This window comes from Haemaphysalis longicornis, unplaced genomic scaffold (genome assembly GCF_048455015.1).
Source record: "Haemaphysalis longicornis isolate Haplotype H1 unplaced genomic scaffold, Haemaphysalis longicornis Haplotype H1 scaffold_6, whole genome shotgun sequence".
NCBI lineage: Eukaryota > Metazoa > Arthropoda > Arachnida > Ixodida > Ixodidae > Haemaphysalis > Haemaphysalis longicornis.
In genome coordinates, this window is record NW_027526407.1 from 118,727,482 (window position 1) to 118,871,660 (window position 144,179).

Consider the following 144,179-nt stretch of genomic DNA (forward strand, 5'->3'; position numbering starts at 1 on the left):
TATCAGTAATTACCATTTTGCGGGCAGACGAAGCTCGCCCAGCGGGTTATGAGGTACGTGGCTTAGGTTGTACAAGCCATATAGCATGCAGGAACTGCGGTCTGCTGGAACTGTGGCAGTTCGACGTTGTTTCTGCAGGAACGTTATTATCGTCATTGAAACAGGACAGCACCACAAACTGAAAAATTGGGTGGACAGAATTTTGGTGAAAACCTTTATTGCGCACCAGAACACATATGCAAGATTGACCCCCCGGTGTGTAAGGGACGCGGGGATTGTCATCGAACGAGGTCCTTGTAAAATATTGGTAGCTGCAAGAGTTCACCAGATTTTCAAGCCTCCGAGTAAGGCTCCAGAGCCGGCAGAGCTGGTCAGGCTCTTTTGCATAGCATAAAGAGACATGTGTATTTTTATGCCATGTTTTTATGCCGTTCACGAACGTATATTTCGACACACATGTGTCTGTCTAAAGATATTTGTGCGGAGAGAAGGGCACGATGTTCTGTAGCTCAGCACATGAAGCAGAGAAATAGTAGAAACATTGATAATAGACAGTCACATACGACTTGGCTGTATTTTTATGCCTTATACCAAACGGTGAAAAAGCATCCCTATTCTTGCTTTTTGGCGTTAAATAAGTTAACAACATATTGCTCAGCGTCTGATTTCTTCAATGGGTCAGGGTGTTGTTTGTTTTCAGCCGGTATTCGGTGCTGTGAGGAAAGAGAGACGCTTATAGTCGTAGTTAACGGTGTTTGCAGTGATTGCCAACCGATGCCACTGCTCAAGAGATGTGAGGCGCCATGGCGAAGGACAGCGAACGTGTAAGAAATCATGAGGCATCCTGAAACGAAGCTGCGACGAGAGGAGCCGTATAGACCAAGAGAGTAAGCTGCTCCGCACACACGAAGATCACCAGCTACACTCTAAACACTCAGTGAGAGCTCCAAGAAGATCCAAGCGAACGTTTGCAATGTGGATGTAGTTTACTTGACGAGGTGCAAATTCCTGTCAAAGGGCTCCTCTGGGTTTCTGGGAATGAAACTGCGAAAATATCGCAATCTAATCCTTTCACAGTCGCCGCATCCTGCGCTCATAAACTTTGTGATAGATCCGATTCATCGTATACACAAAACCAATGTTACCCACTGTGAGGTCATAGTGCTAATAAAAAATGGCATGAAGACAATTTTTTGTAACAAGAAAAGGTAGACGGGCGAAATTGAACGAGGAGTTCCTTTCAAACAACAAGCCATCGCACACAACAAATGGCCCCAATACTGGGCCACTGCTCCAGTCGTATATTTTAAACAAGCACTTTTGAGTCGCTCTGTCGTAAAGCGAGGCGCTGCAGCGAGTGCAGTAGCTAGATTAGCGTGAGAGTAGACCCCCTCCGGTTCTTTTTATGTATTCAGTGGCGACTGGGACTCCAAACAATGCGTATAACTAGACAAGGGCGTTTACAAACATCATAATCAAAATATATATTTTTGAACAAGCACACAAATGTTAGCTAACTACAAGTGAAATATAAACAAGTCGTACATAAACATACGAAATGTGGAAACAACCGAAAACACAAGGAAAAGCCCCAACCAATTGTTCAGGGCAAAGACGCGCTGTCTAGAGGCCTTCGTGGGTTCTGGGGACGATGCCAGGTGAGGCGTCGCGAAGCTATGATGTCTTTGCGCGTTTGCCGGAACGTGGACAAGGAAGAGGCATTGTGTCCTCGTTTACAATGATCTGCCCATTACCCACTCACAATAGGGCGCCCTGTGGTAGCGGGAAAGTGGCAAACGGCCACTTTTCGTCGACGATGTATCGCAGGCAGTGCATCGTCCAAGGATGGAGCACCCATGATGTCAAAGTGCCAAGAACACATCTCTCGAACTGTAGTCCCGAAAACCCGACGAGCTTCGAATTTTACAGCTCGACATTGCGCTCCTCGAACATACTCCATGCACTCCTCTCGGCGACCTCCCTCGTTCATCTTGGGCTGCCCAGTTGCTTGCCTATGGCCATGTATTATTTGTCCAGGTCACTCCCTAGTTTTTCTTGGGGTTTTTGCTTTCTCGCCGCAACCACACAAGGGCAATCTCCGCAGCCTGCATTCGCCCAACGAGCATTACGATGATTATGATGATGTCCTCAAAGATTGTGGCACTTACCTACAAGGGGGATTGGCCAGGACTAAACCAGTTTTTAAATTACGTGGGTACCTCAAAAGACTAAATTGTGTACGAAAAGAGGTCGTAAAAGGAAACTTAGTTATGAATAAAACCCGGATTACTCAATATAAGCACCCTTCAGCAATTCAAGCTACCTGAAGGTGACAAAAAAATTTGGAATGTAATTTTATAAACCTCTTTTTGCACAGCCTAAATTTGATGCGCCAATTGATAATATAAGTGTGATAAAAAAGTCAACCACAACCGCGCTATCGGGCCCTTTAAAAGCAGTTGTCTAGCGGTTGAGAAACGGCAGCTGTCGAGAGCAAATTGTTCGGTTGTTTCAGGGACCTTACGAAGATGAAAATCCTAATCTGAACAGATAGAAACAAAACCTTTGAATCCAGCAGCGCACCTCGGTGAAGGTCATCTCGGATTGCCGAGAACCACAAAAATGAACATTCCACCTGAACTTTAAATATTGATACTCTTCAAATTATACGTGAGTCTGAACGAGTAGCCTCTAAATGTGCAATATCGTCATAATGTTGAGGATGCAAAAAGAGCCAGATTAGGTTTTCCGAATTGAATTGGAGCTGTGACAGCGAGATTAGCTAAATGGTCAGCTAGCTCGTTGCCCCCGATGTCCGTATGGCAAGGGACCCAAGACACGCGTACCCCTTCACGTGTCAAGTAAAAAAAAATATTAGTGAGGGGTACAATTGAGAGTCGGAAAAGGACGGCAATGGTGAGGGCATGTTTACAACAAGCTGTGTTTGTCATCGTTGTCACACCCAGCTTTCGACATTTCCTTAGGGAAGGTGGTAAGCTGGGTTTCCCCTACGAGAAAACTGCACACGAAGGTAGACAAAACACTCATCGACCACTCCACTTCCACATCCAGTCCACAGCACTGCCATGCACGTGGAACACCATCACGAACACTCACGGAACACCACAGACAGTCGGCACCAGACGTCTTTCATAAGTACCCAAGGTGATAGTGTTCCTTATTTTTTTGTTTATTTATTTATTTATTTATTTATTTACAAGTATCCTCAGGGCCGAAGCATTATAGAGTGGAGTGGTAAGTACAAACAATAAAAAATGGTGAGCAGTAAAAAATACATGTATATTTTAAGTAGCCTATAAAACAATAACATTCAACATCTAAAAGGACTTTTACAGTGCTTATTCGAAAAATATGACATTGGTAAGCGGCAATAAAACGTTATACAAGGCTAGGAAATTCGATTTCAATGGTGATAGCAGACCGGAATTTATTATTGTTATTTATACAGCTGTGGCGGCAGGAAAGCAGTTCCAGTCACTTGAAGTCCAAGGAAGAAATGAAGCCGCAAGAAAACAAGAATGAGATGAGGGGATAGCAAGTTTGTGTGCATGGTCAAGTCGTTCAGACACTTAGGCGGGGGCATGAATGAATTCTGTTTTCAAGAGCGGATGATAGTAAATTTTGTGGAAGAGACACAGGCGATCAATGTTTCTATGGAGCGCTAAAGTTTGTAAATTAAGTGTTGATATCATAGAAGTTGTACTGGCAGCTGTAGTGTAGTTGCAAAGAATGAAACGGGTATGATAGATCTGAACTATTTCCAGTTTATGAATAAAAAACTGGGTCAGGATACTAGATTGAGGCGGCATATTCCAGGTTTAACCTTATAAGCGTTTTGCACAGAAGGTTTACGGATGATGGAACTAGAACGTATGTCTGATAAAGCCGAAGCTACTGTAAGCAATAGCGGTGATGTGATCGATGTGCATATCACACTTAAACTTTTACGTGATGTGGACTCCTAGATATTTTTAAGGGACTACTGATTTTATGGTATCTCTTTACGAATACATAGAAGTTAGCGTTGAAGGGCGAAATATTGTCATTGCCTTGCATTCAGAAATGTTGATCTACATTCGCCAGTTATCCCACCATGTAGCTATATTGTCTAGGTCTGCCTGCCATGTAGTTACATAGGGCGCCTATACAAATTTCATGAAATACGAAATAAAACACAGTTAGGAAGGTCGTTACATATATAAAAAATTATAAGGGGCCTAAAACTTAAGCCTGCGGGACTCCAGTTGTTACTATAGCAGGGCAAAAGTTTAAATTATTAGCTGTAATAAACTGGTTTCGTTTAGTAACAAAACATTCTATCCATTTGAGTAAACTAGTTTGGACGTTCAGGCTACATAGCTTTAACTTTACTATTCGGTGAGAGGTGTTGTCAAACGTATTCTTTAACTCCAAAAATCGTCAATCTACGGATGAACGCGTCAAGATATACATGAATTGTCTGGGAGAACGATAAGGGTTGCCTTATGTAGGAATGGTTTTTACGAATGCCATGTTGAGGGGGATGAATGAAAGGATTAGATTCGAGAAATCGGACAAGGAGAGAGTAAATGATGTGTTCAAAAATTTTACACAGGATGCTGGTGAGCGATATCGGGTGATACTTGCTATGTGATACAATGCTACCGGGTTTAAATACTGGAACCACCTTAACCATCTTCCACTCAAAACGCAACAATCATGATTCTAAGCATTGCTGAAAGAGCATTCAAGGAATGTCTAAAAGTATTAACACGTGCTTTTTAGAAACTTCAAATTGATTTCGTCAATGCCGGCAGAAGAATATATTTGCAAAGAATAATTATGTGCGCAATGCTAGCTCGGTCTCTCAAGAGGGGCAGCGTAGGAGAGTATTCCTAAACGGGACTGTCTGTCACTTCATAGGCATCAGTAAATTTTGAGGGAGAGAAATTGTTTATGAAATTTAAATTTAAGAGTATAGGACAATCCTCATCTAGAACCGTGTTGCCATGCCTATGTATTAGCGAGATCGCTTTACTGCCACGAGGATTTACACAATTCCAAAACTTTTTACACTTTTCTAACAACATAGGGGGCAACGTGTTCTGTAGGAAGCTTGCTTTGGCAGTCTTAACAGTAGAAATGTATGAATTAGATGGGTCATTGCACGCCAGCCATGGATCATTGGTTAGGGATTTTTTTGTGAAACGGTAAAGACGTTTTTTGCTTAGCTAACCTTTTGACTTTGTGGTTTTACAAGGAATATTTTTCTTAGGGGTATATATTTATTCGTTAGTTCGTGCACCTTTTCTTTTAAGATAACCCATCTGTCTTGAACAGAACGTGCTTCAGAGCCAGCCATAAAGATATCAAGAAATGAGAAAAGGTTGGCGTAATTGCCTCAAAGTCAGCTGCAGGGCAGCCCCAAATGAACTTCGTTATTTTGAGGGGTTTTAAGATTGGCATTAAGAGTAAAATTTAGGAAACAATGGTCACCCAGGTCAGGAATGTGTGTTATGTGGAAAGAAGGGCCTGGGGCTCTGGTTACCAATAAATCAAGAAGCATGCAAGCAGTCGCAGATGTCATGGCAGGCTCAGTGACAATTTCAGAAAAATTGAATTCCAAGCACACATGGCAATAGTGTTTTGCCTGTGAAGGACACAATCGGGGAATGGCTACATTGCTGGCGCTTGAATCTGGGGAAAATAAAAGTCTCCCAGAAGAAAATGAAGATGATGGTGCGATGTAATGGTACAAGGCCAACTCGGGCAAGGAGCACCAAAACAGTACGTATTGTGAGGGATGAAGATGTAAACTTTAAACTCACTCAAAAAGGACAAAAATAGATTCAGTAAAAGACAATGAGGATGGTTGGTGTAGAAGGCCAGGTTGTGCTATGCGTGGTATAAAATTTGGTATCAAATATTTGCTTCTGCTAAATATTTAAAAACCCACTGGACATAAAACATGTCATCGTAAGACAGGAAAAGAACTGGGTGTAACAGGATGCGTAGTCTGTATAGTTGTGGTAATTGTTCCCGTCGTGTTGTGGGAAATGTTTTCCATTGAATGAGTATGTGAACTACGGGTAGGGCCTCTCCGCGCTTGCTGCACAGAGGTCTTGAAGACCCCGTGAGCAGAAACGAGTACCTTGCATGTGTGTGCCCTATCGGTAGCCTGGAAAAGGCCACTTCTGTGCTTCTGTTGTGGGTTTCAGTGGTGTATGGTGCCACCTGTGGCTTTATTGCGTATAATTTGTTCTGTCTGTTCACGCCAGAATATTTGCAAGGTTTTTCGAAGTTGTTTTTTGTTCTGTGGCTTCATGTTGGTGGAGGGTGTGGTTGCTATGTCAACTGCTGCACGAAGTGCAGCAGCAGCCGCCATTTGATGTGCGGTCTCATTCCAGAGTGACCTGGCACCAGCACACGGTCACTGCGAGGTCTAACGCATATAAAGACATAATGGTGCTTATGAGATGATTGACAACATGATTTTATAAGTTTTTTGTGCTGACAATGTGCGCACAACACTTGTTGAATCACTATAAATTACGGACTGTGGAATTTCAATTTGGAGGACAGTTCACAACAAGAAGTATACCGTGGGACTCGGCTGTGAAGATACTAATATACACATTTATGGTTTTACTAACATTCAAGCTGGGTCCATGCGCAGCACAAAGCACAGTGGTGGCAGCTTTTGCTGCGTCAGTATTAAACTCTACAGACTTGTATTTGTTTTGAAGCGACAAGAAGTGTTGCAGAATCGCACTTATTGGCACTCGGTTTCTGTCGATATGCATAAAAGATAAGTTACATAGTATAGGACGAAGATACCTTGTGGCTATAGAATTACTAACAATCGTTTGAATGCTATCTAAAAAGGAGACAGAGTTCTGATGCTTCCTCTCTAGATCTGTATGAGAACGGAGAAGAAATAGATTGGCGCTCTAAAAGAAGCTGCGATATAGATGTATCCTAAAAGACTGAATTAAAAAGGATAGTTAGGCGTTGATGAGATTTTAAAATCATAAAAAGACCAATGTATTTTGGCTGACATTCTAGGGTCCACTTGATATATTCTACATAGAAGCTTTCAACTGGGCTAGTACGAAAAGCCCCACATGCAAGCCGGAGCTCGAGGTGCAGGACTGAGTCAAGCAATTTCAGGTTTTTTTTTTGTCACTGATTCTTAGGCAACACTGACACAGTCCAGCCGGGATATTTTCAGAGCATCATACAGACGTTACAGGAGTTGTTTATCAGCACTGTAGGATTGGTGTGACCGCACTTTAATAATGTTCATTGTTCTTAGGCATCTGTGTTTCAGGTGTTTCAACTGAGGGATAAATGTGAGTTTACTATCAAATATTAGGCCTAAAATTTCTGTTCCTCTTTATTAGGAATTGCTATACCAATATTACTAATGTCAGGGTCCGCGTGAATCCCGCGCTTCCGGGATAACACAACAGAAGTACTTTTTCCAGGGAGCAGTTTAAAACCATTTGTGTTCGCCCAGTCAACAAGTTTGTTCACCTGAAGCTGGACTTGGCCTTCACAAATGCAGAAGTTATAAAACGTAAAGGATATTGGAGCAGGAAAAGGTTGGTGGCAATGCCTTCCGGAGCGAGTTCGTCTTAACAATGAATAGTGTACAACAAAAGACACCGCCTTAAGGAACGCAATTTTCCGGCACACATACGTTGGGAAGTGGACTGCCAACCCTCACTCGTAAGGTTCCATCCGACATGCAGCTAGCGAGGGTGTTCAGCATGTTGCCTGAAACGCCAAATGACTTGAGATAACCCAAGATGCCGCACCGCCAAGCGGTGTCATAGGCCTTCACCATATCGAAGAAGGCTTTTATGCAAAACTGGTTATCGACGAAGGCATCTTTTACCTACGATTTCAATGCGACCAGTTGATCGTTGATGAATCTCCCCGCCCGTAAACCAGCCTGGCAGCTGCCGAGAAGACCATTGTACTCTAAATCTCCTATTGATCATCATCTCGAGCAGCTTACACAGGCAGCTTCTCAGGAAGATGGGAAGATAACTTGCTGGGTAGGCATGATCCTCCCCTTTTTTCATAAAAGCCACTACGATGGCCTCCTTCCAAGAACCTTGAAGGCACCTCGAAAGAAATATTTTGTTGTAGAGGAGAAGAAGGGCTTGACGTGGGTCTGCGTGTGTTGTATCATAGTGTATGCAATGTTCTCTGTGCCAGGAGCCAAGTGGTATAAGATGAGATCGACCTATTACAATCTCGCAAGGATTTCATATGACGGGATGTTTGGTGTTTTATAAAAATGTTCCTGTAGTGCAGAGAACTGGACACTTGTTTGGAGTTTTGTGCGAGTGTGTTAGCCTGGTCTTTTCCAGAGTGTTCCCTGTTGAACTAACGAAGGGCAGTCTGTTTGTCTGTTGTTTTAGTTTTCGCAAGTGTGTCCAGACTTTGTGTGTTTCTGTGTATGAATTGGTGGAAGTGAGGAAGGTGCGCCAACTCTCCCGTTTCGCCTCACGACGCACTCGCTTCCCGAAAACCTTTGCCTGTTTAAGAGCAATGAGATTATCTGACGGTGGGTACCGGTGAAAATCACGGCACGCCTTGTTCCCCTGCCTCTCGCGCCAGCCTACAGTCCTAACTAAACAACGGCCTCCTTTTGTTGCACGGGGTACTGGAGGCGTGGTGAATGAACTTTTCGGCGGCGTCGAAGATGTGCGCCGTGATGAGTAGCGCTGGTCCCTTCACGTGTAGGTGTGCTGGGGATGTGTGGTGTAGTTTAGATGTACCTGTTAATATATCTCTGTTTGCTGTTGATTCAATAAACCTGTTATCGAAAGATGGACTGCTTGAGTCTGTAGCTATATTTTTTACTGAAGTGGGGAAATGGTCAATACGCTATGGGTCGGTGCCCCCAGCCCACTGAAGATAAGAAAAAAGAACTGCGGAACCAATAGCCAAGTAAAGGTGCTTGTATGTGTCGTGTCCTATATTGTAGTACGTGGCCTTGTTTTTGTTGAAGAAGCATGCTCCGGAATATGTCAGCATATCTCGATTCGGCGACTTCGAGCATCCTTGCGGGAGGAGCGCCACAACAGAGGGTTGTGTGCATTTCGGTCGCCAGTAAGCATAAAGGTTTTGGGTAGCTGATGTACAAGATCCTCGAAATCGAAGCTCGAAAGCTTCAAATTAGGAGGGTTGTAGATAGAGCCTACTTTTATTAGCCAATTGAAGATTATGGTTCAAATGACTACAGCCTCAATGACAGCTTGTAATTGGATGGTGTGACACTGCAACGATGTCCGGGCAACGATGGCCACACCCACTGAAGATGTACAACCACCATCCCTGTCCTTCCAAAATACCATGTAGCTGTTCGAGAACTGTGTGTTTTGAGTTTAGATGTGTTTCTTGAAGACACATAACACTTAACTGATTGGAGTGCAGTGTTTCGTACACATCGTCACTGTAATTGGGAAGGGCTCTTCAGTTCCAGTGTAGTATTCTTCTCTTCCAAATTATTCAGTGTGAGAGCCAGTGCAGTGTTTATATTTATGTGCCATCTTTCGTGGCTGCGACTCTAGTCTTTTTTGGCTTGACGGGAGGCTCTGGCGTCGCAACGTGTTCCTTGAAATGTACCAAAGACCAGAACAGTCCAATGTCCATTCCGTCCACAGATGTCCGCGGAGTGCCTGAGTGGTCAGGCTCCTTGAACCGCAGGCACTTTTGGGTGCGCTTTTCCTTGCCCGCAACCGCCAAGGGTTTTAGGAACGCCTCGGATATCTCAGACGGCGCGGTGGGGGTGGAAGATGCCGCGGGTTCCTCCTTCTCTATCTCCTACGTACCCTCGCGTGTGGTTCGGGGCGGTTGAACGGACGTTGAGGATGCAGCATAACTCACACCAGACGTGGTTGTCTCTACAACCGCTGCATGCTCAGCGAGTGGTGTGGAAGCGAGATGGGCCGCAAGAGGAGGTCCAGGGGGGAGGAGGCACGGGCAAAGTCTGACTCGCAGTACTGTGTCCCCGCCGAAGCCAGACGCCGCTCCGTCCCCCTGCGAACTGTGTCGGCGTACCTTCCCAGAGTGAAATAGGCAAACCTCTTCCACGCCTCTGGGAAGGTGATGTTTTTAGTGACCTTGAGGTTGATTATTTTCTTTTCAAGTTTTAAAGTTTTCGCATATACTGTGGTAGGACGCATGTGGACCCTGACAGTTTACACAAAAAAAACTGTTCCACTTTACAATTTTCGGATGGGTGGTCATGCTGGGTCCATTTCGCGTAGCTAAGTCGGCCGCGACAGGACTTTTTGCACGCCCGAACCGCTGGCACTTGAAACAGTGCCTCGGGTTCGGGAAGTAAGGCCGGACAAGACCTCGCATGAAACTTGCATGGATGAATGGCGGGTGGCACGACCGGTCAAAGGTTAAAATCATTTGCTTTGTAGGTATTTGTTTATCATACCTTCGTATGGTTATTCGCCTGACCACTCCTTCGCCCGGGCAACGAAGGCCCCCCAGCACGTCGGCTTCAGTTTTATTCAGTAGGTCATTATCACAGATCACGCCCTGGGAGCTGTTTAGGCTTTGGTGGAGCGCGCGTCGGATGGCCACATCTGCGATGCGGGTTTGAGCAAGAGGTTTATCGGCCTGAATTTGGCTAATGACCTCGACAAGAATTTTACCAGTTCGACCTATTTTGCCCCTAGACGAGGCTCCAGCGATAACGACTGGAAAGAAAAAAACCGACTGCGAAACAGGAGGTTTTCATTGCTCAACCTATTTCATCACCATGAAGCGAGGGTAGTTGTTAGGTTTCACATGACTAAAGTAAGGAAGGGAGGGAAAGAAACTTCGGTGCGGAGAATTTTCGGGGGCCGATCACGTTCGGAGGGGGTTAGACAATACCATAAGCAATAGCATAAAAGAAGGAGATGGGGGTACTTTCTTTCCAAACTTTACCCTGATAGCTTGAAAGGTCCCGGAGCTCCCTCCCTAGTAAAGAGACCGGAAGCTTATCCACCGAAGCTTGACATGGGATCCGACGGCCCCCGTTCATGGTTTCTGTCCTTCACCTTACAACTCCTTGCCATGGTAGATTACACATTGAGTATGGGGGTTCGGGGCCCGCGGTGTCGCCAATACCGTCACCAAAGTTACTCAAGTTGCCCCGTGCGGGGTCGTAGAAGAAAAACTGTAGAAATGGGAAACCGGATGAACGCAGTATTAACTACGTCATATAGCTTGTCACTAAATGCTGCACGGGCACTGGGGCGCCTATAACATACTCAAGATATAATTTTTCTGTCGGTTTTATGAGTACCCAATTTGTATCGAGAGACGAGGAAATGTGTATCGGTGATGACGTAATGTTACTTTTTACGGCAATAAGTGTTCTCCCTCCATGCTTTTGCATGTGGTCACATCTATATATTTGGTAACAGCTAGGTCAATCCAAGATCTCGGTATCAAGAATGTTACGGCTCAGCCAGCTTTCTGTTGGAACTAAGATACCAGGATCGCATGTGTCAATGGTAGAATTGAGAGAGATAAGCTTATTTGTTATGCTATGGATGTTTGCATATGGAACAGAGAACCTTGACGAGCACGCACCAGGACGCTTCAGTGTTTTCTATGAAAATAGCCACCATGATTTTCTTGACGTATTTTGCGCTGATACGTAAGTCATAGAAAATTGAGGTTTTTCGTAGACTTTATTGATCGTGGAGTGTGCGTGTCGTAAAAAAATTGCTTTTTGTTTATATACAACTGTTTGTATTTGAGCTGGGAACCGGGAGAACCAGGCTCTGATTTAGAAAATTCTACTAGCTTTTTGCAGGCCAATCTTGTTTCAGTTGAGAAGTCTTCAGATAAGGTTATTTCTTGGCCTTTCAGTTGAGCGCCCTGTGAAAAACGTTTTTCCCTTGTCTTGTAGTGATTATTTTAACAAACACGGGACGTCATCGAGATTGAGAGTATGCGTCAAGCCAGTGCGCACGTTGAATGCTGTCCGTGTGAAAACGTTCATCTGTGCAGCTGCACAAGATTGCTACAACTTTGTTTTCGGTTTCGTCCCATTTTTCTTTACAGTTAGAGATGCGACGAAAAATCACATTATTCCTGCGGGAACTGTCTCCAAGGTAGTTTGTGGTGTAGGGCAGGGAATTATACTGTGTAGCTAGGTTTGAAATCTCAGTTCGTGTCTGATACACTTCGGTGGAAAGACTGTCAGTTTTCAGGGATTTTTTTTGAACTTTGGTTAGTCTTTCTTTTACTTATGTCGTATAACTTCCGGCTAATATTTTTCTGGCAGTCTTTTACGTGCCGAACATTTCGAGCTATATCATTATGCCTTGCGGCCTCATCAAGTAAACAAGCCTAAATGTATTTCAGCAGCCGAATGATTTCGCGAAATTCTGAGGACCTTCGGGCATTTTTCGTTACTTTAGCTGCGTTGTCGGTCGGAACTACTTCTGTTCAGATACTGCATAGGGACGTACAGTGCCGCTAGTTTTAGGATGCCCGGGATTTGACTCTACATCTCCCAGGCTAACAAAAGAAAACCAATATTGATACGCAAAATTTATAGTAAAAAAGCACTTGTGGGAACTGGAGCAACACTAGACAAACATTGTCGATCTTTTTAGCGCATAATAAATGCCTTTCACTAACCTACAAGGCGTGAAATTGCAGAACCTGGGCCATGCTCCTGTGCCCACTGAAGTGCGGCTGTCAGGTCCTAGGCTTTATACCCGGAGCTTGGGATAATGGCTGTGTCGATGAAGTAGCCGGGGTGAACTCCCAAGGGATCCACGAGGGCGTGAAGGAGACGTTGTGCGTTGGTGGCTCAGGGCCGCATGCGCCGATATCAACCAGGGACAGGGCGAAGGGGACGCTAGTTGAACAGGAAAGGACTGATTTCGCACAAAATGCAGGCTCATGAAAATAAACTGCAAGACGTGAAATTGCAGAACGTGAGCCATACTGAACACACGGTAGCTCACATGCCCAAGGGACCAACATTAGTACACCCAAGATACCAAAATTAGTAACCAAACAAACAAACGTATCGACTATATTTACACAGGCAAAGCATGAAGATTCAAAGGCCAGTAATCACCCAAAAGGCAAGTCGGCAAATATTTTGTCCTTTTCCGCCAGTGGCTGCAGTGCCACTCCCTGCATTCCTTGTAGGCACGTCTATCGGGATAGGAACTGGACTTCCCGTTTACTTTTCCAGTGATGCGAGCTGATGAAAGTGCATTGAACGTCTGACGAAACCGTGCGGGGGAGTTCACATTTCTCGGGGGGGAACTTTTATGGGAAAGGTCTGTGGGCTTTGACTTTCTACTCTTTGCTGTACTCGAAATTATGTCCTCGTTTTTGATGTACCGTGGTTTCGAACCCTTCGTCACCTGGAGGCCAACCTTGTTAGCTCACGCAGTGGCTTCTTAGTCCTCGACAATATCTTGGATGAAATCTGGAGGAGTACGTCTTTGATAGGCCCATTTATTGAATGCGAGTGACACTCTGGGGGCGGAATATCCTCCGGACACCTTTTCACGACAACATCGAGCTCTAAAGATACGCGACTAGTGAAGTGTGATGTGGCCCTTAACACTTTCCCAGAGCTTTAACTGTCTCAGTCGGAATAAAGCACCGTATAATGTTTCTAGGTTACGTCCGCTTCACCCAGTGGGTTCGAGCGGCGTGTCCCTTTAAAAGGCAGCGGAACCTTATCTGCGCTACTGATAGGTGCTGACAAGGATGAGGATTTATCGTGAATTTCTTTATCATCCTTTGACTCGAGCGCCTCTCCTCGCGTCGCCTCAAGCTCTGCGAGACCCTTCAGACAACTCCATACCACTTACTCCTAGGAGCTTCCCAAATTCTGCCAACCTGAGACTAAGCTCTACCTGCAAACTCCTTTTCTTTACTTTTCTTCTAGTTAGAGGGTCACTAATGCAACATCACGCTTTGCAGTCCTCTGCTCTCGCGCCTTAAAGAGAGCATCGTCCACCTACGCCAAGAGCTGTACATCACGCAAACCGAGAGGTGCTCCTGAGGCGATTAAATCCTGCACGTTCACTGTGCACTCACGCAAGGCACCTGACATGCCATAACCTTCCGATAATAAAACGCCTTTCTCCTGCTGTTCACGCAAATTCGTGAGGGGGGACCCGCCGCAGGTTTTTTCCAGGTATGCAGGGGCGACTCAGATGGGACTTCCCACAGTGTGAATAACTAGATAAGGGCCTACCCAAATACCATAACTAAAATATATATTCCTGAACAAACGTACACACGGTAGCCAATGACAAGTCAAAGTTAAATAACACGTACACAACCTAAAAAAACACAAAGAGAAGTTCAGGGCAATGGGTGGCTCTCTGCATGACGACGTGGTTTCAGGAGATGATGCCAGGTGAGTCATCGCGGGGCTACGATACGTCGTTGCGGGTTCCCGAACGTCGCCAACCAAGGTGCACCAACCTCCTCGCATACAACGATGGTCTGTTCGGTCCCCGCTCAAGATGGGGCCCTGAAGCAGCGGGCCGACGTCGACCGGCCACTGGCAGTGGATGAGGGGTCTCAGCCAGCCGGTTGCCCAAGACGGTGCACGCCAACGTTGCCCATCTCCACGAGTGAGAAGGCACTCCTCAGCCCTAGGCGGCCAAGGCGCTAGGTAGACCCCTCTTGAGCTCGATTCCAAAAAACCCGACGAGCTTAGAATATTCCACCAGGACGTTGCACTGCTCGAACCTGCTCCATACACTCCTCCAGCAAAAACAAGCAAAACAATTTCATCAGACGCCCAAACCAATCGGCCTTTGAAACAATGGCCACGGCGAAGTGGCTATGGCTTAGATATCCTAAATGTCACAAAAACTCCTATCCTGGACCACGGGAAATCTATCACAGTGGCCTGAAATTGCGAGAATAACATTTCTTAAGATTTTTTACCAAACCTGCTTCTTGGATCAAGTCGCGAGCAATGTAAACCCGCGGATTGCCCTCTTTAGAAATGTCATTTAAATAAATCGTAGAGATCTCCTACTTCTGGCACCATCCGTGTAGGAGTATTACAAATGTAACAGGTGCATCGCACAAAACAATTGGTGACCTGAAGGTCGAGAAGTGTGCCTTGTGTACGAACACTGTATTTTCTTTGTCGGGTGTGTGTCGGAAAGATTTGAAATATCCTGCAAAGATGTCTGTTGCATCGAACCTCGAAGTGGAACGAAAGCAGTCAATAACTACAGCAACATCCGGTATGCAATAAACGTTTTTTACGGCAATGGGGTGACGGCATTCAACGCGATGTGGCCATAGATTGCTGTATTTTTTGATGAAGATCAGAAACTGAGCCGGATAATTCCCAATTCCAGAATCGCTGCTTGCTCGGCATTTCTTCCACTTTGATCGTATGTGTTTTCCTTAAGGAAGAAAACACTCAATGTGGCTTTTGGCGCACAGGCAACGAGTTATTATCATCATCATCAGCCTACTCAAGTCAACTGCAGCATAAAGGTGTCTCTGCATGACCTTACTTCAATCGCTCCTGGCCTGCGATGCTCGAGTCCTCAGTTTGCCCTGACTTTTTCAATTTCATCAACCCATCAGGTTATGGGCCTTCGCCTTCTTCTCAGCATCGCAATGCCAATGTTTATTCTACCCTGAAGCCGAGAACACAGTACGGGCAAAAATACGCCTCTTGAGCACTCCAAGTAGACGCGTTAAGAATGTGCACTTCCTAATTTTGGCTCGATTTGTCAAGTAAAGGCGAGCTGGTAATCACCAAGTTTTTAATGGGGAAATAGCTCATTCATGTTGAAGTCGACTAATAAGTCCCGTTCACTGCCTGAACGGCTACGCTAGATATTTTGTTGAAAGTTGGGAGCCTCAATCTGTAATGAAGTTCGTGCGTATTGGATGCACTCCTCGTCCACCCATGAATCAATCTTCTGATGGCGCCGACATAAGTACGGGGCACCAAAACATTTTGCTTGACCATCTTGTTAGTAATCTGTTAGTTAAACAGCCGTGTGCATGAAAATTACGATCGTTTCAGCTTCAAACAAATATGCCATAGCCAGCAACAACGACTTCAATGACTGAGATAACGCCAATGCTAGTCTCACATGAGCATTCAACGGGCTCAGGCAGACTTCTAGCTGCGAAAGCTATTTCCCCTGTCCTGCAGTCGAGTGTAAGTACACTGCAATGCCGAGTTTTTGTGCGAGATAACATATTAGGTTGCTTAGAAGGAACAGTGAATTCTGTTCAGAACCCTCAGTCCAAAGCGTTACTGTCGCAGCAGAGACACCCACAGTGCTCCAATTTTCGCCACCAATGTTACAAAATCGAACATTTCAGCCAACACTCGGCGACAGCTTTGTTCCCATGAATAACTCTAAAGGAATACTTATATGCGATACTGCCGCTGTTGTGTGGACTAATCGAATTCAATAGAATTTATTTTGGAAGTAAAGTGCACAATACCGCCTAGGTGTCTTGGTAAAGCAATGTGAAGGATGCCTAACTTTGCCACTGGCAAAAGTTAACACTGCCAACAATGACAGCGTCTTAAGCATGCAATATATTTTAAGGTAAAAATAATACGTTATTTAAAAGGTTACACAAATTTTTACAACAGCCATCACTAAGTACAAAAATGCCGGATTACACAAGCACAATGTAAGAAGCAAAAAAGGCTGTTCATAATTTTAACGTGAAAATTTAACAATGATAACACTGATGTATTTCAAGCATGAAAGGTTTACACGAAGTCAAATCGGCATGTGAAAATGAAAAGGTGAATCTTAATTTTCTTTTAAATTAATTTAAAAACCACTGGAGTCAACAATTCCTACTATCCAACTGGGTGCGATAGTTTGTCCTGGTTCTGTTAGAAATCAGTTTCAGCAATGTTGAGTGTGGAATCGGTATAGGTAGATCTTTAGAGCAACAATGCCCGCTCGCGGGTGTATGTTAGATATGTAAACTGACGAGACTCACTTTCGGACATAATTATCCCTCAAAAATTTAATTTTAAGAGAACAAAGCGGACATCACCAGCCATGCACATAGCAATAATCGAAAGCAATCCGTCTTGGTAAGTTGAAATAAAAAATAATTCGCACATGGAAGTTTCTATTAAAACCAATGTATACTATTTCGATCCTCATTGAATGGAGCAAAAATACAGTTGGGGCTTTACAAATGCATGTAACAGAATGAGCACTTTATTTACCACTCCATTAGATTGTTTCAGCTGTATCTTTAACCAAATCCACGCGGTAATGCCCAAGAAAATTTTTGTGGAAGCAAACGTCTAATATTTGAGTATCATAAGTGCTTCGAATAATTAATTCATTCAATACAAGCACAAAATTCTGTAACGCGTACACTTTGATGTGAAAACCATTCTTTTTGTTTTCTTCGAATTACGCAGTAGTTCGTTCAGATTAAGACTGAGGGAAAGGTGTTGTAGCCAGGGGTTAGCAGTAGACACGACAGATGACAGATGGGTTAGCAACAACAAAATATTATTCCTATTGTCAGCTTTAATAAAAGTATCTTATAGTAATAAAGTTTGGGTAATATCGCGAGTGTATAAATTGTGTAAATTCTTCCCATACGGGACGCTGCGGTTAACCGAAACCGCTTTTTTCTCTCGCATTTCACTCCATGACCTGAAGCGAAAAATTTACGATCAAATTGTAGCAGCAGAAAACCTCAAGCTCAGTTCCTCTTCTTATAGGTTGTACTCACTGGCGCACACTCTTGCGTGCAAGGATGCGTGTGCGCCGACATGATTGCGTCACAGGTGGCATCAGAGATGACAGGTTTCGTCGGGCTGCACGAGATGGCAGTATTCGACCAAGTTTGCCCCCGATGGAGCACTGCACATGACAATAGTAAGAACCATTCGATGATTTAAACAGTTCCCCACCGAACACAAAGTAATACGTGGACGCCAAATTCGGTTTTCTGAAGCACATTACAATCTACATATTCGCAGACATGGTTGAAATTGTGGCACAAAAAGGCAAAACGGTCAAACTTGGGAGTCTACGCACGCGTTTAATAGTGTCGTGATGAACGCAAGTCGTGCTCGTATGGTACTGAAAGACTATCCCCCTTTTAGGGTCGGTCACCTATGCAAGTACGAAAGGAACAGTGCTTGCGACAGTTTTCGACGGCAAAGAGAGCACCGGCACGTAATATTGGGGAAATCGTTAGCATATCTGTTGACGTGACGTTCGAGTATCGGGTTGGTACAGCGCATATGACGCACGACGGTGTTTCGTTGCGCAAATTGCGGGTGCAATGCGTATTCCCACGCACCGCGGGCTTTGTCATGGCGGTTCATAGTGTTGCCAAGAGAATAAATTGCTGCTAAACGTATGAGGAAATAAAGTATACACAGTAATAGGACAGTTTAAACGTATTGGTGCGCCTAATCGAATTTAAAATTTTTATTAGTCTCAGAAAAATTTCTACAGAACAGAGTGGGCCTTTTGTGTTAGAAATGCGGCTATCACTTATGTCTCTTAGGGAGAGTTCACCCTTACGTCCTTTAGCGGGAATGGCATTGTAAATGTTCCCTTTCGAAATGTGTATAATTTTTGTAAATATATTGTTTGGTTTTTGAAAGTAACTGGGTCATGTAAAATTTAGAACTGGGTAAAAAGAAGCACTGCACTAGACCGGAGTTGACTACTGTCATCGAGGCCCCACCTATATGTGGGTTAACGACTTTTGCTATGTTACTATTATTGATGACAACAAGAGTCAACAAGGCAACTGGAATACTACTACACGTGGCGGTTTTAACATCACACGCCATGGTGAAGCATAAAAACTTCAGTAAGGGGGAACGATTCCAAAGTTATGATGTGTTCGAACTCGCCGCGTGCAATCTCTTAGCGAACGCGTGGTAGGCGACGAGATTGAGCGCAAATGAGTGGATCAGTACTACCAACGTGGTGAGCTTTGTCTTGTTTAACCTAATGGAGAAATTGTGTTTATATAAGATGGGATGGGAATTCAACAAGAATATGGCCTAGTTCGGAAATACGCGAAAGCGAACAGGTGTTCCTTTACAGGAGAATATTGCCTGGGACATTTACCACCTGCAACAGAAAGAAATGTATTTTGTGCCTAATAAGGTTTTTGTGCCTGTCCTAAGCAGCGCCAGTGTTAAAGCAACGGTATAAAACAGGTATGTCAGTCATTTTGGTAAGATGACATGTCATCACGCCGCTACAAAGGGGAACAAATAATAATTATCATCATCATCGACTTTAGCGTTATGAAAAGCACAAAAAGGTCTGTTAAAGTATTTAGGACGCGCTTGTTGTTTATACACTTAACAAATTGCAGGAACGTACAAAGTGCGTTACAAAAAATTACATTATCTTCCCGAGGGGCACCCTGAGGTGATAAGAAGTACCGCAGAGTTCCAATCAAATCCAATCCAATCCAAGCCAAGCCAAGCCAAACCAAGCCAAGCCAAGCCAAGCCAAGCCAAGCCAAGCCAAGCGGTGCCAAGCCAAGCCAATCAAATCGAATTCAATCCAATGCCCCTCGCGAGACAGTGTTCGCTATCGGAGAGGAGAGGGGGTGAGCGGCGGAGAGCGCAGCTGGTGCGGCGAGGAGAATGGTGGAGGGGTGAACGCCGACAACGCCGACAACAACGCCGGATGGATGCGGGGACAAGGCGATTGAATGAGATGCGGCGCATCTAAAATTGGGTTACTAGCTTTGGGAGTAAGACAAATTTATTTAAATGTTCTAGGGAGACCAATGTTGAGGGACAGCGATTATTCCTCTTAGGTGGTAATGGGGCCTTGTTTGGGGCTTGTTGCGAATTGCTTGCCCATCTGGAATACTCATGAGAACAAAATGACGCAGGCCTCCGGGCTGGTGTCGGTGAGAAAACTCATTCCGGTAGTTTTGTACGTTGTAAAAATAAACTGTGGAATTCGCAACATACACCACACGGCACTGCTAGAGGTGCACCGGAAGTTTCTCAGTAAAGTGCAACGTGCAATGCACTTTCTTCCTGCTTCTTAAAAGTTAAAGTACAACCGGCCTACGCATTCCTTGATGATGACGGCGAATAGGGGCGCGAGAAACCACATCCGCGCGAGCGCGGCCATCTTGTCCTACAGCGTGCTTACCTCTGCCTGAAATTTATAGCGCAGGCTACGCAACCCAGATGAGGACTCCTCACGATGGAAAGGCTCCATATGAAAAATTTCACAGATCTCCATGCGTTCATTACGAATTCGGCAGTTTGGGGCACCTGGTAAACGTGTTTGAGCTAGCGGTCGCCATGACCTTCCTGACGGAGGTGGGCAAGCGTCGTAGAAAAACCGTAAAGGGGAGGTTTGATTCAATATCGGCTCATTCTTTTTGTCCACTTAGCGGTGGAAAGCGACGATGAAGCTATCGAGGCCCAGCATCAGTTACCTCTTCGTATTGTAGAAAATGCAACCGCCGCTGTTCTGAGATTATTGTCTGATTGATAGGTTCACTCGTAATGATAGTGATTGGGCCGTCCCCGGTGGCGAAAGAAGAAGTTGCGATTTCGATCTTTATCTGAAAAGGCAGCGCAAACACGTGGCAATACAACTTTTGACTGTGCAGCGTAATATGTGGGATAGCAAGCTGGCTCTTTTTCTGGGGGACCAAGAGTGGTGGTTTCGGGGGCCAGCACTTTGTCAGTGGCAGCAAAAATGCAGACAGACTGTTATCTGCAGCGGTCGGTGATGCTGAGCATTCAGAGAGGTGTGATTGTCGGCAGCACTGTCCGATGTTTCTGGATACCATTTTATGTATCACCACAAGACAATGAAAACCTCCGGCCACAGTACAACAAAATATTTCAAGTATGGGGACACCACGCAATATTCTGCGATGTCCCCATAAATGCGTAATTACTTATTTCATTCTGAGCATTTCATAGAATAAGGCTGTTACACTTGTAAGATTGCTCCAGTAATAACAGAAGTTCGCAGGGGTCCATAGTGGCCCCAACGTCTCTGATATTCTTTATAAACATCGTAACTCATTATGCAGATATGATACTGAGACCATTTATTGACTATTTCATGTTATCACATGAAGTATTTCATCGTGATGACCAGGTGAAATTAAATTATTACAAAAGTTGTCTGCTCTGATACTGTATCAAACTTAAATCTTATTAAGCTTGAAAATGGTTAAACATTGAGAAAACGGGATGCAATAAAAACGGGATGCATAGGCGAAAACGCCTATGCAATAAAAAGAAACGGTTGTTCCGCTCCGCAAAGCTATGTAACACGATCGATCGATGGGAGGTATACCGCAAAGCGGAACTGGAATATAAGGCCGTTTGTGAAGCTAAAAACCATTATATAACTGCTACTTTACCAAACTTGTTGTCAAATGACCCCAAAAAGTTCTGGAATACTGTAAACCCGAAAAAAGACAACACAATTTCCTTGCTGAACGATGATGGCGAGCCTGTTCTGCCCGCAGAGGGTGCTTTATTGTTAAATGAAGTTTTCTCCCGTGCATTTTGCGCGCCATTGAAAATCCCTGTAGTTGGTAATGCTTTTGAGTATGGATTTCCTGTTATGTTTCCGGTGGTTATTGAGCCCTGTGGTATTATGAAGATAATCGAGTCCATCAAAATATCATCGTCCTGCGGTATTGATAATATAAATTCTAAATTTCTGCAGCAGACTAAAGTGTACTCTTCTTTCTTTCTAAGTAAGCTATTTGAACAATCTCTTCACCATGGCATCTTACCACGGCAGTGGAAAGTAGGAAAAGTAGTCCCGCAGTATAAATCTGGAAATAGGCACTCACCACAGAATTATAGACCAATTTCATTGACCTGTATACCATGTAAAATCATGGAACACGTACTGTACACTGAAATTTTCAACTTTTTGGAATCAAACGGCTTTTTTTCTTCCGCTCAACGTGGTTTCCGTCGTTCATTCTCATGTGAAACCCAGTTAATCCTTTTCACTCATTCCTTGCACGGCATACTTGATAAAGGTTCACAAGCAGATTGGATTTTTCTTGATTTCCGGAAGGCGTTTGACAAGCTTAACCACACATTACTAATAATAAAACTCCGTAGATTAAATTTAGACACCAAGATATTACCATGGCTTGAATGCTTTCTTACTAACCGTGAATAGTATGCAACTCTTGATGACCATGATCCCCCTCTAATTGAAGTGACATCTGGTGCACCGCAAGGTTCTGTATTAGGTCCATTACTCTTCCTTGTTTACCTAATGATTTACCCTGCTGTGTCTCTTCTCACATGCATTTATATGCAGACGACTGCGTCATTTATCGCGAAATCCATAATGACCATGACAAGTTGAATCTACAGCAAGATTTAGACAATATTATGTCATGGAGCGAAAATTGGAAGATGGGGCTAAATTCAGATAAATGTAAATTAATGCGCGTCTCACGTCTGAAGGAGGACCCCCCAATATATAAGCTAAACGACATTCACTTAAAAAGCGTAAAATCTTACCGTTATCTTGGCGTGCACCTAACTTCCACATTATCGTGGAAACCACATATCGAGACCATTACAAGCAGTGCGAACCGCATGCTGGGTTTCCTGCGAAGGAACTTCAGCAGAGCCACCGTTTCACAAAACTACTTTTGTACAAAACATTATATCGACCAAAACTTGAGTATGCCGCCGCCGTATGGGATCCATGTCACGCTAATCTTCATCAAACCATTGAACTTGTTCAAAACAACGCATGTCGTTTCATCCTATCAAATTATAACCGCACTGCCAGTGTCTCATCCATGAAATCTACACTGTCTTTACCTTGTCTATCGCTTCGTCGGAAAGTTTCTCGCCTTAGTCTCTTTTTCAAGATATACAATCATGCCTCACTTAAACACAATCTTATCTCGCTGCCTGCGTACCGCTCTACTCGTATAGATCACCAACATAAAGTCGCGATAACACAATGTCGCACGAATACCTACTTTTATTCATTTCTTCCAAATACGGCAAATGACTGGAATCGTCTACCTAGCGACATTGCGCAGATATCTGACTTCACTCTTTTTCGTCAGACTTTATGTGCTTTTTTCTTGGGCGACGATGCGGCATGACTAATTTTCATACTATTATGTTACGTGTGCGGATTAGCATGGCTTATGCTATCTTTTGGGTTGTTTTTGAAGTGCTGCTGCTCTGTCAATTTTTTGTATTACCAGTGCAACATGTCAGCCCACGTGTTTTTGTGTGAGTGTTTTGTTAGTGCCGCTGTTGTGTTCCTTTACATTTTCTGTTTTTTCTGCACCCCACTCCCCTCTACAATGCGTAAGCGCTTGAGGGTATGAGAAATGAATAAATAAAAAAATAAGTAAAAAATATATATATATATAAAAACAGAAAGGTTGGCAGTCAAGAAAACCTCGGAAAGCAAAGGGGAGGTTGTGGTGGGTCATAGAAAGAGATGAAGAATTTTTTGAGTCGAAACGAATGTGGTGAAAAAATGCCCGCCGGGTAGGTTCCGAACCCAACACCTCCAGAATACCGGTCTGGTGCGATAACCACTACGCTACCGGCGGGGCTGTTTCCCCAGCACTTTCTCGGGTATTTATGGTAAGGTATTTTTTGTTTCCTGCACTTGGGGGTGGTAGCCAGCGCCACTCGGACTATTCAGGGTGTAGGGGACCTTCTTTGTAACCACCGGGCCGTGACTCGAGTGTCTACGACATGTCGAGAGTGGTCGACCAGCGTTGAACCCTCTTAAGGTCCCTTTGCCACCAAGAATGCCAGAAAAGAGGCCCTCGCTAAGCATGTAGCGAATCAGCAAACGGGAAATGAGGTGCTCCGTGAAATACGACAGAAAATAGGGGTTGGCAGTCAAGAAAACTTCGGAAAGCAAAGGGGAGGTTGTGGTGGGTCATAGAAAAAGATAAAGAATTTTTTGAGTCGAAAAGAAAGTGGTGAAAAAATGGACGCCGGGTGGGATCCGAATCCACGACGTCCAGAATACCGGTCTGGTGCGATAACCACTACGCTACCGGCGGGGCTGTTTCCCCAGCACTTTCTCGAGCGGAATTTGGTCAAAGTAGTACTAGGTAGGTAGTACTAGAGGTAGTACTAGAGAACGCATTGTTCTTGCCAGTGTCACAAACGTAGACCGAGCTGTTTCATGTAATTGCTCTTCGTCAGTGCCAGTTTTATAAAAGCTCTCATTCTGACCTGGCCAGCACTATCCTCATTCTCACGATGGCTTGAGAGCTGCAGGAATTTGGGGTGTGCCACATGGTGTCTGAAAAAAGTGAAACCTCATCGATGCTCGGAGCTCCATCAGCCACGCTAACAGACGCGATGCCTGCGAGTATGGCCCCAGCCTCCCCGGCTGCGAGCTCAGAGACACGAAAAGGCTCCGTTGACGTGATCAGAGCCTCTGTTCGCAACTGAAGGGGTAATCTTCCAAGTGGAGGTGCATTGTGGAAGTAATCAAAGGTTTTAATTCCCAAAGTGAGCGTCTTGTCCTAACAAAAAATGCCCATTATCGGCAGCTTTAAACTCTATCAACTGATATTTCTCTAGCAGGCAGACAACCGTCTCGGAAGCAATACCTCATGGTGTTGGTAAAACATTTCTTCAAGACGTTCGCGCTTGAAAGCGTTTGACGCCCCCATACGAGGGCCCCTGTGGCGACTGCGGTCCTGCGTGCCCGCTCCACCAACTCTCTCGGGTCCTCAGCATCCGAACTGTACAGCGCGGCCTCCCAGTGCTCGAAAATGGGAGTGCGAATAAAGGGGGTGCTGGTGTGTTCTGAGCAGCCCAGTTGGTGTGGTACAGTGTTGCATATTCTCTGCTGTGCGGGCTTGTTGGTGGATATATTGTGGGGCGTATGATAGGCAGGAAGCTAAGGGGGGGGATGTGTTGCTCTGTAGTGGGCGCTCGGCTACAGCCTCCTTTCGGGTGAGCTTCTGGTGCGGTGCTGGGTAGGCCCATCTGACCAGGCGGTGGTGTTGCAGACGTGCACGATACATCTGTTGGAAGAAGAATAAAACTTTGTTGTTACTAGAATCCCCTAGTCCGGAGCTCCGGGATAGCCGACAGGGCCTTCTGTACGTGTTCAATGAGTGACCCTAGCACTTCTGCACTAGAGTGGGCCAGTATCCTTTCCCCTGAAGTGGGGATAAGATTGGGCATGGGGGAACGTTACGGTTCTGTGTACACATCCAGAGAGTGTGAGAGATGCTATGGTAGTCCCCGCAGTTAGGACACTTGGGTGTACCGTGTAGAAGTGCAGCTTGCTGGGCCAGTTGGTACATATCGTCAGTACGTAAACCAGCAAAAAAGGACGCAAAACACGAGGAGACACGACATACCCCAGCACTGGACTAGCAACTGAAATTTAACAGAAAAAACCAACACACTGTGAACAACCAAGTCAATGCACGCGCAATAACGTACCGATGAAACGAATGAAAATGCTATTGTTACTTAATACCTCTACTCTTGTATCAACACCACTCAAGTTTGAAGGAAGCTGATTTTTTTATTGCTGAAGGTGTTAGACGGTGCGCTAATGCAGTTGCCTTTCTGCTGTTGTCTTATGAAGAACACCTTCGTTCGATAGGTACCGGGTAATTGTTGGAATCGGTGTGTTAAATGTAGAGTAGGTAGCGCGTTTGTCTGAATTTGCCCTAGTACAGCGGATTCAAAGCGAGTGAGTGTTTTGTGGGGTGTTGGGTGCTTTTGTCTGTTTTGACGAGATGTCCGAAACAGATATTTGGTGTCAACTGGTTCTTGGACAGGCTTTTGGTCACGGAGGGACTGGTGCGGTGACCGGAGGCTGCATGCTCGGGCTGTCGCGTGTGCTCGCTTGTTTTATTCGAGCCCTGCGTGACCTAGCATCCACATCAGTATAGTAGGGTTCAGGGTATCTTTGTGCTTTTTTAGTAATCGGAGGGCGGATATTGAAATGCTACCGTTACCGCAGTTTCTGCATGCCTGTCGGCAGTCTGTAATTATGTGGAGTGGTTTAGTCGAAGCTGAAGTCGTCATCGTCAGTGCGATGGCTGTTTCATCTGCTTGAACGATGTTTTTGGTTTTTACGGTCGCAGTGGGAACGATATCGCCTGAGTCTTAGATGACGCTTACTGCTGTGGCTGTATGGGATATGTAGTGGGCCGCATCTGAGCATCGCGCATGGTAGTGGTTAGTGTACTTCTTTTCCACGAATAGTACTCGTGCTTGTCTCAACTACACGCCATGCTCAGGGTGCATGCTTCCTGGGTTCGAAGCAACCCTAATGAGGGTGCGGTTGTCCTGTGGCACAGTTTCCGGTAGAGGGTACCTGGCGTCCGCTACCTGGTAGCCTAGCTGCATCAGCACTATGCGGCCGGTGGAAGTTTGTTTGAGCAGCTCTAGTTGGATGCCAATGTGGGCATCAATGATCGGTTGTGCACTCTCAGCGATTCCAGCTTACTGGTGGCGGTGTGAGGACGAAGGCCTAGCTCTTGCTTGTACGCCTTCTGAGGTAGTATGTCAATTTGGTCCATTTCCCTTTCTTTCAGCGGCATCTAAGGCGTAGAGTACACCGCGTGGCTGTCTACCAGTGCGTGCGCCAAGTTGATGACATCATCATCATTCAAACTTTGGTTCGGGTGTGTGATCGACTCACCATACGCATGATTTGTGAGGGAGTGTGGTTGATGCGCTGGGTGGTTAGCGTTCCTCCTCCTTCTTGATGCTGTAAAGTCCCAGTATGGGGATGTTTGGGACTACAAGGATATCACTACCTTGGAGCTTTATTTGTATTGTGGTGGGTTCAAGCGGTTTGCACGTGGCTTGCGCGTCAGGGTGATGCACTCAGACTACTCCGCTGAGCATTGAAGGCTGTGCACACTGGCGTACTGTTGTACTGTGTGAGGGGCTTTTTGGAGCGCGTCCTTCATGTCACCTTTCGACCCCCAGTAGTCCTAGTCGTGATATCATCTGCATAGAGCGAATGTTTAATCCCGAAGATGGTGTTGTTCATCGTAGCTATGTTGAATATTGTTGGAGGAAGCACTCCTCCTTTTTGTGTTGCTTTTGGGGCATGGTTTGAAGGTCCGTTCGTAGTGGCCCGATGGCACAGTTGCCGTGCGATCGCTGAGTAATGCCTCGATATAATGGAACACGCGTTTTTCATAGCTAGCGTAAATTAGGTTTTCAAAGATTGCGTCATGGCTCACATTGTCGAACGCTCCTCTCAAATCAAGAGCGAGGACAGCGCTGGTGGACTGAGGATAAATGTGTGCCAAGACGTGTTCCTTTAGTTGAAGGAGGATGTCATGAGTTGAAAGGTGGGGCCGGCAGCCAATGATTGTGTGCGGAAAATTGTCGTGGGCTTTTATGTATGATTGAAGGCTGGCGAGAATCACACGCTCGTAAAGCTTTATACTACGCACGACGTTAGAGATATGGGGTGCAATGTGTCTAAATTTGTAGGTGTGCCTTGCTTCGGAATAAGCACCCTTTCAGCGCGTTTTATTCAGCTGGTATTGTGGCCCTTTCCCAGTGCTTATTAAAAGACCCCGTTAAGGCTTGGATGCTTGTGTGGTCGAGGTTCCTGAGTAACTTGTTATTGACCTTTTCTTTACCCGGAGTGGTGTTGAGGGTCAGGGCTTGAAGTGCCTGCCAGACCTCCTGTTTCGTTATTGGCTTCTTCAGCTCCGTGTTGGGATGGCTAGCGTACGAGCCCGGGGAACAGGTAGGTAAAGTTGTGCCAATGCACTGTTCTTTAGGCTGATCTAGTACCTCGTTGTCGCTGCCAGGATAAGAGTCTAGCATGTGCTGGATTGCTTTCCGACTGCGCCGCTTACTGTGTGTGGGGTCCAGTCAATGGCGAAGGAGCGTTGATCATGTTGTGCTCTCGTATCGTCGTCCTCATATTTTCCGCAAACCTATTTCTTCGTACATCATGCACCAAATAGCCAGCAATCATGTCCTGCCGGGCTTCCATGTATTTGCAATCCGAGAGCTCTCTGTAGGCTGTCGCAGAGGTGTAGGCAGCTTTGTCGCGTGCGCTCTTTGTACTCCGCTTCTTACCGATTTATCTCCCCTATTTCATAGTTTAGCTTTTTCCTATGTTTTTGGTTCTTCAATATCCTTTGGAGACCTTTGCGTGCTTCCCAGAGAGAGAGGAGGTGGCAGACCAGTGCAGGCATTTCTGTGGTGAGGGAGGTCTCTTTCTTGTACTTGTTTACATCGTGGTGCAAGTCCACAATCCATTGCTTAAGTGAGTTTATGAAGGTTGCGTCGCTTGGAACTGTGTGCTTCCGAAAGGTAGTCCAGGCAGTTATTTTCGTCGACTTGAGTGTCCGACGTAAAGGAGTGGTCAGGATAATAGTCTCTACAACATAGTGATTACTGCCGAGCGACTCTTCCAGATTTGGCCACTCTGCTTGTGGAACGTTTTTGATCAGTGTCAGGTCAAGACTTGTATCATTTGTGTGAATCTGTTCCCGATGCGAGTTGGGTAAGTTGGGTCAGTCAGGACTGCTAGCGGTGCTGCTGAATGGTAATGTGGAGCTTGTTGCCCCTAGGCGTGGCGTACTTGTAAGTTCACACCAAAAGCGCTGCGTTGAAGTATCCAACTATTTCCTGGCCGTTTCTGCTCGCCTCGCTGTCCGCTTTCATCATTAAGTATTCGAAGGTATTGCGCCGATGGTTTGGCGGGCGGTAGATATTTAACACATACACACTTCTTTCGTCCCTGGTACGAGCTACGACTTTTTTGTGTACATGCTCAATGATGCAGTGATAGTACAACTCAATGATCGTACAACTTGATGGTGTAGGACAGTGATGGTTTGTGATGTAAGGGTGCCTACCATGGGCGCAAGGTTCCCAGACAGGTGTATGACGTAGCGTGCCTGGTGTGGTGTACATTCTGCCTCCTGTAGGGCTATTATATCGAGTATTGTGGTAGGGTTGCTAATGTACTGCATGAGCACGCCTTGTTTTTTTGAGTAGCTCCGGCAGTTCCACTGCCACGCGTAAGGCATTTCATTTTCGGTTTGGGGACCTAGCCATCCTGCGTCGAAACATAGGTGGCGTGGTTTAGGGTGGATAGTGCGTATGGCTTTTCACTCTTCTCATCGTGCACTGGGTCGTAACAAGCGTCGTAACATGCATCTTCGGCATATTTTCCACCATCATGCTTAACTTAGTAAGGGTTTCCGTGATGGCAAAAATGTTCTGGTGTATGAGGGCTTGAATTTTGCGTTGTAAATTTATCTGCACGTACATATCGATGTTGGATGACGGGGTCTTCATTGGCTGCTCAGGCAGGAGCCCGCTGCGTTGTTCTTTGCCCTGGAGCGCTTTTCTCAGTTTCTGGTTTGTATTCCCCTGCTCCGCGTTTTGAGCTCGAAGTGCTCCGATCTGCACTAGTACCTGTTGGAGGAGAAGTGCGGTGTTCGGAGTACTGTGTGTAGTGTCTGAAGATAAATGGGCCTGATTTTAGGCAGTGAGAGCTAGTGATACACGCGGCGTCCAGTTCACCTTGGTAACACCTGTGCCTCCTGCCTGCGGGTAGTTGGGATTCCTGGTCCACGTTGACAGTCTGAAACTGTATCTGGACCGTTTGCCCGAGCTGGGTCTGGGGCCAAATGTGGAGGCAGACAGCCTAGTCGGGAATGCTTCCGAGAGCGCGAACGGTGCCGGGACTGGGAGCGGCGTCCTGATTTGGAGCGGGCCTTGCTGTGGATCGAGTATGACGCCTGGACCTAGAGTGAGCCCTGCTCTAGGATCGCGAATGGTGTCTGGATTTGAGTGGGCCTTGCTGTCGGATAGGGAATGACGCTATTCTGTCGGATAGGGAATAAAAACAGGCACAGGTCTTTCGCTCGTGCGAGCAATAGAAAATCAGTATATTGTAGCTAAGATTTCCCCGCAAAGAAGGTTCTCTGGAATATATTTAACACGAGTTGAAGATGTGAGAAAATCTGTTTTAGAGCTTCACTGGATGAGTATAAAAACACCCAAAGGCGTTGTACATGTATGAAATCTAGGTTGTATACTATGCTATTGTATGCAAATACATAACTTAGGTAAACAAAGACCTGGGGAGTGCAAACAACAAAATATAAGAAAAATGCGCATCTATGGGCGCGACCTTTTTCAAAGCATTGTAAAGGCACCTGCTTGTTTTTCTCGGCAAGAAAGCAAGGATTGGTGAAGAAAAGGTGAAAAGTTACCTCTAAAGGAGTATGAATACTTGTGACGCAATTGCTTTGGTGTCTATTCATGGTGCACTTATGAAACAATTCACTTTCTTAGCTGCAGCTCAATGCAAGTGGCATGTAATACTGATTTAAAACTCCTTTTTAGTCACTCCAGCGGATTTAAAAAAGCACTTGTAGGTGGTTGCGGAATAATAACAACGTTGAACTTAAAGTTTTTCGTTTATAGGAAGCGCGATTTTTAAAGCACATAGCGATCATAAAAATAACGACAAATGGCAAATCACCGGCGACGCAGAGTTTTTGTCTATACATCTAAGCTGCTAAATTTAAAAAAAATTGAGATGTAATAAGTTTACGAGCAATAATCGACAACTCAGCACTAAATATTTCCCATGCAAAAGGGTAAAAATATCCTTGCGTAAACAGACTGGCATAACTTTAAGCCAATATCCCATATTGATAGTACAATTCGTGAGTTTTCTGGAAGAACAGGGGATGTATACATAAGCAGCAACTCCCTGTTCAATATTTGAATTAATATGAATGTGAATGTTTCGTTTCAGACAACAAAAAAATTAAAGCAGAGATGTTACCGAGAAAACATCGTAATGAAAACACAACAGACATCACGGAAGCGGTTGTCTTCGGGCGATGCCGAAAAGGCAAACGAATTACCTGACAAAGCGACATACCCCGGTCGCGTATAGGCGTTTCCCAGTCAGCACAGCCAAGCGAAGCATGGCGACATTTTGGTGCTCGTTGGAAGCTATGTCCACGTGCATGTGGCCCTCAATTTAACCGCCGAGAACCGCTTGCACTAGCAGTCTAGTAGTTCTGCTCCTGCGATGCGAACATCCTAACCCGGGTTCAGATTCCGTTACCGCTTTTTTTACTTTTCATAGGTTTGTCAAACTTGAAGATGAATATTTCTATCACGCATATAATCTATTTCTGACACCTTTATGCATTATAAATAGGATTTCGGGTATTTCCGTTGCTTTTTGGTCAGTTTCAGCTTCAGCTTTGTGTACGCGGGTTTTGCCCTTTTAGGACGGTTTCGGCTATTTCTGTTCAATATTTTTATGCACCGTGGCTTTCAAGCACTGCAGGTTTATTTCGGCTGTTATTTATTTTAGTTCGGGTGGTTTTGCTTGCGTTAGGTACGTTTACGCTGTGTTATAGGCCGCATAAGCAAGCTCAGGTGTCGGCTGGCTGTACGGACTAGGAAAAGCATACACGCCCCGCGGCCCCCCTCCTGCTACCCCCAAACAAATCAGCAGCAACGTGACAAAGTACAAAATTTTCGAGCACAGAAAACATAAACGACAAAACAAACCCCATGTGGTAAAAAGTTGAGGTAGCACAAGTAACGGTATAGTTGGTGTTGCTTAAAGCCAACTGCACTAAAAATTTCCACCGCGCGAAATCACTGTTCCAGAATAATATGACTAAAAAAACCGCGATTTACGAAGTATGACGCCTAAAATGTGCGTAATTACGCCACAAGCGACCAGCAAAAATCGAAGATTTTGAAAACGAAACTGGGCAAAACGCGCCCATTACGGGCAGGCGGAAGTGACGTATAAGCCGTCGGCGCGGGCGGCCGACTGCCTGGCCTGACGGCGCGAGCTGTGCGGACCGGCCGACGCGGCCGGCTCGGCCAGCCACGAGGAGATGTGAGCGCGCGCGTGCAGGGGAGTAGGAGGCGCGCCGAAAAGCGAGCGCTTGTCTCGCAAGCACGACATTATTCCGGCGCTCCGACAGCAGCACACTGCGTAGGCATGATATCCCGACGACACTCGAAAATGAGAGAACCGTACGGTTAACGAAGCCTCTCCTGAGCCATGAAAGCCATGCGTACCGGTGCGAAATACAAGTTTCCTGGATTCTCCCGCTGCGAGGCTGGCCGATCGGCCTCGACTGCTGGCATGTCACGTCCGCTGAATGGCTGTTTGCTTGACACGCAGGCAGGTACTTTGGCGTCTGCAAGGGCGTCATTTTGAGTGCCTGAAACTGAATAACCGCACATTGCACAGAGCAACCGGTCGCGTCGCAGTAGTTCTCCGGGTACCTACTACACATTTCGAAGACATTTAGCCAGGGTGAAATTTGAGTGCAGTTGGCCTTTAAGAATTGGCATCGCAAGTATAAACAAGAGCACAACGCAGAAATACAGAGCGATATTCCGCGGTAATATTATGCTTGTCTATATCGAACTTGCGCTTATATATTACGCTTATCTCTTTCTTGGAAATGTCATGAGCAATCCCATTTTTTTACCAAATGTTCAACTAGATGCATACAGGTGCCCTAAATACGATGGTTTCGGAAACAAATCCCCCGAAATAGACTTCCTGCAATTGACATCCAAGCTAAGTTATAGTAGTATGCAATGTTGATTATTTCATATATCCTCGCTGTTGAACACGCAAGTAAAATAAATAAGCAATTTCAACTAGTCATGAGGTGTGTTTTATACCGTGCTATTAGTGCTTCCTAGCTGCACAGTTCTCACATGAACGCTCCGCTCCAACATAAACGCGTGAGCAGAGCAAATTTTAGTCTCTGTAAAAAACGACACCGTAAATGATTGGTCACGCTGCGATCGACCGTCTAATGTGCCATTCTATGATTAGTGGGCTAATAGCTACCATAGCCGCGAAAAAGGCAGAATTGCAGTCAGGCTTGCGTACGTGTGGACCTTCACAAAATACAAAGCCTATCTTCTTCCACTGTTTGCGACGCAAATCTACGCTACAGCCACTATATCTACTCTGATGAACCCTTGACCAAAAATGGGGTTCGGTCGGCACCAGAATCCCGGGACGCTCGCCACCGAGTCTGTACACAAAGCAGCCGCGGCGGCGGGTTGCTTCGAAAGCGTGTCATCCCTATGTCATGTTTGCCGCGCTTTCGAGGCGCTTTTTCAAAGAAAGTGTACGGCCGGGCTGGAGGAGCGGCGGGCGCGCACTTTCGTATAAAAGTGCGCGCCCGCCGGCTCCTCTAGCCCGGCCGTGGAAAGTGCTACGAGTTGTGCTGCGCCTCCGCCAAATTGCGCCACGGGTCCCGCGACCGAGAGAAGACACAGTGAAACATCTCCCTCGCGAGGGGCACGATAAAATGCAGAGAATTCCCGGGGGCGCACGACGTTAAGTAGTTTTCGTTACGTTAATGTTGTTGCACTTGTGGCAACTGCTGACGATAGAGCGCTCGTGAGCAGTAATTTAAATGAGTCAACGATATAAGGCGCGTTCGTAGCGTCCCATTATGTGACGGCTTTGTGGCACAGTGGGTAGAGCACCATGTACATTAGTGTTCCGCCCGCAGGGTCGAGGGATCGAAACCGGGCGCCGGATAGTATTTTTTTTAGAGTAGGGAGGGGGGCGGTGCGGACTACGGACGTCAACGCGGGTGACATCGTGAGTTACTGAAATGCTCTGCATTTAAAATATGTGTTCAAGTACTGCACCAGCAAAGCTCCTCATGCCAGCAGGAAAAAACTTGGGAACGGGTGAGTCGACAGGAGACAGAGATTGCGAGTAGCCGTTGTTCACCAGCTCACGCTAAGTCTTCCTCCCTCTACGTGATCCTCTCGCGTTGCGTTAGTCTGCTCGACATAACCTCGTTCTGCGTCGCCACTTCTTCCGGCAAATTTTCCCATGGACAAGCACATTGTCTTGAAAATTTGAGGGCTGGCTGCTGGCAAATATACAATACCTGCGAAGACTCCACGGCCCTGATTTTGCCATAGGTTCAATACCAATGTTGCCACACTCTTTATCTCGCGCAATTTTTCTCACTCTTTATCGAAGCGCAAGAAATCGAAACAAGTGCAGAAGAGTACATTACCAACATTTTTTGAAATGATAAGGGCATACGTAACGCATTATATTGTGTGCAGAGTTAGCATAATATATTTCGAACACACGGAATCAGTGAAGGCGATATTGGTGCATTAGATACACCAGTTTAGGTTTTTAAAAAATATTTCGTTTTTTTGATAACTTCGTAATATTGTGCGAGAACCTCGCAAACGATGCGGTATTGTCGTCTGATAACACAAGTTGGAAAAATGTGTTTTCTTTGTTTGTTACCCGTTTTCAAGTACATTCCTGCTGCAATAAGGTATTCTCAATTGTTCATCAGTGCTTTTATTGTAGGGCTTCTTTGCTTTGCTCTATTGTCTACACTGTTTGTCACAGAACGTTCAGAGAGATTGACAGCGAGTAGATTTAAAACATATCGAATTTAAAATAGAGTATGTCGCATTTTAGTATTTAAAATATTTTCATAACAAAAGCTTAGCCTATATTTTTCACAATAGCTCTTTTTATTTCTGGACACACTAGGTGGGAGCGACAAAACGACATTCACTTTTACGGCCTAACGTCCACAATAAAACTTGTTTCGCAGTGCTAATGTTTCCTGCAGCAACTAGAGAGTTATGTTTCTCAAAATATTATGGTCACCACAACACACTAAGTCTCAATCAGTGAAGGTGGTCAGGCGGCTTTATTACCGTGGATAACATCAAGTGCTGTAGAATACCAAACTAACCAAACGCTTCCAGACTGTATAGCGTTCAGACACGCTGCCAAGAGTGCCCTTTGTCTGAATTTATACTGGTAAAAGAGACAGTCGACGCACCGGATCCCGTTGAGGTCCTTTCTTCACAGGGGTGATTGTTGAGAGAGCGCCGCCGGTCTCTCACGCTTGCAGCTCCTGGGGATTATCTTTCTCCATTGACACGGCTTTCATGCATACCCCCGTGTGTAGATTGAAAATATTCCTATGTCCATGCTCTACTAGGCTGATGATGATACGTGGCTCACCTAAAGGCTTGATAGCTTGTAAAATAAATCCATTATTCTTGCCACAATCACCCCGGCCATAATAGGTTCGTACCCATGGCGACCGCAGAGCCCAAAATTTCATTAATCTTTTCCGGGCATTTACAGGCAAAGCAGCGAACGAATACCCCGTAAAATGTATACCCATGGTAATATTACCACAAACGTGGTGCAATAAACAGAAGAAAACAAAGTAACCTAGAAAAAAAGTCCGGCGAGGAAGAAATATTTTGGCGTGTGTTTGAGTTTTGAGAACGTTGATTCTCACGAAAAACGGTAGCACGGTTCACGGGTGTTAAGAAAGCTCCTTGGATAGTTTTACATAAATTCATGTAGTAAAGCAACACATAATAATATTTTAAACTCAGAACTATGGCTGTGCGAGAATATTACTATTATCACGTAAACGTTATTCATGGGGTTTTTAATGGTTTTTAATGGTTTAATGGGGTTTTAAAGTTTTTTGATAAGGTTTTTAACGGTGGACTCTCCGAAGTCAGCTGTCATTGAGCGAACACAAGGACATCACCCTGATTCGAAATGAAAAAAAAGTACAGCCTTGCAAACACCTCTAACTAATGTAGGAGACTGGCCCCACAAATGTACAGATGCTGGCAGGTGAATCAACGCAACTATTTTGCTTGTAGCCTTATAATAAAAAACCCAGCCATTCTCTCTATCTCAGCAAATTACCACATACCCATTCATTATTTTGGCCACAGCAAACAAGTCCAGAGCATCCGCACTGAAAATTGGCGGCTAAAAGACACGAAACCAGAGCAATATACCTGTCACATTACCCCGTAGACCCTGGCATAAGACCAACACCTCTAAGTGCAAGCTTAATAGCATGTCTAATGGAAACAAACAAATCACTGCATCGGAGGAACAGTACCTACCCCGACAGGGGTTTGACCAAATGCCCCAATCACCCACTGTACAATAAAATTGACTGAAAAAGACGAATTGTGCTGAATAACTTTAGGTTCTAAACACGCAGACACAGACAAGGCACCACTTCCAACTAAACTTGATAAGTGAAAAACCCTAGATTAAATACACTGTTTTGACATTGTGAAAATGTCACACCAACAACAACGTGTGCAAAACCTACGCTTGTTCATGTAAGAACTCAAGTTCTTTAAGAGATAATGTGACCGACGGTGTACTCATGCCCTAGTTTCCCGCCTTTTGAATGAAGTACGCCTCCACAATCTCTCTTTTTTGCCCATCACAGACCCATGTTAAAAACGTGGCCTGTTTTACGAGCGGAGTGCATTTTCTACTCTACAGAGTGCACCTTCTGCAGTGCTCAGGCATGTGGCCGTCCAAATTGTTCTTTACTGCCCAGCAGTGCTCGCGCGGTCTGTCGTTGAAACATCTGCCTGTTTGGCCAATATAACACTTGCTACAACTCAAGGGAATCTCGTAGACAACTACCATATTGTATTCAGTGTATAATTCGCAGTGCTTTTTTGAGCACGATTGCCGCTTTCTTTGCATAATCACAGCGCAAACCTTCCGCAATTTAGAGGGCGTGCTAAAATCAAATCTACATAATACCTTTGAGCAACCTTTTGTGGTTATGTGAGATCCCGTGCCAATACGGGATAACGTGAACTTTCTGTTCTTCCATTTTCTTTTGCATGTCTCGTTGCTTCGATTTTAGTTTATATGTTTGCAGAAGTGCTTTTCAAGCGCCAGAAGCAACTGCAGAAGAGAATGCCGCATAGCTAAGCCAGGCAATCTGTTCATTAAATGCACCTTGTACCTTGTGCGCGCACGACATTTTTAAGGCTGCGTTGATGCATGTCATGGCCACACCCCTTTTGATTAATTTCGAGTGAGCGCAATCAAATGGAATCAGCTGCTTATTAGTGCGCGGCTTATATTACCAACACACGTGCGTCTTCTGAAAGGCTCAAATCTAGAAACCGCAGACAGTTTTCGTTTGGCAGCTCCCACGTAAACTTTATTTATGTGCACCAGATCTACCCTATTTTGCTCGAGGAAAGACCAGTGTATTGCACAGATAATAGGAACCATTAAATGGCCTTAATTTATTGTATAGTGATTGAATAACACAGGGACCCTTAAATTTACATGTGCCACTCCCCATTCCAAATCGCCAAGTGGTGACCTGAAAAGGACCAACCCCACTGCGCACAACCTTTAAAAGATGAGATGAGACATGTGAACCGGCATATCGCACCAACCCTAACCATAACTGTCCAAGCTTGTAGTCCCAGCTCAGAATTCTGGTTTCTCACATGGAATCTTCCCGCCACTACGACCTCTAGAAAAGCTAAGTCTTTTTTAAGGAGTCACCACTGACAGTCAATACCAGCATAAGACATAACCAACCTAGAGAATATTCAACCAAGAGAGACAAACACTCGGTTTCATGCCGGAACTCACGCTCCAGGCCCCTGCGCGTGTGATACGCTGGCCCAAAATACCATCGGCGGGCAGAACTCTCCTTACGATAGACACCAGTCCAACGAGTCACTAGTGGGAGCCGTTTGAGGGGACCCTTGGCTCGGCCCCTACCGGAGTGTAAAGGCCACTCCTTTAATCCCTCATCTAGCGGTGGCGCCACCGCGCTGCCATCATGTACAAACGTTCTAAGAGGCCACCCGCCCAACAGGAAGCCTGCACGTCATGTGGGGACTCCAGACGCAAACCACCAGGGCACGCTTCAAGTGTTCAGAGTAGCCCTTGGCGATAGGATCGGGAGGGCCTTTAGTCATTTTTCTACCTGACCAATGACTCGCAATATCTCGCTTTCTTTCCGGTACCGAAGTATCGCAGAATAAATTCTGGGGCAGATTAAGAGTAACATTTTTGCTCTAATGGCCACCGAAAAGCCGCGGTACCGGATCAGGTACATGTGAAGTGATTAAGGCCTGTGAACTGTGCCCCGCAGAAGTATGTTGAGGAGGCCAAGTGATATCGTATGCGAATAAAATGGGACCCTGCCGTGTCGAGCCACAAAAAATCCACCTGACTGGTGTTGGAAAGTCGAGTAACACGTTTAAAAGATCCGGAATCAACTTAAAAAGCAAGATCGGTGTTTTTAAGATTCATTACCCAATCGGATTGCCAGTGTTTGTACATTTCCGCGGAAAAAGCTAAATGCCCATTACCCTTAAGCCGAATTACCTTTTAAAATACCATTTTAAGGTACCCTATGAGAAGTTGCAGAATTCTAGATGATAAGCCACCCCATTGCCCGCGAAACCTTGGTGCCCTTGCACGCGAAATAGGTTCAATGGTGTCTTGTGCGGAAGTAGAGGATAAAGTTATTTATATCTGCTACTTGTACCATTGAACACTGAGGCGATTGCAGCGCCATCAGACATGACAAGCACTCTGTATATATAGAGACTTCCGGTGGGGTTGTGGTAATGCAAGAGGTAAGTAAGCGCTTCATTAATGCTAGCCCTTCAGGGGCACACGCACTATTTGATGGTATTAGCCGTGAATTAGTAAAGAAACCCTAATACTGCCAGGGCCGACCATCCAGAAAAAGACCCATCCTTATGTATGTGAACTGGCATACCAAGCATGTGCATGTCCTGGGCCGTTGATAAACAAGCAAACGGGCATACTAGTCCTCCGGCTGGGCGCCGAGTCAAGGGTTCGAATGGTTTACAAGCATTCGTTGCCTGAACTTGCAATGTCCTCAAGAGAACGTCTCGCTGAAATTCAACACGTATAAAAAACACGCTGTGGAATCCACAACGGAAGACATTTGTGGCGTATCATTTAGTGCACGCACAACTTCAAATCCCCGGTGTCTGAGACACAGAATTGACTTGATTTTTGCTTTATAATACGCGGATGGAGAATCCGGCCACTACGATGGAGAGGCTTAAAGAATAACTGGTAAAACCATATGATACGACAGCCATCTATATTTAAAAGTGGGAACGATGCAAACGCATGTATAAAAATCTCAAAAACCGCTATGTCTTAAGCACTACTTCACTCTTAAGATAGTTGGTGAGTGGCATACGTGTAAACCACAGGTCGCGAATGATTCTCAGAAGCTTCATCTGGGTGACTATCCTTAAAAAGGCGTTCACCTAAATGAATATTTGGATCTTCATTTTGGCAACTCTTCTTAAACTGACTTTCTTTAAATGAATAGTACCGAGTGGACGGGCCATGCTTACTGTACCATTAGGGATAAGCGTATAGGAGAACTTATCCGCTTTTAGGCAAACCTTAACGCTTTGCGAATATGTTTGAACAGTCAGCAGCGCCAAATTAGCCACGCGCTCCAACTCCTGCCGTTGGCCACCCGATAGCAAGAGGAGTGTTTCTTCAGCTAAGCCTGTATATACAAAACCTTGGGAAAAGAAAACTCTAAGAGACAGTGAATAAAAACGTTCTAGAGGAGAGGAATGCCGGGAGACCTCTGCGGACGCCCAATGGTCGCTGCCGCAGATACATCCTTCGTGTGATTTCTGAAAACCTTCTTATACCCAAAAGAATTAATTTCTCCAGTAGCTAAAAGTTGCATGGAATTCAAAACAACCATAGGCCACCGTAAATCAGAATCTCCTTAACAATCTAACGAAATAAAACACAATGCAATCATTTTGCGCCAATGATGAAGTACAGTATTCAAATTGTATATGGATAATGTGGTACCTTTTACATATGTGAAGCCAAACTCAGAGGCGGGCAGAATATTGTTTCAACAACGCCAGCAAGAAGTACAAGCCAAAATTTATTAACCCTATTAAAGCTATCCCAAAAACCAAATTCATACATATGGGCCGGTACGAAAAAGAATTCTCTGGCGGACAACAGGTTCAGACAGAAAACCGATAACCCCGCACTTCCTGATAGCGAGGAAGCTACCTAGTCGGAGGGCGTAAATAAATACGAAAACAACTAATGAGTGGTTAATCCTGACAGATTACAGAACCATGGTGGGAGTCATTTTGTCTATACGAGCCACTGAGCGCAATTTATTTATACGTATCATCCCCTCTACCTCAAGCTCCGGGAAGGCGACGTCAAGTGGCACGTCAGGATATGGCGAAGGTTACATTTTCCTCTCCGTGCCATGGTCCGGCCGTTCAGTAGCAAGATCGCCCCGTTTAGCTTGGCCGTCCAAGATGACACATGCCGACTTTTGATGAGAGTTCATCATTAATTATGAATAATTATTTAAATAAATAATTTTCATTATTATAATAATAATTTCTAAACAATTAAATACTTAAAACAACATCGTTAATCAATTATATATTAATTCATTCATTCATTCATTTAATAGTCAGATCTTATATACAAGGGGTCATCCGACTGTTTCGGCCCGTAACGAACGGCTTGTCCTGGGTCCAAAATAAAGTACGCCTGGATGCCGACTTTCATATGCCATGAAAATGTAAAACAACTCTTACACTAAAAGGGAGATTGTTTCCGAAGTCGAGTACTAGCATTTTAAAGCACGCGATTTTGTTGCCTAGTATCAATAATATTTTAAATGGCGATAGTCGGAAAAGGTTCAGGAATGCAGGCAAATCACCAAAATGAACATAGTATAATTAAAACAACTAACAAACATACAAGGAGGCATACAATACAAATACAATAATGATTAGGGATTTCAATATCTGGCCACAGAAATATTCTAAACCCAGAATGCCAGCAGACATATCCTAGAATGCAGAAACCAAAAAACAATCCACATCCACCACGCGTGTTCTTTCTGTGTACACAAAACAACCTAAAAGAAAACAGAAATATCAAAGTTAGCTCGCCTCATTTAGGTGAGATACATTTTTTTAGGTGAGGATGTTTGGGGCGTTCTTTATTTCAAGTTGCAAGTGGTTCAATTACTTCTATCTTATAGGAGGTAATTGACGTGTACCGTACGCGTTTTTGCAACGGGAAGATTGAAATTACCAAATGCAAAGTGGAAAGGGGTATTGTGTTGTATGATGTTATTTACATCGCTGACTGTCTTTGCTTGTAGCATTGCATCAAAAGTTAAGACTTTCTCTTTGCAAAACAGTGTTCAGTTGGGGTGGTCATGCTTAGAGTATATTGTTTTTATAGATCGTTTCAGCAACTTCCGGATACGTCCTAGGTAGCTCTTATAGGTCCATCCTCAAGATTCAAAGCAATATTTATTGCGACAGTGGATGAACACGAAGACATATGTTTGTAAAATGTCTCCATCGAAAAAGTTCCGCGCCTGTATCAAAACATAGCATCTGGACGCCAGTACAGTACAAACTTTCGTGGCGGGGGTTTGACAGTTTATGTTGGTATAAAACTTAACGCAAGGCACATGTAAGACATTGTAGCGCGAAGGAGTGGTTGTTATAGTTATTTTGATCGAGTTAACATTTAGGTTTTCGTTATGCCAATAACAAATTGTATATCTAATTTAATTGGTATTATTTGTTAGCTTTTTGGCTTAAAAGAGTATAGAATTTCTTGATAAATTTGCGTTTGTTTTAGATTACATTTCTTGTTTCTTGGATATTTCTGCTGCATGCAATAATTATTGCTGTGCCGTTAGTGCACATCAAAACGTCTGAGTTGGTTGAAGTGTTTATTCTTATGTTAAGGCAACGGCACATCTTGTGTATTTAGAGTGCTTTTGTGAATAAAAACACCTGGGGGACATTTTTGAAAAACAGCTGGTTAAAAACATTATTATAACCAAAACGTGTAAAAAGGGCTCGCGCTGGAGCATTTGGGTCGGGGCTTACCACCAACACAAAAATTCCAACGAGATGTCCTCGCCGCAATTCCAACACTGAGAAATTTGAATTGATTACAGAAATCTTCTCTTGTGTTTACGGGAGAATTGGGAGAGGATATGAACAGTGAGGGGAGGGTGAGCGCGAAAGGTAGCCCTGACAGAGAGAAGAGGCATTACCGTAGCAAAACGGCAACAAAACTACCGTATTCAAACAAAAAATGCTGCGAAAGGAACATATGCAAGCACAGTTTTTTTAGGACTTCAATAGCGGGCAACTTCGTGCTAAAAGATTCTAGGAAGAGCATTGCAATCTAAACAATAGCAGTAACAACACTTAAATATCCTAAAGATAGCCATGACCAATGCTGGTTGATTTCATTAGTCCCAAGTACGACAAATGGGCAGGCCGTGAAAGTAGCTTCTACAGCCTCCCAAATTTTTATTAATAAAGCGGGAGCTACGACCGATCGGCGTGTCAGTGCCTTAAAACGGTGTTCACCGCCAAATTAGGCGAGAGTGCGCGCACGCGCATTGTACTATCTGCTCTGTCGAGCGGCGTCTGCTCCGCTGTTTTGCTTAGGGCAACACACCCCCGGTGTTTCTTATCTTGCATCGCCGTTCTACTACCGCCAAAGGTAGCTAAGCAGCGCAAGTTTGTATTTTGATGAAATGTTTTTCTCGCAATATATCGCGCCGCGGCCTGAGGTTATTCCGGCCAAAACCCGTCAGGTTGTACGTTTATTCTCCTTTCCAGTGGCATTACTCTCAAGGAAACAGCTTAGCAGACGACAACTCTCAAGGAAACAGCTTAGCAGACGTCACTTATACATGGATAGCCGTATGCGAGTGCGTGTACTCTCGCCTATTTTGGTGCTGATCACCGTGGTAAGGCGCTGGCATGCCGATCGGACGCCGCTATTGCAATATTATTATAAATTTGGGAGGCTGTACATTGCCACTCCCTCTCCTTTCCTAAATATTTGGCTTAATGTTTTATTGTTTCCTTTAAAATTACGCACATTTTGCAGGGAAAATTAAAAAAAAATGTTTTAATACGCAGCAACTGCACTTATTTTTACGTTCGCCGTAAACTACAAAATGGTTTGTCGTGCCTCGCTAATGTTTTACTCCAATCTGGTTCGCGAACAGGTCAAAGCCTGGCACTGCTACGCCTTTCAGGTTTCCTCGTGCCTAAGTCTAACCGGAACTGCACCTATACGAAAGAATTCACCCGAAACTGAACCGTAACTGAACCGCTTTGTTTTGGTTCGAAGCAGTGAAGTGCTCTCTGGGAGCCGGTGAATTTTCTGGAAATATATCTTCCCAAAGTCACCTCTATTGCCTATTTAAAGTCCCGTTGGAAAGTGCCGGTAACAACTGCCTGCAGCGATACTAAGAGCGCAACAAATGCTTTGCTTCTCCTTTATCGTGATAATCTGCCTCAGGAATTTATTTTCGGTCGCGAGAAACACGAAATCAAGCACATCGAGTGCTTCACCAATGAATGAGACGGATGCCGGCAAAGTGCTGCTTGCGGGATGGTCTATGATGGCTTTGCCCCTTTTGATAAACTCCGCGGGCGAATCTCGGGATACCGTTCAGAAAACTGTTCAGTTGTATGCATATATCAGCAGGCACAAGATTATCGCAGTGGACTTCAACTGCATTCGAAGAGTCACCCTCAAGATACTGAGAAGTTTAATATGCAGACAACACGCGGTGACTGCATGATGAACATTTAAGTCTCATCCGAATAAATTTGAATTGTCTAGCGATAGCCTCACGATAGTCTCGCAAACTTTCGATCTACGAATGCGGCCTCAGCACCAACTAATTACTTTATCAGGCCTTTGGGACCCTTACTTTACTGGAGAAGTTTCGAAAATGGGCTGACGACATCGCCGAAAATCCCCCCTCCACGATTTACCATGCCATTGATATGTACACAAGATCACGTTGCTGCAGCACTACCTCGGGCACCTAAACCAAAAACAAAGTGTACAACGAATAAACTGCGGAAATCTATAAATTTTAAAACAGTATGCTTGAGCAGACATTGGCACCGTATCGTCGCTTGGAGGAGAGAGCCTCGTTTCTCACTTACTGCGCAGATTTTGAGTGGAATGGGAGCACCTCAACCAATATTCCTCGGTTTTTTCCTAGCTTTGTTTCTGAATACGGCAATCCTAGTCACCCCGTGCTGGAGTGTGGTGTTCGTTTCGCCTAACTGAATATTTCTCTTATCCCCGAACCATGGGTGGGGCATCTTGACAACGTCGAACGTCCTGAAAAACTGCGCCTGTGCAAATATAGGCTCTTACTTCTTATTTAGAGAAAGGCTGTATACCACTACCCCCAATGGTTCCATCACTGTGGGCCAAACCTCCATTGCACCAAGGCCTAAGACGCGGAGCGCATGTGTTAGGTCAATCAAGCATACAACAAAGGGCTCAGAATTCTTTTAAGGAAACCACAAACTAGCAAGGAAACTGCAATATAGGTGATATGGAACTTTAAACAATTCGTACACACACCATGTGTTTCTCTAAAAAATTATATTTGCATGTTATATTGCAAGGTTAGGCAGGACTACTGTCACTAAATGGACCCCTTTTTGTTCAAGACGCCCAGTGCATGCTTCAGGCTAGGCAGTACCCAGTATTCGCCAACAAAGAGGCTGAGCGTAGTGACTCTAGGTAAGGTATCAGAGAGAGAGAGAGAGAGAGACATGGAGAGAGAGAGACACTTTATTTTGAAACCTGTGTTCTAAGGCCGCTGGTCTTCTTTCGGTTACAAGAACGCGTATATAGTATTGGCGTGTTGTTAATGTGTTCACTAGGGTGATCCAATAGAGCTCTTCAAGCTCTATTGAGCCATGTTTCCTACAAAAAGGGGCAACTTGTGGCAGGCAGGCAACTTGTGGCAGGCTGCAGAGAATTTCTCAAGGTAGTTTGAGTTTGGGTATGTCCAGAGGGTGTGTTCATTCTTTGGGCATTGGCCGCAGTGTGAGTGTTTGGTGCTCCTGAAGGCCCATCTTTGTAGTGTTGCATGTGCTGTGTTGGTAGTGTGCCAGTTTGCGCTCGTCGAATGAAAACAGCGTCAGGGCGGGTAAATTTTTTGGTGTACAGGAGAGTGCTTGTGTAATATCTGATGTCCTGTAAGTGGTTCCTACGAGTGTAATGCATTGGGTGATACAAGGGTGATATAAGCGAGGCCAGGGTATTGGGGTTCCCGGATCATAAAGAACCTTCTCATTTGCCTTTATACCTGTGTGTCTAGAGACCCAAATCACCGTAGTATGAAGCTCTGGGTGGTTGCGTGTGATGCTGTCGAGTACGTAGCCCTTGGGGGGTTCCTACAATATTTAGTAAATTTCCAATTGCAGATATGCTGTCCCTGATGATTACGAGTCTCGTTTATTCTTGATTTGCTTCTATGGCGTTGACAATAACTTGAAGCTCTAGAGATGTCGACGATGGTGTCAGGGCGTACTTGGCTACTGCGGAGAGAAGGTTGCTATGCAAAGCTGTCGTTCCATTTTTGTTGTTTTTGTTTAATACAGCAAAGGTGCAAATGAGTGTTGTTCCTGGGGAGAATGTTTTCCTGGTGTATGGGTTTTCCCTGTATTCGCGGCGACTTCTCTGCTCTGGGCCCATATTGTTTGGTATGGGAATCAAGCTTATATATGCCAGGCATGACCACGATGCCGGCTTTCCTGGCATGTGCTGGAGCTGCGTGATAGTGTGGCCTAGATCTAGAAGGATGAGATAAACTTTAGGCAACATTTATAGTCTTTGAGTTAGGAGTGGTGGTGTTGCAGATCAATCATCTCACTGATCATATTCAGCATACCTGTGGCGTATAAGAGGTCATTTTGAGAGAATGTCGGTGCCCTGTTGTGATACAGGTACCATCGCGGAGACGTTCTTTGAGTTTCGCATGCTGCGTTTCTCTGAGGTAGTAGTTAGGAAGGCTGTACATATACCGGATATAAGGAGAGCTTCCGCCACCTTGCGAGCTATATGTTCCCTTAAACCGTTATTGCGGCGAGACACCCTATTTATCATGTGGAGTATCTGGTTCGATAAAGGAGAGATCCTTTTCAGCCAGGTTGTACCCTGGCCATCCTGGTTTATGTGAAAGCCGAGGATTGATGTAGGTGTTTTCGAGACATTTTTTTTTTTGTTAAGGTGTAGCCTGATGAGTCGTCGGGTATCGTTTGCGAGAACTTTGCGAGAGTTGATAATACCGTTTTTGATAACCACAGTGATTTAGCGTCCTTTGGAATAGCTACCGCGTGGGCTGCTTTTCATGCCATAGAAATTTGGCCAATTCCTCTGGGTTGGCTTATGCAACGTAGGAGGGCTTTTAAGTTGTTGTAATGAAGGTTCTGCAGCATTTTGTCCGTAATTTGGTCTCGTTGTGGAGCTGTATTTCTTCGGATACTGTGTCGGGCATTTTGCAGTTCGTAAATTGTGGATGGCTGTACGATGTCCGTAGTTGATGCTTGTAGTAGTGATGCCTTTGGGTACTCGTTGTGAAGCACTGTAGTGGTGTGGTAGGAAAATGATCCAGCAGGAGATTACCTAGTTCAGCGTTAGTCATTTTTGTGTGGAGGTGAAGCTTCTGAATGGTGTGGCTGGTTTTGTTATTGCCTCCTCGGCTGTTTTTCTTGCTAAATACTTTGCTTGTAAATGTGTAGCCATTCATAATATCGCATAATTTCATGTATTTTAAATTATGAGTTGCTGCGAATAACTGTGAATGTTGTGGGAGAGTTCGGAAAGTTGCTAGCATAGTGTTTTTGTCGGGCTTATTGTGCAGTTCTTTTCTCGGGCTCAGCCGCCCGGTCCCATAGTGCGGCGGAACGATTGTCAATAGGCGGTTGCTCTGATGTAATGGGGAGCTCTATGGTGGGCTTTCGTGAGGCTTAGTGGATCTGTTTGCTCCATTACTCTTGGTTGAGTTGTGGCTGCGCTTCCTGAAGAAAGGTTCGGCCATTGTCCCAAGTTGTGATGGTGATGGGGCCCATTTGGAATTTGTTTCGTCTGCTGCATTGTTTTAGGTGAGGGCGCTACCTCAATAGCAACGATGTGATGGACACTGGCCACGTTCTCTTGGATGTGAATGCACTGTGCGCACTTGGCTTGATTGGTCCATGCAATTTCTGACGTAATATTTTTTTGCAACGCCATTTCAAATACGAGTGTTGCAGGGTACAGTTAATTATTCGCTGTTTTGCTTCTTTGGTGACTTCTTGCACCTTGGGGAGTCGTAGAGTTGAGTCTGTATAACCGCAAGCTGTGTGGCGGGCATTAAAATCTCTAGCAACGACCAGGTGGCTATGTTTGTGGTTGCGCCACTTTTTGATTCATTCTACCAATTCTATTTTCCTGACAGGCTTTCAATTTATATTATTTACTGTCAGGGGTGCCATCGTACTTCTTATTTGGCATCTGTACGGTCAGTGTTTTTTTGCGTCGGTATTCCATTCAGAGGTGTCCCTGTGGATTGCTGGGATACTGTTGTGGAACGAATTTAGGTTGATTACAGGAGTTGTGCTCTTTTGAGTGTGACGTTTTGTGTGAGCGATGGTGGTACTGCTTAAGTTGGTGTAGTCCGAGATGGTATGACATCTGTGAGCTACTTGGATGATGATGATATCAGGCAGCTGTGTGGCATTTTGTATATGACATGTAAAGTCAGCCTTTTTTGTTTTAAGCTTCGGCAGTTCCATTGCCAAATTAGTGTGTTCCTAGCTTGCTCCGAAGTATGGGTGATAGTCAGTGTGGTTGGTTTCCGGTTTGATTGAGCTTTGGACAGGTACCATCATTGCTGGTAGCATTCTCACTGGAGGCAAGCATTTGTTGGTCAGTATAATTTGTAGTTTTTTCATGCGGTTTATCTCAGCCGTTAGGGCAACAATGGTAGAGAGTAAACTGCCTATTTGGGCCTGATAGTGAGTCAAGAGATTTTTTATTTTTTGAGGCTGCCTTCGTATTATTTACTGAAGATTGACACATGGAGAAGTAGGTGGTGTGAGGTTCGTTGATGGGAGAGTCATTCCCGCAGGTGAGTGCGCTGTTACTGTAGACTTTGGATTTATTTTTCTTTGCGTACCGGCAACGAAATATGGTTGCGAGTTTGCTGCATCTGCGGCAACCGTGTTAACTTCGACCGGGTTGTTTGTTGACACTTCCGAAGACGCAAATAACGGCCCCTTTGGACACACTTATGCTTGCTAAATGCTGTCACACGCGTTGGCCTTGATTCACGCACATCCGAAGAGCATGGAAGACAAGCTAATCCTACAAGACCTGACAGACTAAAATGCGTAAACAAAAAATTGCGGCGCCCTTGAACCACTTCAGTGTAAACAAATGTCACGTAATACGGGGGCACGAATGATCATGGCTGCAACACGGAACAAGAGGAGGAAATAGTACCGATACACTGCAGCGTTATACAGGGACACTAGCCGGGCGTGCGCGACAAGCCATCCAAGACGTAGAAAAACTATTCATACTCTCCTCCAGCACAATCTATAGTTGTTTACAAGAGCCTTGCTTGATATCGACTTTTGCAGGCCATTGTGGAGAACACTTTTTTTTTCTTGCGATCCTTTGCGCTGCCCCATAGGTTGGCGGCGAGTCACTTGCTGTCGAAACATTTTCTACGTGACTGTAGCGGGGCGCCCATTTGTTCAGGCAGAAGATGAGAGTTTGCGGAACCAAGGGTTTGTGTTCGCTAATTATGGTTTTTGTAATAAAAATATATTGTATACCCACTCTTTTCGATATCAAACCACAGAGAAAGGGGCTGCATTAGTCTTGCGCAGCTGAAAGAATGCCCGAGAGACACGTAAGCCACACTTTTCTGGAATTCTCTCGGCTATTCAGTGAATTGTGGCTGCATGTGCTCTGAAGAATTCACGCACACAGACAATCTGTCAAACAAGCCGTTATTTAAACGACACCTTAAATTCTCTAGGGACATTCTATGCCCAGAAACTCAGCCGTAAATTCAACCATGCAGGATTTCTTCAGCAAAAATTGTATGTCATCCTTGCATGGCCAAAAACGGTCCCTGAAAATATTTTTTTCCAAAACAAATTATTTTTTGCCCGCCCCTTTATCTCCAGGTAAAGCAAAAACAGGTGTGTGAAAAGAATTCCTAAGGATTACCTCTATTTCTATCGCAACCATTTTTGTGCGCATCATGTTGAGGCGCTAAACTACTCCTTGCAGCATTTTTAAAGATTTTGCGTTGTTTTATTTACGCGTTATGCCTATAAAAATTGAGGAAGTAGGGCATTCCTAAACTATTTTCGCAAACACAAGCGCACGCTCTCAGCCTAAGAAACATTTTCTTCTGAAATTTGACCGTTGTGCACAAGTCGTAAAAAATTTATTGACCTCAAAAAAGGAGAAATGTGACGTAAACCCTTTATGAAATTTGGACAGATCTCCTTCCCGGTCCTTGTTAATGCGTAAGTTCCGCATTGGTTTTGCTCATAGTAAAAATACCAAATGCAAGAAGTTAACTAGAAGAAATTGTCCCAGTTTATTTAACATAGTTCTATAGTTCAACGTCATCAACAACCACAGAAAAGACAATTCATGGTGGCAATGTCTTCCTGAGCGAGTTCATCTTACCTATATTAGTGTGCAGATCGAATTACCATCTTGAGGCACGCCATTATCCCGGGTATACACGTGACAATGTGCACTACCGACTTGCACGGAAATTTCGCTGCGACATGAAGTTAGTGAGGGTGGTCAGCATGTTGCCCGAAACACCGAATGACTTCAGGTACGTTAGTATAGCGAATGGCCAGGTCGGTTTGTAGGCCTTTTTTTAAGGTTGTGATGCAGAATCGTTTACAAATGAAGGCGTATTTTACGTAGCATTAGAACCCAACACTTTCATCATTCATGTATCCCCCTTGCCTGAAGCATGCCTGTCAGTTCTCCATAAGACTCAAAGGGGTACAGAAAAGTCTGATTTATTTTGTCCAGAATCTTGCACATGCGGCTCGTCAGAGCAATGGTCCGAACACATGTGGCAGAGGAGCATTTCGTTTTCTCCTTCTTAAAAGCTACTACAAAGGCCTCCCTCTGGGACTTTGGAAAGGTCCTCGATAGCTATATTTTATTGCATGGGCAGATGAATGTTTTAATAGCGTCTGCATTTAAGCGTTCCATCATAGTGTATGTAACGTTGTGTTGACCCGCAGCTGAAGGTTTACACGTGCTCAGAGGAGCCCCCAGCTCATGATGGGAACACTCTGAGTTATAAAAGTGGCTTACCCAATGTCGTATAAAAGCTTCCTATTGGCAGACATCTTGTGTTTCTAAAAAACAATTTGTGTAATGTGCAGAATTGGACTTCTTTTGGAGGTGTTGTGCAAGTCATTTCTTTTGTGGGGATGTGTTATTCTCCCTTCATGGTGATACGCCACACTGCCGTCACCACTTGTAATTCAGCCCGTAAAGCTGACCGAATTGTGTTTAATTTATCACATTCGTCTCGGAAATTGCACCCTCAGAGCGTTTGCGGCTACGTTGGGTTGTGACTCTGATGTCTAGATCTGCCGTTCTTGCTTAGATCAGGAGGCTTCTTGCTTTTTGCTAAGTCTTGACTTCGAGCAGTACGTTAGCTGTTCTGAGTTTCTTAGCATGAAATGACCTTCGCGGGATGCCATCGAGAAACTTAGTGATAATCAATACGAAGTGTGGAGCAACAGGGTTTTATTTGTCAGGAGCTTCAAAAACAAAATAAATGGGATATTTATCAGCGTTTGGGAGAGTGATCGGTGGAAGGCTAGAAACAGAATTTCGGTGAGGCTCTTATTCACGGGTGGTCAGGTTTGTTGCGGGGGTTATACAATACCACACTCTTTAGTATAAAGGAGGAGACAGCGCCTCTTTTTTCTCAAGCCATACCCTGATAAGGAAAGAAGTTCAGGAGCCCGTTACCTGGCAAACAAATACGAAGCTTAGCGGCAGGGTCTTGGCTGGGGTTCCTACAGCTACCATTCAAGGCTTTCAAAACCTCGCCACGGTTCAAAACCCCGCCACGGTTGGTCATAGCTCAGTCATGGCGACTCGATGTTCTCGTTGTCTTTATTCACCGTCACAACGACTACTCGTGAATGAGTACCTAATCTACTCCGTGGATAGACCAATCAAGAGTATTTGCTTCAAAGCTAGGCTACACACGCCATACAGCAGGCGATCGGTGGTAAAAATGTCGGGCTTGTACCTATAGGAGAGCAAAACATAACTTTGCAGCAACGTTTCCTGCACCTCTTTGTAAAGGGCCATCAATTATGGGCTGCAAAGCAAGTGGAACGTCGTCATTGTTTACCCTCTTCAAGTAGTACCAGCGAACGCGTCATTATTGTCAGCGCCACAAACGTGGAACGAGCTGTTTCACTTGATTGCGCATCGCCCGCGCCAGTTTTAATAAAACCCTCATTCTGACCTCGCTACCACTCTTCTCATTGTCACAAAGGCTTGTCAGCTGCAGGACTTTGCGGTGTGTCACATGGTATCTCAAGAAAAGGGCAACTTCAGCTATGCCCGGAGCTCCTGCAGCCCTGTGGGCAGACATTGCCTGACATTACCACCCTAGCCTCCCTGGCTGCAGCTCGCAGACATGAAACGGCTATGGTGGCATCGTCAGAGCCCCTGCTAACCACTGAAAGGGTAATATTTCAAGCGGAAGGGGTATTGCGGAGATAATAAATGATTTTACTTCCCAAAGCGAGCGTCTTGTCTGAACAAAATTAGGGCCATTACCAGCAGCTAAAAAATCTATCGTCTGATGTTTCTCTTTTAGGCAGACAACCGCCTCGGAAGCGAGACCTCGGACGCTGAAAAATACTATTTCAAGGTCGTGGACACAGAAGAGGCCCTGCGGATAAAATTTTACCAAGCTTAAGTTGCACTTCAAGGTGCACGGGCTCCAGACTTGTGCACTTATTCAGCGTAGGCTTCCTCAATATGAGCTGAACACCTTTTGCGTGCTGAAAACTGGCCCGTGTTTGAATGCAGTTTTCGTCGGTTGTACACAATAGCAACTTCATTAATGCTGAAAAATCTAATTGCTTCAAACTTTCTGCTACTGGAGCAGGGGCATGGCCATCTCAGGGCTTCAGACAAATGACGGATGTAATACGAGTACCATTAAATTTTAAATTCGTTTTGGGAAGGAAAAAAGTGGTCATTCAAGATCTCCTCGAACGCTACTAAACTTTAAACATGTCTCGTAAGCTTAAGAAACCATATGTAAGCTGGTTCTAGGACTAGCTATAGGTGCATGTGAAAAGCCTGAAAGCACTCGACACTAGTACCGCCAATTCTTGCACAATGTAACGAAAGACGTTTTGAATACTGTCTAAGCTGCACGCTGGTAATGTTTTGCAAATGCTTTAACACACCCACTACTGGAACAATGGCGTCCGGGTCAATTCAAGCCGTATGTCTCCAACAGAAGTAGACGCCACAGCCAGAACAAGGTCTGAAGTAGCTTCTTGAATTTTCCTACTATGATGACCAGTGCTGGAAAGCAGTGGTGTAAGAAATCCCATAGAAAATATCGGATGTCGCGGTAACAATGAAAAATGCACCAGGACAGCAATTGACATCACACTGGGCACACCTTGTTGGTTGTAAAAAATTAGGCAAACTAACCTCAAAAAGGCGTTCTTCTACCAGTGCACACAGCGTCACGAAGAGGTCTGTGGTGGCTTAAAATAAAGCCCTACACAAAAGAGTCACCGGGTCACAAAGGAAGATCGCTGATTAGGAAGGCTCAAGAAAGGTCACTTGGCGAAAGACTGCTGAGTTCGAACATGGTATTTTAATGGTGAACAAAATCGTACACTTACACCTGCACATCACCCACCCCGTACAGGATAAATCAGACCAATACAACTATCGGCATAGTTTTTCATAAACTGGCCTGATACTTCTGCTTCAAACTTCAACAGCAACAGCCACAGGTTGCACATCCTGGTCACCCTACCTAGTTCTCTTCGACAGCGGATACAAATGCAGCTTGATCACCGTGAATGGGTCCAAAAGATGGTGTTGCAAATACTTAGAAAAAAGAATTTCATTGTAAATTTTTTTGGACGTCAGAAATACAATAACTATTACAAAAGTACGTCCTTTCTGCGTTCTTGTAAAGACAAAGAGGCGGGTAGAGATGGATCACTCAATATTTACTTTTTCCAACGAGAATTTTCCATAAATGCTGATCGAGTAAGCACAAAGATGAAAGTACTGCAGTTGAAGACAAGTCCTCGCTGCACACAATTTGGCGCAAACGACATATCAATCCTAAATGCTGCGACCACTAAAAAATGTGATCAATGGTCACAGGAACACTCTGATGACGGTGCTCAAAGCAGTGGAAACGCTGCTAGGATGGGGAGTTCTTGAATCGCGGCAATTGAACGTTAACCCCATGCAATATGGTAACGTTATCTGCCTCCGGGCGCCTGTGAAATGCCGCATGAGTTCTAAGTTTGGGCACCGTTTCTGATACATTCATATCGTCGCTGTCAAATACCAGAACAAACACTGTTCTGTTAACACACCTGCAATTAGACTGTTTGACAAGATAATGTACAGAAAAAATGAACAGTACAAGGTTGTGCGCGTGGGAAAAGCAAGAGTCCACCAGGCTGTTCACCCTGATTTGGCAACAAATGGGCTCTAGTGCCTAAACACAGATCGACAAACATTCCAAGCTAAGGTTTAACGCCATCCTGCGACCGTGACTAAAGGGAGCAATCAAAAACAAGCATTACCGTGTCAACGCGTTACGGAAGCGTTGTAGGTTAACAGTTCCGAAGATTAGGCCAAAGACGCATGTTCTCCCTAGTCCTATGGGGGCTTTTCTGGCACAGTTTTAAGAGAAAATTTCCCGCGGGCGGAGATTTCGTCCCACGGAAAATATCCACGCGTGGCAACATTACTTCACATATTTACACTATGGCACGCCTGACACTCCACATATAACATCGGCTCGATAAACCACATAATTTTAATTTTTTCATTGCATTGCTTCCATACATGTACCAAATTTGACGTTGTACTGAAATGTAAGAAACATCCCTACCACAATGTTTAATGAGCTAGTTGCGAATCTTCCTCGACGGGATGATTTATTCTGACAGCGATCTGATGGCGGGCACGACCTATAATTCTGAAAAGACTACTTAAAAACGGCAGATTCGGGTTACAGTTGCTCACACTTTTAGTGAAGGACACAATTATTACATCTCTCCTTTAAAAACGCATGCGCGCACATGTTCAACATACAGGATTACGGTACTCTTACTTAATCATGATGACGCTCTGGGTGCAAAGCGCTCAAAAACAAGTAAAAAAAGAATACTAGACGATATCGGTGCCCCCGAATACATTCAAGTCTTCTTGCACAAGAAATTCTTCCGTGCTGCAAAGATAGTTTAGCTGTGCCTTATTGGTTTATTTGCATCATGTGTCCCCGAGGGAAAGTGTGGAAGCATCTTCCTCTTCTAGGCGGCTACAGATGACAAAGCATCATCAACATCTTCACCATATGCTAACCAATCGGTGGCAGTCGACTGCGCTACCCCAGCGCGAATTCAATTAAAGACGTTAGCCCAACCTAATGTGCTCTCTCCACTCACTCGGGGCGGATTGATGTCCGGAGGTCTTGGAGGTCCCACACAGTGTCTAATACCTGAGCGAGTTAGTCAACGGTTGTTTACCAGCATAAAATATCGTTTCTCTGCATTACCACTGTAGCATAGCTACACTTCGAACTCTACGTACTGATTCGGCAACAGCAGTTTCAAGTACGCGGAGTACAATAAGAACCTGTTACTGAATACCGGTTGACGTCTTTAAATGTGAAACCACAGCGTTTCACTTGACGCCCTTGATTTAGGACTGTGTGACATCATTTCAGGCTTAGAAATGGCACCGAGGTCACACTCAGCCTAGGTGAAGCACTTACTCAACATCATCATCATCAGCCTGGTTGTGTCTCAAGAAGGACGAACGCCTCTCCCGAAGTCTGAAACCCAGCCTATTGAGTGCTAAGGGATCGAACACTTTCTTCACCACATTTTGGTAGCCTATGCCTTCATCAAGTCTCGGCCGACCCTCAATTGCCAGCATGAAACTAACCGTCCACCTCTTGTCCCTCATGCGCATGACGTTAACTGTTTTTGCCCATTTTGCTCGCTTAATTTGTGCTAGAATATATTTTTTCTGGCACTTTCGTTCGCTATTCTGAGCAGCGGCTTGTCATCCCTTAGCTTGACGGCTACCATTCTTTTATCCAAAGCCCGTTCGGCTGCCCAAAGTGTGTTTTGAAATCGCTTAGACAGGCAGGAGTTGCTCCCCTGTTCGTAATTACTAGAAGAACACATCGGTTATATAACTGTCACCTTGAGAAAATGATGTTAGGTGCGATAGTATGCTGTAGCACACATGTATCACCCATACCTATTATGCTAATAAGCATACGAAGAAGTCAGCTATGAAGCAGAAAATTGGGAAGATCCAATGCATGGTCGCGTAAATCTTGCTAGGCGGCCAAGAACGATTTTACATCACACTTCTTTGAACAAATACTCTTCTTGGTGTTGTTTCCAAATCCTAATTTTGCCTTACTCCGTCGTTGTCATAGGACGTATGTTATAATCATGCAGCCGAAAATAAATAATTTTTGTCTAAAGAGTGTGAAAAAAATTATTCTCAGTAATTATCTCTGAACTGGCAAGAAACATTCTGTGGACATGAAGATTTTGTCAACAACAACGTGAAGGCGTTAGTTCAAGCGAATGTTTTGTGTGGAATGTCCAGAAATTATTTAACTCATGGCAAAGTGTATTTTGCTCGCTCCTCATAGAATGGTTCAACTTGCGCAAACAAATTTGTCGGTGCTTCCGTGATATCACCGATAGTAAGGAAATATGGCAAATGCATAAGGTTATTTTGATCATCATTACGTGTTTCGCGTACAAAAAACAGGATTACAAAATGCCACCGGCCCCTTTGAACATAAATTGGCATATAATTTGGAAAGCTGGTTATGTTTACGCAAAACAATAAGCAATCTTGTTTATTGTAAACGTGTCATTAAAATAGATACTGGAAAAGTTTCAGGAAGCTGCCAACACTTGCCGTACTCGAATCGGGAAGCGCTTGCGCGTGAGCATTCCTAGACCCGTAGTTGGATTTCAGTATCATTGGTAATTTGCAAAGTTCCGATTGTAGTAATCGTCGTCGTAACCACTGAAGAGGTGGTCGTTCTCCTAATTAATGGCGAGTGACAAATGCAATATCATCCTAAGCATTCTAGACTTACACCAGCTCAACTAGCGATGCTTTAATCAGGTCCCGCAATCCTTACACCGTAGAGACGTTGCAGGGTGTGTTTGTACATGAGCGCTGAGTGATACATCAACATAAAATCGTACAAGTTCGAAGTTGTTTCTTTACGTGTTCCGTCATTGCTTTCTACTGTACTACTATCAGTATTAGTCTTTGCATCAATATTGTACTGATCCTCAAGGCACGCATGACATGCACAGCAGCGCTTCACGTTCGCGCTGGAGTATTTTTCCTGAAAGTCACTGCGTGAGCTAGAGATTCTCTGTCCGCTTCGATGCACGCGCTCGCGAGCGCTCCGCATTTTCAAGAACCTCGTGATTTTTGCTGGCTTTTTTTTATGATGCCACTACATGTGCCGAGGAAGCTCAGCGGTCACCGCGCGCCACGCACTCAACAGCGCTCCGCATTGTCTTGGTATTTCATTGGAACAGCGAACCAACGCATTAGGCTTAAGCTCCACCAATACAGTTTTTCGACACCAAGACATCAAGTGAATATACGAACTACCAGTCTTGTTGTGGCAGACGAAACGCACAAAGAAATTTTGTAGAAATTATTTGCACACTACCTAAATGTAATTTCGTCGCAGTTGAATCCATTCCAGCCTAATAAAGATGGCAAAGTCATGCCTCAGAGCCTTTACTGCTTGGTGTGGAAAATGATCTCAGATTGGTATATTCATTCGTCGAATACCTTCGAGAGAATAGCTCTTGAACCTTGAACAAAACTGGCTAAAATAGGAAGAGTGAACTGCAAAAAAAAATATAATGAAAAATAGGGCATTTGTAAAAGTAAAAAATTTTTTTTTCATGAAGAAGGTAGTTACAGCCAGAAGGAAATTGGTAAAGTATGCGGTAACACTGAATGGTCATTTGCGCCCGCACACTTCGATAGATGCTTTTGTGGGTATGGTGTTCAAGTCATGCCAAACAAAACGCATCATGCATTCTGAATGATGCGCTAGTTTTGGGCGTCCGCTTACAATAAACAGACGCATTGCGCGTTTCAAGATCTTCTATATAATAATCACCATCATAATCATGGTCATCATCATTATCACCCTATCTACTCTCACTGCAACGCAAAGGCCTCTCCCATAGATTTCCAATTATGCCAGTCCTGTGCTAACTGCGACCAATTTTTTCCCGCAAACTTCTTGATCAGCGGGGGGGGGGCAGCAAGTTATATTGGCAGATTACCGTCGATGACCAATGGCTATCTTGCCTTCGCATTACATGTTCTGCCCACACCCGTATCTTCTACTTATTTTCGACTAATATGTACCTAACACGCGTTTGTTCCATGATCCACTAATCTCTCTTCTTGTCGCTTAACGTTGCACCTATTGTGACATCTGCACGATGTCATGCCTCAGAGCCTTTACTGCTTGGTGTGGAAAATGATCTCAGATTGGTATATTCATTCGTCGAATACCTTCGAGAGAATAGCTCTTGAACCTTGAACAAAACTGGCTAAAATAGGAAGAGTGAACTGCAAAAAAAAATATAATGAAAAATAGGGCATTTGTAAAAGTAAAAAATTTTTTTTTCATGAAGAAGGTAGTTACAGCCAGAAGGAAATTGGTAAAGTATGCGGTAACACTGAATGGTCATTTGCGCCCGCACACTTCGATAGATGCTTTTGTGGGTATGGTGTTCAAGTCATGCCAAACAAAACGCATCATGCATTCTGAATGATGCGCTAGTTTTGGGCGTCCGCTTACAATAAACAGACGCATTGCGCGTTTCAAGATCTTCTATATAATAATCACCATCATAATCATGGTCATCATCATTATCACCCTATCTACTCTCACTGCAACGCAAAGGCCTCTCCCATAGATTTCCAATTATGCCAGTCCTGTGCTAACTGCGACCAATTTTTTCCCGCAAACTTCTTGATCAGCGGGGGGGGGCAGCAAGTTATATTGGCAGATTACCGTCGATGACCAATGGCTATCTTGCCTTCGCATTACATGTTCTGCCCACACCCGTATCTTCTACTTATTTTCGACTAATATGTACCTAACACGCGTTTGTTCCATGATCCACTAATCTCTCTTCTTGTCGCTTAACGTTGCACCTATTGTGACATCTGCACAATATCCCGGTGGCTGTAAAATCTCTTTAACTGTTGCCTTTGTCACACCTGCGCAATATTTAATTTACGCTGATGCGTGGTGTTGCATCTCGGTAGGTTTGGAGGTGGTCTCTAGTGTGCTTCTCTTTACCCGTTTCATATATGTGAGTTGGCGACGCTTCTTTTGGGTTCCAGAGCGATGGTACCAGGTAAAAAGAAAGCCAAAAAACCCAAGCAGAACACTGGAGGTTTTGACAACCTGTACAGTCATCCCTCAATTGTTCATGAAGAATGCGGTCCTGGCATTGTGCGAACGTTACTATGCGCTCTCATCGGACTGGCTGCTCTATGCTGCATAGTTGAGATCTGTCAGCTCAGGTATCTTGTTTACACAAAAAAAGGTCACTCAGTGTTGTGTAGCGAGAGTTAGGTCGAAAAAATTGGAATAAAGTGGGTGCGTGTGTAGAAAGCACAGAAGGCGCCTTGCCTAAAACGATGGTTGTAGGACCATGACGCGATGTTTTAGGCCGAAATATCAAAAGAACTAGCCGGTGCTTTGCAGGAAGGACTACATAAGCCTGCTAAACAAATGAACCGCCGCAGATTACATGAGCAGGAACAAGCTAGCCAAGCCTTCAATGGCTTGCTTGCGCGGCATCTTCATGCCACAGTTCGATGCCGCACTAGCAAGGCTTCTGAGAATACAAATTTTTGCAAGTCTACCCGTAGATAGCAGAACACCTCTGTTGCTGTGAACACATTATAATAATAGAGTCACGCATTATTTTTGAAATTATTTATATTCGCTGTTAACATAAAATATATTCTCCTGTGGTAGATCGCCTCTATTACTGTCTATCTTCCCTTTGTGATGTGTTGGTGGCGTGAAAACCAACATATTGCCGCGGAGCGTGCTAGGCATCATGCATGGCTTTAAGGGGAAAGATTTAGGCTTCCGCTAGTAATTTACGCTTCCTCCACCTTGGCTCTATTGACACACGTAATGGCTAAAACGCGATCGAGGATGCATAAGTGGGCTTTGCTACCGACATCGAAATTGAGTGACTCCCACGCACCGACCTAGCCATTAGCACAATTTTTACGATCACATTGCGAAGTGACATTTTCGCTTGTCGTGCAATGCGGCAACATTATGTTACCAATCATTTTTGTTTCTTGTTTCGTTTCACCCTTAGACCTTTGATAACACTCTCCCCGAAAACAATAATGAGCGCTCGTGAACTTTATTCGGTGCCGACTGCTCCCATAAGCAGAGCGAGTATGTCGTGTGGAACAAAGATCTTCGCTGTAAAACACTGTCTCTTGTTCCACAAACTTTCCAAATAAACACAAGTATAGCTTCGTTGCTTTTTTATGCCAGTAGAGAATTTATGTGGAGGTCATTATACGCTATTGAATGTTCGGATGAAGTGTGTTGGGGGTATTTTATACAGGCTCACGTTGTGACTGTCCTAGGAATCTATGACCAACATCACAGACTATAGTTCATTTCGTTTGCGTGAAAATATTTAAAATGGCTAAGGGAGGAACTCTCGTCAAGTGCTAAAAAACGCACGGGTCTTTCGGCAGTGTTAGCAATAACATATGGGTTCATTGTAACAAATGTTTCTACAACAACAAAGTTCGCAGGAATATAATTTACCCGAGTTGAAATATGCGAGAAAATCTGCATTAGAGCTCCACGTGATCATTATAAAAACAACTAAAGGGGTTGTTACATGTACAAAAATTATGTGTACGTGTACATGCATATGTACATGTACAAAAGAAACACCTTAGCTGAAGAAATACCTCGAACGCGCAAACAGCACAATTTAGTAAAAGTGCGCGTCTATGGGCGCGACCTTTGGCTAAGCGTTGTGAAGGCGCCTGCTTGTTTTGCTCGTCAAAAAAGCAAATCTTGGCAATGAAAAGGTTTTAGTTATCTCTAAAGATGACCAGAATACGTGACCCGCGACTGCTTGGGTGTCTCTCCAAGGTTCACTTGTGAAACGTTCTTAGCTGCAGCTCTTTGCAGGTGGCTCGTAATAGTGGCTTCAGACCAGTTATTTGTCTCTACAGCAGATTGAGGACAGCCCCTGTAGGTGGGTGCTGAATAATAACAACTTCGTACTAAATGTTTTGGCTGTGTGTTGGCAGCGCTATTTTTAAAACACACAGCGATTGTTATATAAATATAAATGCCAAATCACCGGCGACAAACAGTTCGTGTTGACGTATAAGCGGCTGTTTAGAAATATTAGGATATTGGAATAAATTTAGAAGAAATATTCGACAACTGAGCACTAAACATTTCCAATGCACAAAGGTTAAAGAATATCCTTGCGTAAACAGAGTGGCATAACTTTAAGCTGGATGTTTACCCTCCGTTGGGACACTCCAATATTTTTTTACTGATAGTCCACTTCGTGAGTTTGCTGGAAAAAAAGAGGATGTATAAAAAACATCAACTCACTGTTCAATATTTCGTAGAAATGTCAAGTAGAAAGCATATATTTCTCCAAATGCGCAACTAGATGCATATAGGTGCCCAAATATAAACAGATACGTGGAAAGTTACGGAAGCGTAACTTGACACAATGTAAAAAATATATAAAAACACAATTAAAATTGGGACTGCGCTTGACCCGTGCGCGCACAACACAACACCGCATTGTATACCTTCTGTCACCAACAGCCTGGAAATAATCTACTTCTTTTTTACATTGTGAAATTGACGGATTTCTGACGCATCGATCGTCATTTTCGGCTATATGCAATGATTCAATTATTTCTCTCGTGAGCTGCTTTCTGCGTCATGCAATTACGGCATTGTTCTTAGAAGGCGGCGTGCACCCACAATCTCTGCAGTGCAGAGAGAGGTGCACTGTCAGAGGAATTATAATATTCAATGCCACGGGGTGCCCTCATGAAAAGCGTAAAGGCTTGTATTACGCAAGAGAACGACGAGGAAAGCTTCATGGGAAGATGCGGAGTGTCAGTAGAGTGTTTTTGGGAAATTCTGTCCTTCTACCTGGATTCCACTGTTATTGAGAGGAAAGGATCTTGTTAAGTGCAAAAGAATAGGGTATGTATTGGTTCGTCAGTGGCCGTTGAACTAAGCAATATTTTCTTAGGTTTGGTTTGGTGGGCGCTTCAGTGCGAAAAAGCCTAGAAGGCATAGCCAAAAAAGTGTTCCGATACAAGGATGATTTTCTTATTTTTGTTGAAAAGGGGAACTGCGAGAGGCACATAGTGGACACGTTAAACATTTTGAAAGAGAAGGGCTGCGGAATCAATTTCACCCAGGAAGTTCCTGAATGGAATTATCTCTAGTTTTTAGATCTTCGGTTGACAATGATGCCTAACCATGTGTGTTGGCGGTACAAACCAAGGTCAGAGAAACCCTTGCTCAGCTACCAATCAGGGCACTCTAGACTGATAAAAGACGACATAGCTGTGTCATGCAATAATACTGTTGTCTCGATGTCATGCCACCATGCCATTCAAAACAGCCTGTGTGAACAAATGCGGAGACTGGGAGCGGCTACCTACCCTGAGCATGTCGTGTCCAGGGCATGCGAAAAAGCCCTGCGCAAAGTAAAAAGTGGTGAACAAGCTGACACAGTCGGTAAGAAAACGAGGGAAAAACGACCAGTCGTTATACCCTACGTGCACCGGTTGTCACGTGAGCTGAAACATGTATCATCAAGGTAAGAAGTAAACGTGGTTTTTTCTGAACCCAAGAAATTGGCTAGCATCTGCCCTGAAATCAAGAAAAAGGGGGCGTAGATGGGTAAGAAGATCAATGGATGCGGCCTGAAACGTGGAGCCTCTTATGCTTCCTTTGCAACAGGTGTCGTCTACACCCTGCTCCTTTTATGTGGCCGTCAGTACATAGGCCAGACGGGGCGCTCAACTACAGGGCCCATGAGAACAAACTCGTGGCACCCTCTACCATTAAAGGTAACCAGGGTCGTTGCATTAAAAAGTTAAAAGAACACGAGCGGGTGCAGGGAAGAGATGTGCTGTCGAACCTGTCTCTGCACGGGAGAGAATGTGGGTGCACGCTGCGTTTTAAGAACACCGCAGTAATTGCAAGACCCAGAACTCAGCTAACGAGAGAAGTAATTCAAGCATTTTACATAGCCAAAAATGAAGATCGACGCGTCAGCCATCTGTCAATTTTATTATGTAAAAAAAATTTAGATTATCTCCAGGTTGTTGGTTCGCGAGAAGTTATAGAAGGTATACCATGCGGTGTTGTGTTGTGCAAACACGGGTCAAGTGCAGTCCCAATTTTAATTGTATTTTTTCTGTATTTTTTTATATTGTGTTCAGTTACGCATGCGTAACGTTTCACGAACCTGTTTGTCTGTGTGTATCATTCCAGCAAAATTAAGTCGAGAGAGAGCGTTTGTGGTGTCTTTTTCTTAATCGTGTCCCGTGTGTTTTTTTTTAAAACGTTGGGCAAGATGAACGTATTGCGACTCGCCTAAATTTCCGCCTTGATAAGGTGCCCAAAATTTGATTGTTTTCGAAGTAACTCCTCCGAACTAGGCTCCCTGGAATTCGAATCGTAACCTAGTCACAGTAGTACGCAATGTTGAATATTTCACATATTCTCGATGTCGAACACGCCAGTCCCAAAATATTTGCCCAGGTGCTGCACTAGCAAAGCCCCGCTTGCCAGTAGGAAAAAACTTGTGCACAGGTGAGTCAACAGGAGGCGTTGATTGCAAGGAGCTGTTCTTTAACATCTCATGCTCGGTCTGCCTGCATCAACGTGACCATCTGGGGTTGCGTCAATCTTCCTCGACATACTCTCGTTTTGTGCCTCCGCTTCATCCTGCGAATTGTCCCATGGACAAGCACATCCTCTTCTAAGTTCGACGGCTGGCAGCTTGGGAATATACAAGGCATACGACCTCTCTATCGCCCCTTCTTTTGGCATGGGCGCTCCACGAATATTGCACTACTTGTAGTGACGTGTATTGCTTGTAGTGATGCAAATGATGCTGGTGTTCTCCTGGCCGACTGCTGCTGACAATACAATTCTCATTCTGGAGTTTTCGAGCTGCCGGCATCGACTTGTGCGGATCCCTGCCTTGAGCTGCGCGTGGCTGCTGATGTATATAAGCCATGATTGACCCTAGGAAGCGGTGCGCTGAAACAGGTACCGGTTCTTCTGCACCCGCTCCGCAGGCTGCCCACTTCTTTTTGAGGACATAAAATGTAGCCACATGGTGCCCCCCCCGTGAAGATCTGAGTCACAATTGCAGGACCTTCCTCTTAAGGGCCTACAAAAGTACTCCTAAAATAGCAAAACGACATCCAGTTGCCGCAGATCGACACAGGGCGTCACTGGGAAGCTTCATTGTAATTGCATCTTAACCGACATGATATTCCCACACATCCCGCACGATCACCCTAATAAAGCCACTATTCTTCCTGTCGTCACCTTCGCCTACAGCAATAAAGTCGGCATTACAGGACTGGGCTTTCGGTGCGTTTCTAACCCGGCAATGAGGTAGTGGTGTGCACTATCGTTTGCGTACCTGGACTCTGCGTGAAATTTTTGAACCGTTTTTCTGGCCCTTACATTGTTCTTGATGCAATCTTGCCCATGAAATAGGCAGTCACACCAACTGTTCCTTTTACTCACCGTCGCCGTAGTTAAATTGGAATTTTTGTCGTTTTCCAGTTCACTGCATTCATTCATCGCAACCAGTACTAAATCCCGGCCCTGAGGTCTCCTTAGTCGGTAGTACAAATTATTGCGAGAACTGCTACGTACGCAAAACAGATCGTCTGCCAAGCATCTAGCATCTTTCACACACTCCTCTGGGTTCTATAGGAAGTAGATAGTTCAACTTTATCAGTTTTTTATCTCTATCATCATCATCCTTACCTCAAACGGAAGTGCCCTCATAGCTGCCTGAGTAAATATTTTCTCTCCCCCCGTGCCGTCGCCTCTCCGAATACATTTTTGTGCCATGACAAGGGACACTCTGACATAAAAACAACACGCGAATGCCTTGTTGTGTCGCCATCATGTGTATCGTTTCAATTAGAAAAATGGTGTAGTTGTAATGCGTGCATAATACGCATGAGTGTATTTATAAAATCACAATAACCTAACGAAGAAACATCGAAGAAAATATAGTTCAACTAGTATAATTTATAAATTCGCCATCATATATGAGTAAGCACTTACACCAGCGCCTGCAGTGCGGAAACGTCGTAACTGTTCACAGTAAATAAACACTTTTTTGGCAGCTCACACGTCTGTAGTGTAAACAAAGCTTTTTATGAGCATGCAATTCACAGTGTGCTCCGCCGAGACAGAATTCTTTTGTTCTGTTTAATAAATTCGATAATTTTCTAATATTGGCTTCTTTTTTATGGTCAATCACAAATTGCAGTTTTGTCGCGGCGGTAACTGTCGATAAGAGCATGTCCAACCATATTCTGAAGGTTCCATGGTGCACTACGCAAGTTCATACTGCGTTGTCCTACCACAAAGACAAATTTTATACCGGGAAGCTTGGCCGAAATGTTGACACCACAAGAAATTGGCGCCATGCACACAAATCATTGTTTTTGCAGTCGATACACGCCTAGAGTGGCTCACAGTAAAATCCATGGTTTATCTTGCACATTTTCTACGGAGTACATGCAGCATGCTCAATCGCCGCAACAAAAAGTAGTTCAACACCTCATCATCCTGGAAGAGCTTTACGATGTGAGATATAGTGCAGCTCAAGAATGGGCCCTGGAATGCAATACTTCACTTTTTCACGAACGTGTTTTTGTGAAGGCTCCGTGCCTTGTCAACAGCTTGCGGGCACTAAGCGATCAACTTTGCAGTGCATAGTGTGTACTACCTGTTGATCGCAACTCTTTGAAACTACTGGTGGGAAAGATAGTTTCACGGATTTTTTAGTTGAGTTTTTATTGATTCGAATCATTTCCAAAGATTGATTTATACACAATATAAGTATTGCCAGCCAAATTTATTGACGAAAAATTGGTTGATCCTCAGAAATTATTACATAAACGTTCAGTTACCTCCTGCTGCGGGCACTGGCGACTCTCCACTCAAGTTTCAAACGGGTGGAAAATTTAATTACTTGCTACCGTTACCCGACGTGCTTTTGTTTATATTTAGCATTGCATGGTAATAACAATCACGCCTAAATACCCACCTAAAATGCTGTGTCGTAAGTCGTGGCAAAACGTTGTTACAGCGGGTAATGCTGAAAATATGCCGGTAACGCTGAAAAATATTGTTACGTGGCGGCAGGACACAGGAAATGAACAGTGGAAGATGCGAGTGATGTATTTACACTATTTACACGATGTCAGCCATGAGGGAGCCCGCCCAGCTGGGTCTTCTTCTTCTTCAGAGGTTGGGCCGTTAGCTCTCGTCGTCTTCTTCCCGTGACACATCCCCCTCGTCGAAAGCGACCGTCCTGGTCGAGGCCTTAGTAAATGTACAGATGCGGTGACGATGCGCTATCAGAGGAAAAAGGGAGCCCTCGCCGCCACGGATGAGGTTAATTCGTCGTGGTGAGCACTGGCCCCAAAAGAGCAATGTCCGCCGGCGCAGTAGACCGACGTCCAAAGGCCCCAGAAGCGCGCCGGAGTTCAGGGCAGGGGAACGGTGTCGTCTTCTGTTCAGGTCGCGGCTGGTCACGTCTTTTGGTCTCGGCAAGTCACAGGCTGGGGACACGGGGCTGGGGAATGGTGCGTCCGCGGCTCCCCGGGGCTGGGGCGGGCCGACGCGATCCAAGAGCCTTTGAGCGATGTTCAGCAGCGAAGGCGAAGTGGAGCTGGGACCGGGATGGGGATGACATCCGCAACCTCCACCAAAACATGTTACGTGGCGGCAGGACACAGGAAATGAACAGTGGAAGATGCGAGTGATGTATTTACACTATTTACACGATGTCAGCCATGAGGGAGCCCGCCCAGCTGGGTCTTCTTCTTCTTCAGAGGTTGGGCCGTTAGCTCTCGTGGTCTTCTTCCCGTGACAATATTTTTGTGTTTTGTATAGTGCAGGGAGGCGTCTGAGGAGACGTATGTCTCTCCTGCTCCACTTCAAAGCAAGATAGACATGGGTTATTTATTTAGGTTCAAGCAACGTAAAAACTATCATATTGCGGCATACGCCGAAACAAGAATGACGACATTTAGAGTTCGCAGAAAAAGTGATTTTTTAAACAAATTACATCAAACACCTCCCAATATTTCGCAGAACTTTCTGTAGGTTTATTCTTCACATCTCAGTATTCAGCTGGTAGCCTAATGGTGTGACAGGTTTTTACTTCTGCGCAAAATATATTTTTTCGAAGAAGAAAATCAACATTACTTTTTTCAATTGTAGACTTACCTAAATATGGGAATGTTCTTTATTCAGAATGAATTTGCGTGAAACATTGCGCTTCTATTAGCAGAAACCAAAGAAAGAAGGACCAAGTAAACAACTGGACCCAATATTTGGCCTCTAGAAGAAATTTATTAAAAAACGCTAATATCAGTAATACCAAAATACCTACTCGAGATTATTAACATTTGTTTTATTTCTACAATACAACTAAGAAATTCAAGACACTTTAGAGCTTTTCACTCGGTTTGTGCACATGAAAAATTAGCTGCTGACACCGGGTCCCAAAAACGTTAGGGCTGATGATTCCTTTATAGCCTACTATTCCAGCATGCGAACCGCATGTGTTCCAGGTGAGAGTATTGACGACAACCCGTACCCTTGTCCCCCACACGAAATCTATAACCAGACATGGCGATGTGTTCACCAGTGGAGGGTATATGCCTTGAACGGTGGGTGTTCGAGCCCTGATAAAGCTACAGCCGTTAGGCTGCCTGTCTCTATACCAGACGGGGACCTCCGGGACCCATTTATCATCGAGATAAAGTAAAAAGAACGTACGTCTGTTCACGGTTTTTATTTGTCATAAGGGTCATTCAAACTCAACTCAAAACGTGACTGGTCCCATAAAAAAGGCTGCACATAAGTTTAAATATTTTGTATCTTTAACCATATTATTTCCCAAATAATGTGCTAATTCTATCTTATCTCTTAAAGAATCAGTGCGTTCAGCTCGCGCTGCTGAATGAAACTTGGTACTTTTAATATCAAATTTCTGGAAGATATTATTTGCCACTCGTATAGTGCCAAGTAGTTGACACGGCAAAAAAGGAACAGCATGCATCAAAACTCCTTTCCCAAAGTCTTGTGGCCGGTCTGTATATCAGGGTAACACCCACTGCATCCTCAACATGTCGCAGTGTGATCTTTTAGCCAGACTTGTGTGATCGCAGGGCGACCTCTGAGCCAGAAACGAATGCCAACGTTTTGTTTGCTTGAAAGTGCACGCCGCCACGGCCACGATAATAATTAACATAGGGAGATATACGAGCGAGATTCGTACAGCACTAGTGATTATTACCTTCAACCACTCCCAAATACCGAAAAAAAAATTGCAGCCTTTATTTGACATCAATCACTAACATGCATACCCCACCCGGGCAATAACTTTAAATTCCACCACTTCGGAGGTTTCACAAAGTCAAATAGCGACAGAAAAACCCTGGGAAAATATCAACCAATTTACTGCAAGAATGAAAAAAAATGTGTAATACCAAACATGAGTTTAAAACCTGCAAGGCACCACACCAGCCATGCTCCCATGCTTCTAAATATTGCAACATGAAAAGAATATTATTACCGCCACAGCTGTGGACATCTTCCCAGAGGGACGAAAAGTGGTCGTTTTTCAAGCTACGAAGGTATGCTGTTGCAGCTCGATGCCATCAGAGCTGCATATAGTCTTGACCTGATCACTCTCGCCGACGAAGCTCAGCGAGATTTATCTGGTTCCCAGCCCACACGCCACTGGGTTACCACCGGCACCAAAGACCTTTACTCAACTTCAGGCCGAACCTGCAGGAGATGAGGTGGCTACCGACATCGCTTGGAGTGATGCCGCTCCTTGAATGCATGCTCCCCCAGCTCCTTAGTACTCTTGAGGGCCCGGAAGTTATGCACACGGGGAACCGTTAGCTACTGCCACATTTGCTGCAATGCCTGTGCCACTTGTGTCTGATCTGATCACCGTCGCAGTGGAGGCCGAGATCAATCGCCCCTTCTAGGGGTAGAGTACAAGGAACCGTGATCCTCCAGAAACTCTGAGGTCGTCCGATGTTGACATTGTTCTGGGACAGTTCCTGACTCTATATCACCGAAAGGAAAGCCTGTGATATCCTGGGCCACAAAAAAGCCTCAGAAACAAAGAATCACATCACCAAAAATGCATCATAAACAAACACTTCAGTCGCCCTCAACTGTAATTGATGGAAGGAGGAAAAGTAATCTAAGAGAACTTGAGGGCCCCTTCTAAAACCTAGATGATATGTACGAGATATTTTTCTACTGTCAGCCAACTGTGTGGCGTGTCCAGAAACACATTTTGAGTGCAAGCAGGTTTTGAACAGCAATATGATGCCTAGAAAAGACAGAGATGATTCTACCTTCCCACAGAGCGGCACGGCAAGGCTATCGCCGGAAAATCATTATCCTTTAAAACCATCGGCATGATGTCTTTCTTTAAAATACTCGCAGTTTGTACAAGTATATTTGGTTAATAATGGTATAACCCGACTGAAATTGTCGTGATTTCTCTCTAATTTGCTCTGATGTCGAATCGCTGGTAGATCCCTTGCGTGTACCTCTATAGTCGAAGTCAGGCAACCTCAATGCACATCCTCCCCTCTGGGCATTTTCCCTGACAGATCCGAGAGGCTGCCTGATAAAAAAATTCTGAACGTCAACATGAGGATGGCTCTTCAATAAAAGAAACCCACATAGCATGATATAGGAAACAACACAAACCTACACCGTGACTTCGGCTATGAGTTTTGCAGATCTCTTTCAATATGTTCAGCGAGACGTGGGTACGAACGCTAATGGTACGGACCACTTTCATAGCACAGGAACAGACACTGGAAAAGCCACAAACAGTTCACAATCCCAGAAAAGGTTCAATAAAGCAAGAGCGAACTCGAGTACATTTAGAGAATCATCTAAACTTCATTACATATTCATAAAACTCCTAAGGGCTGAAGCGAAAACCTAATTCCTGATGGTGCACATCATCGACGCTACCGGAAAGTCGCCACCCCTGGAAATTAGGTATCCGGTGGATAAAAGTAATAAGTGAATTTCCAGCGTTCAAACGCTGCAAAGAGAATCATGCAAAGCCCTTCATTTCCTTCGTTGCGGCAAAACGTTATCTACGAGCAACCATTATGATCTATGAAGAGTACGTCGAGCAAACGGGGCGCTGCCTCATAGAACGCCTTCGGGAGCACGCGTGCGATGTGAATTCAGACACAGGAAAACGCGCTCTCAGTGCGTAGCAACATGCCCACTTGCTCGGCTTTGTTTATTCTGGTGGCTGGGTATGAGAACAAAGTGCGGCGATAAATAAGAGAAGCCTAAGTAATTCATACCACGAAACAAAATTGCATTACTGCACCGTCCAGTGTCCTTTCGGGGAAAGGAATTCGTGGCTTCGTAGAAAGGTGAGGTTGTACGGTTGGTCCAATGTGAAGTCGACTGGCTGCCAGAGATTTGTCAGTAGTGAAGATTACTGTGCCATAGAGTATTTTATTATTTCCCGGACTTCGTGTAGTTCTCATACCTTGAATCATATGTGACGTGTCTTCTTTCTTTTCATACTTATTGCCTGCCCCTGCAGAAACATTACTTGAGCGTACTATCTGCGTGTCCTTACTGAAGTTTTGTTTTCCGCGTTGTTCGTCACTTTTTATGTATCAAAGGTTCCGCAAACAATCCCGGGTGCGAAATGTTATCATACAGGTCCTGCTCTGCACCAGCAAAGAAGGACCTCTTTAAAGGAGTGTAGGCGATTGTGAGATGCCAGACATAAATCGGGAGTTGCCTGTAGCCACGCCGGATAGCCTCATTTCGTTAAAAGTGGCGAAGGCCCTTAGTAAATCTGTGCGTCTTGAGGCAAAAAGGCAGAGTAGGGGATTCTTTTATGACATCCTCTACTTCATACACATAAAGAGAGGAAGCCTGCATACGGCTACGCGAGCTCAAAAGACCAGACCGTGGTCCTAGATAGCATGATAAAAAATATTTGAAGACCAGGCTAATAAATTTGAAGAACACTTTCAACACATGTCCAGTTCTGCATAATACTTAACACATTCACAAAGCAGGAATTGCGAGAGCACGTCTCTACGCGACAAAAACAAGTCAAAGACTTCTTACAACTCCTTGTTTCCAATCCATAAAGTGAGGTCTGCTGTGTGTGCATTTACGCATTCAGCTGCAGGTGAAGACATTACACCCACCATAATACAACACTTACATTTAGGCACAATAAAATATTTGCATTTTATAGAACAAATTATGGCACTCGGGGTACATTTCAAGAACTTCTAGAAACACAATTAGTGGGGTCTTAGTCAAGTAGGGAACAGATGATGATGATGATGGTTTAAGTTTAATGGCGCAAGGCCGACGTGGGCAAAGAGCGCCAAATACAAAGTTATTTGATAAGGAGGGAAATCGGATAAAGTCAGTTAAATACTATGAGCACGTCTGGTGTAAAGGGCCAGGGTGCAGAACGTAAGTGGTTAAAAGATAAATACGGTGGCTGGTGTATAGGACCAGGGGTAAAACTATGGGTGATAAGAGATGAATTGTAAGAAATGAACTTCAGATAGGAACCTTAAGGTTCGCTGAACAGAGAACATGGCATCATCTCCTAAGAGGTATGACGGGTGTGGTGGAATATGTCGTGTGTGTAGTTGTGGGAAGTGTTTTCGTCGTGTAATGTCGAGTGCCTTACATTGTATGAGGATGTGGATCACGGATAGGGCCTCTCCGCAGCTGCTGCACAGAGGTCTTGGAGACCCCTTGAGAAGGTGCGAGTGCGTTGCATGAGTGTGCCCTATCAGTAATCTAGCCAAGGCGACTTCAGTGTATCTATTACGTGCGTCGGTGGTGTATGGTCCCAAGTGTGGTTTGATTACGTGTAACTTGTCTGTTTGTTCACTCGAGTGTGTTTGCCATGTTTTGCGAAGTTGTTGTCTGATGTGTGGTTTCACGTCGGTGTAGGGTAATGTGGTTATGTCTACTGTATTCGAGAGTGTAGCAGCAGCAGCCATTCGGTCCGCTGCTTCGTTCCCGGCTATACCACTGTGGCCAGGGACCCAGCAAAGAACCAGTTCAAATTTGCGTACATACACCGACATAATACCCTTGACTATTAGATTTACAACGTGATTTTTTGAAGACTTTGTTGACGACAACGCCCGCACGACACTGAGGGAGTCTGTATATATAATGGATTGTGGGATGTGACTTTGAAGGATATGATTAACAACAAGAAGTACACCATAAGCCTCTGCCGTAAAGATACTGGTATTACTGTTAAGAGTTCTAGTGACATTAAGGCCGGGCCCATGCGCCGCGCAGGACACAGAGGTGGCAGTTTTAGAGGCGTCCGTATAAAATTCAGAAAATTGATACTTCTGCTGCAAATACAAGAAGTGCTGCAGAATTGCACATGTGGGAGCTCGGTTTTTATCTAGATGTGTGAAGGATGTGCCGCATGATACAGGGCGGAGATGCCATGGTGCTATAAAATCTGTTTGAGAACTTTGTATGGTGTCTAAAAAGGAGACAGAAAGCTCGGACGCTTCCTCTCTAACTCTGTAAGAGAAGGGCGCAGAGAACGATGGTCGGTTTAGGAGTAGTGCAGTCTGAGACGTATCATAAAAAGCCGATTTAAAAGGATGGTGTGGCATAAATGAAATTTTAAAAGCAAAAAGAAGATCTGTGTATGCTCGCTGACGTTGTAGGTTCCACTTATTACACTCCACATAGAGGCTTTCGACCGGGCTAGTCCGGAAGGCGCCACATGCCAACCGGAGCCCCAGATGAAGCACTGGGTCCAGCATTTTGAGGGATGTCATACCTGCTGAACCATAAACAACGCTTCCATAGTCTAATCGTGAACCTATCAGGCTGGTAAAAACACGTAAAAGAAGTTGTTTGTCAGCCCCGTATGAAGAGTGGGAGAGAACCTTGAGTATATTCATGGCCTTTAAGCATTTATGTTTAAGTTGTTTTATGTGTGGAATGAACGAGAGCTTTTCGTCAAGGACTACACCTAAAAACTTGTGTTCATTTCTGACCGGAATTGAGACACCATTGAGTTTGATGTCTGGATCCGGCCAAATTCCGCGCCTTTTCGAAAACAAAACACAAGTACACTTCACTGGATTAAATTTAAAACCGTTGCTATCTGCCCAGCCAGCTAACTTGTTAACACCAAGCTGGACTTGGCGCTCGCAGATAGACAGGTTACAAGACTGAAAGGATAATTGCACGTCGTCTACATAGATTGAGCAGGAAATGGTTGGTGGCAGAGCCTTCCAAAGAGAGTTCATTTTTACAATAAACAACGTGCAACTCAAAACTCCACCTTGCGGAACACCGTTTTCCTGCACATGAACTCTAGAGAGTGCAGTTCCAACTCGCACGCGAAACGTTCTTTCAGAGAGGTAACTGGCAAGCGTGTTCCACATGTTACCCGACATACCAAAGGACTTCAGATCGCTGAGGATGCCGTACCGCCAAGCAGTGTCGTACGCCTTTTCAAGATCAAAGAATACTGTCATACAGTACTGCTTATGGAGGTTTGCATCTTTATTATATGACTCTAACGCAACGAGTTGACCGTTCGTAGATCGCCCCGCCCTAAAGCCTGCCTGACAGCTCTCGAGAAGACCGTTGTACTCTAAGAAGTACACGAGTATCCTGTTTATCATCTTCTCGAAGAGCTTACACAGGCAGCTTGTCAGGGCAATGGGGCGATAACTGGCGGGAGAGGAAGGGTCCTTCCCTTCCTTTAGGAAAGCCACTACTATGGCCTCCCTCCAAGAGCGTGGGAAGTGCCCCGAAAGAAATATTTTATTGTAGAGGTGAAGAAGTGTTTCAAGTGTGTCTGCATGTAAGTGTTGTATCATTGTGTATGAAATCCTGTCTGCACCTGGAGCTGAAGGTTTACAAGTAGCGAGTGCGACCTTCAGCTCATGAAGTGAAAAGGGGGTGTTATAGGATTTGTTCGACTTATTAGTGTCTCGCAAGGACTTCTCACATGATGCTTTGTGTTTAATGAAAGTGTTGGTGTAGTGTGCTGAACTGGACACGTGTTCGAAGTGTTGCGCAAGTGTGTTAGCCTGGTCTTCCAGTGTGTCCCCTGTTGTACTAAGCAGGGGCAGGCTGTGTGTCTGTTGTCCTTTTAGTTTTCGTATTCGTGTCCAGACGTTGTGTGTGTCAGTGTATGAGTTGATGGAAGTGAGGAAGGTGCGCCAACTCTCCCTTTTCGCCTCACGACGCACTCGCTTCCCAATAGCCTTTGCCCGTTTAAAAGAAATGAGGTTATGTGACGTGGGGTACCGGCGAAGGAACCCCATGCCTTGTTCTGGGCCTCTCGCGCCCGCCTGCAGTCCTCGTTCCACCAGGGCCTCCTTGGGGTGCGGGACCCACTGGAGACCTGGGGAATGGACTTTTCGGCAGCGTCAAGGATGTGCGCCGTGACGAGTTGGGCGGCTTCCTCCACGTGTAGGTGTTTTATGGATGTGTGGTGTAGTTGAGATGTTTGTGTGAATGTGCTCCAGTTTGCTTCTGATTCATTAAACCTTTTATGGGAAGATGGACTACTCGGGCCTATACCTATATACGTTAATGAAGTGGGGAAATGGTCACTACCATATGGGTCCGTGCCCACACCCCACTCAAGACATGGAAAGAGAACTGCGGAACCAATAGCCAAGTCAAGATGCGAGTATGTATTGTGTCCTAAGTTATGGTATGTAGGCTGTTTTTTGTTGAAAAGGCATGCTCCGGAGGATGTAAGAAACTACTCTATCAGGCGACCTCGGGCATCCGCTCTAGAGGAGCCCCAAAGAGAGTTGTGCGCATTAAGGTCGCCTGTTATGATGTATGGTTCGGGCAGCTGGTCGACCAGCGCCTCGAAGCCAGAGCTCAGAAGTGCAAAATCAGGAGAGATGTAAATGGATGATACCGTTATCAACCTATTAAATATTATCGTACGGATCGCTACAGCCTCAAGGACAGTGTTCAGAGTGACAGGGTGGCAGGCTAAGGATTTCCGGGCGATAATTGCCACACCTCCTGAAGAGTGTGTGCAGCCAACCCTGTCCTTTCTGAATACCATGTACCTATTTAAGAAATTTGTTTGTTTAGAATTGAGGTGGGTTTCCTGGAGACACATGATACTTCTCTGACTGGCATGCAGAATCTCATACACATCGTCAAGATTTTTAAGGAGGCCTCTGCAGTTCCATTGGATGATGTTTTCTGTTCCCATTATTTAAGTTTAAGAATAACTGAAGTGTGTGTGTTCGTGTTTGTTCATGTGTCGTCTTTCGGGGCTGTTACTCTTGGATTGGGCTTTTTGGGCCTTTCTGTAGGCTTGGAAGTCGGTGGCCGCTCCTTGCGCTGCGTTGCAAGCAGGAACGGCCCGACGTCCATCTCGTCGTCAGATGTCCGAGGGGTGCCCGACGGACCGGGCCCCCCGGACTTGGCCCCCCTTCGGGAGGCCTTCGCTTGAGCCGCCACCGCCGCGGGTGTCGGGAACGCCAAAAGTGCACGGGCGGTGCGGTGGCGGTGGGAGCCGGTGCGGGGCCCGTGGTGTCCATCACCTCGGTACCCTCCAACGGGCTGGAGGACGGGGAGACAGAGGCGGGAGCGGCACCAGTCCCGACGGAAGACGTGGCCACCACAACCGCTGCTGCCTCAGCAGGCGGCGTGGTTGCAGGTTGGGCTGCACGAGGCAACCCAGGGGGGGGGTGCGGGCGAGGGACCAGGTCAGACTCGCTCAACTGGGTCCCTGTGGAAACCAGACGCCGCTCCGCCCCCCGGCGAGCTGCGTCGGCGTACCTCCCCAGAGGGAAAGAGGCGAACCTCTTTCTCGCCTCTGGAAAGGTGATGTTCTCAGTGACCTAATGTTTATAATCTTTTTTTCTAGTTGGAATTTTTCGCACTTGCGGGAGTATGCTGCATGCGGCCCCCCGCAGTTTACACAAGTGAGAATTTCGGATGCGCAGTTCTCGCTCGGATGATCGTGCGCCGCGCATTTTGCACACGTCAATCGGCCACGGCAAGAGTTCGTACCGTGCCCGAACCGCTGGCACTTAAAACAGCGGCGCGGGTTCGGGATGTACGGACGGATGGAGAAACGGATAAAACCTGCATTTATGTGTTGTGGGAGTACTGCGCGGTCAAAGGTCAAGATGATGTGCTTGGTGGGAATCTCCTTGTCGTCTCTGCGAATAGTGATGCGTCTCACGGCAGTGACGCCCTGATTCTTCAAGCCGGCAAGGAGATCCGCATCCGTTTCATTCGAGAGATCTGTCTCTGATATCACACCCTGCGAGCTTTTGAGGCTCCGATGGGGTGTGACCCTGATGTCGAGATCAGCCAGTCTAGTCTGAGCTAGAAGCTTTGCAGACTGCTGCTTGTCATTTATTTCGATTAGGAGTTCACCAGACCTTTGTTTTTTGCACTTATACGATTTTCCTATTATGGCTTCAAGATACTTGGCGATCAAGAAGACTGACTGAGATGCAAGAGGGTGGGTTGGATTGAGCGATTCCATCACAAGATATCGAGAAAAATTATCTGGTTCAGGAAATGTCAAAGATGGCAATGGGGGAAACGATACTTCGGTGCGGCCCCTTTTAGGGGGCCGATCACGGTTGGAGGGGGTTTTAGACAATACCATAAAGCATAGTATAAAAGCAGGGAGACGGGGGTACTTTCTCCTTTGACCTTACCCTGGTAGTCAAAGAGGTGCCGGGGCTCCCTGCTTGGTAGACAGGCCGGGAGCCCATCCGCCGGAGCTTGACCAAGGCTCCGACGGCCACCGTTAAAGGTTTCTACCTTTCACCTTAAAAACACATTGCGACGGTTGGATCCAGCGTATGTTTGGGGGCTCGGGGTCCGCGGTATCGCCAGTACCGTCACCAAGATTGCTAGGATCGCCAGTACCGTCACCAAGCCGTAAACCCACCGCTCTGACAAGCTGCCCATTCAAGCTATTCGATTAGATAATGAACTAGAGACGTGTGTTTATTAGAGTAAAACGATGTTCTCCCAGGCTGCCGGGCAAACTTCAGGGCGGGGCGATTGACGAACCACTAACTTGTTGACCTTATTCGTCCATAAGGGTTGCTTTCGTCAATAAACAGCTTTAGGTAAGGGTCTTGTTTTTAAAAGCAAAGACCTATGACACCAGTCGGCGTTACGTGATTCTCGTGGACCTGACATTCTTCGGTGGTTCAGGCAACATGCTGAACACCTTCGCAATTGGTATGTCTTGGAGAGCATTCGTGTGGGAGTTGGCACTACAATTTTAAATGTTTTCGTGCAACGAGATAACAAACCAGCGGCTGGCACTTTTTAGAGTTAAGATAAACTTGTTTTTCAGGCATTGCCACCTGCTATAACGACGTCCAATTATGTTTTAAATTATATAATGAGTCAATTAGTCAAATTCAAGAGCATCCTGCTGTCAACAAAAAGACGTATGGTAAATTATATCTTAAAAAAATCTTTATTGGTTATACAGGATTCTGGGAATGCCGACAATCACTGCCACTACTGTTATTGTTTTTCGGTCATGGTCAAAACGTAAAACAATTTTCCGGTGTTGTCATGGACGACAAGCTGAGATTATTACATGAAATCGAACCACGTAAGCATTAACATGTAAACCCTACATATTTATGACTTCTTGTCAGACAAAAAGTATGGCTCCGAAAAACAACTGTTGCGCCTCTGTAAAGCCTTGGTTGGTTCTGAGTTGTATTATCGAGTTTGTGGGTAGGTCGTGTACAAAAAAGCGTGGAGAACTCTCCACAGGTTCTGCACTTGGCGTTTCACTTGTCGTCGGGTGCTTTTCGCACTAGACCGGTCTTTACTCCTGCATGTTTGATTACACCTGCATATCTGCATGTTTGATGATGGTGTTTGAAAAGTGTTGCATAGAGGACAAAAAGTTTCATACATTTGATTTATGCTTTTGAATTTTATCGCTGAAAAGCCATTATTGAAGGCTGCCCTTAAACATGCATCCACATGACAGGGGTTTGTAAATAGCCTAGCCCTTTCCATGTCCGTCTCAGTCAAAGTGGAAGAGAAAGCTTGAGGCCTCACCATCGTTTTAGACGTGTACAATTCTTTTATATGTACTTTACCTCCATGGCTAGATCAGCCGTTTTCTCGTGCCTTGTCTTTTATGAAGATACATAAAACAAGGTATCATGAACTGAAATTTTCCAGCACTTCTTGACTCTGATGAACAAATGTAAATGTGTAGAACTTTATAGCGATACTTTTAAGACCTCCGCAAATTCTTCTGGGGGGCTTTGAACAGAATGTAACGCATGGCGATCTAAGAACTTACGAACCGATATTTTCTCAGCAAATCTCATAGAATTCTACTCAATGTACAACACATTTTTCTAAATAAAATTCCAAAGTACGCCTTCTATATAGATCTTATAAGCATCGTTCGTGAACTTACATCACAGAAGCACAAAAAATGAAGTGCCCCTCTACTGAGTGAAGAAGAAAGACCTGCAAAGCTGGACGCAGTCGTTGAAGGGCACCAATTATAACACGATTCTTTGTAATTGGCGATTGACCAAATACCTCCTAGACAGTTACTAGAAGAAAACTCGAAAGGATTCGGGCACTACTCTAGTGCACGATAATAGGGCTGTCAGTTTAAATCCCGCGTCGTAAGCATACCTCGGTATGTAGAAGGCCGGGTTGCAACAAGAGATATCATTTCAGGTCTCAGCCAACCAAATTGAGTGGCATGCCGTTTTTTACGTCCGTAGATCACGATATGACTTTTGCATCGCTAGTCTGAACATAGCCTAAAACACCAACCCACTGTGCTCGACCAAGAAACGCAGGGTAGGCCATTGCACGTCCAAGTTTAAACGTCCTGCATGCACAATGGTCATGTCATTATTGAACACCTGAAGCAAATAGTTTTGCGTACACGCCCAACCTCGTTTTACTTCGCAACCTTGCACGCATCAATCGGCAATCAGTGATGTGCGCATGCCTAAAGTGAGACACAGATGAACGCGTCGGTCTAAAAGCACTCAAGCAAAACAAACAATATTGGCTCACGTCGGCGATCCATGCTGGCAAGCTTCTGTCTCTGCTGGAGGGATTGGCAGCTACTCGGCGAGACTGAACTTACGCGGGCAAGGGAGGCGGCAATGTTTTTTTTTTTTTTGATAAGCCCATTCACGCTTCGGGGCGGCCGACGCTCCATCTCTTCCGGCTGTTCTGCCCCAAGAAATTGACATGCGTTCTTTCCATAGCGACTAAAATCCTGGAAGCACTCGAGATTTATTCCATAGTTCAAACATGTCCGTTTCCTTCAATGGCGTCACTGGAATCTCAGTGACGCTGAAAACACTGACGGAAGCCCAAAACGCTCGATCACGAAGGACAGCTGACAGGTTGCACTGAGCCGTCAGACTTCCATGTTTAATTCTCCCCCAGTACAAAGTACACATCGTCGGTAAGGGCATGAAGCCCAGCTCGACGTGCACGTCCTCTCCTTCCACTCTGAAGTCAGTGATTATCCTCTGCGTTGGAGCAAAATACACTGGTGAAAAGGTCGTTCTGAAAGCATTTCAATCTGAAGAACAATTATGGGCTCACGCTAGCGTTCCACGCGCGCAATTTGGTCTACCCCAGGACAGTATTCGCAAGAGCTACATGAGGGAGCATTTTTGAGAGCAATGGTCGTGAAAAGTTCGATGGTAATGGCTACGTCGTTTTGACTCCCATTCGCGTTTCTGTTGCTTATCCGAAATCATCCGGTACGGGCGCTGCCGCTGTCATCAGCCGTATGCGCACCCAATGAAAGAGGCAGCTGTGGTGGCGAGGGTTATAATATTTGTCGAAAAGGGTCGCCGATGCACAGGAGGGGCGCAGAAGTGGCGCCAGGTAAATTGGCTACACCGGAATGATATCTTGGGGGGAGCGCTGTGACATATACTTTTTTACAGTAAAAAACCAATAAGTCCGCTTTTGCTCCATAATGTCAGCGTAATTTAAAAGCCATGAAATAGTTTTTGCTGCTTTCAGGCCATGCCGAAATCGCTCGCGACGAGTTGCAGATAATAGGGCCGCTGCTGCTGCTAGCAGCGCAGTTGGCTTTACAGCACCACCACACACTGACGTCAAGCATCCCAACAAACATATTCTTAGCAAATGGCAAGCACAGTGAAGTAAACAGACAGGCAAATTACTGCATGCAGTTGAATCCGACTTGACACCATACGTAAGTGACGTAAGCAACACAATATCTCAAGTTGACTGATGCAGGTGCTGATGGGTCATATGTAAAAACTCATTCACACCGGTTCACAGGCTCACCAAGACCACTGTCTGCGGGTGCAGAGAACATGTATCCTGTATCCACGTAGTAAATAAGTATACAGCACTAGAACAACACAATACAACCTTCTCCCTAACTCTACAGGAACGTTTCCCCCTTCACCGATTGCTTTTCGGCATCAATAACTTTTCGGCTTCAATGCTTAGAATGTAAACGTATTTGCGACTTGGTGACAAGAAAATTCCAAATTTGTTAGCATCTGGTGTCTTAGGGGGGTCGCGGCTACAAAAGGGCAGTATTGCCAGGCAAGCAAAGTAGAACATAAGAAGTAAAACCCCCATTTCCACTGCGGTGCCGCCAGTATTCTGCTGTAGGTTTGTTCGAATCAAAGAAAAGTGCAAATGAGTGGCTTGGGTGCGGGCGAAGCATATCAACTGCGCTTAATTCCGTAATAGGTCAAAGGTACACAATGGTATCCAAAGGCTGTCCGGGGCTGATACGAGGATTGTGTCCCCTCAAGCTCGCTAATCTGTCGCAGGCCACCGGGTTGGTACGTCTCCTGAGGAGCGACTTTCCCTGCCTCGTGGTCGAGGAACTTAGCGTTACTCACGCGGCATGCTGTTGGACAATGCCCAGAAAAGTTTCGAAGGGAAGCTCCAGCGCGCATCCCTATGCATATGCGGGAGAGAAAGGTCTCCATGTTGTGGAGGAGGGTGCTTTTAAGCTGATCGGTAATGGCGGCTCCTCGACCGGTGCGGAGGGTGTGTAAGCTCCCCCGTGAGATTCCTAGAGATTCGTCGTGCTCCTCTCCGGTAAAGGTTCAATTCCCGTCGGTGGAGACGGTCGACTATCTATGAGAAAGCCATTGAGATGCACACGTGCCCAACTTTATTCTACCGCAATGCCGAGCACGGCCTATGAAAACGTCTAACAGAAGAAATCACAGCACACCACATACGAGGCCCTAATGGTTCCGCACAAAGAAGTCCATGCGTAAGTTCGCCTTCTGATGTTGACGTTCAATCATCGAGACAGACACCTACAAATGAAGACGTGTCCTTCACAAGTTACCCATTCCACCAAAGTCAACGTAATGATCAGAAGTAATGGTTCTTTAATGAAGCTCAAAGAGACGGAAGCCAAAAGCCATCGGAACGCGGTTTGGGAACGTAAGAAAAGCTTGAGCGGCGGACAGGGGTTGCAAAGTCTAGAAAGGAGGCTCAGTGGGCTGTTACCCGGCAACGCCTCCGGAGCTGGCGGAACGCGGGTCACCTCGCATCAGCTGAAGGGCAAAGCTTCCGACCAGGGTGAACGGGTAGACGATATCCAGGCTGTAGGTGGCGCTTTGAAGAGGCGCCCATAATGGTACAGATGTAGAGGGCCCATAAGGGCGGGCAGAGAGGGTGCTCCATGGTTCCACTCTGAAGTGGCCAGAAGGACGTGCTGCTTCCAAAGCATGGCTTTCCAGTCACCAAGTGATGCAGGCATCTTCGTGGCAGGCAGCAAAGCATGATGATGCAGTAGGCACAAATATACAAAGGACTGGCGACCAATCAGTGTGTGTTCGCTATTCGTAAGCAAGAAAAGTACGGAAGCAGGACTTATTCCCGCTGCCATCTTTTGGTGAGAACAGTGATAGAGGTGCTCAAATTAGGCTCATGCCGAAATGGGCCTAAATACGGTTTTGCAGAAAATTGGAGGACGGTGTAAATAATGTCGCATTGAGACCACTCAACCCTCTTCCCACGACATGCATGTTGATTGTGCGATCCTTGATGGCATCCGTTGGAGGTAATGATTCTGATTCTGATTGTAGGGTTTAACGCGCCGACGCAACGCAGGCGATGAGGCGCGCCGTAGTGGAGGGCTCCGGATTAATTTCGACCACCTGGGGATCTTTAACGTGCGCCGAAATCTCGTACACACGGGCGTTTTTGCTTTTCGCCTCCATCAGAAAAGCGGCCACCGCGGCCGGGAATTGAACCCGCGACCTCGTGCTCAGCAGCGCAACGCCTTAGCCACTGAGCCACCGCGGCGGGTCCGTTGGAGGTAAGGGAAACGCGAACAGCCACAAGGGTCTGAACCATGATGAGAACTGTTATTTATGGATTCGGATTGTTTAACAGGGCAGCTCAGAAATTGGTTCTGCTCTCCCCATTTTGTAATAGTACGTGGTTTAGGCTGATCTTCAAGACGTCAGATTAGCTGTGTTCGACGACGATGGGCTGGAGACACTGACTTGCCAGCGGAACTCCCGTTCGAATAAGTCAGCTGGTACACGAACGGAAACAGTTTCGTCTCCACTCTGTACGCGCACGACCACTTGGCGGACAATGAAGCGGAAATGCCTTTTTTACCGCCACTGAACACATGGCTGTGTAGCACAATGCCCAACGTCATGGCATACGTCCCTGTGCTACCGGTAGCAGTGTGCCTTTTGCCAGTTTAGAGAGCCTCGCTCATCGTTGAGCATAGCTGAAGCGCGTGCTCGGCGGCAGATAACCAGGCAGTGTTTTCACTCCCGTTCGAAAAAAACCTATCCAGTTGGTTTGGCAGCTCTCTCCCCACGTTCGGAAACCGGGGCCTGTACCCTGTTGACTGTTTAAAACTTGTTTGGAGGAAGAAGCTGTTCTAATAAAGGAAAGCATCCCAGTCTCTATGTTGCTACGCGAAGGCCGCAAGGAGGGCCTTTGTGTTTCCCTTTTGTTCCTCCGTCGGGTTCTCGTGTCAGTGGTACCTTGTCGTTTTTCGGTGCATAATGCCACAGGCGGCACACCTGTCGAAGCACGCGTTGGGCATAAATAGGATGTGTTTTCCGTAATCAGATATCATGAGAAGCCAAAGCGGTTGAAAACGTCATTCTACTTGTCCCATATCGACGTGCCGTTAGCTTTTCTAACGCCAAGAGCTCTGCTCAGATCCCTAAGTAAGCCTTTATTGCCAGGAAGTAAATCTCACCACTTCGGCTTCCGAAAGTTCTATAATGGCACAAGCTACATGTTTACACGGTTGCAGGCATTGGATAGGATACAACAAGCTAGGGGGGGGGTTCTCGCTTCAAAGCTCCACGAGTAGGCATACATGGGACGAGCGGAAATAGTTTATAACCGCCAGCTTCAGGCCCGGTCAGATAGAGAGCCGCCCACGTTGATTCATCTTTGGACCTCTCGCATGCCCGGCCAACCACAAGTGGTAGCAGTAGTACAAAGTAGCCTTGTTTAGACTGCGGGGAATCACCACCTAGAGCTAACAGGGGGGGGGGGGCTGTTTGAATGAGATTTATGTCAGCAAGAGTTCAGCAGCATCCAGCAGATACGAATCCAATCCGCCTGGAGCAGTACTAGCTCCATTGCTCTTGGCACCGACAGAAAAACGAGCTGACCGCTGGCCGCGAGCCTAGTGGCCACGCCGCCTCACTCACTCTCGGTGGTCGGTTCCTCTCAGAGCCACAATGATATGTTGACGAAACAGGTCATTCTGCTAAGCTTGTAGGACCTTTGATCTGTTGAACACGACACTGGCGAACGCAAAGGGTTCACCGCGAAGGCATGCTCGCCCGGGGTTATCAGCACGGGACTGCCTTTCCTTCGGCGTGCGCACCGAAAGCGCCATTTGGCGATGACGCTGCAAGCCCAGTTGCATGCTGCACCAAAATAACATTCGGGTTAGCGACTGGGGCTCTCGACAATGCGTCAGCCCCATGTTTCTGTTATGCCACATGTAGCGCACTGTGAAGTTGTAGCGCTGGAGTTTGAGTGTCCATCGTACTGGACGACCCAAACGTTCGCGTTATCACCTGAACAAACTGGCTGCCTCTCCACGACGAACCAAACTCCGTCAATATAGAAGTGGAACTTGTGCAGAGCGAAAACCTTTGCTAGACACTCCTTCTCGGTCGCACAATAGTCACTCTCAGATAGTTAAAACGACCTACTACTCAATACCACCTGTAAATGAACGCCATAATTTTCTAGAGCAGCACCACTCCTAGGCCCAGGTTGCTCGCATCTGTTTGGATGAAGAACTTTCTATTCAGACCGGGAGTCTTCCGTTCGTCAGTACCTACGGCAGCTTTTGTAATGGAGCGAAACGCTGTCTTCTGCTCCGTATCCCAGGTAAAGTGAGTAGCTTTTTGAAATGTACGGTCAAGCATCAAGCAATTGTACGGACAATAATCAAGCAACTGTACGAGCATCTTTTTCAACTGTACGGCTGGCCGAGCCGGCAGGTGGGCACAAATTGGTGATAGTAATTCCCTGCTCTCGCAAAGCGTCGCCGCTTCCTAATATCCATGGGAGCTTAGTACTCCCGTTAAGATCTAACCTTTTCTTCGCAGGGCTTGATGCGATTAGTGTCGACTGTAAGGCACAGCAGTGAAACGCTGGGCTTAACAAAAACACTTTAAGTGTGAGTGGTGCTCACGGAAGATGCAAGGCAGCGGAATGGAGCGGCCGCCACAATGGTCTCATCCAACCACTTTTTGCTTTTCGTCCAGGTATTTGCAGTCATCAGCACGAGCTCGCCGGTCTGCGTGGAACCACATGCGCCTGGCACGCCACACGGCACGTGCCCTCGCCTGCCAGAACCGAGCCGTTGTTGCCCGGTGCCACCTCAACCTCCCGTTCCGGTAGCTCCTCAAGCTGCCATCAAGCCAACCGCATCGACATCGTAAAGCCACCCAGAAAGCTACAAATACAGCCAGCGTTGCACCGCGCACGTCAGTGGGCAGTGGAACGGAGCGGCCGCCACAATGGTCTCATCCAACCACTTTTTGCTTTTCGTCCAGGTTGGTCCCTCCCAAGAATATAACGCTAAGTGATCTAGTAACTATTGTCTGCTGCTTCCATGCCCACATGTGTTGCTTGGTATATTCGCAGATTGTTTTCTCGTTGTAAAGGAACTTCTTCTTTGCGGGGATATAGAACAGAACCCTGGTCCGAATAGCGAAGTATTAGCCGCCATCAGCAAAATAACCACACACTTGGATGAGCGTCATGACAACTTGCAGAAGTCTATTAACGAAGTTAAAGAAAACCAGTTGCTGCTTGATTCCAAAGTAACAGATTTACCCGCTCGACAAACTGTACTTCAACAGAAGGTTACTTCCCTCGAGAGCGTTCCAGACGATACACAGATGCAAGGTCTCGTAACGGCTGCCGTGCGACACGAAAGTGCCGCTCTCAGTTCACGGCTTGATGACTTCGAGGATCGCTCTCGTATGGATAACCTAATTTTTTATGGGCTCTTAGATTATGTCTCAGAAACCTAGGCTGAGCCTGAGCTAAAAGTCCGTGAAATCCTCTCTGCGTCCCTTAAACTGGAACTTCTTAATTAAGCCATCTCCCGTGCACACAGGATTGAAACATTTGTGCAGAACAAATGTCGACGTGTTATTGTTCGTTTTAGTTCTTTCAAAACAAGTGAAGGTGTCTTTGCTAAGAAATCTATGCTTCGTAGCACCCCCGTGTCAGTAAGCGAAGATTTCTGCAAGGCCACGCGCAGCATCCAGAAAAAGCTTTTAAATTTCGCGAAAACCACTGGACAGCCATATTACCTCAAGTATAACAAGATAATAATTAACAAGAAAGACTACGTTTATTGTCCGGTCACCGATCGTGTAACTGAGGCTGGGCCTATTTATGATAACCCCGTACACGTTGCCCCCCAAGCAACAAAAGCAGAAAGCGCAGGGACCAGCGCTCCTCCTTCACCACGATAGCTAGATAAGCATTTTCGAGCGCATGGATTTTCTTTTTTACTATGTAATTCTCGAAGTGTTACTAACAAGCGTGATACATGTCTAGCTGATATCGTCATAGTAACTGAACCCTGGCTGTCCGCAAAAATAGAAAATCGCGAAATATTTAACTGTTCAAAAAAGTTTACATTCTGCCGCTGTGACCGGGGTACGAGGTGTGGGGGCGGCGTATAGATTGCTACCGGTAAGCATCTACCGGTAAGATAGGCACACGCGTCTCCCATTCCTGGCGCAAGGCCACTGTGTGGGACTACAACACTTCGGAAGTTCACCCTGCTTGTACGCAAAATCTCCTCTACACCAAGGCACACGAATGTACACGGTGCCTTCCACACCCACTGTGGATGCTCAACTCGTCACAGCCTGAGGCAGGGCATGTCGCCAGATTCAGATCAACCCTGGCAAAGCGGACGACGCAGCATGATGGCTGGGGCTCCGCCACATGGAAAGATAGGTTTTCAGCCTGGATTTCTTTTTGAATGGTCCGCTGTTGACCAGAGGAACCTGTACCCATTTAACACCTGGTGGTTTTTTAACGGTACGCGGATTTCAACCCGGTGCATCCATTGTAAGAAGCGATTGGTTTACCTCTGAGGCATCACGGCGTCAAAACTTACGACACCTTTCACGGGGGCATTTCCCGACAAAGTCAGGAAATTTCTACTTGCAAGCAAGAGATCACCGGTTCAGGGGGTGCTTGTACCAATATTATGGGTTGGTCCCTAGCAGTACCGAAGTACCAACCATTTTCTTGTACGCCATGATACAAACCGCCGTGGTTTTACGGTTGCCAGTACACTGAATCCCACGTACGGGGACGCCTGTACCAATTTTTATTCTAGTGGGTGACAAGTTGCTCCTGAGGAACCCACCTAGTCTGCCACAGTGGTAGTGCGCGTTGTAGCGGTTGAACCCCTGCTGAGAAATAGGGCGCTTGTACCCTTTGAACTTGTGGGTGCCGAATATTTCGTAATATTCGCAAGTGCAAGTTTGATGATGTATGCTTGTGTCGTTGTTGAAGCGTTTGCTTCTGGAGTATATAAATTTCTCGTGTATAATATTAGGAACCTACGTTTTTTTCTAATGCCCAGTCAGACAAATGTCGAAGGTTAGCTTAGCCCAATTCATGCAGTGTATGCCGTCATGCCATCCCATACTGTGCAGGGACATCTTTCGGTATAAGAAGTTCAAGTGGCCACCTCTTGAAAAAGGAACCATTGGTTTTTGTGGCAAACTTGTGTGATAGTAGTACCGAACTCAACCGTGGTGTAGTGTTAGATAACCATAAAAACTCATAGTACAATTTCGGATGCAATTAGCACCCGAATATTCTGCTTGTGGTTATCATGATGAAGCATATCATCAAAATAGAACTGAGGATGCAAGTAGTCTTGAATACACTAACGAACGCACGGACGGGTATTTCATTTTCAAAAACTTTCTAAAGAACCATTACAAACGTCCACCCTTTAGGCAACTATTTGTGCAGCGCTTAAGAAATAGGACTCAGTTGTGTCGTTTTTATACAAGCTAGCGCACCTCATTTTCCGCTGTAGGTTTTCCATTATTCCTTTCGCCCAGGTGAAGACACCACACAATATACCCTCTAGCAAATCGGGAACAACACAAAACTGTTAGTTTTCTAGCCAACTCTTCGCGCCCTACTTTCTCGCACAACCCACTCTTCTTGCAATACTTCCACTACCAGATTTATTTGTTTTCTTTTAGGCTCAGGCTGTCGTAGATTTCTTAAAACATGACATGTGGTTTAATAAAATGAACACATGAAGTTCACCTCCGTAATGAGCACAATAATTGTCATGTCTGTAAGTTATTAAATACTCGCACTATGCTCTAAATTTTTCAGTTATGTTTCCTGACCCCCAAAACTACAAGAGAACGCAGGAACATCATTTTCGCATAAAATAAGACTCAAAGGTAGACGGGTGAAATACGGCAGAGGGTTTTTTTTACAAAAGCACTTTCTTAAAAATATATTCTTTATAAAACATTGTTTACTGCTTACTTGAGGTAAACAGACGAGTTACAGTATCCTGGAGGATTTGTAAGGCCAGAGGTTGTACTTCACTGCTAATTAGGAGCAACCCAGAATAAGAGGTTTATAAAGAAAAGTTACCCTAAGGCTCATTATTACTTGAGATATATGTAATCAGTTCTAATCTATTTTTATCTGTTGGAAACATCTTGTGTGTTTTGGCGAAAGTGTGGGTTTTGTCTTGCCTATTCGTAGTTTTCCTTCTGTATGGTAAACTTTTCTTGCTTCTACGTGCATTCTTAACAGTTGTAAAAAAGAATTCCCTCGTACTTCCCCGGGGGGGGGGGGGAAGAATGTGTAAGTGCGAATGCACGTTTGTTGATTGCGCGATTACGGTGGATATCGTGATCTCGGAGTGGAGAGGAGGCGCCAAACACCCGCAGTCACTGAGCGGAGAGAGGAGGAGGAGAGTAGCGCCCGCCGGTACGGCGAGGGCTACACGAGCGCCCTCACGCGTCGGAATGCGGAGCGCCCGCTACGCGAGCGAGAGCTCTCCCGCCCGAAGTGGAGAGGAGGCGCCCAACACCCGCAGTCACTGAGCGGAGAGAGGAGGAGGAGAGTAGAGCGCGCCAATCTCCACCCGTTGCTAGGGAAGACGAGGAGGAAGACGAGGAGCGCGCACACACGCAGCTGTTGCTATGCGGACAACGGCGGCGGACGATTCAGGCTCGCTTAAGAAGCGCATTCGCACTTAAAAGCGAATTTAAACTGGGTTTGTTTGTCGGCGCTGCATAATGAGTCTTCTTCTGTTTCTTGTGTCCTTTTAACGCAATTTTATTTTAATCCGGTGGCTGCGGGACGCTGGTTTTTTGTTGAGGGAGGCCCACGCATCACAACAGGTTCATGCCTCTCACCTGTGTTTCTGTGGCAGTGATAGATAGCCGCGACGTTCTGGTACGCACCGGTATCGTTAGCGATGTCGCTGGCGGATGCTACAAGGACGGTCCTTTGGTCCTTTTACAAGCTCTCGCCCTCCAGCAGTGGCTACGGTGACCTCGGGCACCGTGGGCTCCACGAGTGCACTCAAACAACGGGTAAATTATACCGGCTTTTGCGCACGCGCGGCCGCTTAGCCCGTTACGCTCGAGTGCAGAACCGCCGACAGAGCGAGCGTGACGGGGTAGACAGAACGCCGTGCGGGTGAACACGATTGCGGTGTTTTGAGGAACATACATCGTGGGCGATGACGCGATTTCCACCCTGCCCACTTGTCAGGTAGTTTGTCGGCATTGATAGATTGTAGGGTTTAAAGGAGCCATGAAGACAAAACAAAAGTTTGTTTTATTCGAAAAATTAGGTGTTTCATAGTAGCCCAAGCCCTTTCTGGGAAGCAAATGATGCTTTATTCACTGAGAAATAAGGCAATTTAGGCCAAAATTTTAAATCTCCCACTAAAATTGCATATTTCGTGACGTGAACAATGCCGTCATACGACACGGTTGATGAAACAGATACTTAGTATGTCGACTTCATTAGCACCCACACGCGGGAGTCAGACAGGAATCGGAAATCGTGCTGAAACCGAAACGGCTGCCATTAAAAAAATACTAGTAAAACCTATTGCACCCGCCGCCCTAGTCATGGAATTGCCTGATCCGGAGAACAAAACTCTCGCCGAGGAGCTCGGGCTCGCATTTAACAACCTCACATCACTTGAACGCTCAATGCTTCAAAGTGCACGAGCGGCAGGAGTTGTGGGATACGCCGTGGACGGGAAAGCGACCATCCCGCGATAGCCACAACAGACGAACGAACTGCCGTCGGCACCGCTGCCTCGTAAGCCCCCTCCCGACGGACGAATACAGACTGGTACGTATGTGCCGTATTTTTATTACGGTTAATAATAGTTCAATTTCAGTAGCAGTATAGCTTATGCCAGTTGGCCGGTGTCGTGTATGGAAAGCTGTTCGTGCGAGCTCTCTGCTCCGAACAGAAAGATACGAGCGTCAATGCGCGGTGTGTACGGTTTTTTTTTCCAAGCTCAGAGCGCTTTTACGGCGATTTGACGAAGTCGGCGACGAGCGCCAGCATGTCCCAGGAGTGAGCTAACGTAAGGGTCCTGCCGTAATCACTTCGTCGGAAATGAAGCGAGCACATTCGTACTTCCTTTAGCTCCCTTTTTCCTCCGTTTGCAAAGTTCACAAAACGTAGCCACTTGCTTCGCCGAGGTTCGTCGTTGGGCAGCACATAAAAGGAGATCTGTTCACCGGTGAGGATGTCGCAATCCCTTGGCGATTTGCCCGTACTACATGGGCATTTCAAAACGCAGCAACGAAATTTCATTGTAAAGAACTCGAACAAACTGAAGTTTTCAGTGGTTGTAAACTGGAAACGAGCTCGTAACGCCAGCAGCAAGCAAACACCATTCGAAACTTCTGCGACGACTGGCACTGTCTCGTCGGGTCTTGCTTTTCCTTACTCCCCTCGTTTCTATTTTTACCTTTGCTGGTTGGCGATATGACGGCCAACCTCCTGTCAAGGGATTAGGATACCAAGCAAGGTCGCGGCTGTACGTGCTGGAACGGTTCGTTGGCCCCTAAGAACCTCCAATCCTAAAATTCGCCTTCGCGACGGCGAGATATCGAGCTCGGCCGGCGGTAGTTTCGTACGCGTTGTCGCACACGCTTGCGTGTTCCTGCGGAACTTCAACCGTTTACTCGGCCGTTCTTTGTCATAAAAAGAATGTGCAGTATGTTTCACGGGCATATAGTTCACTATGCAATGTAAGCCCTGCCTAACATGCGTTCGGTTTTGCTGGCCTCGGCCAATCGCAGAGCATTCTCGAGTGACATCATAGGTTCTGTTCCGGAAAATGAGCTGGTGGGTCGCATGGTCATTTCCTTTTTTCCCAATTATGTAGCTTATTTGAGCGAAGTTTGCGTTATCAGTGGTGTCGTTAGGGTTCTAACGAGGGAATCTTTCGAATGAACCAAACTTGTTTTTTCTCTTCATGGCTCCCTTAACGCGCCGACTCAACGCAGGCGATGAGGCGCGCCGTAGTGGAGGCGTCCGGAATAATTTTGACCACCTGAGGATCTTTAAGTGCGCCGAAATCTCGTACACACGGGCGTTTTTGGTTTTCGCCTCCATTACAAAAGTGGCCGCCGCGGCCGGGAATCGAACCCGTGACCTTATGCTCAGCCTCGCAACGACTTAGCCGCTGAGCCACCGTGACGGTCAGTTTGTCGGAATGGGTGCTGACTCGCTTCAATGCGATGTTCTCTGAGTCTCCTGTGTGCACGACCCGCGGCAGCAACAGATTGGCACGGATGAAGCCCTACCTTGGAATTGCAATTCTTTTGCATTTCCAAGGTAGGGAGTTAGCAAAGCATTTTGCTTTGCAAATTTGCTTGCATTTTCTTGCATTTGCGAATTTGCTTGCATTTGCGAAGCTTGCAAGCAGTGCGTTCTGGCACGCACTGGTATCGTTACCGACGTCGTTGGCGGATGCTACAGGGACGGTCCTTTGGTTCATTTAGAAGCTCTCGCCCTTCAGAAGCGGCTACGGTGACCGCGGGCGTCGGGGGCACCACGAGTACACTCAAAGTGGACGTAAATGATACCGCCTTTCACATGCGTAGGGCCTCTTCGCCCGTTAAGCTCGACTGCAGAACGGCCGACAGAGCGAGCGTGATGACGTAGAACACTGTGCGGCTGAACACAATTGCGGTGTTAGGTGGAACACACATCGCGGGCGATGAAGCGATTCCCACCCTGCCCGCTTGTCAGGTAGCTTGTCGAAAAGGGTGCTGACTCTCTTCAATGCGATGTTCTCGGAGTCTCCTGTGTGCACGACCCGCGGTAGCAACGGATTGGCACGGATGAACCCCTACCTTGGAAATGCATCCTCGGTCCGAAACTAGGGCTACGGGGAGAGCAATCTATCGCACAGTGAACTAACTGCTGGAAACCGACGTAATTCAGTGGTTGAAAACGCTCTAGGGGTTCCCAGTCGCAACCGTTAAAATCACGGTGGTTCATTACAACCTCGTGTACACTATTGCTGGCTGAACCAGCTCACTCGCAAGGATGCTTATCCTATGATAAGTTAGGACTAGATCATAGGCAGCTTTCAAGTTGTGAATGGCTTGACGAACTTTGAATCTAGCTGTGTGTACCTGCAAGTACAAAAGGCACTCGGTAATGTGAAAGTACCGCAGTCATGTGTCACTGAAGGCTTTTTGTGTTTTCTCGAATGGCCTTTGGAAGTGCTGGTGCCGTGGCTACCTTTCACAGGCTCGTCGATAGTATCGACCAGCCTTGTCTACATTGTTGCGTACTCTTCATTTCATTTCATTTCGTTTATGTACTCTCAATGCAGAAGGCGTTACAGAGAGGAGTGGTGAAGAAACAAAATAACAATCTGTACAAACAAATGGAGCATGTTTAAAAAGGGTATGCGTTCATGGTGCCCTTCAAGTTGGCAGGGTCAGTGATTGATGCGATGGAAGCAGGAAGATTCCAGTCTGAGCTTGTTGTGGGCACGAATGAATTAATATGATGGTTTGTACGGCTGCTTGGAATTCCAAATTTGAAGTGGTGATCGCTGTGGGATGAAATGTAGGTTGGCGGCAAAAAAAGAGAGTTACTCAGTGAGGGTATGGTATGGTAAAACTTGTGGAAGAGGCACAGCCGAGAGATTTTGCGGCGAAGTCATAGGCTAGGTAGATTTAAGGTTGACTTCATATGAGTTACGCTTGCTGTACGGGAATATTTGGAGAGAATGAAGCAAGCGGCGCGATTTTGAATTGCTTTGAGGCTACTGATATGAACGTTTACGCGTGGATCCCATACAGATGATGAATATTCGAGGTTAGGTCGCACTAATGTTTTATAGAGAAGAAGTTTCAATTCTATCGGGGCAAGAGAGAAGTTACGGCGTAAATAACCAAGAGTTCGGTTAGCAATGTTTATAATAACGTCATTGTGAGTCTGCCAGGAAAGGTTGTCAGAAATTGTAACGCCAAGGTATTTGTAAGTGCTAACTTTAGTAAGGGGGGAATTATTAAGTACGTAGTTAGTAGAAATATTACATGTTCGACGTGAAACTCTCATTATCTTGAATTTAGTAACATTAAAGGGGCCCTGAAAGGCATTCTGAGCACACTAAACGAACTAGCGCAATCGTTAGATTGGGTCGTCAACGTCAGCTGTGCCAAGTATTACTGTTTTACGTGCAGCGGAAAGCTCACACTTTTGTTTCAAAGTTTGTCGCTTTTTTTTCACCCTTTCCTTCGTGTTTTTGGACGCCGCCATCTTCACATGTCTACATCATCGATTCCCAGATGTTCGTCATGAGGTAGAGATCCTGCTATTGGGCGGCTTTTACACGCACTTCCGGCGAAGAGATCGTCTGCTCAGCGTCGGCGGGTTGCGGCTGCACCTTGCTTTCTGCATCACGCTAAGACGTTAACGTGTTCGTCTATATTTAGCTATTGCCACCATTCACAATATATGGGTGCAGCTTGTCAGAACACAGGTGCACGCTGCTCGAATGCGACGCTGGTTTGCCCTGTGCCTCCATGCCCGTTCATCGCTACCGATAAAGCGATCCGATCCGGCGCGTGTTGTGCACGGGTTCTCTATCGGTTTATAATGTCTTTTAGACATGCCGCCGGTAGTAATTACCACCGCCGCAAAATAAGAGCCGGCACCAGCGGGGCCACATCTGAGACACAGCTTTTTGGATTGCGCGGTACATCAAAAACGAGCGCACTCCCCGTGCGGCTGCGAGTTCGCCGCCGATAAAAAGGCGCGTGCCGCCGATAGCAACCGCCGGAACGTACACCGCGAAAGGGCAAGCCCAGGCCGCAAATCTGACGGCTGATACCCGAGACGGCAGCAACGCCGCGATACGCGAAGAGCGACGTATACGATATCCTGTGAGATCTCTTTGCTCCGCGCACCTTAAGAATTCAGAGAGGAAGCAGCAGTTGTGCGGTATATTTAGCTATTACCACGGTTCACAAGATATGGGTGCAGCTTGTCAGAACACAGGTGCACGCTGTTCGAGTGCGGCGCTGGTTTTCTCTGCCTCGATCCCCGTTCATCGCTTCTGATAAAGCGATCCGATCTGGCGCGTGTTGTGCACGTGTTCTGTGCCGGTTTAAAATGTCTTTGAGACATTCCGCCGGTAGTAATTACCACCGCTGCAAAATAACAGCCGGCACTGCAGCGGGGCTACATCTGAGACAGCGCTTTTTCGATAAACAGTGCGGGGTGCATCAAAGGGAACCATCGCACAATCCTCCCCGTGCGGCTGCGAGTTCGCCGCCGATAAAAAGCCACGTGCCGCCGATAGCAACCGCTGCAACGCCTTGATACGCGAAGAGCGACGTTCGAGCCTCCGAGATCTACTTGCTCCGCACACCTTCAGAGAGGAAGCATCAGTTGTGCGCTGACGCTGGCCACGTACTCAATGCGAGGGAAGCGCATTTTCCATGAGCCCACCGAAACGTCGCTGTGCAGTCCTTGGCTGCAAAGCCAGCGAAGGGCCAGATACTCAAGTGCTATATAGTTTACCGAACGACAGCGAACGGCGGCAAGCATGGCTACTGCGTATCGGGCTATCAGTGACGGACAAACGAAAGAGCGTCTACGTTTGTGGGCGGCACTTTGCTGCCGAAGCTTACCAAGGAAGCCCGGAGTTGGTGAAATCCATGGGATTCGCCAGCAGAGTGCTTTTGAGACCAACGGCGATGCCGACGCTGCACCTTCCTCCCGTGCCGGTAAGCACTCCTTTGTAGCGAGAAACTTTTTTGCTATGCATGAATGTCACCTATAAAAATGCCCTTCTGGGTACGAACAGTGAAATACTTGCGGGCATGAGCTAAGCCGTGTTAATCTCCGAACAGGGGTTTGAGAAAATTGAAACGACTTGTATTTTTGAGTTTCTTGATAGTTTTTTTTTTTATTTTAAGTTCTTTATATACAGCATGCCCTCAGGCACACTGCCGTGTTTACATTTTTTAGGTAAGTGGGCGAATTAAAAAAATGTCTTCGTGAAAACGGTTGTTAGCGAAAATTTCCCATTATAGTGCTTGCTGTGAAAAATACCAACTACTCTAAACTTGCTGTAAGCAAGATAAATGTAAGAAAAAAAATACCATGGTTGAGAGAACCTTGTCAAGTCATAGCTCCACTTTTTCGCTGAGTATGTATGATGAACAAGTGCACAATTTCATCAGAACGCTTCTCAGCACTGTCGCCAACCTAGAAGCAGTGAAATCGCTCTTCGTAGCATTCTGGAAATAGGTATTTCTTCCCCCCGTCTCTCTTTTCTAACGCTTCTCAGCACTGTCGCCAACCTAGAAGCAGTGAAATCGCTCTTTGTAGCATTCTGGAAATAGGTATTTCTTCCCCCGTCTCTCTTTTCTCGTGGTGTACGCTTTTTCCCTCTATACCCCTGGACCATCGATGCACTGACTATATTTTGGCTGAGCAGCGAGAAGGTTGATGAGGGACGAGGCATTTTCTGGGTTTGCATGTGGAGTAAGGGAGCTTTTTATCTAAAAAAAGACGTATTATTAAGATTGAAATGAGAACGCACGAGACAAACATTATCAAGCAAAGACTGAAATTGCCCGGGAGAAAGCCTACTAACCAGAGGAACTAGTGACCAATTCTGAAAGCACAAATTACGGTGTTCGACACCATTACGAAAAAAAAATTTTAATGAGGGGGTGCCTCTTTTGTGTATGAGGATTACGTTTGAAATTTCTTGCCATGCAGTTAACACACCCAAGTCGAGTGTGATTGCTGGGAAAACATTTTCCAGATGTATTTTTATGAATGTGCATCTGCTGTTTTCTACTCCTCATGACGGAGCTTTAATGAGTCAGACACCTTAGTCGTCGCCTCAAGGCAAAAAAAAAATACTTGTTTCCTTGTCCTTGGCAACCCCAGGCTTGCACCACCCCTTCATTGCATAGAGAAAACATGCATAGCACTGGCATATGCTGCATAGGGAATACCCCTTTGAATAGCTCTTTTAATTTGCAGAGGTATGCAAGCTTCACTTGATTATTCGGTCATTGTACACCAAGTCCTTGTATAGCCATGGACAAATGAAATGGGAACATGAAAATGTGAAACGGAACACGCAAAATCAAATATGGATAGTGGATAAAAAATAAACGCTTGCTAGTGGTATATTTGGAAAGACAAATTTTCAATCTTTGTTACTGTAATAAAGCCACGCAACAATTCACTTGTATTGAAAGAAATCACGCTATCTCTGTGTTCTGGTTCATGTTTTTGTGTTCACGTTTCATTTGTCCATGACTGTACATAGTGGCCCGGAAGCTGGAACCCTTAAATTATGTATGAATTTTTAGGCCCCTTAAATGATCTACATAGCCACGGCTTCAATGGACAAGATGATGAGTGGTCAACATAGTCAGAGGAGCAAACAATATTGCTCTAGAATAAACACTGAACAGAAACTAGAACCTAATGGTGCACTAAACATCCTTGTTACAGCCACCCACCATGCAGAGGCCATCGACCTCGGCAACTCCTGGTATCGCTTCACCTGAACCGATGCCTACTGTGAGTTATTCGAGAAAAACATCAAAAGTGCCGAATACCAACTAGGGGGATCCGTTCCTCTCAGTGGAGGAAGATCCTCAAAGAGGTGTCGAGTGTGGTTTTATTGGTGAACCAGAAAAATGCATGCAACCCCATCCATATACAGCTTCACTGTATATGGATGGGTATTAAAGCCATCACCACAGAATCGCTGTTACTTCAAATTTTAGTCGATTGAGCTGCACAAGCTATCACAAGTCTTGATAATAGGACACGCCCTTTCATTCTGGGCACAATGCTCCCAAACTGGGACCATATTACTAACTGAGCTCATTAAATAACTGATTACAACAAATGAACTGCTTTGCAGCCACCAGCTTGCCAATGTGCCTGCCACCCACCACTGCATACAACAGCTACACAAACTGCTGTGTTTCAATGGGAAGCTTCCACACAGACTGAGCAGCAAGGTTCAACAAAGAACAATGGTAAGCAGGACCCCATTGGCCACACCTCTTGCATGGAGTGCTTGAATGCAGAGAAACAATTTAATAGATGGTTGAAAAATGCCACAACAGCGAAACCAAGCAGTTAGCTGTGTTTTCGGTGCAGTGATTTAATTTAACCAACAGCCACGCAGGTGAACCTGGAGGCCAAGGTTCGGGTTGCAGTGGGGACGCAGACCGACGAGTGTCCATCTTTTCTGGCAAGAAAAGAAGCACAAACAGCGGATGCTTCTCCCTTACCAGTACCCCCAGACTTCCAGCCTGAACGTCAGTCAACCCCTCTGCCTGCAGACGCAATGGAACTGGGTGAGGATCAGCTGCCAGAAGTGGAGCGTTCTCTAACGGATGACATAACAATGGAGGTCGACGAGCAGGAGCCAGGAGCAGAAAGCGATGCCACATTTCACCTAACTGCTGAACTGAGCTTTGCCAGGTATGTCATTAACCCTTCCCTCCTTGTACTGTGCACATTAGCTTTAAGCAGAAACCGCACTAGTGCTTGCTTTCAGAGGAACCATGAAGACGAAACAATAGCTTGCTTCATGCAGAAAATTGCCGCACTAGAATAACTGTCAATTTTAATGCAAACTTCAATCAAGCTAGGTCATAAAGGAATCAGGGGGAAAGAGTAGCCACTCGCCAGACACTTTCTTTAACTTGAACTGCCTTCTGCATGGCGTAGGACCTAGTTTGTACAGATTAGCGGGAGCCGCCAACAAAGGTAAAGCCAAAAAACACGGCTGTGTAAATATAGTGCGGCCTCTGGTTCATTCGATGACAGCAATTCCAGCGTACAGTTGAAACACTGAATATTCTGCTTTTGGTGCCGCACCAATGACATCAATGCCAACATTGTGTAATAAGATTTGAAAGTTGGTCGATATTTCCAACATTTGACGTAAAAACAGTCCTTTGGGTCAAGAATGAGGTTGAGTGAGTGACGAAAGGCTGATACTTTTAAATATAAAACAAGGATATGTGTTGTCTGCATGGTCCCTTCAAAAAGGTATTTTTTACTTAACAAAGAAAGAAATCATTTATGTAGTTGCAAGTTGAAGAAATAGCAAAAAATATGTGGGGTGTAATTGGAAATCAAAATGATTGCCAACAAGGAATACCTGCTGCATGCTCTTTGGGGACAGTAAGGGCATATTCTCTCTGAAATTTTCGATGTGTACCAAGATCCGGGCAGGAACAAAATGGTTTTTCACGAAGCCGCAGTGTTTTAGACGCTACATGTATTGAGGCACTAATGAGAAAAAAATTAAGGCATTGATTATTCAAAACAAAGGCAAGCTAAGATAGTCCAAAGGTTGCGGGCATATGGAATTCTTTGGCTCATAACCGGTTCATTACATCTTGCAGTGACCAGGCAGAGCAAACACCGCAAGATCAGCGGAAGTTCCTGGTATTCAAAAGCAACTTAAGGGAACTGCTTGCTGTGTGCCGCATCTGTCACAAGCCCTGCCAGAACGACTTCAAGGTGCTGGGCTCCATGGTCCGGGTAAACAGTAAATGCCCTGACCCGACATGCCCTGGCACCACATGGCAGAGCCAGCCCTTGCTGGGCGACAAAGCAGCTGGCAATGTGCTCCTGGCAGCGGCCATCCTTTTCTCCGGCTGTCCTGTGGCTGCCTCTTTGAGAGCTCTCCAATCTATCAAAATACAAACCATCACGGAGAGGACATACTTCAACTATCAAAGGGGCTACTTGCTACCTGCTGTGAAAAAGGTAAAAAATTACGGCATGCTGCAGTTGCGTTCAGTTGGAGCAGATTACTGCCCACCCTGTGCACAAATGCATTTGCCTGCACAGCTGGCTGTCATGTCTGTGCTCTCAGCACATTAAGGCTTGGCTACCATCAACAGGAAACTGCCAGAGGAGAGCTAAGTATGTACACCTGTGCCCAAAACACAAGTGCAAATTTTCAATCATCCCTAAGATGGATTTGGAAGCATCAGGGCCCCATTTTCCTTCATCAGCACTACATTTAACAGGGCTCGCAACAAGTAATTGAAGCATGTTACAACATCTAGTTCATTTTCAGAGGCTTTTTTATTGTTCCACGCACATACAAATTTCGCCCCTAATGTTTACAGCAGAAAAACAGTTGAGGCTGAATATTATGCACCAAGAAACAACTTGTAAAGAAATGAAAGCAAGAAGAAACACCTAGACAAAAACAGGAGAAACACCAATATATTGATGAGGAAAAATTGAGTAATAGGAAAAATACAAAACTGGCTTGAGTTTGCTATAGTTCACTCGCCATGCATACCCCTTGTTCTGCTAACAAAGGTGGCTTTTTCCTTGTCAGCTTTCCGATAGTGCTCACCCACTGCTTTCGCAATCCCTGAAGGGGACCCGGCTTTATTCATGCATCAGTCTAGGTTGCATGTAGCACTAAGTTCCGACAGGTTGTGTTCGCCTATTTTAACATTCAACCTGCTTCAAGATTTTCTCTTTCATCTCGAGCAAGACCCTCTGCTCTGCAATGATTGTGACAACTTGCCACCTTACCATCTGAGAAATATTGCCTTTACAGATTGATCCTATTCCCACTTTTGAGCTGTGTGCATGCGAACAAATGAACATGTGCATTGGTTGCAAACGTGACATAAAATGAGTGTTGCTTGCTTTATAAATGCCATGCATCTAAAACCGGTGAAACATGTATCCATGAAGTGATGATATAGCCTTATCCTATGAGGCTGGAAAGAAAAATATCACGAAGACTAAAAGCCGCTACTTAGAAAGGCATTTGAAAAGTACACGTCCTTGCAAGGCTGCATTTTCTACAAAACAGGCCCTAAAAAAGCACAGCTAACAAACTGGCAAACAGTGCAGTAGTAAATCTGTCTTCCCAGTGGCATTCTCACATGCCCACACTTGTTTTGAAGTGCCAATTCTCACAGAGATGGGTGCATTCTTTCAATTAGCTTTATCAGGAGCAACAGGACCAGCTGGTGCGGAGGGTTGCTGGCACGGCAGTGGACCTGGCAGGGGATGGCCGCTGCGATTCCCCGGGCTACAGTGCAAAGTATTGCACATACAGTCTCCTCTGCACACAGCTCAACCGCATCATCCACTGCGAGCAGATCAGGGTTAAAGAGGTAAGAGAACATGACCATACAGAAACTTTACTTGCACGCTTTGCACATACATCCTATGAAAGTACACATGAACCATTTTAATGCTATAAATGCTTTTTTTTTCATTCCCAGTCAGCAAGTGTGCCAAACAGCGTGGCGATGGAGAAAGAAGGGCTAGTCAGGTCCGTGGTAAAACTGGAGGAGCAGGGTGTCGCCATACGTTCTCTAACTACAGGTAACATTCTTAATGCCTCCCTATAAAATGCACATTTCTTAGAATAACATTTACATCACAATTCTTGTGAAAGCACATACAGGATGATGCATTACTCAGAGCTGGAAATTTATTAATAAAAGGTCAAGGAATACAACGACCATAAATGCCCCAGCAGTTAAAGTGTAACGGGTAAAGTGGAATAAGCTTACACAGTATATAACAGAAGTAGGAAATTTGGCACATGCTGATGCGTTGTCTAAATGTAATTTTGGATTTGTTGATGTTGTTGAACCACACGTGATGTTATAAATTTCATAGGCTTTGACAGTCTCTTGAATCAGTGAATTTTTGAGCTCCCACATTACTGAAATACCAGAAGCTAGGTAACACCCATGTGAACAGCAATGAGCAGGTAGTTGAAAATCGCAGAGTTTCTAGAAAGATGTGTAATGGGCAGGCGAGGTCAGTTATTCCAGTTGCCCGACTTGCTGGGTAGCAAGTCACGAGAGAGCAACCTTGCATTTTCTTGCATTTTTAAATTTGAAAATGAGAACAGACGTACAGGCTGTACCTCAAAGAAAAGCGTTGCAGGGGTCCTTTAAAGGCCAACTTCACTCAAATTTCCGACAACGTAAAAATAATGTCTCCTAATAGTACACGTTAAAACGTAAAAAGAGTGCGAAATGCAAAATACTACGTTTCAAACATTAACTTGCGACGCAAACGGCTCACGACATTTGCGTTAGCGGAATCGAAACTGGATACAAAAGGCGGCCATTACCAGCGGCCAGACGTGACGTACTATCGGCGTCAAATGAAACGCGAACACGAAAATATGAACCTGAACACACAAATAGCGCGATTTCTTTGCATGCAAGCTAAAATGACGCATGGCTTAGTTACAAAAACAAAGTTGGGAAAAGTGGATTTCCCAACATATCAATAGCAAGTCATTATATGAACTCCACGAACAGTATTTTTCAATTTTGCACGTTCTGGTTCACATTTTTGTGTTCGAGTTTCATTTGACGCCGATAGTACGTGATGGAATGGAAGCGGCCGCGCTAGGACCGGCTGCCGCTCAGAGCCGTTTTAAGCGTCCCGTTTAGCACTGTTATTTCCACAGAACTTCACTAATGTTTGCCCAAGATAATGGAGTTAGGCGCGATTCCGACGTCGCGTTGCTATCAATCGAGATGAAGTAGACCATATGACAGTTATTTTTCCGTCAGAACAACTGCTGTTGTAGCAATCCTTGGCATTGCGAGTAAAAAAGCCGTCCCTGATTTACAAAGCTAAGTTGCTTGCACGACTTCGAAAAGCATTTTTGGTTAGCCGGCGCCTCGGCTATCACATCGCTCTATTTTTACAGAATAAACCGCACGCGGGTGGAGATCAATCACTATTTTTACTACACATTACGTGCAAACAGCTTCGTGAATATCAGCTCAGTATTTTTCGCCTTGCTGCACATCAAGAATCGAATGATAATAGGGATCTTAAACTATAAGCCACCTTCCACAGCTAAATGGTGCACTAAAACACAAAAAAGTTATCTATCCACCGCTTTTTTCTACTTTCACCAGAGACAGGTGCTGTTGGAAACATTCTACTTTCAAGTAAACTAAGTTGAGCGCTCTACAAAAGTAAATACTTCATTTGGGAATTGAAATAAAAATCGAGTGTATTGTTTATGAGAGGTGCAGTTTTGTTAAAAATACATGCAAAATACCTCAAAATACATGCAAAAATGCCTCAAGTATTTTTGCATGTTTCATATATCTAAATTCATTTAGATATTGGCATAATTCTCATTATTTATTATGCATTTCAGATCGCCACCCTGCTATAAGAACATTGTGCAGGCAGAAAAAGCCAAACATGAGACACTTTTTTGATGTGTGGCACATTGCTAAAGGTGAGGGGGAGATCCTGCTACTAAGTCATCAATTAATTAACACAGGACAACAATAAAAACTGGCACCGACCAAGAATGTTTAAAATCCAAAAAAGACGTTTTGGCTCCCGTACGGGTGCCTTGTTCAATTTTAAACATTCTTGGTCGGTGCCAGTTTTTATTGTGAACAAGGTCCCCGTACAGGAGTCAAAACGTCTTTTTTGGATTTTAAACATTCTTGGTCGGTGCCAGTTTTTATTGTTGTCCTGTGTTTTCTTGACCAGATGGGCTTCCGTCCAACCCTCGATTTCAGTTAATTAAGACTGTGTACTGTTTGTCTCAGGCCTCAAGAAGAAGCTCAAGCTTGCAGCCAAATCAAAAGGCTGTAGCTCCATACAGCTTTGGATTGAGGCCATCAAGAATCACTTGTACTGGACGGCAGCTATGGGCGATGGGGATGGAGAGCTCATCCTGAGCATCTGGGGCAGCCTACTCAACCACGTGTGCAACAAGCATGTGGGGCATCAGGGGCCATTCTCCGAATGCCTACATGAGCCCCTTGAAGATAGACAATGGATGAGACCAGGTGAATCGCTGCACTGCAATAATCTTTGCTTTGGCAATGCAGGCTTTTCCCCGACTTCAAGTTCGCTAAAGATGGCCACGGTGGCGGCAACTATTTTGCAACCACACCATATAAATATGTATGGCCGATAAATTTGGCCTCTACGGATGAGTAGCAGGTGTAGTAGATTTGTAGAGTTCGTATTTACTACGACATCAAGATCAACAAGGACATACTTAAAGGACTTCATTCAAAGCTTCCAGTTTCTTTCTTTAGCTTTCTTTAGTTGGTTATTCTAGGGTGATGGAAATGGCAAGGAGGCCATCAGGCCATGTAGTAAAAGACAGGCCTAAGGCTGAATCAAAAGCTAGGAGCTTTCTTTGAGCACAGGGGCCACCTAAGGGATATGCGTATACATAGGAGCAAATTGGAAGGGGAAATGGTAAAACCCTGATCAACTTTCTCATGGCCGTGAAAAAGCGTAGTAACATGCACTCATCATAAAATCCATGCAACAACTATTACACTTCAGTGGAAACTAAAAACTGATACTTTGCACGGCTCGAAAACTGAAAATAATAATAATGAAAAAAAACGAGAAAAGAATAATGCCGTGCAGGTGCCACTCGTGCTGTTATTGTTCGGTTTGAATAGTTGTGAATCAAAAATTTTTTTAAACAAAATGAATATTTAGGAAGCCAATAAAAAAACTGAAAATTTACAATTTGTCAAACATGCCTCAGTAATAGTAGCCTGTACAAAATTTAGAGGCTCATTTTAAAGGGTTTGCAACATTGTTAATGACATAACACAAACATACAGAAGCTATCCCACTGGTTTTACCTTTATTGACGGCAGTGTACTTTATATGGGGATAAATTTCATCTTACGTGGTGACCTCAACAAGTGTTTCAGTGTTAGCGTAATCATAGGGTTCATATTCTGACCAGGCAAAATTAAACATTTCTTTATAAGTATCATGAACATTCATGTCAGTTTTAGGAAGGAAACTTCAGCAGCACATGCCATGACAAATTAGCCTGACCTTTAAAGCTCCGTCAGCCTGCCTTCACGGCCAGGTAGTATAATCTCCACTTTGCACTTGCCCGTGTGTTCGCTTCACAGTAACAATGCGTAATTTTATTTTGAGAAATCATGTGCACTGAAAATTATAAAATTTGACCGCACATGCACGCACAAGTATCTGAAATATGGATTTCATGAAGGGCATTTCATGCCTAATTAAACATATACAAAGAGCTGAGGCTAAAATTTGTCTAAGTGCCTGATAAACAAACATGGTCTGGTCAGCTTTGCGAATGACGCCTTTTTGTCACGAAAGCTTTATCTTGGTGTCTGCAAGTGCGAAGCGAGAGAAGTTCAGCACTTTTCTAATGTGGCAATAAAAGAACAGAAGGGACTTTACAGTTTTAGAAAGAAAAGATAAACTTTGCACTTCATTTGCTCAAACAACTGGGAGCTTGAGGACTAGAGCTGGGCTTCCTTATCTAGAAAGTGTTGACCAGGGCGGCTTGGGTGTGACCACCTTATCAGGATGTGAGAAGAGAAGCACCAGGGCATGCAGGAAAGAAAGCTGTTTTTCCGCGCACCAGGGTGTAGTTGGCATAATGCTGAGAAATAACAATGCGTTCCCCAGTAACACTTTCTGTTAGTCATTTACCTGCACGTCACCACTGTAGTGTGGGAAAGCTTGTCGCATGATGTTTGCAGCGGTCGATCATTCGGCCTCGAAGTGCGATACATCCTGTCCCTAACTCATTGAACTTGTTGCAAAGGATGCATTTTGCACATGGTTTTCCGGGCCATTTGGTCTTTTTTGCAACGAGTCAACATTTTATCTATCCGGGTTCATTAGGATGCCATCTTGTTAAAAAAAAGTAGATGTGGGGGTGACACTTCAGATGCCGTTTAGCTCCAAAGTGCAAATTAGAAATAAATACAAAATCAGGCAAACAAATGTAACAAATGATGGCAAAGCCCATCTTTTGTTGCCACCTTTTGCTAAAAAGAAGACCTGCAGCTTCGAACAGGAAAGGAAAAATTAAACTTTGACAATGAATTGGGAGGTTAGTGTAATCTAGGGCAAGATTTAGGCAAAACATTCCAAACTACTGCCTTATGCCTTTAATTTTTTTGTCCTGGTGTCGGGCGGTGCAGTTCACGGCACAAACCGTCATGGATGTGCAGTAGTAAATTAAGACGATATATAAAGTAGTTACCACAGAAGACAGCTGTATGCCTGGCATGGTTAATGTTAGTTGGTAAACATTCAGTTAGGTTGTAACAGCTCTGGTACTTATTTTAATTTTATAGTTGGTTGGGTTCTACCAGCTGAGGTACTTATTTTAAGTTTATAGTCGGTCACTGACAACAGCAGTGTATGCATGCAAACGAAGGCTTGCTGATCAAAAACCAGCCAGGTGGCAAACGTAGAAATTATTGAAACAACTGTTCCCTCGTGTTTTGAACCTTATTTTAAATACTATTTGAAACTTTGTAATAGTGCTGCTCACTTCGAAGCAGAATCACATATTGCATTATTTGCTTCAGCGTTTAAAATTTTCGAATAATTGCGTGCCACTACAAATGTGACATTGAGGAGGCTGCTAGTTAAAACCGCATAAAGCTCATGTCTACCTTGCCCACAATGGCAGTGCATAGTTGGCAGCTCATATCCCTTCCAGAAAAATGTCAAGTCTGTGCTCACCTTCGAAGTCATCTTGACATACAGTGGACTCGTGTGGTGCCTGGTCTGCAATAATTGTTGTCATTGTATTAGGTCTGCACTGCAGAGCAGATTGATGAGATTCACATCAAATGAACTCTTGTTGTGCTGCTTGTCTTAAATTACTGAATTCAAACAGAATCATGAATGTCCGATTAACATGAGAGCTAGCAGTATGGCAACTTCTCTCGCGTGTGTCATAATGCTGGCAGCAGCGGGCCGCACTTTTTGCCATCTGGTTATGTGAGAAGGAGCATGAACTTTGAAGTCTCAGATTTCCAGCTGCAAGCAAACCTTGGAGTAGATGCTTCCACTTATCACTTTCTTATTTTGTTTAGCAGCTTTCACTTTTCACCACATGGCAGTCCGAAGACGCCCGAGCCAGTTGTTCCGTATTGGTGATGAAAATTTGAAATTCCTTAACTTCTTGTCACCCTCCCCCCTCCCCGTTCTTAAAATGCCCACATCTCATAAATTTCTGGGGAGAACCCTGTATGTGACTATGCAGCAACATTGTTCTGAAGTTTTTGCATGGCATTAATAGTTCTGATTACCTAATTAGTGATGGAGGCAATAAGAAATGTGTGAACAATTTTCTTCCAACAGATTCGCCTGCTTTTCTGAAGCTGCGAGCGATTTTGCAGAACCCCCGCCTCCTCAGTGACCTGCAGAAATTGTCTACAACTGTACAGACTTACGCACTGGAATCATTCAATAGCCTGATAATTCGTTTTGCACCCAAGGCAATAGCATTTTCGGAAGAGGGAATGGCAGCAAGGTAATTCAAAAATATCAACTTGCCCTTATAGAGTAGAAAAGCTTGCCAGTTCACAAATGGTTAATTTAAAATTTTTGATAATTCAAGCTGATTACCCAGTCCTGTCGCACCTTCATGGGAATACACGTGTTTAAAATCCTGTTATTTCGGGTGAAAATTCCTTCTTCTGATAATGAGAATTGTGCTTCACCATGCATCAAGCTACTCTTAATACAATGGCACCAATTGACCTTTATTACGTGTCAAAAGTTATCACGTTCATCAGCATCAGCATAAGTCACTACATGCTGGAGAAACTGAATTTGAACTGTTCTATCAAGCTATTCAACACAAGGATTGTTAGTGGGTGCCTGGAATCAGTCAGTCAAAACGATTCAACTTGAATGTCTTGTGATGAAAGCACACGGCACACTGATTATATAATACGAGGCTGTTTTCAAAAGTCATAGAAAGGCTTCAAGGTGTCACCTTTGTTATTTATGAAGTCAGACATCAGAACAACAGAGTTTGCAAATGCAGAGTCTATGCATTTGCCCACAATTCTAAGGCAAGATTTTGGGGCCTTTTGTCAAAATAGTAATGTCCGTTATCTATATTGCATGCTGTTTAATCTTATGGAGTGTTTCCAGCTACACATTTTTGCACTGAAAAGTAATAGTGTACACAGTATATAATTTGTAAGAGTGGATACATTCGTGGATACATCCGTTTAGAAGAAACATGGATACATCCGTTTAGAAGAAACTTATCGTAATGATTAAATTTTCATCTTTCAAGGCTAGGCTGAAAAAAAGGCACATTCTCATCCAGATACTGCGAGTTTAAACTCTTTTTTTTTTCATTGCTCTGGAACTCGAATGAATTGTCAGTTGAGGGTTCTGGAGTTAGTTATAACATAGAACTCACTACCGAGCTTCAAACATTTGATACCTGTTTGTAAGACTTAATTTTGTAACACTTTCTGGGTTGCCAAATGGTTTCGGGAATCGAGAACAAGGCTGTGATGCCACTAATTTTTTTCAAATACGGCTGAGAATAAAAAAGGGGGTTTCAGAAATGAGACTAACAAATTTTCCCTTTCTTTATCATTCATACTTTGACTTGTTTCATGCACTGTTTTTCGATTAGTACTGCATTAACGACCCATAACTTTAATCTGTTTAGTTTTTTCTGCATTATTCCTAATATTGTTTGCAACAGCAATGCATCTAGATTGAAGGTGTTTGAGTTTCATTAGTCTCAGAACAGTGATTGAAATTAAGCACTGCAAACAACCTCCAGTAAGAGAATTTTTACAAGTACAATTTTTTTGCACCGTTTCTGCTATTTTCAGGACACAATTGGCTGTGCTGCACTATAATGAAAATGCCTTGCGGCCGCAGGCCAAGACCAAGAAAGGGAAAAAGAAATACAAGGTGAAGATGTCGCGACCCCGGCCAGGGCACTTCTTTGTTTCTCCATTGAAAACCAAGCCGACATTTGGTACGTGAGCCCAGCTTTTTCATAACAACTGTAAAAGGACCAACATGTGGGCAACTTGGTACTGCTTACCCATGTTAAAAGGCAGCACAACAGACAAATGCAAGGAAAAGACCTGTTGCGACAGTATCACGCTGCACTCACAACAAATTTTATGGAAAACACAAAACAAACATAACTACTACGACCGAACCCACATCCTCTTACATCATGACGCACAACTAGATTATAACAAACTGATCCAAAACCAAAATTCTTGTTCCTGCAGTGTTATCGACGGCTCGCTAATATGCACATTCCCCCTTTTCCTAATATGACATGCCTCAATGACTTCCTAGTGATCTGATTGCCATGCACCGAAAGGATGTTGGTATCATGAAAAAGCGGAATGCACCCGTGTTCAGAAGGATGCCTGGTGATGTGTGAATACGTCTCGTGTTTGAGTGAGTTTTTGTGTTCCAACAATCTTATATTTATACAGCAACTGGTTTGTCTGCAAAGAACACACTCCAGAAACCCTGCCTTTCTTAACCACGTCAGTTGTACCGAAAAATTATCTGAAGCCTGGTGAAAACAACACTTAGGGAGAGCCGATAACAATTACAAGGAAGCAATACCATTTTGTACTACCTTTACTATTACGCTGCCATTCAAGATGCATTTTTAATAACACACTTGATGTTAATTTGTGCTGAGAGCTGCAACACTGAAGTGCTGTCTTATTTTTTCTTTTGCAAGGTTATGTCTGCAGGCTCGTGAACGACGTGGCCATGCGTTGCGAGGCCACCACGCTCAGGGAAAGTGTTGCGAGCAGCACGTCTAGGAAGCGGCACATGACCGATGCATACGACCGGCCAGCAAAGGAAGCACTCATCACTGAGTATACTAGTCGATATGCACCACAAGAACCCATTGTGGAGGCCTTGGTGGAGCACTAGCTTTCATCATGTTGATTGATTTGATCGTTTCATTGGTGGGTTTAACGCACCTACACTACACATGCGATTAGGAGTGCCGTAGTGGAGGGCACCGGAAAAAGTTTGACCACCTGGGGATCTTCAATGTGCGCCGAAATCTAGAACACACGGGCGCTTTCACTTTTCGCCTCTATCTGGAAAGCGGCCGCCGCGGCCAGGAATCAAACCCGCACCCTTGAGCTCGGCAAGCTTTCAGCAAGGTTCTGCTGCTGTGTACAATGTGGACCTTTTTACAGCAGAGCTGTATAAGCCTAAATTTTTCTTATATTTTTTACGTCTCAACCAGAAAATAGCAGTTCTCAAGACCTCCCTTTTACTGAGCTACCGTGCCTGTTAAGCAGCCGAAATTTAAGCCAACTGAAATACGTAATTTAAGCCAACTGAAAAAACTACACCAGCACAATGGGTGCCCTTTTGTATGCACAGGAGCTGCTTATACTGAAAAAGAAAGATCTTACCTTGGTGTCCGAGCCTTATAGCACTGGATACTGGAAGCCCACATATGACGCTGAAGGGAAGTGTTGTCGTATGTGGCCCACCACACATGCTGGTAGCACGACTCGATTGGCTGTTCCGAGCCTGCCCCAACACCAGCGCGTGAAGAGCCTGTATGCCGTGAAGCGATACTTCCTGAAAGTAATTGAAGTTAGTTATGCACTTTATAGTACAATAGAATCAGTCAATATTTCACGCTTGCTGGCTAATTACTATACTAGGCATGTATTAAAATGCACTGACAATTAGCTATATGCGAGTGTAGGTTGGTTTACACTTTTAAGTAAATATAAGCTATGTTGTTATTATGTCATGGTTTCAGTTCTGTATCACGTTCTTAAGTGTGCTTCTTGTCTTGACCAGCCTTGTTCTAGATTGTGGAAACATAAAATGCATGGATAAATAAAGAATAAAATGTTCTTATTGAATCCCATAATAAAGCACTTTGGACCTGCCCCTTTGCTAGCTGTCTTACCTGTGCAACTCGCAAGGCATGGGGACGCCATGGGACTCCAGCTCCCAGTACACAGCCTCGAGAACTGCTGGGTTGAGGCAAAGGGTGGGAAAATATGCATGCCGAGTGATGCAGTCATTGTTGCTCTTGGCAACAACTTTAGCGATCCCCCGACAGCACACATTTTCCAGTGGCTTTGGACTGGCCACACACAGCCCACATTGGCACCTGCATACACAAGTGCGCACATGCGGGTAAGCTTTGTGTTTGACAAGCAGCTGGTAAACACAGATGTGCACCATACAACACAAGGAACTAGGTGCCAATTTAAATTTTCAGTATGCTCAACAGTATGGAAAATGGGACATAGCCTGCCCCACTCTAATAAGAGAAAAGTAGAATAAATGTCGGCTTCTAAACTATGAAAATACGTCGTTTCAAGTATGTAGACATGTAGAGAAAAAATATCTGCTTTTGAACTATGAAAATACCACTTAAAATGTCACGACTCCTAGTTATGTGTGTCACTGACACGATTTAATTAATAAATTGGGCACCGGGGCTAACTTCCCCTAGAGAAAATGGTAGTCCAAGCTGGGACTTATGCCATAAACTTGGAACAGAATTTGGCCATAAGCCAGCTGGGACCAGCAACCATTTTCTCTATTGTCAATAGTGCTTTCAGAGGAAAAGAAATATATTATTTTGCAAAATCGCGACGTCGTTATTGAGCGATTAAACCGTTTACTTCACGCACAAAACAGGGGCATCAGTCTTCGATGAAAAAAAAATGTAGTGCCGTGGTCGCGGAGGGGTCGGCAGCACTGAGCACACCCCAATAATAACAATGAATGATGGAGAAGAGCGAAAGCCTCTAGCCCTTAATGAGAAATTTGAAATTGGTGAATGATTTTGTGTAGCCATGGGGAGTCCTCCAGGAAGGGCAGGCCCAGACCGAACCTCAAAGCGCAAGTCGCATGGTAAATAAACTCGCGGCCCTGCTAGTCCGACGCAAGAAAAAAAAAAAAAAAAAAAAGAACGGTCCACGCCACACAGTGCAACCTTGTGGCTGAGTTAGCCACGTTTCGAAAATATTGGACGGGAATAGTATATATTGCTGACGCGAGCGCGCGCACGGCGTCGCTATTACGGTGTGCGCACTATACAGGGTGCCTACGCAATCGACATCGGTATAGAACGCACGCACGCTCATTCAAACAAAAGTCGAGCCAACCGTTCAATCATTCGCTCAGATATTTCATTTTTCCATACTTACCAATTCATCTCGTCGCCGCTTCGTCCCGGTGACGCTGGCGATTCAGGGTCATCATCCTTTCTTGAGACCTTTCGTCGCAGTGTGGATTCGTAGGGATCCCACCCCAGCTCTTTAGTTCGCTTTTCCAGCCTTGAGCGGAGTGCCGGGTCCATGTTGTCAACAAAGATGAAAAAAAACCGAAAGAGCTTGCCCGTAGCCAACGCCTTGCCGTAGCAGACGGCAATCGGAGCGCAAAAGCGGAAGTACGTCACCGCTGAGGAGCGCAGCATCATGGGAGGGAAGGCGGGCGCACCGTCAACAGCGAAGAGAACGTTGAAAAGAGGAGGAAAGGCGGCACGACGATAATACGCAGTTTTTGATTTACAATTTCTCGGGTAATACTCATCGCTTTAACAAAATTCTTGCAGGAGAAGATTGCTTATACATTGCTTTATTTGGTTATATGTACATCCATGTATCGGCGGAAGGTATTTCAGGACCCCTTTAAGGTTCATTAGCCAAGTATCGCACCAAGATGAAACATTGTCTAAGTCACACTGGAGGGCAAGGTGGTCAGAAGGGGTTTTAATTTCGCGGAAAATAACACATTCATTGGCGAAAAGCTTTAGAGAAGAAGAGATGTTATGTGGCAAGTCGGTAATGTAAATTAGGAAGAGTAGTGGGCAAAGAACAGATCCTTGTGGGATGCCAGAGGTTACGGGTGAGAGGGGGGAGTTGGATTCATTAGCAGTTACAAATTGGGAGCGGTCTGTTAGAAAGCATTCAATCCATTTTAATATGTTAGCATCAAGATTAAGTTTGCTTAGTTTCAGCAGTAGTAGTTTAAGGCATGCAGTGTCAAAAGTTTTAGCAAAGTCGAGGAAAATACAGTCAACAAGGGAAGAAGCGTCAGTGGCAAGAAATAGGTCATTAGTAAAGCAGAGAAGTTGGGTCTCACACGAGTACTTTTTTCCGGAATCCATGCTGGTGATCACTAAGGAAGGAGTTATTTTCTAAAAAAGTGATTATGTGGGAAGAGATGACGTGTTCCATGAGCTTACACGGTATACTTGTTAACGATATGGGCCTGTAATTGCGGGGGTTATGAACGTCACCTCATTTGTGAAGAGGAACCACCTTTCCCGCTTTCCAGTCGCCCGGAAGGGAATGAGATTCCAAAGACTGCGTGAAAAGCTTACATAAAATTACAGATGAGTAAACACAGGTATTACGCAAAAACTTTGCACAGATACCGTCTTCACCTGGAGCGCTGGTTAATTTCATGTTTTCGATCAATTTTCGTATGCCAGAACAGTCAAATATAAGTGGTTCCATTGGAACAAAGTGGTGAGGGGGGGTTTCGGGAAAAGAAAGGGCTGCAGATTTAACAAAGCACGATGAAAACACAGAGCTTAAAATGACGCAACACGCTTCTTTTGGTACACGGCTGTTATAATCATGGAATATTTCTATCTCCTTTATTTGATTTCCGCTAATCGTCTGCCAAAATGTCTGTGGGTTAGTTGCAAGCAGGGAGGGAAGCGTTTGTTGATAATAAGTTTCTTTTGCGACGGATAATGCGCGAGCGTACTCGTCAGCTGCGTGAAGATAAGCGGACCATCTTTCCGCGTTGTTAGTTAGCTTTGCCCTTCAAAAAATTCGTTTCTTTTTGTTAAGTAGTCGTTTTAGTGTAAGCGTGAACCAAGGGGACTTTGCGTTTTGCCTAATTCTGCGGAGTGGAATATAACGAATGGTAAGTTCTGCTACCTTCTGCTTACACAAATTCCAGTTTTGTTGCACAGATCTTTCCAGAAAATTTGAAAGGTAATCGTTTAGAAAAACCTGAAGCTCATTATTAATTGAAACATTGTCAGCTCTTTTGTAGTCCCTAAAAACCTTTGAGCTATCACTTCTTTTAGTTGTTTTAGTCATGTTAAAATGAACAGCTAGGTGGTCGCTTAGGCCCGGAATAACTGATAGGGATTTAATTAGGTCGGGATGCATGGTCAGCACTAAGTCTAGAACTGTGGAGGTAGACAAGGTTATGCGGGTTGGAGCATTAACCAGCTGGGTAAGGTTAAAGTCTGAACACACGTCAAGAAAGGCAGCACTGTCAGCAGAAGTTTTGGATATTGTTAGAAAAGGGGGAGACCACGAAACATTAGAGAAGTTAAAATCACCTAGGAGAAACATAGGCTCAGCCGGAAACCTTACTCGCAACCTATTTAGGACATTGTGTAAATCATTTGCGAAGCCGGTAGTTAGGTTAGGAGGCCGGTAGCAGCCACAAACAATGATATCTTTGTGGTTAATGCGAACACACGCGACAACAATTTCAAGCGGCGAAACAACAGGCACATTGAACGAGCTGATCTCGTCGCTAATAGCAATCAATACGCCGCCCCCACACCTCGTACCCCGGTCACAGCGGCTGAACGTAAACTTTTTTGAACGGTTAAATATTTCGCGATTTTCTATTTTCGCGGACAGCCAGGTTTCAGTTACTATGACGACATCAGCTAGGCATGTATCACGCTTGTTAGTAACACTTCGAGAATTACATAGTAAAAAAGAAAATTCATGCGCTCGAAAATGCTTATCTAGCTATGGTGGTGAAGGAGGAGCGCTGGTCCCTGCGCTTTCTGCGTTTGTTGCTTGGGGGGCAACGTGTACGGGGTTATCATAAATAGGCCCAGCCTCAGTTACACGATCGGTGACCGGACAATAAACGTAGTCTTTCTTGTTAATTAGTATCTTGTTATACTTGAGGTAATATGGCTGTCCAGTGGTTTTCGCGAAATTTAAAAGCTTTTTCTGGATGCTGCGCGTGGCCTTGCAGAAATCTTCGCTTACTGACACGGGGGTGCTACGAAGCATAGATTTCTTAACAAAGACACCTTCACTTGTTTTGAAAGAACTACAACGAACAATAACAGGTCGACATTTGTTCTGCACAAATGTTTCAATCCTGTGTGCACGGGAGATGGCTTCATTAAGAAGTTCCAGTTTAAGGGACGCAGACAGGATTTCACGGACTTTAAGCTCAGACTCAGCCTAGGTTTCTGAGACATATACTAATAGCCCATAAAAATTAGGTTATCCATACGAGAGCGATCCTCGAAGTCATCAAGCCGTGAACTGAGAGCGGCACTTTCGTGTCGCACGGCAGCCGCTTCGAAACATTGCATCTGTGTATCGTCTGGAACGTCCTCGAGGGAAGTAACCTTCTGTTCAAGTACAGTTAGTCGAGCGGTTAAATCGGTTACTTTGGAATCAAGCAGCAACTGGTTTTCTTTAACTTCGTTAATAGACTTCTGCAAGTTGTCGTGACGCTCATCCAAGTGTGTGGTTAGTTTGCTGATGGCGGCTAATACTTCGCTATTCGGACCAGGGTTCTGTTCTATATCCCCGCAAAGAAGAAGTTCCTTTACAACGAGAAAACAATCTGCGATTATATCAAGCTACACATGTGCGCATGGAAGCAGCAGACAATAGTTACTAGATCACTTAGCGTTATATTCTTGGGAGGGACTAACCTGGACGAAAAGCAAAAAGTGGTTGGATGAGACCATTGTGGCGGCCGCTCCGTTCCACTGCCCACTGACGTGCGCGGTGCAACGCTGGCTGTATTTGTAGCATTCTGGGTGGCTTTACGATGTCGATGCGGTTGGCTTGATGGCAGCTTGAGGAGTTACCGGAACGGGAGGTTGAAGTGGCACCGGGAAACAACGGCTCCGTTTGGGCAGGCGAGGGCACGTGCCGTGTGGCGTGCCAGGCGCATGTGGTTCCACGCAGACCGGCGAGCTCGTGCTGATGACTGCGAATAACTGGACGAAAAGCAAAAAGTGGTTGGATGATACCATTGTGGCGGCCGCTCCGTTCCATTGCCCCCTGACGTGCGTGGTGCAACGCTGGCTGTATTTGTAGCTTTCTGGGTGGCTTGACGATGTCGATGCAGTTGGCTTGATGGCAGCTTGAGGAGTTACCGGAACGGGAGGTTGAAGTTGCACCGGGCAACAACGGCTCGGTTCTGGCGGGCGAGGACACGTGGCGTGTGGCGTACCAGGCGCATGTGGTTCCACGCAGACCGGCGAGCTCGTGCTGATGACTGCGAATAACTGGACGAAAACCAAAAAGTGGTTGGATGAGACCATTGTGGCGGCCGCTCCCTTCCACTGCCTTGCACCTTCCCTGAGCACCACTCAAACTTAAGGTATTTTTGTTAAGCCCAGCGTTGCACTGCTGTGCCTTACAGTCGACGCTAATCGCATCAAGCCCTGCGAAGAAAAGGTTAGATCTTAACGGGGGTACTAAGCTCCCATGGATATTAGGAAGCGGCGACGCTTTGCGAGAGCAGGGAATTACTATCACAAATTTGTGCCCACCTGCCGGCTCGGCCAGCCGTACAGTTGAAAAAGATGCTTGTACAGTTGCTTGATTATTGTCCGTACAATTGCTTGATGCTTGACCGTACATTTCAAAAAGCTACTCACTTTACCTGGGATACGGAGCAGAAGACAGCGTTTCGCTCCATTACAAAAGCTGCCGTAGATACTGACGAACGGAAGACTCCCGGTCTGAATAGAAAGTTCTTCATCTAAACAGATGCAAGCAACCTGGGCATAGGAGTGGTGCTGCTCTAGAAAATTATGGCGTTCATTTACAGGTGGTATTGAGTAGTAGGTCGTTTTAACTGAGAGTGACTATTGTGCGACCGAGAAGGAGTGTCTAGCAAACGTTTTCGCTCTGCACAAGTTCCACTTCTATATTGACGGAGTTGGGTTCGTCGTTGAGAGGCAGTCAGTTTGTTCAGGTGATAAAGTGAACGTTTGGGTTGTCTAGTACGATGGACACTCAAACTCCAGCGCTACAACTTCACAGTGCGCTACATGTGGCATAACATATCCAACTCATCGCAAAGTGTATTTGCTTTGCTCCTCATCAAATGGTTCAACTTGCGCAAACAAATCTGTCGCTGCTTCCGTGATACCGCTGATATTTCGGAAATATGGCAAATTGATAACGTTATTTTGATCACCTTCACGCCTATGGCGTACAAAAAACAGGAGTACAAAATGCCACCAGCCCTTTTGAACATTAATTGGCATGTTACCCGAAAAGCTGGTTATGTTTACGCAAAAGAATAAGCAATCTTGTTTATTGTTAACGGGTCATTAAAATAGATACTGAAAAAGTTTCAGGAAGCTGCCGACACTAGCGGTACTCGAATCAGGAAGCGATTGCTGGTGATCATTGCTCTGTCCGTAGTTGGATTTTAGTATCATTGGTAATTTGCAAAGTTCCGGTTGTAGTAATTGTTGTCGGAACCACAGAAGAGGTGGTCGTTCTCCTAAATAATGGCGAGTGATAAATGCAATATCATCCTAAGCATTGTAGACTTACACCAGCTCAACTGCCGATGCTTGAATCAGTTCGAGCAATACTTACACCGTAGAGAAGTTGCAGGGTGTGTTTGTACATGAGCGCTGAGTGATACATCACCATACAATCGTACAAGACTAAAATTGTTTCTCTACGTGTTCCATCGTTGCTTTTTACTGTACAAGTATCAATATTAGTCTTTGCATCGATATTGTAGAGATCTTCATGGCAAGCCTGACATGCGGAGTAGCGCTTCACGTTCGCGCTGGAGTATTTTTCCTGAAAGTCACTGCGTGAGCTAGAGGTTCTCTGTCCTCTTCGATGCACGCGCTCACGAGCGCTCCGCGTTTTCTAGCTCCTCGGGATTTTTGCCGGCGTTTTTTTATGATACCACTACATGTGACGAGGAAGTTCAGTGGTTACCGCGCCACGCACTCAACAGCGCTCCGCATTGTCTTGGTATTTTATTGGAACAGCCAACCAACGCATTATGCTTAAGCTCCACCATTGCAGTTTTTCGACACCAAGACATCAAGTGAATATACAAACTACCAGTCTGGTGGTGGCCGACAAAACCCACAAGAAATTTTGAAGAAATTATTTGCACACGACCTAAATGTAATTTCATCGCAGCTGAATCCTGTCCAGCTGAATAAAGATGGCAAAGTCATCCCTCAGAACCTTTACTGCTTGGTGTGGAAAATGATCTCAGATTGGTACATTCATTGGTCGAATACATTCGAAAGAATACCTCTTGAACCTTGAACAAAACTGGCTAAAATAAGAAGAGTGAACTCCAGAAAAAAATGTCATGAAAGATTAGGCATTTGTAAAAGTAAAAAATATTTGTCATGAAGAAGGTAGTTACAGCCAGAAGGAAATTGGTAAAGTATGCGGTATGACTGAATGGTTATTTGCGCACGCACACGTCGATAGATGCTTTTTTGGGCATTGTGTTCAAGTCATGTCAAACAAAATATAAACTGCTTTTCCGCAGTAGCCCGCTGCAGCAAAATAGTTATTCCGTCCTTAGCATCCGTGTAACTCTTACGAATGCACAATATCAAAATCTTGTTTCGGAAACTAACAGGTTTTTTCTCAGATGTACTCCGATAACACAAACTCGCTTGTTGACGTCTGTGAAAACAGCACAACAGGAGCGTTTTGTACGACAGCCCGGAATGATGCAATTCATACTCCTTCCTGTCAATAGAAGGCACGGCCAGACTTCATATTTGCGTACTTGGGATGGGGACATAGGAACTCAAGAACACCGTCAATTATCAAGACAGTCATTATTAGGGCCCACTGACCGATGCCTGTCAATGCTTTTGCTGACTACCACCATACGGAATTCCTGGGGAGACAGCAGTATTGATCTTTTACGTTAAACAATATACCACTAATTGTACCCTAGTCATCACAAGATTTAACAACAAATTGGAACCTGAGGGATCGTTCATATCGAGTATAAGTTATGAACAAAATTTAAAATGATCACAGAGGCACGGTCACCAGTTACGCTGCACGTTGCATCCTCCAGAATCATCACCAAAAACAGGTTTCTGCTGCTTTGTCGTGCAGCAAAATGGCTGCAGTATGGGACCTATTTTCACGATGACATTTAGGTTCTAATGACACCTAGGCTGACGGCACCTAGGTCCTAAAAAACTCGCATCGAATGTTTCGCTATCCACGCCATGACCACGTCATTTTAGTAAAAACACTTCGGCATTGCTTATAGAGATATGCATTTCTAAGCGCAGGCTAACCCAACCAAAAAGCCTCCTCCTTTATCTGAAAGGTTCAAGAAAACGTCTTTGGCAATTACAGCCACCATCTCAATACTCGTGACCTTTGTCTCCACCATACGATCACCGAATAGGTTTAAAAAATATGCATCTGACAGCATCGCGTTAATTCTGAATGCTGCGTTAGTTTTGGGCGTCAGCTTACAATAAACAGACGCATTGCGCGTTTCTACATCTTCTATATAATTATCACCATCATAATCATAGTAACATCATTATCACCCTATCTACTCTCACTGCAACGCAAAGGCCTCTCCCAGAGATTTCCAATAATGCCGGTCCTGTGCTAACTGCTACCAATTTTTTCCGCGCAAACTTCTTGATCAGCTGGGGGGGGGGCAGCAAGTTACATTGGCAGACAACCGTCAATGACCAATGGCTATCTTGCCTTCGCTTTACATGCTCTGCCCGCACCCATATCTTCTACTTATTTTCGACTATGTCCTAACACGCGTTTGTTCCATGATCCAGTAATTTCTCTTCTTGTCGCTTAATGTTGCACCTATTGTGACACCTGCGCAATATCCCGGTGGCTGTTCAATCTGTTTAACTGTTGCTTTTGTGAGACATGTGTAATATTTAGGTTACGCTGATGCCTCGTGTTGCTGCTCGGAAAGTGTGAAGGTGGTCTCCAGTGTGCTTCTATGCACCCGTTTTCATATATGTGAGTTGGTGACGCTGTATTTGAGCTACAGAGCGATGATACAGGTAAAAAAAGAACCAAAAAGCGTGGGCAGGTTTTGACAACCTGCACAGGTATCTTGTATACACGACACAAATGTCACTCAGTGTTGTGTACCGAGAGTGTGGTCGAAAAAATTGGAATAAAGTGGGTGCGAGTGTAGACAGGACCGAAGGCGCCTCGCCTAAAATGGTGGTTGCAGGACCATGACGCGATAATATAGGCCGGAGTATAAAAAAAACTCGCCTGTGCTTAGCAGGAAGGACTACTTAAGCCTGCTCAACCAATGGACAGCCAAAACCAATGGACAGCCAAAGATTAAGAAAATGGCATGAGCAGAAACAAGCTAGCCAAGCCTTCAATGCCTTGCTTTTGCGGCATCTCAATGCTGCAGTTGGATGCAGGACTGTCAAGGCTGTTGTGAATACAATTGTTTGCATATCTACCTGTAGATAGCGCTACCACTCTGTTGCTGTGTACACCTTATATTAATGGGGTCTCGCACTTTTTTGATATCATTTATATTCACTGTTAAAATAAAATATGTTCCCCTTTTGTAGATCGCCTCTATTACTATCTATCTTCACTTTGTGATGTGATGTTGGCATGAAAACCAACATTTTTGCAAAGCGTGCTAGGCATCATTCATGGCTTTAACTGGAAAGATGTAGGCTTCCGCTGGAACTTTACCTTGGTTCTATTTGCACCTTGGTTCTATTCGCACACGTAACAGCTAAAACGCGATCGAGGATGCATAAGCGGGCATTGCTACCGACGTCGAATTGAATGACTCCCACGACACCGACCTACCCATTAGCAGAACTTTTACGATAACATTGCGAAGTGACATTTTCGCTTGTCGTGGCATGAGGAAACATGACGTTACCAATCATTTTTGTTTGTTGTTTTGTTTGACCCTTTCATAACGTTCTCCCCGAAAACATTTATTGAGTGCTCGTGAACTTTATTCGGGGGCGACTGATCCCATCAGCAGAGCGAGTATGTCGAGTGGAACCAAAGATCGACGCCGTAAAACACTGTCTCTTGTTCAAGAAACTTTCCAAAAGAACACAAGTACAGCTTCGTAACTTTTTTATGACAGTAGAGAATTTCTGTTGATATTATACGATATTGTGTGATCGGATGAGGTGTTTTGGATTTGATTTGTATACAGGCACACGATATGACTGTCCGAGGAATCTCTGACCAACATCACAAACTATAGTATATTACGTTCGCGTGAAAATCTTCAAAAGGGCTAAGGGAGGAACTCTCGTCAAGTGCTAAAAAACGCACAGGTCTTTCGGCCGTGTTAGCAATGACGGATGAGTATATTGTAACAAATATGTCTAGTCCAACAAAGTTCGACGGAATATAATTTACACGATTTGAAATATGCGAGAAAATCTGCTTTAGAGCTCCACGTGATGATTATAACCACCACTAAAGGGGTTGTTACATGTACAAAAACATGTGTGCATGTACATGTACAAAAGAAACACTTCGCTAAACAAATACCTAGGTAGCGCTAGCAGAACAATTTAGGAAAAATGCGCGTCTATGGGCGCAACCTGTTGCTAAGCGTGAAGGCACCTGCTTGTTTTGCTCATCAAAAAAGCAAACCTTGGCGAAGAAATGGTTTTAGTTATCTCTAAAGATGACCAGAATACGTGTCACGCGATTGCTTGGGTGTCTCTTTAGGGTCCACTTGTGAAACTTTCTTAGCTGCAGCTCGCTGCAGGTGGTTTGTAATAGTGGCTTAATAACAGTTATTTGTCTCTACAGCAGATTGGAGACAGCCCCTGTAGTTGGGTGCTGAATAATAACAACTTCGTACCTAATGTTTTGGCTGTGTGTTGGCATCGCTATTTTTAAAACACACCGCAATTGTAAAAGTAAATAGAAATGCCACACCACCGGCGACCCACAGTTTGTGTTGACGTATATGCGGCTAAGTTTAGATATATTAGGATGCTGAAATAAATTTGGGAGAAATATTCGACAACTGAGCAGTAAACATTTCCCATGCACAAAAGGTAAAGAATATCCTTGCGTAAACAGAGTGACATAACTTTAGGCTGGAAGTTTACCCACCGTTGGGACACTCCAATATGTTTTACTGATAGTCCACTTCGTGAGTTTGCTGAAGAAAAGGAATGTATACACAAAACAGCAACTCACTGTTCAATATTTCGTAGAAATATCAAATAGGAAGCATATGTTTCTCCCAATGGCCAACTAGATGCATGTAGGTGCCCAAATATAAACAGGTTCGTGCAACGTTACGCGTGCGTAACTTGACACAATATCAAAAAATATATTACAATACAATTAAAATTGGGACTGCGCTTGACGAGTGCGCGCTCAACACCACACCGCATGGCTTACCTTCTGTCACTTATCGCGCCCCAAGAGCCTGGAGATATTCTACTTCTTTTTGGCCTAGTTGAATTGACGAATGGCTGACGCATCGATCCCCATTTTTGGCTATGTGAAATGTTTCAATTATTTCTCTAGTGAGCTGGTTTATGTGCCTTACAATTACTGCAGTGTTCTTAAAAGGCGGCCTGCACCTCTAAGCTCTGGAGTGCAGAGATGGGTGCACTGTCAGAGGAATTATAATATTCAATGCCACTGGGTACCCTCAAGAAAAGCGTAAACGTAAAGGCTTGTATTACGCAACAGAACTTCAAGGAGAGCTTCATGGGCAGATGCGGAGAGTAATAGACGGTTTTCGGGAAATTCTGTCCTTGTACCTGGATTCCACTGTTATTGGCAGGAAAAGATCTTATGTGCAAAAGAATAGGGTATGTATTGGTTCGTCAGTGGCCATTGTCCTGAGCAATATTTTCTTAGGTATGGTGGGCGCTGAAGTGCGAAGACGTCTCGAAGGCATAGCCAAAATTGTGTTCCGAAACGTGGATGATTTTCTTGTTTTTGTAGAAGAAGGGAACTACGAGAGGCACATAGTTTACACGTTAAACAATTTAAAAAAGAAGGGCTGCGGACCAAATTCCACCCTGGAAGTTCCTGAAGGGAATTGTCTCCAGTTTTTACATCTTCGGTTGACAATGATGCTTAACCATGTGTGTTGGAGGTACAAACCGAGGTCTGAGAAACCCTTGCTCAGGTACCAATCAGGGCACTCTAGACTGATAAAAGACGGCATACCTGTGTCATACAATAATGGTGTTGTCTCGATGTCGTGCCACCATGCTATTCAAAACAGCCTGTGTGAACAAATGCCCACACTGGGAGTGGCGGTCTACCCTGAGTATGTCGTGTGCAGGGCTGCGAAAAAGCCCTGCTCAAAGTAAAATACGGCAAACAAGCTGACAAAGTCGGTGACAAAATGCGGGAAAAACGATTAGTCGTTATAGCCTACGGGCACCTGTTGTCACATGAGCTGAAACATGTAGCATCAAGGTATAAAGTAGACGTGGTTGTTTCTGAACCCAGCAATTGGGTAGCATCTGCCCAGCAATCGAGAAAAAGAGGGCGAAGATGGATAAGAAGATCAATAAATGCGGCGTGAAACACGGCGCCTTTAATGCTTCCTGTGCAACCGGTGTCGTCTACACCCCGCCCGTTTTATGTGGCCGTCAGTACATAGGCCAGACGGGTCGTTGCCTGAACGTGAAGTTAAAAGAACACGACTGGGCGCATGGGGAGAGTTGTGGGGTCACACTTCTCTCTGCACTGTAAAGACTGTGGGTGCACGGTACGTTTTAAGAACAATGCAGTAATTACAAGACACAGAAACCAGCTCACCATAGAAAAAAATTGAAGCCTTTCACACAGCCAAAAATGATGATCGATGCGTCAGCCATCCGTCAATTTTACTATGCAAAAAAGAAGTAGATTATCTCCAGGCTGTTGGTGCGCGATAAGTCACGGAAGGTATACCATGCGGTGTTGTGTTGTGCGGTCACAGGTTAAGCGCAATCCCAATTTCAATTGTATTTTTGTGTATTTATTGATATTGTGTTAGGTTACGCATGCGTAACGTTGCACGAATGTGTTTATATTTGAGTATCTTTCCAATAAAATTCAGTCCAGAGACAGCGTTTGTGTAGTCTATTGTTTACTCGTGTCCCGTGTGTTTTTTACTCTGTGCAAGATGAACGTATTGCGACTTGTCCAAATTTCCGCCTTGATTAGGTGCCCAAAATTTGATGGTTTTGGAAATAACTCCTCCGAACTAGACTCCCTGCAATTGGAATCGTAACCTAGTCATAGTAGTACACAATGTTGATTATTTCATATAATCTCGCTGTCAAACACGCAAGTAAAAAACATTTGTTGAGGTGCTGCGCTAGCAAACCCACTCTTGCCAGTAGGAAAAAACTTCTGCACAGGTGAGTCGAATGGATGCAGTGATTGCGAGGAGCTGTCTTCCTGCCTCAAAGTGACCCTCCGGGGTTGCGTCAATCTGCTTCGACATGCTCTCGTTCTGTGCCTCCGCTTCATCCTGCGAATTGTCCCATGGACAAGCACATCCTCTTCTAAGTGCGACGGCTGGCAGCTTGGGAATATACAAGACATACGACGCCTCTATCACTCCTTCCTTTGGCATGGGCTCTCTACGAATATTGCTCTACTTGTCGCATTGTGAATTGCTTGTAGCGACGCAAATGACGCTGGTCTTCTCCTGGCCGACTGCTGCTGGCAGTACCATTCTCATTGCGGTATTATGGAGCTGCCGGCATCCACGTGTGCGGATCCCTGCCTTGAGCTGCGCATGGCTGCTGCTGGATATAACCATGGTTGACCGTAGGACGCGGTGCGCTGAAACAGCTACCGGCACTTCTGCGCCCGCTCCGCAGGCTACCCACTTCTTTTTGATGACAATAATGTCGCCCCATGGTGCCCCCCGTGAACATCTGTCACAATTGTAAGACCTTCCTCTTCAGGGCATAAAAAAGTACTCCTACAAATGGCAAAACAACGTCCAGTCGCCGCAGATGGACAAAGGGCATCACTGGGCAGCTTCAGTGCATCTTCACCAACATGATTTGTCCGCACATCCGGCACAATTACTCTAATAGAGCCACTATTCTTCCTCTCTTCACCTTTGCCTACACCAATAAAGTCAGTATGGCAGGACTGGGCATTGCGTACGTTTCTAACCCGGCAATGAGGTGGTGGTGTGCACTATCGTTTGAGTACCTGGATTCTGCGAGAAATTTATGTACCGTTTTCCTGGCCTTTACATCGTTCCTAATGCAATCTTTCCTATGAAATAAGCAGTCACACCAACTGATCCGTTTACTCACCGTCGCTATAGTGAAATTGGACTTTTTTCATTGTCCAGCTCACTGCGCCCATTCTTCGCAACCAGAAATAAAACACGGCCCTCCGGTCACCTGATTCGGTAGTACAAATTAATGCGAAAACTGCTACGTACGCGCCACAGATCGTCTGCCCAGCATTTTTACACACTCGTCAGGCTTCTGTCGGCAAGTATATATTTCTACTTTATCAGTTTTTTATCCTTATTATCACCATCAATACCTCAAATGGAAGCACCCTCATGGCTACCTGAGTAAACTATTATCTATCTCCCCAAGCCGGCGCCTCTCCGTATACATTTTTGTGCCATGACAAGGGACACTCTGACATGCAAACAACACGTGAATGCCTCATGGTGTCGCTGTCATGTGTATTGTTTCAATTGGGGGTAGTTGCAATGCGTGCATAATACGCGTGAGGGACTTTTTAAAATCACAATACCCTGACGAAGAAACATCGAACAAAAATATAGTTCAACTGGTTTAATTTATAAATTCGCCGTCATATACGTGTAAAAACGTAGGCCAGCGTGTGCAGTGCAAAAACGTCGTAACTGGGCACAGTATATAAACACTTTTTTGGCACCTAATACGTCATTAGTGTAAACAATGTTTTTATGAGCATGCACTTCACAGTGTGCTCCTCCGAGAGGAAATTTATTTGTTAGAGGTAATGAATTCGATAATTTTGTAATATTTGCCTATTTTTATGGTCAATCACAAATTGCAGTTTTGTTGCGGTGGTAGCTGTCGATAAGAGCATGTCCCACAATATTCTGAAGGTGCAATGGCGCACTACTCAAGTTGATGCTGCGCTTCCCTACCACAAAGACAAATTTTGTACCGGGAAGCTTGGCCGAAATAATGACACCACGAGAAATTTGCGCCATGAACACAAATTATTGTTTTTTCATTCGATACACGCCTAGAGCGGCTCACAGTAGAATACAGGTCTTCATTTAGCACATTTTTTAACGAGTACAGCCGGTAAAACGCTTGTCTATAACAGCAATTTCAACTTCAACCAGCTACACCCGAAAACTGCCGAAACATACTCGTTCCAAACATGTCGGAGGCAAACGCGAAGGTTTAATACTTAAGAATTCCGCAGTAGTTTTATTCAAATCCCGCTCCGGCGGGGCAGGATAGGGCTGAGAGTACGAACGCTGTGTTATAGACAAGCCTTTTACCGGCTGTACATTCCTCATACCCCATCGCCACACCAAAAAGTAGTTCAACACCGCATCGACCCGTAAGTTTTACGATGTGAGACCTAGTGCAGCCCACGAATGGGCCCTGGAATGCAATACTTCTCATTTTCAGCAACGTGTTTTTGTGAAGGCTCCGTGCCTTGTCAATAGCTTGCGGGCACTAAGGGAACCACTTTGCAGTGCATAGTGTGTTCTACCTTGGAGATCGCAACTCTTTTAAACTACTAGTGGGAACGAAGTTATCATAAATTTTTTCAGTTGAGTTTTATTGATTCCAATCATTAGAAAAAGATCTATTTTTACACAATATAAGTATTGCCAGCAAATTTTATTAAAGAAAAATTGGTTGATACTCAGAAATTCCCGAAACGTGCACTCATCACCTGCGGCGGGTACTGGTGACACTCAACTCAAATTTAAAACAGGTGGAAAATTTTATTACTTGCTACAGTTACCCCGACATGCTCCCCGCACGGGGCACCTTGAGTAATCTTGGTGACGGTGAGTGGCGACACCGCGTACCCCGAGCGCCCCATACTTAAGCTGTCACCTACCGTGGCTAGAAGTTGAAAGGTGAAGGGTTAGAAGCCTTGAACGGTGGCCGTCAGAGACTTGGTCAAGCTCCGGCCGATGGGCTCCGTGCCTGTCTACCAGGCAGGGAGCTCCAGGACCTCTTTCACTACCAGGGTAAGGTCAAAGGAGAAAGTACCCCCGTCTCCCTGCTTTCCAATGTATCATACGGCATTTTCCAACCCCCACCCCCCAAGACGTGATCGGCCCCCGAAAAGGGGCCGCACCGAAGTTTCCTTTCTACCACTTCCTGACTTGAGTCCTCCGAAACCGAACAACTATCCTCACTTCATCGTGATGGAATCTGTAGACCAATCAAAACCTCGTGCTTCACAGTCGGTATTTTTCATTTCAAAGTTTCTTGACGGTATTGTTGGAGGGTCGTGTAAGACCGAAAAACATCGAACCGGTGAAATTCTTGTCGAGGTCAGAACCCAGGATCAGGCCAAAAAAACTTCTTGCTCAGACCAGCATCGCCGATCTGCCAATCCGGGTCACGCCCCACCGCAGCCTAAACAGCTCCCAGGGCGTGATTTCCGACTATGACTTACTGAATGAAACTGAAGCCGAGTTGCTGGAGGGCCTTCGTCGCCAGGGTGTAACAGCGGTCAGGCGAATATCTATACGAAGAGATGATAAACACATACCAACAAGGCACCTAATCCTAACCTTTGACAGGTCGAGCCTTCCGATATACATCAATGCAGGTTTCATGCGATGTCCAGTCCGGCCTTACATCCCGAACCCGCGGCGCTGTTTCAAGTGACAACGGTTCGGGCACGGCACCAACTCCGGTCGCGGCCGACTTACCTGCGCGAAATGCACCCAGAACGACCACGCGTCCGAAAATTGTAACGTGCAACAGTCTCTTTGCATAAACTGCCAGGGTCCACACGCGGCCTACTCTAGGAAATGTGAAAAATGTCCAGTTCAAAAGAAAATCATAAACATCAAGGTAACCAAAAACATCACCTTCTCAGAGGCGCGGAAGAAGTTCGCGTCCTTCCCTCTGGGCCGGTACGCCGACGCAGCTCACCGGGGGGCGGAGCGGCGTCTTGTTTCGGCGGGGACCCAGTACCGAGAGTCGGACTTGGTCCCGCCCTCGCCACCACTGGGTTGCCTCTTGCAGCCCAACCCACCTCCGCACCGCTCGCTGGGCCAGCAGCGGCTGTGGTGGCATCCACGTCAGGTGGGAGTGATGCTGCATCTTCCACTTCCGCTTCACAGTCCCAAACCACACGCGAGGGCATGAAGATGGAGACGGAGGCAGTCGCAGCGACCCCCTCTCCGCCTCACTGCCTGTGCCATCTGTGGTGCTTCCCACGCCTTCGGCACTGGCAGCGCAGGCAATGAACACCCTGAAGAGTTCCACGTCAAGGGGGCCCATTCCGCAGGGCACCCCCTTGCCATTAGATGACGACATGGACGTCAAGCCCTTCCGGCTTTCATCGCAGCAGAAGGAAGGGGCTGCGACGTCCAGGTCAGTAGAGAAGGTCAGAAAGCCCCTCCCAAGAGTCCAAGCCTCGAAAGACCCTACATAAATATTCGCACTCAAGTAGCTCTAACACATCATTATGGGAAGAGAAAACATAGTTCAATGGAACTGCAGAGGCCTTCTGAATAATATTGACGACGTGCATGAGATTCTGCATGCCAATCAGCCAAATTTAATGTGTGTCCAGGAAACACCTCTGAATTCCAAACACACAAATTTTTTGAATAGAGACCTGGTATACAGGAAAGACAGGGATGGCTGCAACACCCTCTTCTGGCGGTGTGGCCATAATCACCCGCAAATCCTTAGCATGCCACTCTGTCACCTTGAACACCGTCCTTGAGGCTGTAGCCGTCCGCACAATAATTTTTAATACGTTGAAACGGTATGCTCCATCTAAGTCCCTCCTGATCTTGCACTTCTGAGCTCTGACTTTGAGGCGCTGGTCGACCAGCTACCTAAACCGTACATCTTAACAGGCGACTTCAATGCACACAATTCTCTTTGGGGCTCTTCTCGCACGGATGCCCGAGGTCGCCTGATAGAGAAGTTTTAACATCCTCTGGAGCATGCTTTTTCAACAAGAAACAGCCTACATACCATAACATAGGACACAATACATACTCAAGTCTTGACTTGTCTATTAGTTCGGCAATTCCATTTCCATGTCTTGAGTGGGGAGCGGGCACTGACCCACTAGGCAGTGACCATTTCCCCACTTCACTAACATATATAGGTAAAGGCCCAAGCAGTTCATCTTCCCATAATACGTTCAATGAAGCACGAGCTAACTGGAACACATTTACAGAGACATCGAAACTACACCACACATCCATAGGACACCTGCACGTTGAAGAAGCTACCCAACTCCTCACGGCGCACATCATCAACGCCACCGAAAAGTTCATTCCCCACGCCTGTGGTGCCCTGTGCAACCAGAGGAGGCCGTGGTGAAATGAGGATTGAAGGCGGGCGAGAGAGGCCCAGAACAAGGCGTGGGGTATCCTTCGTCGGTACCCCCCGTCGTCGGATAACCTTATTTTGTTCAAACGGGCCAAGGCGTTCGGGAAACGTGTGCGCCGTAAGGCAAAACGTGAGAGCTGCCACACCTTCTTGACATCTATTAATTCATACACGGACACACACAAAGTCTGGACGCGTATACGTAAGCTCAAAAGACAACAGAACCACAGCCTGCCCCTGGTTAGCACAACAGGGGACACACTTGAAGACCAGCCTAACACACTTGCACAACACTTCGAACACGTGTCCAGTTCAGCACGCTACACAAGCACTTTGATAAAACACAAAACATCTGCAGTAAAAAAGCCCTTAGAAGACAAAGACAATTCAAATACTTCTTACAACTCTGAATTCACTCTCAATGAGTTGAGGGTTGCCCTGAGCACGTGCAAACCTTCAGTCCCAGGCGCAGATAAGATTACATAAACCACGATACAACACCTTCATCCAGACACTCTTGAAACGCTCGTACACCTATACAATAAAATATGGCTTTCCGTGCACGTTCCACGCTCTTGGAGGGAGGCCATAGTAGCTGCTTTCCTAAAGGAAGGGAAGGACCCTTCTTCTCCCGCCAGTTATGGTCCCATTGCCCTGAGAAGCTGCCTGTGTAAGCTCCTCGAGAAGCTGATGAACAGGCGACTTGTGTACTTCTTAGAAGCAATGGTCTTCTCAAGAGCTGCCAGGCAGGCTTCAGGGCGGGGCGATCTACCAGCGATCAACTCGTTGCATTAGAGGCGTATATTAAACATGCTTTCCTCCACAAGCAGTACTGTATGACAGTCTTATTGATATGGAAAAGGCGTACGATACTGCTTGGCGGTACGGGATCCTAAGCGATTTGAAGTTCTTTGGTACGTCGGGTAACATGATGAACACGCTTGCCAGTTACCTGTCTGGAAGAACGTTTCGCGTGTGAGTTCGAACTGCAATTTCTAGGGTTTATGTGCAAGAAAAGCGTGTGCCGCAAGGTGGAGTTTTAAGTTGCACTTTGTTTATTGTGAAAATGAATTCTCTTCGGAAGGCATTGCCACCGTTGATTTCATGTTTAATTTATGTAGACAACGTACAATTATCTTTCAAGTCTTGTAACTTGTCTGTCTGCGAGGGGAAAGTCCAGCCTGGTGTGAACAAGCTTGCTGGCTGGACAGATAGCAACGGTTTTAAATTTAATCCAGGGAAGTGCACTTGTGTATTGTTTTCCAAGAGGCGTGGCACTCAGCCGGATCCAGACATCCAACTCCACGGTGTCTCTATTCCTGTAAAAAAGGAACACAAGTTCTTAGGTATTATCTTTTTCGAAAAGCTCACATTCATCCCACACATAAAACAACTAAAACATAAATGCCTAAAAATAATGAATATACTGAAGGTTCTGTCGCACATCTCTTTTGGTGCTGACAAACAACTTCTTTTACGTGTTTTCACCAGCTTGATAGATTCATGATTGGACTGTGGCAGTGTTGTTTATGGGTCAGCAAGTAAAACATCCCTGAAATTGCTGGACCCAGTGCTCCATCTCGGGCTCCGCCTGTCGTGTGGCGCCTTCCGCACTAGCCCGGTCGAAAGCCTATATGTGGGGTGCAACAAATGGAACCTACAATGTCAGCGAGCATGCATAGATCTCATCTATGCTTTTAAAATTTCATTCATGCCTCACCATCATTTTAAATCAGTTTTTCATGATACGTCCATGACTGAACTCCTTTTGAATCTACCATCGTTCTCGGCGCCCTTCTCTTACAGAGTTAGAGAGGAAGCGTCAGAGCTTGCTGTCTCCCTTTTAGATACCATCCTAAGTTCTCTAACGAATTTTATAGCACCATGGCATCTGCGCCCTGTATCATGCGACACATCTTTCACACATGTAGATAAAAACCGAGCTCCAACATGTGCAATTGTGCAGCCTTTCTTGTATTTGCATCGGAAGTATGAGTGCTCTGAAGTTTATACGGACGCTTCTAGAACTGCCACCTGTGTGTCTTGCGCGGCGCATGGGCCTGGCCTTAGTGTCACTAGAACACTGAATAGTCATACTAGTATCTTTATGGCATGCATCCACGTAGTATCCACACAGTTGCGTATCCACGTAGTATCCACACAGTTGCATGCATTCACGTAGTTCTGTTTAATACACTCACCAACGTAGTTGCATGAATATTGCGGTTCTGTACACAATACCACCCCAACGCAGTTCATGGTATACAAGCAGTTCTGCACACAATACCGCCACCTACGCACTTGCATGGATAGAATGAGTTGCGTAAATGTTACTGCAATACAATACAAAGCGGCCCTTTTGTGTCATTTATCAACAATTAGAGAAGTATTCTAGAAACGGGTGGAAAAATTTTGGTAACTGGAGGCGCCATCTATAAGACGCATTCATGGGGTGTACATTCATTTTGTGTGTATAAACAATCATACCTCCCTCGGTCAAAGGAGGGAAATGTTTGAAGGCACAGCTATCGTGACAGATTTTTCGGTTATCGTGCCAGTTTTTCAAACTGGTTTGACCATGTCGACATCAAGCTATCGAATAGATGGCGGCTTTATAACGCGAGCTACCCGGTTTCGATTGCACCACTGCAAGCGCTTTTTTAGCTTCGGCGCTTTTCTGTTATAGACGCCATCAGTGAGAAAAATAAAGCTTGGCTCGAAGCTGAAAGCTTACGTGGATGCTGGATTATGCGTCACCAGAGGAACGTAGTTTTTAACGTGTTGTAAGTCGCTTTAAAATTCACACGATCAGTCAGACGTTTATAAAACAAATTGTATTTTTCTACACTCATTTATGTTTTCTGCAATTCGGGCTTTCCGTGGAACGTGCCACAAAAGAATTGAGTCCTTGTGCGGAAATTCACTGGCTATATTCGTACAATAAATATTAAATATTTGCTTGGAAGTAAGGCCATTCGAGCTCCAGCTGGCGACGGCCACCCAGACTAGGAACCCCACCAACCATGCAAGGGAACAATAAACGTTCGATGGGAACGACAAACGATTTTTTCCTTCTGTTCCTCTGAAGTAAGCGACCTAACTCAAGCCCTAATAAGATATTAGGCCACAATATAATAGTTGTGACCGCTGTAGCGCTCGGTGTTTGGCCTTCAGCAGGGTTTTATATTCTATTCATTTATTCATTATTCATTATTTTATTCACCTATTCATTATTCATTGTTCCCATTTTGGTTTACTTCCTTACATTGGTCCGTACAACCATAAACGTTTTATCTAGGCCTTAGCAAAAAGGCTAGTACCATGCCGATGCAGTTATTGTAGTTTTAACATTGGAAGCACACATGAACATGCCAAAAAACAATACCATGCGAAGAAAGCACACTATGGAATATGCAAATAACACGGTTTTGCAATAGGTGATAACACAAACAGCATTTCGTCTATATACTGAAACACATAACACGTGTAATACCTTAACCCTAACATGACTACACGATTTAAAGACAAGACATATGGAAACCCCGTCGTTATAGGAAAAAGTTATATTATTGTGGAAAACTGGTTACAAAGAGCCAAGCTTCCAATAATAAATAAGCAATGCGCGATCGTACATGATATGTTCTTTTTGAGCGCACTCGAAAATTTTGGCTTTATTTATATGAAGTATATTATTCCAACCTTAGTTCTAATACATTGCGCACTACGTTTACCTGAACACTAAACTACCATAGGAACGTTGGGGTTGTTGCCTGAACAAGTTCTTTGTATTTATTATGGGTGTTGTAAATTTTGGGAATGGTGCGGAGATGCTGTTTGATAATATGTTCGGGGTGACACACGCTATTTTGAAATGACGTGCATGAAAAAAGGGCATTACACTAGCTGCGCATATAGCGGTGCGAATCAGCCATGAAGGCAAGGAATGTCATAGTTGGCAGCGTTCTGTTTGGAAGTGGAATAACTGGTTGAAGACGGAAATAAGAAGTAATGCTTCGGCGCAGTATGTTAGGTTACAAAAGAAGGGCTCAAAAAATGACTTTTTGCCTTGATAAAGAGAAATTGTAGCTGCCTGGTATAGGATGAAACAAGAATGACCCAGTTTGCTGCAGACAATGTTTGTGTTTTGCATAGTGCAGGGAGGCGTCTGATGTTACGTATGTGTCTCCGGCTCCATTTCAAAGCAGAATAGATATGGGTTATTTATTTAGGTCAAGAAACTTGAGAACTATCATATTCCGGCATACGTCGAAACAAGAATGACAACAGTTACAGTTCGCAGAAAAAGTGATTTTTTATACAAATTACAATAAACACCTCCCAATATTTCGCAGAAGTTTCTGTAGCTTTATTATTCACATCTCACTATTCAGCTGGTAGCATAATGGTGTGACAGGTCTTTACTTCTTCGCAAAATATATTTTTCCGAAGAAGGAAATCAACATTATTTTTTCAATTGTACACTTACCTAAATATGGTACGTTTTCTTATTCAGAATGTATTCGCGTGAAATGCCACTTTATAATACATTGCACTTCTATAAACAGCAACCAAAGAAATAAGTTCCGGGTAACCAACTGGATCCAATATTTAGCGTCTACAAAAAATGTATTCAAAACACGTTAATATCAAAAACAGCAAAAACCCTACTCGAGATTGATAACTTTTGTTTTACTACTACAATACAACTGAGAAAGTCAAGAATACTTAGAGCTTTTCACTCGGTTTGTGCACACAAAAAATTGGCTGCTGACACCGGGTCCCAAAAATTTTAGGACTGACGATTGCTTCATAGCCTACTATTTCACCAAGGGAACCGAATATGTTCCAGGTGAGAGTATTATCGACAACCCGTATCCCTGGCCCCCACACAAAATCTATAGCCTGACATGACGATGTGTTGGCCGGTGGAGGGCATATGCCTTGAACGGTTTGTGTCCGAACCCTCGTATAGCTACAGCCGAGGGTCTGCCTGTCTCTCTACCAGACAGGGACCTCCGGAACAAATTTATCACCGCGATAAAGTAGAAAAGAGAGTCCCCCTGGTCGCTGTTGTTTTTATTCGTCATAAGGGTCATTCAAACACAACTCAAAACGTGACCGGTCCCTTAAAAAAGGCCGCACAGAAGTTTCTATATTTTGTACCTTTAAACATATTATTTCCCAAAGAATCTGCTAATTCTGTCTTATCTTTAAAAGAATCAATACGTTCATCTCGCGTTTCTGAATGAAAGTTGGTACTTTTAATATCAAAGTTTCAGGAAGATCAAAGTTTCATCGTATAGTGCCGAGTAGTTGACACAGCGAAAAAGGAACAGCATGCATCAAAACTTCTTTCCCAAAGTCTTGTAAGCGGTCTGTACATCAGGGTAACCCCCACTGCTGCCTCAGCATGTCGCAGTGTGATCTTTAAGCCTAATTTGTGTGATCGCCGTTCGCCCTCTGAGCAAGACACGAAAGCCAACGTTTCGTTTGGATTGAAATTGCACGCCGCCACGGCCACGACAATAATTATCAAAGGGAGATATACGAACGAGATACGTACAACACTCGCAATTATTACCTTCGACCACTCCCAAATAGAGAAATAAATTTTTCCAGCCTTATTTAAATGTCTATCTCGACCATGCATGCCCCACCCGCGCAATAGCTTTAAATGCCACCACTTCGGGGTTTCAGAAAGTCCAATCGTGACAGAAAACCCTGGCAAAATATCAAGCAATTTACTGCAAGAATGAATAAATGTGTTATACCAAACATGAGTTTAGAAACCTGCAAGGCACCAAACCCACCATGCTTCCATGCTTGCTAAAAATTGCAACATGAGAAGAATATTGCTACGGCTGGTAATGAGTTTGAACTTTGACGCCATGCCCTGGGCAGGCATTCACCAACCGCTCTTGTTTCTCCACATAGCCAACTTTGGGGATAGCCGCTGATAACTTGTGGAGACGACGACGACGAAGAAAAGGACCCGGAGAAGAAGAGAAGGAAGAGGAGCTCGAGAGTTCGGCAAAGGTTAGAGGTTCGCAGCTTGCTTGTGGGCACAAGTTAGCCTGTGTAAATAAACCATTCCGCTAGAAGTTTTCTTTATACCGTGACAGAAGTGGTGGAGGTGCGGGGTACATGATACCCGGTTCATCAAGGGCTTCGAGTAAGCTCCAGGACACCCCGATCACGCCTGGTCACTAGAGGACCAGCCGCCACCTACTTGGTCTGCCGGTGGAGTACGGGCTGCTTCCAGATCGCAGACCCAGGATGACTGGACGGGACAACAGCACACCGGTACCGCCTGGGACTCCCACGACAGTTGAGTACGTGGTGTCCTTTTGGGGTACGTGGTGCCGAAGTCCTTTTAAGTGCGAATGCACTTCTTAGGCGAGCCTGAAGCGTCCGCCGCCGTCCGCATAGCAACAGCTGCTTGGTGCGCGCGCTCCTCGTCTTCCTTGGCAACGGGGGAGATGGGTGCGCGCTGCCTGGCCGCTGACATGGCACATACCCACGTGGGGGATTGGCCAGGAATCTCCTCGTCTTCCTTGGCAACAGGGGGAGATGGGCGCGCGCTGCCTGGCCGCTGACATGGCACATACCCACGTGGGAGATTGGCCAGGAATCGGGCGTGAGAAGGGCTAATGCACCCGATTAGAGGAGTACTGAAACGAAATTTCAAAGCAGAGATGCGCTCTAGCAATCATGTACAACGACAACACAAATAGGTGTCTGTGCATGGCACATACCCACGTGGAGGAGTGGCCAGGAATCGGGCGTGAGAAGGGCTAATGCACCCGCTTAAAGAAGTACTGACACGAAATTTCAAAGCTGAGATCCGCTCTAGCAATCAAGTACAACGACAACACAAATAGGTGTCTGTGAATAAGTGCATCTTTCTTTCTTTGTAGTTGTGTGTGTGTGTGTGTGATCTCTCTTTCGCGAACATTACCGAACCGCGCAAATTCAACTCGTGCATTCGCACTTTCACATGCTTCCCCTCGGGGAAATGCGGGGAATTTTTATGGCGAACCTTTCGAAGATGCGGAGGACTGGCTCGACCAGTTTGAGCGTGTCGCCAGATTCAACGGTCGGAATGAGCAGCGTAAGCTTCACAATGCCTACTATGCCCTGGAAGAATCCGCGCGTACCTGGTTTGAGAACAACGAAGCTGCAATGACCTCCTGGGAGGCTTTTCGACAGCGGTTACTCGCTACCTATGTGAGCATGGACCGCAAAGAAAAGGCTGAGATTGCGCTGCAGGCGAGGAACCAACGTCGGACGAGAGCGTTCCCATGTACGTCGAAGACATGGTCAGCTCATTTCGCCGCGCAGATTCATGCATGCCCGAGGACAAGAAGTTGCGGCATTTGATGCTCGGCGTGAAGCAAGAGATCTTCGCTGGACTGATGAGGGGTCCTCCAAAAACAGTCCCCGAATTTTTTGGAGGCCACCGCGATAGAGAGGGCGCTTCAACAAAGGGCACCACAGTATAGCCACCGGGAAACTGCCGTCTCTTGTACGAACGTTCTGACAGCGCTGGAAGGCCACCTCGACGGCCTTTGTGGACTGGTCAGGAGGATAGTCCGGGAGGAGCTGCAGGCAGTGCTTTATGGTGAGGTGCCCAGTCCCACTGTGTCAGTTACTGAGCTCATTAGGGACAAAATTAGGAGGGTTGTGCGGGTTCCCGAACCAGCTGGCGCGTGTGCACGGCCAGCGCTGCCCAGATCTACGTATGCAGACACCCTGCGTCAGTCCCACTACTGTCCTCCGCCTACTACCGCCACTGTTGAACCGCAACCAACCACCGTAAACTTCATGCCGCGTCCCGCCGCGCCACTTTCCGCCGTGCTTTACTCAGAAGAGAGAAACTCCCGGAAAAGTGATATCTGGCGCACCCCTGACTGCACACCCCTTTGCTTCCACTGCGGGGAGGCTGGTCATGTGTATCGCGCGTGCCCATACCACCAGGCTGGTTTGCGCGGGTTCGCACTCAATGCGCCGTGTCCACGAAACGGAGAACGGCCGCCTGAGATAGCAAGATACCTCGCCGAACGTCACGAAATGTTCCCCCACCGACGCTCTGAGTCCCCTTCACCATCCGCGAACCGACGCCGCTCCTTCAGTCCTCGCTTCACGGCCAACTCCACCAACCGCCTATCGCACAGCCCTGAAAGCCGGGGAAACTGAAGTCAGCGACCCCTGGAGGTGAGGCCGCTGATGACGAATCGCTCGGAGATCCTCTATTGCGACGACGACGACGGTAGCGACCGGATACCAACGTCGAGATGCCCAGTGACAACAAAATCTGCACCACCCAACCGGCTTCCTGCGACCTACTTGTACGAATCGACGACTTTCCGACGACTGCGTTGGCCGACACGGGTGCAGATTACTCCGTTATTAGCAAGGCTGTAGCGATTTCACTTAAGAAAGCTATCACCCCCTGGACAGGCCTACAAATTTGCACAGCTGGGGGTCATCTACTTGCACCTGCCGGTATATGCACTGCGCGGGTCGAGATCCGCGGCTTCACGTACATCGGCACCTTCGTAGTACTTCCCGATTGTTCTAGGGATTTGATACTGGGCATGGAGTTTCTCAACCCGTATAGGGACGTTATTGACTTACCAAAGTCTACAATCACCTTCTCCACAAAGAAAGCTATAGCCGGAAGCCTCACCGACCGACATGACACGGCCCTTCGCATTGTCGAGGAGGCCGTAACGCTTCCCGCCCGCAAACGCGTACTTGTCGACGTTAGAAGTGACGCATTCGTCGACTACGAAGGTATAGCCGAACGGAATATTCGGTTGCTACTGAACAAGGGTATCTGTAACGCAAGAGGGTTTGTACACCTTCAGAATGGGTGCACACCCGTCTTGCATACCAACTTCACAAATGAGCATCGCCACCTTGCGAAAGGTACCACCGTTGCATTCATCGAGGAAGTCGCCGAAGTGACCAATTTAACCACATTGGGGACAACATCGAGTGAGTCGCCGACAGCTGACAAACACATACCCGTGGAAATCGACCAGAAACTCTCGACCACAGAGAAGGATGCTTTAATACGCCTTGTGCGTGAATTCTCCGATTGCTTTGCCACGACATCTAAAGTGCGCCGTTCGCCGGTCGCGAAGCACCGAATAATTACGGACGAGTCCGCCAGGCCTGTGCGGCAGCACCCGTACAGAATGTCGCCTCAGGAGCGGGAGGCAATCAACACGCAAGTGGAAGAGACGCTGGCAGATGATGTCATCCAACCGTCGAGAAGCGCATGGGCCTCACCTGTCGTTCTAGTAAGGAAAAAAGAGAACGCCCTCCGTTTCTGCGTTGATTACCACAGACTGAACAGTGTTACAAAGCGAGACGTCTATCCCCTGCCCAGAATTGATGACACATTAGACCGCCTGGGTGACGCTTAATTCTTTTCTTCATTGGACCTGAAATCTGGCTATTGGCAAATCGAGGTCGATGAGCGAGATCGCGAGAAGGCGGCGTTCGTGACACCGGACGTCCTGTACGAATTCAAGGTCCTTCCCTTCGGCCTATGCTCTGCGCCGGCTACGTTCCAGCGCATGATGAACACTGTTCTGGCTGGACTCAAATGGCAGACGTGCCTCGTTTATTTGGATGTTGTGGTTATGTTTTCTCGCACGTTCGCAGAGCATTTGTCCGCCTGAAAAGTGTCCCGGAAGCCATTCGTGCAGCGCAGTTAACTACTAAGCCGGAGAAGTGTCACCTTAGTTTTCAAGAGCTTAAATTTCTGGGCCATGTTGTGAGTGCTAATGGCGTTCGACCAGACCCCGAAAAAACGACTGCTGTAGCCTCGTTTCCTCGACCGAGTGATAAGAATGCTGTCAGACGCTTCTTGGGACTTTACGCATACTACAAACGCCTTGTGGAAGGCTTTTCTCACATAGTGGAGCCCCTCACGCGACTTATGAAAGATAGCATAGCCTTGGAATGGAGTGAGGAACAGCAGAATGCTTTTGACACCCTCCGTGAGCGCTTGCGAACTGCACCCGTGTTGGCTCACTTCGACGCCGCCTTGGACACCGAAATTCGTACTGACGCCAGCAACGTAGGCATCGGTGCCATCCTCGTACAGTGGAAAAACGGTGTAGAGAAAGTGATAGCATACGCTATCCGCGCTCTTTCCAAAGCGCAAAGTAACTATTCCGCGACAGAGAAAGAATGCCTAGCAGTAGTGTGGCCTATCAGCAAGTTCCGCCCGTACTTGTAGGGTAGGCCGTTCCGTGCTGTTAGCGACCACCATTCCCTCTGCTGGCTCGCAAACCTCAAAGACCCGTCCGGACGGCTTGCTCGATGCAGCTTACGGCTACAAGAATACGACATCACGGTCGTATACAAATCGGGTAGGAAACACTGTGACGCTGACTGCTTGTCCCGAGCACCGCTTCCGGCCGGATCGTCCGATGCCGACGAGGAATATCCATTTATCGGAGTCGTTCATACTGCGGATATGGCAGCACATGAATTGGCCGACGCAGAATTGCGAACAATCATTGAATACTTTCGCAGAAACGTTACCACGGCTCCACGCGCCTTTTTTCGGGGACTAAATTCTTACTGCCTACTAGACGACGTACTGTACAAAAGGAATCACGACCATAGCAAGGGGAAGTTTCTCCTAGTCATTCCGTCAGCATTACAAACTGAAATTTTACAGGCCTGCCATGATGAACCAACCGCTGGACACCTAGGAGTCAGCGGCACGTTTGCAAGAATCGATCAGAAATACTACTGGCCCAAACTACTAACATCAGTGCAGCAGTATCTGAAGACCTGCCGTGACTGCCAGCGACGAAAGGTACCAACCGTCAAACCCGCAGGACTACTACATCCGCTGGATCCGCCAGACGCACCATTTCGTCAAATTGGGATGGATCTACTTGGCCCCCTCCCGAGGTCGTCATCGAGGAACAAGTGGATTATTGTTGCTACGGATTATTTGACGCGGTACGCTGAGACGGCAGCGCTTCCACGTGCAACTGCTGCAGAGGTGGCCAAATGTTTTCTCTACAACATCGTTCTCCGAACTGGCGCGCCTGCTGTTATTATAACAGACCGCGGCACAGAATTCACCGCAGACTTAGTGCAGCACGTCCTCCGGTTGACGCACAGCGCTCATAGGAAAAGTACTGCGTACCATCCCCAAACAAACGGCTTGACGGAGCGACTAAACCGAACATTGGCAGACATGCTGTCCATGTACATTGACCTTCACCACAAGACCTGGGACGAAATTCTTCCCTACGCCACCTTCACTTACAATACGGCTGTGCAGGAAACTACTCGCTTCACTCCGTTTGAACTTGTGTACGGTCGCGAGGTCACTACGACGCTAGACAAAATGCTGGCTGTTGACAACGGCGCCATAATGAACGACAATATTGAAAACCTGATGCAGAGAGCTGAAGAGGCTCGCTAGCTGGCCCGCTTTCGAATCCGCACACAGCAAGAAATTGATACCCGACGGTACAATACCGGACGTCGCGATGTGGAGTACCGACCCGGCGATCTCGTATGGGTATGAACACCCGTTCGCCGTCGTGGTCTTTCAGAGAAGCTACTGCGGTGTTACTTCGGGCCTTATAAGGTTTTGTCGCGTCTATCGGACGTTACCTACGTCGTGGTTCCAGAAGGAAACGCGTTTTCCTCTCCAAGGCGACAACATTGCCCAGACGTTGTACATGTCGTACGCCTGAAACCGTATCACGCCCGATGACAAGGCCATGACTGTTCGTCCGCGTTGGCGTTCCCGCCGCATGCTGACGTTGTAACCAAGTGGTTATGATTATCCTCTTGTTTTGAACGAGTGGCATCGGGTCGATGTCATCCAGGAGGGGGGGCAATGCCAAGGCTGGTAATGAGTTTGAACGTTGACGCCATGCCCTGGGAAGGCATTCACCAACCGCTCTTGTTTCTCCACATACCCAACTTGGGGGATTGCCGTTGATAACTTGTCGAGACGATCACGACGAAGAAAGGGACCCGGCGAAGAAGAGAAGGATGTGGAGCTCGAGAGTTCGGCAAAGGCTTGAGGTTCGCAGCTTGCTTGTGGGCACAAGTTCGCCTGTGTAAATAAACCATTCCGCTAGTAGTTTTGTTTATACCGTGACAATATCATTACCGCAACGAAACTGTGAACATCTTCCCAGAGGCACGAAAAATGTTCGTCTTTCAAGCTGCGAAGATATGCTGTTTCAGCTTGATGTTGGGCGGAGCTGCACCTAGTCGTGACCAGATCACTCTCGTCGACCGAGGTCAGCGAGATTTATCTGGTTCCCAGCCCACACCCCGCTGGGTTACCGCCGGCACCAAAGACCTTTACTCAACTTCATGCCCAACCTGCAAGAGATGAGGTGGCTACCGACATCACTTTGGAGCGATGCCGCTCCTTGAATGCATGCTCCACCAGCTCCTTAGTACTCTTGAGGTCCCGGGAGATATGCACACGGGGAACAGTTCGCTACTCCTACATTTGCTGCACTGCCTGTGCCACTTGTGTCTGATCTGATCACCTTCGCAATAGAGGCCCAGATCAACCGCTTCTTGTAAGGGTAGGGTAGAAGGAACCGCGATCCTCCGGAAACTCTGAGGTCGTCCGAGGAAGGCATTGTTCTGGGACAGTTCCTGACTCTATGTCACCGGAAGGAAAGCCTGTGATATCATTTGCCATAAAAAAGCTTAAGAAACAAAGAATCACATCCCCAAAAATGCATCACGAACACACACTTCAGTCGCCCTCAACTGTAATTAATGGAAGGAGGAAAAGTAATCCTAGAGAACCTGAGCGCCCCTCCTAAAACCTGCATGATATGTACGAGCTATTTAATTACTGTCAGCCAACTGTGTGGCGTGTCCAGAAACACATTTAGAGTGGAAGCAGGTTTCGAACAGCAATATGGTGCTTAGAAAAGGCAGAGATGACTCAACCCACCCACTGAGCGGCATGTCTATCGTAGTCGAAAAATCTTTATCCTGTAAAACTATCGCCATGGTGTCTTTCTTTCAAGTACTCGCTGTTTGTACAAGTATATTTGGTTTTTATGGTATAGTCCCACAGAAATTCTCGTGATTTCTCTTTATTGTGCTCTGATGTCGATTCGCCGGCAGATCACCTGCGTTTACCTCTATATTGGAAGTCAAATATGCAACCTTAATGCACATACTCGCCTCTGCGTTTTTTCCCTCACAGATCCAAGAGGCTGCCTTATACAAAAATTCTAATCGTCAACAGGAGGATGGCTCTTCAATAAAAGCAACCCCTACATTCTATGATATAGGAAACAACACAGACCTACAGCGTGACTTCGGCTATGAGGCTTGCAGATCTCTTTCAACATGTTCAGTGAAACGTACGTCCGAACGCTTATGGTAGGGACCAATTTCATAGCACAGTAAAAGACATTGAAAAAGCCACAAACACTTCACAACCCCACAAAAGGTTCAATAACGCAAGAGCGAACTCGAACACATTTACAGAAACATCTAAACTTCATTACATATTCATAGATCTCGTAAACACTGAAGCAAAAACCTAGTCCCTGATGGTGCACATCATCGACGCTACCGGAAAGTTGTCACCCCTGGAAATTAGGTATCCTGTGGATAAGAGTAATTAGTGAATGCCCAGCGTTCAAAAGCTGCAATGTGTATCATGCAAACCCCTTCATTTTTTTTCGTTGCCGGCAAAAGATTATCTACGAGCACCCATTATGATGTATGAAGCGTACGTGGAGCAAACGGGGCGCTGCCTCTTAGAACGCCTTCAGGAGCACGCATGCGATGTGAATTAAGACACAGGGAAACACGCTCTCTCCGTGCGGAGCAACATGCCCAACTTGCTCGCCTTCGTTTACTCTGGTGGCTGGGTATGAGAACAAAGCGCGGCGATAAACAAGGGAAGCCTAAGTAACTCACACCGGGAAACGAAATTCCATAACTGCATCGTCCAGTGCCCTTTCGGGAAAGGAATTCACGGCTTCGCAGAAAGCGAGGTTGTACGGTTGCTCCAATGTAAAGTGTACTGGCTGCCAGAGATTTGTCAGTAGTAAAGATTACTGTGCCATAGAGTGTTTTATTATTGCCTGGGCTTCGTGTAGTTGTCATCCCTTGAATCGTATGTGACGTGTGTTTTGTCTTTTTATACCTATTGCCTCCTCCCTGCCGAACATCACTTCAGCGTACTGTCGGTGTATCCTTACTGAAGTCTTGTTTTCCGTGTTGTTCATCACTTTTTATGTACAAATGTTCCGTACATAATCCCTGTTGCAAACTTTTATTATACAGGTCCTGCTCTGCACCAGCGAAGCAGTACCTGTTTAAAGGAGGAGTGTAGACGATCGTGAGAGGCTAGAAATAAAACGGGAGTTGCCTGTAGCCCACGCCAAATAGCCTCGTTTTATCAAAAGATGCGAAGGTCCTTGGCAAATCTGTGCGTCTTGAGGCAAAAAGGCAGAGTCAGGGATTCTTTTATGACATCCTTTACTTCATACACATACACAAAGAAAGCCTGCGCACGGCTACGCGAGCTCAAAAGACAACAACCTGGTCCTAGATTGCCAAATAAGGGAAACATTTGAAGACCAGGCTAATGAATTTGAAGAACACTTTCAACACATGTCACCTTCTGCACAATCCATAACCACATTCACAAAGCCCGAATTGCGCAAGCACATCTCTACGCAATACTAATAAATCAAACACTTCTTACAACTCCGTGTCTCCAATCCATAAGGTGAGGTCTGCTGTGTGTGCATTCACGCATTCCGCTTCAGGCAAAGACATTACACCCACCGTGATACAACCCTTACATTTAGGCACGATAAAATATTTGTATTTTATAAAAGAAATCATCGCACTCAGGGTACATTTCCAGAACTTGTGGAAACGCAATTGGAGCGGTCATAGTCAAGTAGGGAACAGACACATCGTGTCTTGCAAGCCATAGACCCACCGCTCTGCCAAGCTGCCCATGCAAGCTATTCGATTGGATAATCAATTGGAGACGTGTATTTATTAGAGTACAATAATGTTCTGGCCAGCTGCCGGGCAAACTCCAGGGCGGGGCGATTGACGAACCACAAACTTGTAGACCTTATTCGTTCATAAGGGTTGCCTTCTTCTATAAACAGCTTTAGTTAAGGGTCTTTTTTTAAGCAAAGGCCTTACGTAAGCCTCGTGGACCTGACATTCTTTGGTGGTTCAGTCATCATGTTGAACACCTTCGCTATTGGCACGTCTTGGAGAAGCATTCGTGTGGGAGTTGGCGATACACTCTCAAACCTTTTCGTGCAACGACATAGCAAAACATCGCTTGGAACTTTTTATAGTTACGATGAACTTGTTTTTGAGGCGTTGCCACCTGTTATAACGACGTCGAATTATGTTTTAAATTATATAATAAGTCAATCAGTCAAAGTCAAGCGCATCTTGCTGTCAACGAAAAGACGGGTGTTAATTTATTACCCTAAAAAAATCTTTAGTTGAATATACAGGATTCTGGGAATGCCGACAATACCTGCCATCACTTTTTTTGGCCTTCGATCACGGTCAAAACGTAAAACAATTTTCAGGTGTCCTGATGGACGACAAGCTAAGATTATTTCATGAAATCGAATCACGTAAGCATAAATGTGTAAACCCTAGATATTTATGAGTTCTTGTCAGACAAATTGTACGGCGCCGAAAAACAACCGTTGCGCGTCTGTAAAGCCTTGGTTGGATCTAGGTTGTATTACCGAGTTCTGTGGTGGGTCGGGTACAAAAAAAGCCTTGAGAATTCTCCACAGGTTGTGCACTTGGCGTTTCACTTTTCGTCCGGGGGTTTCCGCACTTGAACAGTCTTTACACCTGTATGTTTGATGTAAAAAGTGTTGCATAGGGGACGAAAAGTTTCATACGTTTCCTTTATGCTTTTGAATTTTATCGTTGAAAAACCATTCATTGAAGTTAGTCCTTAGAGATGCACCCACATCCCAGCTGTTTGTATATAGCCCAGCCCTTTCCATGTCCGTCTCACCAAAAGTGGAAAAGGAATCTTGAGGTCTCACCATCTTTTTAGACGTGTACTATTCTTTTATATGTACTTTAC

The 144,179-nt window shown here is 45.5% G+C and overlaps 2 protein-coding genes and 2 pseudogenes across 3 annotated transcripts; 2 read left to right on the forward strand and 2 right to left on the reverse strand.

The window, feature by feature from the left end:
- The first annotated feature begins 14,394 nt into the window (after nt 1–14,394).
- LOC144143218 (uncharacterized) lies at nt 14,395–85,556 on the forward strand (annotated as a pseudogene).
- Nucleotides 85,557–94,003: 8,447 nt separating this feature from the next.
- On the forward strand, nt 94,004–108,967 carry LOC144141133 (uncharacterized). Of its 2 annotated transcripts, none has more exons than XR_013316444.1 (12): nt 94,004–94,379; nt 96,133–96,201; nt 96,551–96,668; nt 96,813–97,119; nt 98,052–98,418; nt 99,627–99,800; nt 99,912–100,014; nt 101,831–101,914; nt 102,237–102,479; nt 105,811–105,982; nt 107,365–107,464; nt 108,200–108,341. XR_013316444.1 is itself a non-coding variant. In XM_077672665.1 (12 exons), exons 1-12 carry the CDS (start codon nt 94,092–94,094, stop codon nt 108,397–108,399), a joined length of 2,274 nt encoding a protein of 757 aa, XP_077528791.1. In that variant the 5' UTR covers nt 94,004–94,091; the 3' UTR covers nt 108,400–108,967. The 2 variants fall into 2 exon arrangements, 1 of the variants encoding a protein (XP_077528791.1); XM_077672665.1 differs by having other exon boundaries at nt 107,316–107,464; nt 108,200–108,967.
- LOC144141134 (P2X purinoceptor 7-like) lies at nt 99,683–111,029 on the reverse strand. Its single transcript, XM_077672666.1, has 5 exons — nt 110,664–111,029; nt 109,409–109,615; nt 108,897–109,068; nt 105,187–105,231; nt 99,683–99,775 (listed from the first exon to the last, which is right to left on the reverse strand). Exons 1-3 carry the CDS (start codon nt 110,933–110,935, stop codon nt 108,912–108,914), a joined length of 636 nt encoding a protein of 211 aa, XP_077528792.1. The 5' UTR covers nt 110,936–111,029; the 3' UTR covers nt 99,683–99,775; nt 105,187–105,231; nt 108,897–108,911.
- A 2,217-nt stretch (nt 111,030–113,246) lies between these two features.
- LOC144143219 (uncharacterized) lies at nt 113,247–114,796 on the reverse strand (annotated as a pseudogene).
- Between the last annotated feature and the right edge of the window lie 29,383 nt (nt 114,797–144,179).

Excerpts from the sequence above, each read along its gene's own strand:
- LOC144141134 (XM_077672666.1), bottom strand. The coding sequence starts at position 110,935 with ATGATGCTGCGCTCCTCAGCGGTGACGTACTTCCGCTTTTGCGCTCCG. Across the intron at positions 109,616-110,663 it reads AGCGGCGACGAGATGAATTG|GTGCCAATGTGGGCTGTGTG; the intron begins GTAAGTATGGAA and ends TTGTGTATGCAG. Across the intron at positions 109,069-109,408 it reads ATGCCTTGCGAGTTGCACAG|GAAGTATCGCTTCACGGCAT; the intron begins GTAAGACAGCTA and ends AATTACTTTCAG.
- LOC144141133 (XM_077672665.1), top strand. The coding sequence starts at position 94,092 with ATGAGCCCACCGAAACGTCGCTGTGCAGTCCTTGGCTGCAAAGCCAGC. Across the intron at positions 98,419-99,626 it reads TGCTACCTGCTGTGAAAAAG|CTTTATCAGGAGCAACAGGA; the intron begins GTAAAAAATTAC and ends TCTTTCAATTAG. Across the intron at positions 99,801-99,911 it reads AGCAGATCAGGGTTAAAGAG|TCAGCAAGTGTGCCAAACAG; the intron begins GTAAGAGAACAT and ends TTTCATTCCCAG.